This window comes from Oncorhynchus masou, chromosome 31, assembly GCF_036934945.1.
Source record: "Oncorhynchus masou masou isolate Uvic2021 chromosome 31, UVic_Omas_1.1, whole genome shotgun sequence".
Classification (NCBI taxonomy): domain Eukaryota; kingdom Metazoa; phylum Chordata; class Actinopteri; order Salmoniformes; family Salmonidae; genus Oncorhynchus; species Oncorhynchus masou.
This window is the reverse complement of record NC_088242.1, coordinates 41,975,022-42,087,987: the sequence shown is the minus strand read 5'-3', so window position 1 is coordinate 42,087,987 and position 112,966 is coordinate 41,975,022. Positions and strand designations below refer to the sequence as shown.

The following is a 112,966-nucleotide window of genomic DNA, read 5'->3' as shown; positions in this document are numbered from 1 at the left end:
GATCTATGTATTTCAGAATTACACTGTACGTTCCATGTGTGGAACCTAACTTCTTGGTTTAAACTGAGCTTTTTTGTTTAATTTCTGTTTGTAAATTTGTTTAAAATGCATGTATTGAGAGACACAATGATGGGGAGAGAGAAGTGCCGAGCGGGAAGAGGGAAATGGTGTGTGTGTGTGTGTGTGTGCGTATGTACAGTACATGCATGCAGCCCCAACTCAAAAAACTTCCTAGATACATCATGCTGAACTGAGTTTGCCAAGCATTACGGTATTGATGTTAAAACAGAAGAGATGTTGGTGGCTAGAAACTTTCTTGCCCGGAAAAGTGGCTGTATGTCCTCCCAAAGATATGCTTGCTGTGCATAACCTCCTGGATGATATGTTTCCTTCTCTGAAGGAAATCATTCGGGTTGCCCTCACAGTTCCAGTGAGCAGCTGCTCCTGTGAAAGGTCCTTTAGTGCACTGCGCCGGCTGCACTCCTGGTTGCGTAAGACAATGGGTCAGAAAAGGCTTGCAAGTCTTGCAGTCATGTCCATTGCGGGTGAAGTGCTTGGGGCCACTAAGCCACAGTAGTGTTATTGACCACTTTGCCACCTTTAAAAATAGGAGATACACTTTGATGCATCCAACCACAAAATAACCATCAAAAGAGAGAAGCAGGAGGAGAAGTTCTGTAATATAGGTTGTAATATTTGTTTGGGATCTTACTTTTTTATAAGATTTATAATTTTTTTCTGTTTATTTTAATTTTATTTAGCTCATTAGTTGAATTTAGTTTTACGTGGATGATACTGTTTAAATATTAGATCGGTGTCTACCTCAAACTATGAGACATGTATACGTTTAGACAACCTTGACCAAAAATAACTAACCTTATTTTGATGCATTTTTAGAGTAACAACAGGTGTAAAATCTATGATGAAAAGATATATATATATATATATATTATTTTTTTTAATCCTGGGGGAGTATGCCCAGACCCCCTAAAAGAGGCTTAGCCCCCCTATCCATGAATCTCTAGTGACGTCCCTGGCTCATGGTCATTGGCCACAGATAAAATTAGGTCAAATCACGTTATGTCTACAGTCACTTTAATTGGACTGATCATGTCAACATCATACTTTCTCAATCTTAGCTAGCAAACTAACGAGCAGTTATCATCATGAATCACATCTACAATCTACTGGCAAATCCCTTTCAATCCTAGTCATATGAAGATAAAGTATAGATAAAACATATTGGTGCTCATCGGCCATAAACATTACACAACTAGTCGGAAATTGCAAATTCAACAATGAGTGGTTTGGAACGATTCAGTGGCTAACTGCAAGCATCTCAAAGCAATCACTATTGTGCTTCCCCTGCCTGCTATTCAGTGGAGGGGGTGTGTTGTCCAAGTCTGGGTTTAAACATTTTAAACATCTGTCTGAAATGGTCTCTTTTCCATGTTTAAAAGGACAAACATTCACATGAAACATCATGGGCCAGAAAATAATGAATAGATTGGCCATGCTGTCAATCCAAACCAGCATGACTTCTGCCGCCTTCAAATAACTGGAAACGCGGAACTCAGAAATCTCAGACTTAAGTGAGTTCAAGACACCTGGGAACTCATAAAAACAAGCTCGGACTGGGAAAATACGTTTTGAATGGTCATTCAACTCGGAGTTCCAAGTCAGGAACTCGGGCCTCTTTCCAGAGCTCCGACCTGAAGATCACTAACGTCATGATTCAACCTTGTCGTCATGATTCAGTTGTTTTAAAAGCACCATTAATCCAGAGAATGACAGACTTAGATGACAAAGTTTGCCCACAAGGACGTTTGAGTGAGCACAGCACAGTCCAAGAATATGTCTTGTATACTGCTACATAAATTATGTAATAAGCAAGGGAGAAATACATACAGTAGCTAATAAAGTAATACTAAGTGTATGTTGTGTAGCAGTAAGCTGTTAGTAGCCCATGTGTCTCCCCCAAAGAATTTGGTACCTCCCTATCAGAACTTAGCCTACCTTTCTAACTTGGTGGTGCACATGTAGCCGATAGCCTGTTTTGGAGAAACATCATTATCGAATATTGTAACAGCTTTCATTATCTGCATCTACTGTATGTCCCCGTTATTTTTCCTACGGTTCTGACTTGGTGTACTGGGGGAATACTGTAAGAACAGCCCATGTTCTGAATTATGTTGCTGTACACTTCAATGTGCTGAAAAATACTTCAATTGACTACTCACTCATTAATGTCTTAATCGAAATTACGGCTTGCCTCTTATCAGCTCATTGTTCCCCCTTAGTTTGTACATCTCAATTGTTAAATACAGTGCATTCGAAAAGTATTCAGACCCCTTCACTTTTTCCACATTTTGTTTTACATTACAGATTTCTTGTTAAGTTGATTAAATAAGACATAATACCCCATAATGACAATGTGAAAACAGAAATGCCTTATTTACATAAGTATTCAGACCCTTTGCTATGAGACTTGAAATTGAGCTCAGGTGCATCCTGTTTCCACTGATCATCTTTGAGATGTTTCTACAACTTAATTGGAGTCCACCTGTGGTAAATTCAATTGATTGGACATGATTTGGAAAGGCACACACTTGTCTATTTAAGGTCCCATAGTTGACAGTGCATGTCAGAGCAAAAACCAAGCCATGAGGTTGAAGGAAATTCTGTCAAGGCACAGATCTGGGAATGGTAGAAAAACATCCCTACAGCATTGAAGGCCCCTAAGAACACAGTGGCCTCCATCCTTCTTAAATGTAGGAAGTTTGGAACCACCAAGACTCTTCCTAGAGCTGGCCACCCAGCCAAACTAAGCAATCGGGGGAGAAGGGCCTTGGTCAGGGGGTGAGATGCTCACTCTGACAGAGCTCCAGAGTTCCTCTGTGGAGATGGGAGAAAATCAAATCAAATCAACCAAATCAAATTTTATTTGTCACATACACATGGTTAGCAGATGTTAATGCGAGTGTAGCGAAATGCTTGTGCTTCTAGTTCCGACAATGCAGTAATAACCAACAAGTAATCTAACTAACAATTCCTAAACTACTGTCTAATACACAGTGTAAGGGGATAAAGAATATGTACATAAGGATATATGAATGAGTGATGGTACAGAGCAGCATAGGCAAGATACAGTAGATGGTATCGAGTACAGTATATACATATGAGATGAGTATGTAAACAAAGTGGCATAGTTAAAGTGGCTAGTGATACATGTATTACATAAGGATGCAGTCGATGATAGAGTACAGTATATACGTATGCATATGAGATGAATAATGTAGAGTAAGTAACATTATATAAGGTAGCATTGTTTAAAGTGGCTAGTGATATATTTACATCATTTCTCATCAATTCCCATCATTAAAGTGGCTGGAGTTGAGTCAGTGTCAGTGTGTTGGCAGCAGCCACTCAATGTTAGTGGTGGCTGTTTAACAGAAGGACAACCATCTCTGCAGCACTCCACCAATCAGTTATATGAGAAACAAGGTTCTCTGGTCTGATGAAACTAAGTTTGAACTCTTTGGCCTGAATGCCAAGCGTCGGGTCTTGAGGAAACCAGGCTCCAATCATCACCTGATCAACACCATCCCCACGGTGAAGCATAGTGGTGGCAGCATCATGCTGTGGGGATGTTTTTCAGCAGCAGGGACTGGAAGACTAGTCAGGATTGAGGGAAAGATGAACGGAGCAAAGTACAGAGATATCCTTGATGAAAACCTGGTCCAGTGCGCTCAGGACCTCAGACTGGTGTGAAGGTTCACCTTCCAATAGGACAACGACCCTAAACACACAGCCAAGACAATGCAGGAGTGGCCTCGGGACATGTCTCTGAATGTCCTTAAGTGGCCCAGCCAGAGCCCAGACTTGAATCCTGATCTAACATATCTGGAGAGATCTGAAAATAGCTGTGCAGCGGTGCTCCCCATCCAACCTTACAGAGCTTGAGAGGATCTGCAGAGAATGGGAGACATTCCCCAAATACAAATGTGCTAAGCTTGTGGCGTCATACCCAAGAAGACTCGAGGCTGTAATCGCTGCCAAAGGTGCTTCAACAAAGAATTAAGTACATTTTATATTTCCGTTTTTATGCTTTATACATATGCTAAAAATTCAACCCCAATTTTTTTTTTGCTTCGTCATTATGGGGTATTGTGCGTAGATTGATGAGGGGGAAAAAACTAGAATAAGGCTGAAACGTAACAAAATTTGAGAAAAGTGAAGGAGTCTGAATACTTTCCAAGTGTACTGTAGGTCTATCTCATTAGTGTCTAATTCTTCATTATGTATTATGTTATCTCATGTGCTTTTCTTCACGAGGAGGGGATAGTACATCTTTTTGGGTCTATAACCATGTTATCCAATGACAATCTCTTCACATTCAAATATGATTTTTCAACAAAAAGTTCAGTAATATTGATAGACCCATATAATTCCAGTTGATATTGCAAGGGTTGTTTTGTTTGTGCAACGCGCTGTGAGTGCGTCTTGTATTTTGTCTATAAAAGTGGATCCTCGTAATTGTATTGTCCTTCCTTTGTAGACCACATAGACCTAATAAAATACTAACATGCTGTGTAGTGGCAATGCTGTCATGCATCTAAAAAAAATTGGTTGCGTTTGCCTCACCAAGATTGACATGCTAAAATCGCCATAGCACATCACTATGGGTTTCTTTATGGTACCCAAACCAAAAACATATTTAATGCATTGCCCAGTTATGTATAGAGCCATGTCATTGTGGAATGCTCTGCCACCAGAGTTTACTCAGATAAAAAGCAAGTTTACCTTTAAAATACAGATACAATAAATATTTTTTTATCACAGCGCCTCTCCTCTTTCTAGAGATTGAATTTAGCTGTACTGTACATATGAATATGTATATATTACATATGAATAGCGTGTAAAAAGTATTTTTGTTGTCTCTTGGTGTCTTTCCTGTCACTTTTATTTTATAAAAAATATATATTTGGAATTTAATGTAATATCTCATGTTGTTCTCGTCTATTACTGTTCTGTACTTTGTCATATATTTGCAAATTGTATGTTGGACCCCAGGAATAGTAACTGCTGCATGTGCAGTAGCTAATGGGGATCCTAATAAACAAAATAAACTGAATCAGATGTAGAATGTTATAACCTATAGATCTTTATGCTATCATTGCATTTGAACAAACCTCTTTGTCCAGATAATGTCATGTAGGAAAATGAAAATTCCACATCTTACTGGTCCTCCACTTCCTCCTGAAAAACAGAATAGGGTTTAGATGGAAATTACAAGCTTCACCGGAAAGTGTAGGCTACTGGCATAGCCGTGGGAAGTAGGGGTGCAGAGGGTGCTGCAACACCCCCTGAAAAATCACATTTCTTCAATCATTTTTTCAATTAATAATAATAATAATAATAATGCCAACATTTTGAATTTTTGTGTACTGGGCCTTTACTAGTCCTGTATTAGCAGACCGATATAGCTGCCTGTAGCGCAGGTCCCCAAAGATTCGGCACCCCCACCAACAAACATCTTCCCGCGGCTAAGGCTATAGATTTGTAAATTACTAAACCTGTTTATACCTGTATTCCTCAGTCATTCACTCTACACTTGATTATGATGTCTCTCATCTTATGCATGATATTGTAGTTGTACAGTGTAAATGTGTCTCCGTGGTGTGTTCAAGTGCCCCCCGTGACATCTCCGCTCCCTCCTCAGATTGCGTCACATCGGGTTTGACGTCATCATTCTCTGAGGCTATGACTTCTTGTGTGGATCAATAGTGTCACTTGTGATACCGACACGGCCTCCTATGTTGAGTTTGTCAGAGGGAAACTGGTTGAGTGAGAAACCATGTTTTAAGCCCGCCTCTCTCATTTTGTGGGTAACCTTTCTCTGACATCACATGCCCAATCTCCTTCTCTGAGATTATGATCCCTGTCTGTTATCTCTTGGCTGGCTGAACAACTCACAACACATTCCTCCTTCAGACTTGATTCCTCACTGTATTTTCTAGACATCTTCTTCTTCGGCACCCATTTCTCCATGATCTTTCCTATTTCTTTTCCTGGTTTGTCATCCAATTATTTAGTATTTTCTTCTTTTCTTGTCAATTGCTAAGTCTTTGGGTAAAAACAGAAGATGGAAATACTCAGCATATCTCTAAAAATACATTCTAAATCATAATCGATGATTGAAATCTGTCTTGGGTATGTGTCACATGAAGCCTTCTCTTGGTCCTGATGGTCAGATGGAGGTTTGTCTCTTGTGGGTCCTCAGTCTGAGTGATTCTCGTCTGGTTTGACATCATCATTCTCTGGTCCTGAGGTTGGATCTACTTGTGTAGAATCAGCAGGTTCACTAGTTTCAGGTGTATCAGGTTCATCAATCACCTGCTGAAAATGTTTGTTGGAAAGAAATGTCTTGGTTCAGTTCACTGAATGCCCTTATCCTCCTCCATTTGCTGGTGTTTCTCTTCTGACAGCAGTCCTCTAAATGTTTGAGACGTGTTTTCTGACTGGCCACAAATCTAAAAAGACGATATGTTTTTCTGATTGATTACTCTTCTCTTTCCTGCTTCTTGTATTCTTGCTTCTACTCTCTTTTCTATCATTCAGTCCTGAAAACAACATAGCCCGCTGGCTATCATTTTTTCAGTCATCTGTTAACTTTCTTTGTCTGTCCAATGTGTCCCTTCTGTCTCGTCTAGATATCCTTCCCTCTCTCGTCTGGCACACATTCCTATATGTTATTTCTAATTTCCCTCATTTTAATCTGTGTTGGGTATAAAGCCATCACCTTTTCTTGGCCCTGATGTTCAGGAGAAAGAGGTTTGTGTTTATCTTGTGGATCCTCAGTTTGTCCCCTCTCAGAGTGAGTCTCGTCTGGTTTGACATCATCATTCTCTGGTACTGAGATTGACTCGGCTTCTAATTGGGTAGAATCAGCAGGTTCAGGTGTATAAATTAAATTCAAAACAACATTACAATCATTGCAGAAATTCGTCCATATCTATAGATTTCTCCGCTCTCAGCTCTAGCCTGCACATCTAGGCTTTCCGAACCTTATTTCTTAACCTCAGGGAGAGGGCAAGCCTTTAAAAGAATGTGCAGAAGCAGTCACCATCAACACAGGTTAGAACCAGAAAAGCCCTTAAATGATGCAGAGAGGTGCGAAAGATAGGATAATATAGAAACCACCAAAGGCACCCAGGTATTTGCAGAGTATTCTTGTGATCAGTTAAGATGTCACCTCCTGTTCTGTGTTATCTTTGTCTAGAATTTCTTCACAGTGACCTGCTCATTTTCATAGGTGGAGTTGCTGGGTACCTCTGATTTCTCCATGACACCTGGTGATATGACCCAAGTGGTCTGTCCAGACCCTTTAGGTTCCTCTTGAAATATCTGCTGATATGTTGACGGGATTATTAACCCCCTTGAGTCAATTGACGCACCGGTGCTTCAATCTAAGTAACGTAACAAAAAAAAACATCAAAAATCTGTCAGTTGAAGCAAGAGATATCCTTCGTTTTGCATTGGAATCATCTCAATCCACCAGATCCGCCAGTGTCGCACTTCCACATCTGCAGTGGAAGGTGGCAGAGCTACAGCGGTGTTTGCCAGACCATGAGACATCCCGAAAATCTGTCTTCTCAGAAAACATTGGTAGTGTTCCGAATGGTTTGGCATACAAAACTATTATGACCCCTCTATGGAAAAGGAAGACTCTCACGATGGTGTTCTCCATTTTGCTCTACAACCACAAGTGTCACAGGACTAGTCTAAAGGTAACCGGTACCTTGAAGGTGGTTTTGTGCCGACTCAAAAAAGGGGTTAAATATGTGTTAAAAAAAGTATAATTGAAGTGTATGTATATATATATATATATATATATATATACAGTACCAGTCAAAAGTCATCAAAACTATGAAATAAGACATATGGAATCATGTAGTTACCAAAAAAGTGTTAAACAACTCAAAATGTATTTTATATTTTATATTATTCAAATAGCCACCCTTTCTTTGCCTTGATGACAGCTTTGCACATTTCACATTCTTAAAATAGTGGTGATCCTAACTGACCTAAGACAGATACTTTTTACTAGGATTAAATGTCAGGAATTGTGAAAAACTGAGTTTAAATGTATTTGGCTAAGGTGTATGTAAACTTCTGACTTCAACCGTATTATATTATATATAATTTCCGAGCTTTCTTAGATCTACTAGATATAGGACAAACACTTCAAACCCTTAAAATTCTAAAATTAATAGCTAAATAATCCATAGTATGAGCATCTTAAAACAATTACATATGTCAGCAATTCCATATGTCAAATGTGTTTTTAACCCAAACATTAAAATGTTATATCTGGGGAACTGAGGAAGTCTTAAAATTCTACAAAAACCATAGCCCATCATTGCCCTCATCCACTGCAGCAGGCTTTGGAAAGTTGAATTTGTTGGGTTTTTCTGAGACAACTGGAGCTGGTGGAGGGGTTGCAGGTGGTTCTTGAACTTTCCGTAAAGATACAAAAATAAGTTTAACCCTCAAGGGCTTTAAATCGTATGCACACACACACACACACACACACACACACACACACACACACACACACACACACACACACACACACACACACACACACACACACACACACACACACACACACACACACACACACACACACACACACACACACACACATTTGGTACACTGGGTTCTTCTGGGACATCCCTTGTGATCACATATTTGTCCTCCATCTGCCTCTGGTGCACAGCCTCATCCATGGCTTTCTGATGCTCCTGCTACCATTTGCCTTTTTTGTGTTGTACATTTTGTGGTTTTGACTAGCAATAACTTCACTTCATTTTTCACAGGTCTAATTCTCTGAATTCTCATGCATGGCATGGCAGGCAGCACACTGAAAACGAACTGCTCAGCAAAGCAAAATATCCCGTATTTGGCCTGTGTTGCTTTTGGGAGAGCAAAAAAACCCAAAACAATAGTAGTTATTGAACCCCAGCCAAATCTTCTGAGATTTAATTAGTGGTTTTATGCTTGAATGAGTAGGATATATATATCTTTAAATTAATGAGTAACCATTTTAGAAAATCATGGGACATGTAGTCTTTGGTTGTTTGTTATTTTGTCAATCATATTGCCGCTATAGCCTATAACTGATGCTTCGTTGTCTTTAACTGCAATCTATTGGAAATATTTAGCAATTAAAAGTTATTAATTCACATAAAGACATTAGTAAGGCAGCTGTGAAATGAAGTGTTTTTTTCTTATGAATTCCTGTGATCATTCTCAAACCCACCTATCCCAGCCAATTGCGGGACTTTCACAGAGGTTACTAGGTCACCCAATTCAAACCACATTTAAAAATAAAACATTCTGCCTTGCAGTAATAAATATAATAAAATAACTAACAACAGCAAAATACTTACATAGGTATTGATTTAAAAAATGACTATCACAATGCTATTTATTACTATAATGGTATTTACTAACATAATTTTATTACTAAAATAGTTTCTAAACGTGTTCTAGGTTACCCTACCCAAGAATTAGGGTTAAGGCTAAAATAGGTTATACCTATTGTTAGTGGTTAGGGCTAAATAGGTTTAGGGTTTAAGGCACAAAAAAAACAGTATGGGTTTATTGCTCTCTTGCTCCTTCCTGTGGCCTGCTGTGGGTACTACATGACTCAATCGCGACACTTGTCGGCTCATAATCTAAGGTAGCAACTGCGTCAGATCTACAAATCAATGAGCTAAACATATTTAGTTTGCAACTCAGTGAACCTGCGCAGCAATCGCTCAATTCGATGCCTACGAACGAACAGATTTCGACGCATACCAATTTAATCAGCAGCCAATTAGAGACAACAAAATACAAAGGTAATTTCTTTAGTGAATCGGCAATTTATTGTAAAAGAGAACAGGGACATGCTTTTCGTTTAGGTTTACACCATTTTCTGAAAACAAATATGGCCAGAAAATGTTTACGGTTGATTCCTATAAGTAATCGCTACCGCTGCGGTTCATCACACCGTGTACAATGTGCATGCTCACCAAATAATCGACCTTGTTAATAATGATTTACCTGGCAGCATTGGCTGTTCTTGGTGACCCAGAACTTGGGCTGTGAGTAGAACGGTCTGCAAGCGAAATGATGCCACAGTGCTCAAGTCAGAACAAATTCTTATTTTCAATGACAGCCTAGGAAGTGGGTTAACTGCTTGCTCAGGGGCAGAATGACAGATTTGTACTCTACTCTACTGGGATGTACGTTGCTCTACTGTACTGAATTATACTATACTCTATTTTTCTTGTGAAACATAAACATAGTCCGGACCAAGCAAATTTGGTCATGTTTGGGGGCGCTCAGTAGAATAATAGCCCGTGTGTAGAATAATACCCAAACATGATTACATTTTCTATCTATTCAGGATACATCACCATGAAGAGAATAGCATTCATAATTATGCATTTCTATATATGCTGAACAAAAATATAAAAACAACATGCAACAATTTCAAAGATTTTACTGAGTTACAGTTCATATAAGGAAATCAGTTCATTGAAATAAATAAATTAGGCCTTAATCTATGGGTTTCTCATGACTGGGCAGGGGTGCAGCCATGGGGTGGGCCTTGGAGGGCATATAAGCCACTGGGGAGACAGGCCCTGCCAATCAGAATTTAGTTGGATGGAGGAGCGGCTTATGGTAGAGAAATTAACATTTGATTGTCTGGCAAAAGCTCTGGTGGACATTCCTGCAGTCAGCATGCCAATTGCACGCTCCCTCAAAAATGTTGACCTCTGTGGCATTGTGTAGTGTGACAAAACTGCACATTTTAAAGTGGCCTTTTATTGTCTGCAGCACCTGTGTAAGGATCATGCTGTTTAATCAGCTTGATATGCCACACCTGGATTCTCTTGGCAAAGGAGAAATGCTCACTAACAGGGATGGAATCAACTTTGTGAACACAATTTAGGAGAAATAAGCTTTTTGTGTGTATGGAACATTTTCTTAGATTTTTTATTTCAGCTCATAAAACATGGGACCAACACTTTACATGTTGCGTTTATATTTTTGTTCAGTGTAGTACAGATCAAGGACTCATGTCAATCTGTTCCCGGGTTTTGATCCACTTCACTAACTGTAGGTCAATAACCAAAATATATTTTTTCAAACTCAAGGGGTCATATCATAGCTGACATCCCATTATTTGAATCCTAATTCAGAGTAAATATTTAACAGTTTTTGGAAAACGTGGTCACATAAAAACCTGATGATTTTACCGTCAATCTGTTAACAAACTACCAATCTGCACTGTTCCTCTAGTAAATGTGTTTTAGTGAAATTGTCAATCAGTTGAACCTGTCTCAACCTTCACCTCTCCCGAGTCCGTAGGGGAATTGCAGCAGTGGAAGCCTGGAACGGACCGAGTGGGGCAGCGGTCTAAAGCACTGCATCTCAGTGCTAGAGGCGTCACTACAGATCCTCGTTCAATTCCAGGCTGTATCACACCCGGCCGTGATTGGAAGTCCCATAGGGCGGTGCACAATTGGCCCAGTATCATTAGGGTTGACCCGGGGTAGGCAGTCATTGTAAATAAGAATTTGTTATTAACTGACTTGCCTAGTTAAATAAAAGTCTGTAAACTACCAATTGGATACCACAAAAAAGTGGTAAAAACATACAGTACCAGTCAAAAGTTTGGACACACCTACTCACTCAAGGGTTTCTTTATTATTACTATTTTCTACATTGTAGAATAATATTGAAGACAACAACACTATGAAATAACACACATGGAATCATGTAGTAACCAAAAAAAGTGTTAAACAAAAGAAAATATATTTTATATTTGAGATCCTTCAAAATTAGCCACCCTTTGCCTTGACATTCTCTCAACCAGCTTCATGATGTAGTCACCTGGAATGAAATTCAATTAACCTCTCTGGGATATGTGGGAGCGTCCCACCTGGCCAAAAGCCAGTGAAAACGCAGAGAGCCACCAAATTAAAGCTACACGTGTTGTGAATCCAGCCAACATGTCAGATTTCAAAAAGGCTTTTCGGCGAAAGCATAAGATGCTATTAGCTGAGGGTAGCACCTCCGTAAACAAAAGAGAGAAAACATATTTCAACCCTGCAGGCGCGACACAAAACGCAGAGATAAGTATATAAACAATGCCTTACCTTTGACGAGCTTCTTTTTTTGGCACTCCAATATGTCCCATAAACATCACAAATGGTCCTTTGATTCTATTAATTCCGTCGATATATATCCAAAATGTCAATTTATTTGGCGCGCTTGACCAGAAAAACACTGGTTCCAACTTGCGCAACGTGACTACAAAATATCTCAAGTTACCTGTAAACTTTGCCAAAACATTTCAAACTACTTTTGTAAAAGAACTTTAGGTATTTTTGAAAGTAAATAATCAATAAAATTGAAGACGGGATAATCTGTGGTCAATACAGGAAGAAAACAATCTGAAGCTACCTTTCTGGTCACGCACACCTCTATCTAACAGTACACTTGAAGTGACCCTCGATTTGAACAGGGCTACTTCTTCATTCCACAAAGGAAAAACGTCAACCAGTTTCTAAAGACTGGTGACATCCAGTGGAAGCGGTAGGAACTGCAAGAAGGTCCCTGAGAAATCTGGATTCAATGAAAACCCATTGAAAAGAGTGACATAAAAAAATATATATCTGAATGGTTTTTCCTCAGGGTTTCACCTCCTACATAAGTTCTGTAATACTCACAGACATAATTCAAACAGCTTTAGAAACGTCAGAGTGTTTTCTATCCAAAACTACTAATACTATGCATATCTTATCTTCTGGGGATGAGTAGCAGGCAGTTGAATTTGGGCATGCATTTCATCCGGATGTGAAAATACTGCCCCGTCACCAAGAAGTTACACCAGGTCACCAAGAAGTTACACCAGGTCAGTTCTCCACATGTGTGGTGGGTGGGACAAAGGATCTAAGGCTTGTTGAGCGGAACTGGGGGCCCTACGGTGAAGTAAAACAATAACTAACCGAAACAGCAGTAGACAAGGCATATTGACATTAGAGAGAGGCATAAAGCAATCACGGGTGTTGATCAGGAGAGCTAAGACAACAATGGGTAAATGGCGATGAATGGGCAGAGAGGGTCAGTTAGGTACACACAGGACCTGAGTTCGAGGCTGTGGCCAACCGATAAACACAATGAGGTACTGTGTTATGAACAATCCAGCAGGCATCAGCTGTGTAGCCGAGTGATCATAGGGTCCAATGAGCAGCAATAGGTGAGTTAGGGAGCCGCTTGGTAGTCGCTACTACGCTAGGCGAGCGGGAGACACGGCGTTCGAAAGCTAGCGAGCCGATGCAAGCAGATGGGTCTTCGGCGACATCGCAACGGAAAAGCCTATTGAAACCACATTGGACGATTACGTCGGCAGACCAGTCATGATGGATTGGCGGGGGTCTGTGTTGACAATAAAAGGTCCAGGCCAATTGGTAAAAGAGGTGTTGTAGCCCAGGAATTAGCTGGGAGATGGGCCTAGCTCGAGGCTAGCTCAAGGCTAACTGGTGCTTGCTTTGGGACAGAGGCATTAGCCAACAATAGCCACTCGGTTGCAGCTAGCTAGCTGCAATGATCCAGTGTAATGGTCCAGAGCATGCGGCAGGAATCCGGTGAGGTGGTAGAGAAAAGCAGTCCGATATGCTTTATAGCGCGCTGTGCAGACTGGCAGGTATTGACCGAGCTAAAGCTAGATGGTGTCTGAGCTAAAAGGTGAAGACAGCTAGCAGTGACTAGTAGCTAGTTAACTGGAACCTCCAACAGGAGCTAGCCAGCTATAACGTATAAAAATAGCAGATCCGTACCACATTGGGTGAGGCGGGTTGCAGGAAAGTATATTTAGTTCGTAGATGGAAAGTGACATTAAAATATATACAAAAAACAAACAAATTAACAGACGATATTTACACGGGACAAGACAAACACACGTCCAACTGCTACGCCGTCTTGGTTCCAAATACAGAAATAGCAACAAAAAAAATAGTACACTTCCTATGCATCATGTAAATACTCTAAAACCGGTTCATCGCAATATCTAATGCCCTTCATCTGCATTGATCTGATAAACACATGATAGGTGTAGTATTTCATCAAATGAGAGACAATTTCAACCAGTAGAGAATGTCAAACACTTTATTGAAAGAAGATCATTATCCAAGTGTTATAAATAGATGCATTGATATTATAATTGTAATATTATGAATAGAAGTTCAATCTGTACTTCAATGCACATCTGTTGTGCATTATAAAAACAGAGGAAGAAAGAGGTGGCGAGAGAGGTGTAAAAGACAGAGGTAAGAACATAGGAGCAGGGATATGTTTAATGAATCAGTACGACAAATATTATCTCAGTTCATCACAAATACATAACCTTAAGGCCGACTAGAGACACTTATCTTAAAAGCGGGTGATGTGGCAATAATGGGACTGGCATCCTCTCTCACATCAAAACATGTCTGCAGACGAGAGACAGATGGAGAGAGAGATTGCATGTTTAAGCCTTGTGGTTTTATTTTTTATTGTAACATTGCTACTCATCATAATAATCATTTAACGGTTTTCTATAGATGAAGGAGAGTCGGACCAAAATGCGGCGTGGCTATTGCGATTCATGTTTAATGAAATAAAGTAAACACGAATCAAAAACAATAAACGTAACGTGAAAACCAAAACAGCCTATACTGGTGCAAAGTATCACAGAGACAGGAAAAAGGACAATCACCCATGAAACACTCAAAGAATATGGCTGCCTAAATATGGTTCCCAATCAGAGACAACGATAAACACCTGCCTCTGATTGAGAACCACTTCAGACAGCCATAGACTAACCTAGAAAACCCCACTAAGCTACAATCCCAATACCTGTGACAAAACCCCAAGACAAAACACACCACATACAAAAACCCATGTCACACCCTGGCCTGACCAAATAGATAAAGAAAACACAAAATACTAAGACCAGGGCATGACAAATCAGGATGTGAAATGCAAAACTGACCTTGGATCATTAACTCTGGGACTACTGCATCTCTATTTCAATGCAAATCATCTCTTTCATAATACTTCCTGTTGACCTGACCAAGTGACCTCTCACCTCTGATCATACTATGTAGCCAGTTCAGATGCGGGAGGGGTCCACCGACACAGCTGATATAACCTAGAGGATTAAGGGAGAGAGGGATGAAGTGAAGGAGAGACTGTTATTGAGAAAATAAGGTAGTTATAGGGACAGTGTTCAACAGGAATCTGTGTGTGGTCTCACCTGGTGTCCACACCACACTAAGTGGCTGCAGAGTACTTTATGCTGAAAAACATGAACAGACACAAGGAAAAACAATAGCATAGTTATAGAAATAATGAAGTGTCTACTATTCTCAATGGTTGGCCCTCTTGCCTATTCTTTGAAGGTGGAAGGAGCCACAGTTATACACCTGAGCCTGCTTACTGCACAACACAATCTATCAGATTGATACATGAGTGTGTAGGTGTGGGTTATAGGGTGTCTAATTGTTCTACATTTTTTCAATATGGGTGATTTAAAATAGCCTGTTTTGATTTTGTACAGACATCACACCCTTACATAAACAGCACCCTCACATGAGAAGTTTGAAATCAAAAGGAAAGAAACTGTGAATTGAATAACTGCAGTTGACATAGCTAAGTAAATGGAAGAATACTCTTATTGCAATGTGAATGGCTCTTAAATGAGCCTTTGATTGTGCATAGTGTAGTCTATGGTGTTGCCAGGGAACAGCACCAGAAGGTGAAGATCTCCCACACACAGATTTCCTCTCTTGCTGTATTGTTGGACCCCATCATTTAAACATCCTGCAGAGCATCAGACTCCTCCTCTGGCACACGGCGGCGAGCTGCAGATCCCCTCCTGGTCCTCGTGTCCATCCTCATGAAGTTATGCAGGGCACAGGTAGGGTTCACACACCTGAAGTCCTCCAGGAGGCAGTCCAAGATGGCCCTGGTCACCCAACCTTGCAGTGCCCTACATGACAACTGTAGGCAATCATTTTGAGGAATCTGTAGGAATATGGAAGATAATGTCATTATTAGACTTTTACATCACCAGGTCATTGTGGATTACTAAAGTATAACATCCCACAAATCAAGATAACGTTGGATTGATAGATGCATGGGCACACACGTGCATATGCAGCATGTGGCAATAACAGAATCATAACAAGGATAGCATCACAAATGAATACATAAATACCACTTGAAGCTTGATGATGACTTGATCGTTTGAATCACCTGTGCAGTTCTAAGGCAAAAACAAAAATGTGAACCTCTAAGTCCCCAGGACCAGGACTGAGAACCACTGCTCTTCATTTGGACCTCTTCATCTGTAGACAGGCTTTCATAGCTCTCTTTATCTGAGGGCAGGAAACCTCAAAAGAAACAGACTTCATTATGATCAAATTATACCGCACTGAATATTATGTTACTATTATCTCCATCCTCACTTCTAGGGACAGGAACTACACACAAGTACCTGCCCTATCCAGAATAGCCTACTCTCTCACTTAGAAAGTTGGGGCTGCTAACATTATCCTTTCACCCTCCTCCATGGCTGTGAGCGAGTTTGTTTTTTACAGTGATAAATACATCAAGATAGCTAGCTAATATGAAGTTAGGCAGCTGGTGATATTTCATTCACTTAGCTACAGTATGTCAAGTTGGTTAGATAGCAAGCTAGCCAACTAAAGGTAGCTAAATTAGAAAATTTTGCAGCTCATTTTAGTTTAACCTGCACTGTAGCTAGTTAGCTAATAATACATTATTTAAAAAAAAAATCTAAGTGTATTGACTTACTTGAATAGGTTCTCCCAGCCACGTGGACAATTGGAAACAGGGCAGCAAAGTTTGTTTGTCAACAGATAATTTAAAAAAAATATTACTATTAAACTATTTACCCATTTAATAACCAGACCTTCATACAAACTTGCTATGCTGAATTCTTGATGCAATTTCGAACATGCTGCCTTAATATGCTGCCTTAATATGCTGCCAGCACGCCCACAAGCGAGTCACAATGGGGGGCCTATGCGGAACACGGCAATTTACTGCTTTAAAGAGGACCATCCTCATCTGTATGCTGTCTGTAAACTTCTGTATCATATATAGCTTCTATGTTATTAGGATCGTTCTTCTTCCTACAAAATCTAAAGTTAAGCTTTTCCTGAAAACCAGGCTTGAGAAACAGCGATCTTCTTTGAGCATCAATTTGAACCTCCATGAAGGATGATTCTGATCATGCTTCTGAGATGCTGGTCCCGCAGGTCAGACATTGCAATTGTTCACTCTCTACTGACGCAAAACATTTGCTGCAATGCTTATTCAAAACAATAGGGGAAGATGCAGAGTAGGGATAAAAGTCTCTGAACTTCTGTACACTGCTCAAGCAGTCTGTGTCGAGACTATCTGCACAAAGCAATGTTGTTCATTTAAGCAAATCACTAAGGGCCTTAACAGTTACTTTATGACCGTTTGCGTAAGCCATGATTACCAAAAGGCACTCCCCAACGGTTATGGATGCATTGTCATATACTGGTTTGCCTGTTTTTGTTGTGTCATTAGATTTTGTCTGTGTACCCTCCTCACTAGACACCTTTTCAAATCCCTCACTAAAGATAAAGTTATGATCATAGGGCCAATCCATGAAATTAGGCAACACTTCCTCAAAAGATTCAGATGGATCATACTGATCAGTATTGTCACATACAGTTGTTGGGACATCAGGAGTATCTCTGCTGGCTGATCTGAAGTTGGCTCTTTGTTTTCAATGCTAAAATCAATGATTGAAACATTCTCTTGTGCTGGTAACAGAAGATAATAAAACAACAGTTTAATAGTAGGTTTAGACAACATTTTTAATGTAAAACATCGTGTTGCACCATCACTGCGAGTGTACACATGGGTCTCAAAAAAACTTGAACATTGGATTAAGACTATACGACTCATCATGACACCTCCAACCTGTAGTGTGCTTTGTTTTTGCTTCCTTTTTTGATGTTTCAACCTCTCGTCTTCAGACCTTATTGAATGAATAATATACATTCAATATGAAAATATATTCAGGTCAGTCTGGCTACAGTGAAACAAATGATTTTAAGGATGCGAATGAAAAGTTTTTATGATGTTCAAGACTTACTGCATGGGAAAGTTCTGCAGGAGAACAAGGTACCACCATCACCTAATTTGCTGCATGATTTCCTTTGAAAAAGAAAATCAAACAATTGGATGGGTATCCAAAAGTGTGATGAGAATGATGAGAATTTCATAATTTATGCATACCACTGTACTTCCATTGCAATGTACAGAGCGTACTGTAAGTTAATAAATAGTAGGTTGTTAAGTTTGATAGTTATGACGACAACAATAATGATAATAGTAAATCATAATAATAATACCCTGCCAGGAATATATTTCAGGATGTAGAAGACATCCCCTCCCCCAAGAAGTCACAGCATGTCACATCAGCATCCAGCTCTGCAGGAGTTGGATGTATGAATTGTGTATGTAGCGTAAAAACTGGAAGAAAAATGTCCCCAAAAGTGTCAAGAATAATAAACAATAAAAAGTATGAACAATAACGGTAGTGTGCTCTGCATGCTGCAAGCACAGAAATAATAATAATAACTTTTATCAATAACGATAGTGTGCTCTGCATGCTGCAAGCACAGAAATAATAATAATAACTTTTATCAATAACGATAGTGTGCTCTGCCTGCTGCAAGCACAGAAATAATAATAACTTTTATCAATAATGATAGTGTGCTCTGCCTGCTGCGGGTTGTGGGTGACTGTTGTTGATGTGTGCAGGGGGTCCCTGGTTCGAGCCCAGGTTGGGGCGAGGAGAGGGAAGGAAGCAAAACTGTTACATTGGGACCAGGTGATTTCATTATTGTATATACTTTGTGTAGGCTGTGTAGACTCGCTATGTGTAACTAAGGGAATGGCATCAGCAATACACATTTAGAGCCAAACACAACAAGGCATACATTGAAGAAACACAGAAAATCAACGATCAAATTGATTACATAACTGTACATGTAAACCTAGGCTTACTGCTCAAGTATACAAATTTGTCCAAATAAGATTCCCTCATTGTGAGCAATTAGATAACTCACGTGCAAATGGGTGCTAATTAACGCTATGCTAACATTGGTGCGGTAGTTGGTCATATAAAAATATACCACTGCACTGGTACAACATGAATATTACAAAGTACATTATGAATAATGACAGTCTCACCTACTTCCATGGTTTATATTTTTACCCATTTAGATTAGGTTTGATTAAGATTCGCTTTCATTGATACCTTGAAGTAGTGATGGGACGTTTGCGAACGAGTCGGCTCTAAGAGCTGGCTCTTGTAAGTGAACGTTGGGAGCCGGCTTGCATATCAGAAGAGCTGAATCTATTTATTTAAAAAAATAAAGATATAAATAATCAAAAGATTTAAATGAAAAGAATGAATAAATTCAAAGAACGAAAAGATAAATAAAATGATTTAGACCTAACTGCTCAAGCGCACACATTCGTTCTGACTGTCTGCTCAGACTAACAGCCTCACCTGTTGCTCCTGTCAATCAGACACACAGTGTCAACCAATGAACCAAAGATGCGTGAGGGAGGGATGAGCCAACTCACTCACAGTCACACACTTAGCAGCCGAGGAGAGAGGAAGGACAGCTGTGAAAACAACAGGTGGAAAATGAGTCAGAAGCACAGGAGCATTTGGATGAATTTTAATAATTTAGACAATGTTAGAGCACAGTGTAGAATTTGCCAAAACAAAATCCATATAAAGCTAGTTCTATGCACAACCTTAATCTGGCATATGCGAACTGTGCACCCACTGTAAGCTGGCTTCAAGAAACTAGCGGGCCTGTTAATAATAGTGGTGGAGCCAGCACCTCCACACGTGGAGATGTATCCACTCAGTTAAGTAGGTCTGCTAGTGATAGTGGTGAAGCAAGCACCTCCATTCGTGGAGATGTATCCACTCAGTTAAGTAGGCCTGCTCGTGATAGTGGTGAAGCCAGCACCTCCACATGTAGAGATGTATCCACTCAGTGAAGTAGGCCTGCTAGTGATAGTGGTGGAGCCAGCACCTCCACATGTAGAGATGTATCCACTCAGTCAAGTAGGTCTGCTAGTGATAGTGGTGGAGCCAGCACCTCCACACGTAGAGATGTATCCATTCAGTTAAGTAGGTCTGCCAGTGATAGTGGTGGAGCCAGCACCTCCATACGTGGAGATGTATCCACTCAGTCAAGTAGGCCTACGAGTGATAGTGGTGGAGCCAGCACCTCCACATGTGGAGATGTATCCACTCAGTCAAGTAGGCCTGCTAGTGATAGTGGTGGAACCAGCACCTCCATACGTGGAGATGTATCCACTCAGTCAAGTAGACCTGCTAGTGATAGTGGTGGAGCCAGCACCTCCATACGTGGAGATGTATCCACTCAGTTAAGTAGGCCTGTTAGTGATATAGTGGTGAAGCCAGCACCTCCACATGTGGAGATATATCCACTCAGTCAAGTAGGCCTGCTAGTGATGGTGGTGGAGCCAGCACCTCCACACGTGGAGATATATCCACTCAGTCAAGTAGGCCTGCTAGTGATAGTGGTGGAGCCAGCACCTGCACACATAGAGATTTATCCACTCAGCCAGATGGGGATGCCTGAGCTGAGGCGCAAACAAGACTGCACTACAAGGTGGAATTCAACATTTTATATGTTGAAACGGTTTCTTGAGTCAAATGATGCAATCATCTCTACCCTGGCCATTGTCAATGCACTTGTTGATGCTCTGACCCAAGAGGAATGGGAGGTGGTGGAGGAGATGTGCAGAGTCCTGGAACCCTTTGAGTAGGTCACTGTGGAGATCAGTGGAGAGGTACAGTAAGCAGTTATTACTACATCATTATTTAATCCAGTATTATATATGTATATGAGCAGTAGATGAGAATGTAGTATCAGTAGACAAAGCATGAACCTGAACTATGTGACATCCTCAACAATGATAGTCCCGTGTAAGAGTCTGCAGCGAATCACAACTAGCCACCAGAGAGAAGCAAATGTGACAGGACATGTGACAGAGTTGATGGACACCCTATGTTCATCAATGAAGAGAAAGTTCCACAGAATGGAATATAATCAGGTGCTATCAGAAACCGCGGCACTTGCCCCCAGGTTTAAAAAGTATGGAGCAATATTCTATTATTATGTTGTTCAGATTATATTCATTTTGAAATGTTATAGTTATATGCACTTTGTTTATCTACATTAAAAAGTTATACTTTAAATGCACATGTGTAATAGCATCCTTCTTTCTTACATTTATTTCAATTTGTGGGATGCTGCAGATTTGCAAATTGTTATTTATTTTTCTTTGATATGGTGCAATATTCTATTTTGCTGTTCAGATTGTAATCCCTTTTGAATGGTTAGATTTATATGCACTTTTTTTATTTATTTAACCAGGCAAGTCAGTTAAGAACAAATTCTTATTTTCAATGACGGCCTAGGAACAATGGGTTAACTGCCTGTTCAGGGGCAGAACGACTGATTTGTACCTTGTCAGCTCGGGGGTTTGCAACCTTCTGGTTACTAGTCCAACGCTCTAACCCCTAGGCTACCCTGCCGCCCCTTTGCCTATACACATTAAAAAGTTATACTTTAAATTCAAATGTTTAATAGTATTATTTTTCATAACAAACCAATGCATTTTTAAATACATTGTGGTTAAGCTAGAGTATGATTTCACTTAATAATTTAATTAGAATAGTTTTAACACCAATCATAGTCAAACTATCGAAAACTGTTTGACTTGAAAAAATAGAAAACATGTATTTTTCAAAAGAGCCGTTTGTGAGCCATAAGAGCCGGCTCTTTTTGGTGAGCTGAGCCGAACAAACCGGTTCAATGAAAAAGCCGGAATACCCATCACTACTTGGGATCCAAATTGAGGGTAAATCATCCAGACAATCTGGAAACGACACCACCTCGAACAAATATAACGTCATTAGTTTGTTTTTCACAATGAAAGGAAGCCCCGCCGTAAAACAGGGCATCAAAAAATTAGTTAATACTCATATTGTTCCTCTCCACGGAAATCTTTAGTAAAAGGCGAAAGATTTATGCGATATGAAGAGAAACCAGAGTGTACTACGTTTCGAAAAAGTCAATCTGGACAGGGATTCACGGACATGACATTCCCTATAGCGATAATATTAATATCGGCACCCCGAACCAAATCTCGTGCCCTGTTCAACGTGTCCAGTCATAACCATGTATTGCAGAGTATTAGGATGGTATAAATATATTCCTGTTTTAAAATATGATAGTAAAGAAATAACATTATTTCTCGTCAGGTGCATGATGGGTAACGTCGTACGCATGCGCAGTTGAATTTGCACTAGTGAATCTTGTCAGTAGGTGACACTCTTGTGCTGATTTTGCCTTGGATTACATTAGAGCGTGAAAAAAGTCCCTGTTTTAAGTCAGTTAGGATCACCACTATTTTAAGAATGTGAAATGTCAGAATAATAGAAGATAATTATTTCTTTCAGCTTTTATTTCTTTCATCACTTTCCCAGTGGGTCAGAAGTTTACAAACACTCAATTTGTATTTGGTAGCATTGCCTTTAAATTGTTTAAATTGGGTCAAACGTTTCAGGTAGCCTTCCACAAGCTTCCCACAATAAATTGGGTGAAATTTGGCGCATTCCTCCTTACAGAGCTGGTCAAGTTTGTAGGCCTCCTTGCTTGCACATGCTTTTTCAGTTCTGCACACACCTTTTCTATAGGATTGTGGTCAGGGCTTTGTGATGGCCACTCCAATACCTTGACTATGTTGTCCTTAAGCCATTTTGCCACAACTTTGGAAGTATGCTTGGGGTCATTGTCCATTTGGAAGACCCATTTGCGACCAAGCTTTCACTTCCTGACTGATGTCTGGCTTTTTTTATGGCTGGCTTTTTTGTGAAGGGTACCAGTCCCTCCTGCAGCAAAGCACCCCCACAACACGATGCTGCCACCCCCGTGCTTCACGTGCTTCACAGTTGGGTGTTCTTCGGCTTGCAAGCCTCCCCCTTTTTCCTCCAAAAATAACAATGGTCATTATGGCCAAACAGTTCTATTTTTGTTTCATCAGAACAGAGGACATTTCTCCAAAAAGTGCGATCTTAGTTCCCATGTGCAGTTGCAAACCGTAGTCTGGCTTTTTTTATGGCAGTTTTGGAGCAGTGGCTTCTTCCTTGCCGAGCGGCCTTTCAGGTTATGTTGATATACGACTCGTTTTACTGTGGATATAAATACTTTCGTACCTGTTTCCTCCAGCATCTTCACAAGGTCCTTTGCTGATGTTCTGGGATTGATTTGCACTTTTCGCACCAAAGTACATTCATCTCTAGGAGACAGAACGCGTCTCCTTCCTGAGCGTTATGATGGCTGCGTGGTCCCAACGTGTTTATACTTGTGTACAGATGAATGTGGTACCTTCAGGTGTTTGCTCCCAAGGATGAACCAGACTTGTGGAGGTCTACAATTTTTTGATTTCTTTTCGATTTCCCCATAATGTCAAGCAAAGAGCCACTGAGTTTTAAGGTAGGCCTTAAAATACATCCACAGGTACACCAATTGACTGAAATGATGTCAATTAGCCTTTCAGAACCTTCTAAAGCCATGACATCCTTTTCTGGAATTTCCCAAGCTGTTTACAGGCACAGTCAACTTAGTGTATGTAAACTTCTGACCCACTGGAATTGTGATACAGTGAAATATAAGTGAAATAATCTGTCTGTAAACAATTGTTGGAAAAATTACTTGTGTCTGCTGTGGTGAAACCCCTTCTGAAGAAAAGTAATCTAGATTCTTAAACTCTAAGCAATTTACGGCCAATCTCAAACCTTCCATTCCTAAGCAAAATTCCTGAGAAATTGTTTTCAAATAGCTGCATTTTTGTACTGTATTTAAAAAAAAAACAATACCAATCTGGTTTTGGTGCCCACCCAAGCACAGAGACAGCCTTGGTTAAAGTGGAACATTGTCTTAGAGCCAACACAGATGCCAAACAGCTTTCTGTCCTACTATTGGATTTAGGTGCTGCATTCTGGACAGACTGGAGAGGTGGGTTGGCCTCTCCGGTCCAGTTCTAAATTGGTTTAGGACCTTTTTAACCGGTCCAGAGATTTTGTCGCCCTTGGTGAACATAACTCAGAAAAACCAGATATCACATGTGTCGTTCCACAAGGTTAGATTTGGGGTGCGGCAATGTTCAGATTATATATGGTACCCCTTGGCAGCGTTCTTATAAAGCTGTATTCTGATGAGGCTGTATTAGTTATTTAAATACTTGGATGGCTGCTTCCTCCAGCTACATCAAGATAAGACAAAAGGCACTTATTATTGGAGCCAAAGCACAGAGAGAGAATCTGTCCTCACATTTTAAATCATGGGCAATAAAGATAAAATACCAGTTAAAAAGTCTAGTTGTCATTTTAGACTCCAAACTCAATTTCGAATCACACATTAGGATTGTGACCAAAATACATTTTTACCACCTGAGGAACATTGTCAAGATGCCACCATTTCTGATACAGAGAGACTCATCCATGCTTTTATTACAAGCAGGCTTGACTACTGTAATGCTCTCCTATCTGGTCTAGAAAGCTGTTGGTCAACTGCAAAACATACAGCATGCTGCAGCACAGTTACTGACCAAGACCAGACGGAGAGCACACATTACACCGGTGTGAAAGTCTCTGCACTGGCTGTCTGTGAGTTGTAGATCCTTTTAAGATTCTTCTATTGGGTTTTGTGTCACCAGACATGCTTTTGAGTTATGCACCCAATAGGTCCCTCAGGTGCTCTGGCACTGACCTTTAAAACTATCCCAAAGCCTAGGACCAAGAGACATGGAGAGGTAGTCTTTAGTTACTATGCCCCCAGTCTCTGGAATAGCCTGCCAGAGAACCTGAGGAGGGTGGAAACTCTGGACATCTTAAAAGACACCTTTTTAGCTTTGCTTTTCCTTAGGATTGTTTTTTACTCTTTCAGTTCGTTGTAGTAAATATTTTTTTATTTTCACTGTTTTTCATTTGCTTATGTCTGTGAAGAGCATTGAATTGCATTCATGTCTCAAATGTGCTATATGAATAAAGCTTGATTTGATCATTTGCAGGGATTTGGTGAGGGGGATCCCTCAATTAAGAAGGCAGAAGGAGACTCCGAGCCCTCACGCTCCAGGGTTAAGCCATGGGAGAGACCAATAAAAGATTGGACAACATCATGCTAATTGTTTTAAAAATTGTATGACCTTTCTCAAATGCAATGATCAAGAATAAGGAGTTGGCTTACGTTGTAAAGAGTCATCCTTGCCATCATTACTTGGTGGCTTGTGCTGCGTTTTAGTATTTTGCTTCTTGATTGCAGTGGCACAGGTTTTTCTGGTGTGTTGGGGAATATTTTGGTGGGGACTTGGGTAGACCTTTGCCTGAAAATTGTAAAATAAAATCCAGACTTTTTCTACACACATCATGTGTTAAAGTTTTATTGAAGTGGAAGAAGACTTAAAACGTCAACCTAAACACATAACCAAACTTTAAACCAAAATTGTACAACGTGCCAAAGTTAACCCAGCAAACAGGACGTCCTGAGGACATTCAGCGAGGTTCCCATTAGGTCCCTTAAGGGTTTTGGCGTGACGTTATCCCACTGACATTCTGAGAAATACCATATGGAACATAACATTTACTATACTATAATATACTGACAACAATATAAACACATCATGCAACAATTTCAAAGATTTGACTGAGTTACAGTTCACAAAAGGAAATCAGTCAATTGAAATAAATTCTATCTATGGATTCTATGGACTGGGAAGGGGTGCAGCTGGGAGGGCGTAGGCCCACCCGCTTGGGAGCCAGAATTAGTTTTCCCCAACAAAAGGGTTTTATTCTCAGACAATCCCACAGGTGAAGAAGGTTGAGGTCCTGGGCTGGCGTGGTTACACATGGTCTGCGAAGGCCGGTTGAATGTACTGACAAATTCTCTAAAATGACTTTGGAGGTGGCTTATGGTCGAGAAATGAACATTCAATTCTCTGACAACAGCTCTGTTTGACATTCCTGCAGTCAGGATGCCAATTGCACACTCTCTCAAAACTTGAGAAATCTGTGTCATTGTATTGTGTGACAAAACTGCACATGTCAAGTAGGTCTGCTAGTGATAGTGGTGGAGCCAGCACCTCCACATGTGGAGATGTATCCACTCAGTCAAGTAGGCCTGCTAGTGATAGTGGTGGAGCCAGCACCTCCACACATGGAGATATATCCACTCAGTTAAGTAGGCCTGCTAGTGATAGTGGTGGAGCCAGCACCTGCACACATAGAGATTTATCCACTCAGCTAGATGGGGATGCATGAGCTGAGGTGCAAACAAGACTGCACTACAAGGTGGAATTCAACATTTTATATGTTGAAACGGTTTCTTGAGTCAAATGATGCCATCATCTCTACCCTGGCCATTGTCAATGCACTTGTTGATGCTCTGACCCAAGAGGAATGGGAGGTGGTGGAGGAGATGTGCAGAGTCCTGGAACCCTTTGAGTAGGTCACTGTGGAGATCAGTGGAGAGGTACAGTAAGCAGTTATTACTACATCATTATTTAATCCAGTATTATATATGTATATGAGCAGTAGATGAGAATGTAGTATCAGTAGACAAAGCATGAACCTGAACTATGTGACATCCTCAACAATGATAGTCCCGTGTAAGAGTCTGCAGCGAATCACAACTAGCCGCCAGAGAGAAGCAAATGTGACAGGACATGTGACAGAGTTGATGGACACCCTATGTCCATCAATGAAGAGAAAGTTCCACAGAATGGAATATAATCAGTTGCTATCAGAAACCGCGGCACTTGACCCCAGGTTTAAAAAGTATGGAGCAATATTCTATTATTATGTTGTTCAGATTATATTCATTTTGAAATGTTATAGTTATATGCACTTTGTTTATATACATTAAAAAGTTGTACTTTAAATGCACATGTGTAATAGCATCCTTCTTTCTTACATTTATTTCAATTTGTGGGATGCTGCAGATTTGCAAATTGTTATTTATTTTTCTTTGATATGGTGCAATATTCTATTTTGCTGTTCAGATTGTAATCCCTTTTGAATGGTTAGATTTATATGCACTTTTGTATTTATTTAACCAGGCAAGTCAGTTAAGAACAAATTCTTATTTTCAATGACGGCCTAGGAACAATGGGTTAACTGCCTGTTCAGGGGCAGAACGACTGATTTGCACCTTGTCAGCTTGGGGGTTTGCTACCTTCTGGTTATTAGTCCAACGCTCGAACCACTAGGCTACCCTGCCGCCCCTTTGCCTATACACATTAAAAAGTTATACTTTAAATTCAAATGTTTAATAGTATTATTTTTCATAACAAACCAATGCATTTTTAAATACATTGTGGTTAAGCTAGAGTATGATTTCACTTAATAATTTAATTAGAATAGTTTTAACACCAATCATAGTCAAACTATCGAAAACTGTTTGACTTGAAAAAATAGAAAACATGTATTTTTCAAAAGAGCCGTTTGTGAGCCATAAGAGCCGGCTCTTTTTGGTGAGCTGAGCCGAACAAACCGGTTCAATGAAAAAAGCCGGAATACCCATCACTACTTGGGATCCAAATTGAGGGTAAATCATCCAGACAATCTGGAAACGACACCACCTCGAACAAATATAACGTCATTAGTTTGTTTTTCACAATGAAAGGAAGCCCCGCCGTAAAACAGGGCATCAAAAAATTAGTTAATACTCATATTGTTCCTCTCCACGGAAATCTTTAGTAAAAGGCGAAAGATTTATGCGATATGAAGAGAAACCAGAGTGTACTACGTTTCGAAAAAGTCAATCTGGACAGGGATTCACGGACATGACATTCCCTATAGCGATAATATTAATATCGGCACCCCGAACCAAATCTCGTGCCCTGTTCAACGTGTCCAGTCATAACCATGTATTGCAGAGTATTAGGATGGTATAAATATATTCCTGTTTTAAAATATGATAGTAAAGAAATAACATTATTTCTCGTCAGGTGCATGATGGGTAACGTCGTACGCATGCGCAGTTGAATTTGCACTAGTGAATCTTGTCAGTAGGTGACACTCTTGTGCTGATTTTGCCTTGGATTACATTAGAGCGTGAAAAAAGTCCCTGTTTTAAGTCAGTTAGGATCACCACTATTTTAAGAATGTGAAATGTCAGCATAATAGAAGATAATTATTTCTTTCAGCTTTTATTTCTTTCATCACTTTCCCAGTGGGTCAGAAGTTTACAAACACTCAATTTGTATTTGGTAGCATTGCCTTTAAATTGTTTAAATTGGGTCAAACGTTTCAGGTAGCCTTCCACAAGCTTCCCACAATAAATTGGGTGAAATTTGGCGCATTCCTCCTTACAGAGCTGGTCAAGTTTGTAGGCCTCCTTGCTTGCACATGCTTTTTCAGTTCTGCACACACCTTTTCTATAGGATTGTGGTCAGGGCTTTGTGATGGCCACTCCAATACCTTGACTTTGTTGTCGTTAAGCCATTTTGCCACAACTTTGGAAGTATGCTTGGGGTCATTGTCCATTTGGAAGACCCATTTGCGACCAAGCTTTCACTTCCTGACTGATGTCTGGCTTTTTTTATGGCTGGCTTTTTTGTGAAGTGTACCAGTCCCTCCTGCAGCAAAGCACCCCCACAACACGATGCTGCCACCCCGTGCTTCACGTGCTTCACAGTTGGGTGTTCTTTGGCTTGCAAGCCTCCCCCTTTTTCCTCCAAAAATAACAATGGTCATTATGGCCAAACAGTTCTATTTTTGTTTCATCAGACCAGAGGACATTTCTCCAAAAAGTACGATCTTAGTTCCCATGTGCAGTTGCAAACCGTAGTCTGGCTTTTTTTATGGCAGTTTTTGGAGCAGTGGCTTCTTCCTTGCCGAGCGGCCTTTCAGGTTATGTTGATATACGACTCGTTTTACTGTGGATATAAATACTTTCGTACCTGTTTCCTCCAGCATCTTCACAAGGTCCTTTGCTGATGTTCTGGGATTGATTTGCACTTTTCGCACCAAAGTACATTCATCTCTAGGAGACAGAACGCGTCTCCTTCCTGAGCGTTATGATGGCTGCGTGGTCCCAAGGTGTTTATACTTGTGTACAGATGAATGTGGTACCTTCAGGTGTTTGCTCCCAAGGATGAACCAGACTTGTGGAGGTCTACAATTTTTTGATTTCTTTTGATTTCCCCATAATGTCAAGCAAAGAGCCACTGAGTTTTAAGGTAGGCCTTAAAATACATCCACAGGTACACCAATTGACTGAAATGATGTCAATTAGCCTTTCAGAACCTTCTAAAGCCATGACATCCTTTTCTGGAATTTCCCAAGCTGTTTACAGGCACAGTCAACTTAGTGTATGTAAACTTCTGACCCACTGGAATTGTGATACAGTGAATTATAAGTGAAATAATCTGTCTGTAAACAATTGTTGGAAAAATTACTTGTGTCTGCTGTGGTGAAACCCCTTCTGAAGAAAAGTAATCTAGATTCTTAAACTCTAAGCAATTTACGGCCAATCTCAAACCTTCCATTCCTAAGCAAAATTCCTGAGAAATTGTTTTCAAATAGCTGCATTCTTGTACTGTATTTTAAAAAAAACAATACCAATCTGGTTTTCGTGCCCACCCAAGCACAGAGACAGCCTTGGTTAAAGTGGAACATTGTCTTAGAGCCAACACAGATGCCAAACAGCTTTCTGTCCTACTATTGGATTTAGGTGCTGCATTCTGGACAGACTGGAGAGGTGGGTTGGCCTCTCCGGTCCAGTTCTAAATTGGTTTAGGACCTTTTTAACCGGTCCAGAGATTTTGTCACCCTTGGTGAACATAACTCAGAGAAACTAGATATCACATGTGGCGTTCCACAAGGTTAGATTTGGGGTGCGGCAGTGTTCAGATTATATATGGTACCCCTTGGCAGCGTTCTTATAAAGCTGTATTCTGATGAGGCTGTATTAGTTATTTAAATACTTGGATGGCTGCTTCCTCCAGCTACATCAAGATAAGACAAAAGGCACTTATTATTGGAGCCAAAGCACAGAGAGAGAATCTGTCCACACATTTTAAATCATGGGCAATAAAGATAAAATACCAGTTAAAAAGTCTAGTTGTCATTTTAGACTCCAAACTCAATTTCGAATCACACATTAGGATTGTGACCAAAATACATTTTTACCACCTGAAGAACATTGTCAAGATGCCACCATTTCTGATACAGAGAGACTCATCCATGCTTTTATTACAAGCAGGCTTGACTACTGTAATGCTCTCCTATCTGGTCTAGAAAGCTGTTGGTCAACTGCAAAACATACAGCATGCTGCAGCACAGTTACTGACCAAGACCAGACGGAGAGCACACATTACACCGGTGTGAAAGTCTCTGCACTGGCTGTCTGTGAGTTGTAGATCCTTTTAAGATTCTTCTATTGGGTTTTGTGTCACCAGACTTGCTTTTGAGTTATGCACCCAATAGGTCCCTCAGGTGCTCTGGCACTGACCTTTAAAACTATCCCAAAGCCTAGGACCAAGAGACATGGAGAGGTAGTCTTTAGTTACTATGCCCCCAGTCTCTGGAATAGCCTGCCAGAGAACCTGAGGAGGGTGGAAACTGTGGACATCTTAAAAGACACCTTTTTAGCTTTGCTTTTCATTCGGATTGTTTTTTAGTCTTTAGTCATTGTAGTAAATATATTTTTATTTTTACTGTTTTTCATTTGCTTTTTTCTGTGAATAGCATTGAATTGCATTCATGTCTCAAATGTGCTCTATTAATAAAGCTTGATTTGATAATTTGCAGGGATTTGGTGAGGGGGATCCCTCAATTAAGAAGGCAGAAGGAGACTCCGAGCCCTCACGCTCCAGGGTTAAGCCATGGGAGAGACCAATAAAAGATTGGACAACATCATGCTAATTGTTTTAAAAATTGTATGACCTTTCTCAAATGCAATGATCAAGAATAAGGAGTTGGCTTACGTTGTAAAGAGTCATCCTTGCCATCATTACTTGGTGGCTTGTGCTGCGTTTTAGTATTTTGCTTCTTGATTGCAGTGGCACAGGTTTTTCTGGTGTGTTGGGGAATATTTTGGTGGGGACTTGGGTAGACCTTTGCCTGAAAATTGTAAAATAAAATCCAGACTTTTTCTACACACATCATGTGTTAAAGTTTTATTGAAGTGGAAGAAGACTTAAAACGTCAACCTAAACACATAACCAAACTTTAAACCAAAATTGTACAACGTGCCAAAGTTAACCCAGCAAACAGGACGTCCTGAGGACATTCAGCGAGGTTCCCATTAGGTCCCTTAAGGGTTTTGGCGTGACGTTATCCCACTGACATTCTGAGAAATACCATATGGAACATAACATTTACTATACTATAATATACTGACAACAATATAAACACATCATGCAACAATTTCAAAGATTTGACTGAGTTACAGTTCACAAAAGGAAATCAGTCAATTGAAATAAATTCTATCTATGGATTCTATGGACTGGGAAGGGGTGCAGCTGGGAGGGCGTAGGCCCACCCGCTTGGGAGCCAGAATTAGTTTTCCCCAACAAAAGGGTTTTATTCTCAGACAATCCCACAGGTGAAGAAGGTTGAGGTCCTGGGCTGGCGTGGTTACACATGGTCTGCGAAGGCCGGTTGAATGTACTGACAAATTCTCTAAAATGACTTTGGAGGTGGCTTATGGTCGAGAAATGAACATTCAATTCTCTGACAACAGCTCTGTTTGACATTCCTGCAGTCAGGATGCCAATTGCACACTCTCTCAAAACTTGAGAAATCTGTGTCATTGTATTGTGTGACAAAACTGCACATGTCAAGTAGGTCTGCTAGTGATAGTGGTGGAGCCAGCACCTCCACATGTGGAGATGTATCCACTCAGTCAAGTAGGCCTGCTAGTGATAGTGGTGGAGCCAGCACCTCCACACATGGAGATATATCCACTCAGTTAAGTAGGCCTGCTAGTGATAGTGGTGGAGCCAGCACCTGCACACATAGAGATTTATCCACTCAGCCAGATGGGGATGCCTGAGCTGAGGTGCAAACAAGACTGCACTACAAGGTGGAATTCAACATTTTATATGTTGAAACGGTTTCTTGAGTCAAATGATGCCATCATCTCTACCCTGGCCATTGTCAATGCACTTGTTGATGCTCTGACCCAAGAGGAATGGGAGGTGGTGGAGGAGATGTGCAGAGTCCTGGAACCCTTTGAGTAGGTCACTGTGGAGATCAGTGGAGAGGTACAGTAAGCAGTTATTACTACATCATTATTTAATCCAGTATTATATATGTATATGAGCAGTAGATGAGAATGTAGTATCAGTAGACAAAGCATGAACCTGAACTATGTGACATCCTCAACAATGATAGTCCCGTGTAAGAGTCTGCAGCGAATCACAACTAGCCGCCAGAGAGAAGCAAATGTGACAGGACATGTGACAGAGTTGATGGACACCCTATGTCCATCAATGAAGAGAAAGTTCCACAGAATGGAATATAATCAGTTGCTATCAGAAACCGCGGCACTTGACCCCAGGTTTAAAAAGTATGGAGCAATATTCTATTATTATGTTGTTCAGATTATATTCATTTTGAAATGTTATAGTTATATGCACTTTGTTTATATACATTAAAAAGTTATACTTTAAATGCACATGTGTAATAGCATCCTTCTTTCTTACATTTATTTCAATTTGTGGGATGCTGCAGATTTGCAAATTGTTATTTATTTTTCTTTGATATGGTGCAATATTCTATTTTGCTGTTCAGATTGTAATCCCTTTTGAATGGTTAGATTTATATGCACTTTTGTATTTATTTAACCAGGCAAGTCAGTTAAGAACAAATTCTTATTTTCAATGACGGCCTAGGAACAATGGGTTAACTGCCTGTTCAGGGGCAGAACGACTGATTTGCACCTTGTCAGCTTGGGGGTTTGCTACCTTCTGGTTACTAGTCCAACGCTCGAACCACTAGGCTACCCTGCCGCCCCTTTGCCTATACACATTAAAAAGTTATACTTTAAATTCAAATGTTTAATAGTATTATTTTTCATAACAAACCAATGCATTTTTAAATACATTGTGGTTAAGCTAGAGTATGATTTCACTTAATAATTTAATTAGAATAGTTTTAACACCAATCATAGTCAAACTATCGAAAACTGTTTGACTTGAAAAAATAGAAAACATGTATTTTTCAAAAGAGCCGTTTGTGAGCCATAAGAGCCGGCTCTTTTGGTGAGCTGAGCCGAACAAACCGGTTCAATGAAAAAGCCGGAATACCCATCACTACTTGGGATCCAAATTGAGGGTAAATCATCCAGACAATCTGGAAACGACACCACCTCGAACAAATATAACGTCATTAGTTTGTTTTTCACAATGAAAGGAAGCCCCGCCGTAAAACAGGGCATCAAAAAATTAGTTAATACTCATATTGTTCCTCTCCACGGAAATCTTTAGTAAAAGGCGAAAGATTTATGCGATATGAAGAGAAACCAGAGTGTACTACGTTTCGAAAAAGTCAATCTGGACAGGGATTCACGGACATGACATTCCCTATAGCGATAATATTAATATCGGCACCCCGAACCAAATCTCGTGCCCTGTTCAACGTGTCCAGTCATAACCATGTATTGCAGAGTATTAGGATGGTATAAATATATTCCTGTTTTAAAATATGATAGTAAAGAAATAACATTATTTCTCGTCAGGTGCACGATGGGTAACGTCGTACGCATGCGCAGTTGAATTTGCACTAGTGAATCTTGTCAGTAGGTGACACTCTTGTGCTGATTTTGCCTTGGATTACATTAGAGCGTGAAAAAAGTCCCTGTTTTAAGTCAGTTAGGATCACCACTATTTTAAGAATGTGAAATGTCAGAATAATAGAAGATAATTATTTCTTTCAGCTTTTATTTCTTTCATCACTTTCCCAGTGGGTCAGAAGTTTACAAACACTCAATTTGTATTTGGTAGCATTGCCTTTAAATTGTTTAAATTGGGTCAAACGTTTCAGGTAGCCTTCCACAAGCTTCCCACAATAAATTGGGTGAAATTTGGCGCATTCCTCCTTACAGAGCTGGTCAAGTTTGTAGGCCTCCTTGCTTGCACATGCTTTTTCAGTTCTGCACACACCTTTTCTATTGGATTGTGGTCAGGGCTTTGCGATGGCCACTCCAATACCTTGACTTTGTTGTCCTTAAGCCATTTTGCCACAACTTTGGAAGTATGCTTGGGGTCATTGTCCATTTGGAAGACCCATTTACGACCAAGCTTTCACTTCCTGACTGATGTCTGGCTTTTTTTATGGCTGGCTTTTTTGTGAAGTGTACCAGTCCCTCCTGCAGCAAAGCACCCCCACAACACGATGCTGCCACCCCCGTGCTTCACGTGCTTCACAGTTGGGTGTTCTTCTGCTTGCAAGCCTTCCCCTTTTTCCTCCAAAAATAACAATGGTAATTATGGCCAAACAGTTCTATTTTTGTTTCATCAGACCAGAGGACATTTCTCCAAAAAGTACGATCTTAGTTCCCATGTGCAGTTGCAAACCGTAGTCTGGCTTTTTTTATGGCAGTTTTGGAGCAGTGGCTTCTTCCTTGCCGAGCGGCCTTTCAGGTTATGTTGATATACGACTCGTTTTACTGTGGATATAAATACTTTCGTACATGTTTCCTCCAGCATCTTCACAAGGTCCTTTGCTGATGTTCTGGGATTGATTTGCACTTTTCGCATCAAAGTACATTCATCTCTAGGAGACAGAACGCGTCTCCTTCCTGAGCGTTATGATGGCTGCGTGGTCCCAAGGTGTTTATACTTGTGTACAGATGAATGTGGTACCTTCAGGTGTTTGCTCCCAAGGATGAACCAGACTTGTGGAGGTCTACAATTTTTTGATTTCTTTTGATTTCCCCATAAAGTCAAGCAAAGAGCCACTGAGTTTTAAGGTAGGCCTTAAAATACATCCACAGGTACACCAATTGACTGAAATTATGTCAATTAGCCTTTCAGGACCTTCTAAAGCCATGACATCCTTTTCTGGAATTTCCCAAGCTGTTTACAGGCACAGTCAACTTAGTGTATGTAAACTTCTGACCCACTGGAATTGTGATACAGTGAATTATAAGTGAAATAATCTGTCTGTAAACAATTGTTGGAAAAATTACTTGTGTCTGCTGTGGTGAAACCCCTTCTGAAGAAAAGTAATCTAGATTCTTAAACTCTAAGCAATTTACGGCCAATCTCAAACCTTCCATTCCTAAGCAAAATTCCTGAGAAATTGTTTTCAAATAGCTGCATTTTTGTACTGTATTTTAAAAAAACAATACCAATCTGGTTTTCGTGCCCACCCAAGCACAGAGACAGCCTTGGTTAAAGTGGAACATTGTCTTAGAGCCAACACAGATGCCAAACAGCTTTCTGTCCTACTATTGGATTTAGGTGCTGCATTCTGGACAGACTGGAGAGGTGGGTTAGCCTCTCCGGTCCAGTTCTAAATTGGTTTAGGACCTTTTTAACCGGTCCAGAGATTTTGTCGCCCTTGGTGAACATAACTCAGAAAAAATAGATATCACATGTGGCGTTCCACAAGGTTAGATTTGGGGTGCGGCAGTGTTCAGATTATATATGGTACCCCTTGGCAGCGTTCTTATAAAGCTGTATTCTGATGAGGCTGTATTAGTTATTTAAATACTTGGATGGCTGCTTCCTCCAGCTACATCAAGATAAGACAAAAGGCACTTATTATTGGAGCCAAAGCACAGAGAGAGAATCTGTCCACACATTTTAAATCACGGGCAATAAAGATAAAATACCAGTTAAAAAGTCTAGTTGTCATTTTAGACTCCAAACTCAATTTCGAATCACACATTAGGATTGTGACCAAAATACATTTTTACCACCTGAGGAACATTGTCAAGATGCCACCATTTCTGATACAGAGAGACTCATCCAAGCTTTTATTACAAGCAGGCTTGACTACTGTAATGCTCTCCTATCTGGTCTAGAAAGCTGTTGGTCAACTGCAAAACATACAGCATGCTGCAGCACAGTTACTGACCAAGACCAGACGGAGAGCACACATTACACCGGTGTGAAAGTCTCTGTACTGGCTGTCTGTGAGTTGTAGATCCTTTTAAGATTCTTCTATTGGGTTTTGTGTCACCAGACTTGCTTTTGAGTTATGCACCCAATAGGTCCCTCAGGTGCTCTGGCACTGACCTTTTAAACTATCCCAAAGCCTAGGACCAAGAGACATGGAGAGGTAGTCTTTAGTTACTATGCCCCCAGTCTCTGGAATAGCCTGCCAGAGAACCTGAGGAGGGTGGAAACTGTGGACATCTTAAAAGACACCTTTTTAGCTTTGCTTTTCCTTAGGATTGTTTTTTACTCTTTCAGTTCGTTGTAGTAAATATTTTTTTATTTTCACTGTTTTTCATTTGCTTATGTCTGTGAAGAGCATTGAATTGCATTCATGTCTCAAATGTGCTATATGAATAAAGCTTGATTTGATCATTTGCAGGGATTTGGTGAGGGGGATCCCTCAATTAAGAAGGCAGAAGGAGACTCCGAGCCCTCACGCTCCAGGGTTAAGCCATGGGAGAGACCAATAAAAGATTGGACAACATCATGCTAATTGTTTTAAAAATTGTATGACCTTTCTCAAATGCAATGATCAAGAATAAGGAGTTGGCTTACGTTGTAAAGAGTCATCCTTGCCATCATTACTTGGTGGCTTGTGCTGCGTTTTAGTATTTTGCTTCTTGATTGCAGTGGCACAGGTTTTTCTGGTGTGTTGGGGAATATTTTGGTGGGGACTTGGGTAGACCTTTGCCTGAAAATTGTAAAATAAAATCCAGACTTTTTCTACACACATCATGTGTTAAAGTTTTATTGAAGTGGAAGAAGACTTAAAACGTCAACCTAAACACATAACCAAACTTTAAACCAAAATTGTACAACGTGCCAAAGTTAACCCAGCAAACAGGACGTCCTGAGGACATTCAGCGAGGTTCCCATTAGGTCCCTTAAGGGTTTTGGCGTGACGTTATCCCACTGACATTCTGAGAAATACCATATGGAACATAACATTTACTATACTATAATATACTGACAACAATATAAACACATCATGCAACAATTTCAAAGATTTGACTGAGTTACAGTTCACAAAAGGAAATCAGTCAATTGAAATAAATTCTATCTATGGATTCTATGGACTGGGAAGGGGTGCAGCTGGGAGGGCGTAGGCCCACCCGCTTGGGAGCCAGAATTAGTTTTCCCCAACAAAAGGGTTTTATTCTCAGACAATCCCACAGGTGAAGAAGGTTGAGGTCCTGGGCTGGCGTGGTTACACATGGTCTGCGAAGGCCGGTTGAATGTACTGACAAATTCTCTAAAATGACTTTGGAGGTGGCTTATGGTCAAGAAATGAACATTCAATTCTCTGACAACAGCTCTGTTTGACATTCCTGCAGTCAGGATGCCAATTGCACACTCTCTCAAAACTTGAGAAATCTGTGTCATTGTATTGTGTGACAAAACTGCACATGTCAAGTAGGTCTGCTAGTGATAGTGGTGGAGCCAGCACCTCCACATGTGGAGATGTATCCACTCAGTCAAGTAGGCCTGCTAGTGATAGTGGTGGAGCCAGCACCTCCACACATGGAGATATATCCACTCAGTTAAGTAGGCCTGCTAGTGATAGTGGTGGAGCCAGCACCTGCACACATAGAGATTTATCCACTCAGCCAGATGGGGATGCCTGAGCTGAGGTGCAAACAAGACTGCACTACAAGGTGGAATTCAACATTTTATATGTTGAAACGGTTTCTTGAGTCAAATGATGCCATCATCTCTACCCTGGCCATTGTCAATGCACTTGTTGATGTTCTGACCCAAGAGGAATGGGAGGTGGTGGAGGAGATGTGCAGAGTCCTGGAACCCTTTGAGTAGGTCACTGTGGAGATCAGTGGAGAGGTACAGTAAGCAGTTATTACTACATCATTATTTAATCCAGTATTATATATGTATATGAGCAGTAGATGAGAATGTAGTATCAGTAGACAAAGCATGAACCTGAACTATGTGACATCCTCAACAATGATAGTCCCGTGTAAGAGTCTGCAGCGAATCACAACTAGCCGCCAGAGAGAAGCAAATGTGACAGGACATGTGACAGAGTTGATGGACACCCTATGTCCATCAATGAAGAGAAAGTTCCACAGAATGGAATATAATCAGTTGCTATCAGAAACCGCGGCACTTGACCCCAGGTTTAAAAAGTATGGAGCAATATTCTATTATTATGTTGTTCAGATTATATTCATTTTGAAATGTTATAGTTATATGCACTTTGTTTATATACATTAAAAAGTTATACTTTAAATGCACATGTGTAATAGCATCCTTCTTTCTTACATTTATTTCAATTTGTGGGATGCTGCAGATTTGCAAATTGTTATTTATTTTTCTTTGATATGGTGCAATATTCTATTTTGCTGTTCAGATTGTAATCCCTTTTGAATGGTTAGATTTATATGCACTTTTGTATTTATTTAACCAGGCAAGTCAGTTAAGAACAAATTCTTATTTTCAATGACGGCCTAGGAACAATGGGTTAACTGCCTGTTCAGGGGCAGAACGACTGATTTGCACCTTGTCAGCTTGGGGGTTTGCTACCTTCTGGTTATTAGTCCAACGCTCGAACCACTAGGCTACCCTGCCGCCCCTTTGCCTATACACATTAAAAAGTTATACTTTAAATTCAAATGTTTAATAGTATTATTTTTCATAACAAACCAATGCATTTTTAAATACATTGTGGTTAAGCTAGAGTATGATTTCACTTAATAATTTAATTAGAATAGTTTTAACACCAATCATAGTCAAACTATCGAAAACTGTTTGACTTGAAAAAATAGAAAACATGTATTTTTCAAAAGAGCCGTTTGTGAGCCATAAGAGCCGGCTCTTTTTGGTGAGCTGAGCCGAACAAACCGGTTCAATGAAAAAAGCCGGAATACCCATCACTACTTGGGATCCAAATTGAGGGTAAATCATCCAGACAATCTGGAAACGACACCACCTCGAACAAATATAACGTCATTAGTTTGTTTTTCACAATGAAAGGAAGCCCCGCCGTAAAACAGGGCATCAAAAAATTAGTTAATACTCATATTGTTCCTCTCCACGGAAATCTTTAGTAAAAGGCGAAAGATTTATGCGATATGAAGAGAAACCAGAGTGTACTACGTTTCGAAAAAGTCAATCTGGACAGGGATTCACGGACATGACATTCCCTATAGCGATAATATTAATATCGGCACCCCGAACCAAATCTCGTGCCCTGTTCAACGTGTCCAGTCATAACCATGTATTGCAGAGTATTAGGATGGTATAAATATATTCCTGTTTTAAAATATGATAGTAAAGAAATAACATTATTTCTCGTCAGGTGCATGATGGGTAACGTCGTACGCATGCGCAGTTGAATTTGCACTAGTGAATCTTGTCAGTAGGTGACACTCTTGTGCTGATTTTGCCTTGGATTACATTAGAGCGTGAAAAAAGTCCCTGTTTTAAGTCAGTTAGGATCACCACTATTTTAAGAATGTGAAATGTCAGCATAATAGAAGATAATTATTTCTTTCAGCTTTTATTTCTTTCATCACTTTCCCAGTGGGTCAGAAGTTTACAAACACTCAATTTGTATTTGGTAGCATTGCCTTTAAATTGTTTAAATTGGGTCAAACGTTTCAGGTAGCCTTCCACAAGCTTCCCACAATAAATTGGGTGAAATTTGGCGCATTCCTCCTTACAGAGCTGGTCAAGTTTGTAGGCCTCCTTGCTTGCACATGCTTTTTCAGTTCTACACACACCTTTTCTATAGGATTGTGGTCAGGGCTTTGTGATGGCCACTCCAATACCTTGACTTTGTTGTCGTTAAGCCATTTTGCCACAACTTTGGAAGTATGCTTGGGGTCATTGTCCATTTGGAAGACCCATTTGCGACCAAGCTTTCACTTCCTGACTGATGTCTGGCTTTTTTTATGGCTGGCTTTTTTGTGAAGTGTACCAGTCCCTCCTGCAGCAAAGCACCCCCACAACACGATGCTGCCACCCCCGTGCTTCACGTGCTTCACAGTTGGGTGTTCTTTGGCTTGCAAGCCTCCCCCTTTTTCCTCCAAAAATAACAATGGTCATTATGGCCAAACAGTTCTATTTTTGTTTCATCAGACCAGAGGACATTTCTCCAAAAAGTACGATCTTAGTTCCCATGTGCAGTTGCAAACCGTAGTCTGGCTTTTTTTATGGCAGTTTTGGAGAAGTGGCTTCTTCCTTGCCGAGCGGCCTTTCAGGTTATGTTGATATACGACTCGTTTTACTGTGGATATAAATACTTTCGTACCTGTTTCCTCCAGCATCTTCACAAGGTCCTTTGCTGATGTTCTGGGATTGATTTGCACTTTTCGCACCAAAGTACATTCATCTCTAGGAGACAGAACGCGTCTCCTTCCTGAGCGTTATGATGGCTGCGTGGTCCCAACGTGTTTATACTTGTGTACAGATGAATGTGGTACCTTCAGGTGTTTGCTCCCAAGGATGAACCAGACTTGTGGAGGTCTACAATTTTTTGATTTCTTTTGATTTCCCCATAATGTCAAGCAAAGAGCCACTGAGTTTTAAGGTAGGCCTTAAAATACATCCACAGGTACACCAATTGACTGAAATGATGTCAATTAGCCTTTCAGAACCTTCTAAAGCCATGACATCCTTTTCTGGAATTTCCCAAGCTGTTTACAGGCACAGTCAACTTAGTGTATGTAAACTTCTGACCCACTGGAATTGTGATACAGTGAATTATAAGTGAAATAATCTGTCTGTAAACAATTGTTGGAAAAATTACTTGTGTCTGCTGTGGTGAAACCCCTTCTGAAGAAAAGTAATCTAGATTCTTAAACTCTGAGCAATTTACGGCCAATCTCAAACCTTCCATTCCTAAGCAAAATTCCTGAGAAATTGTTTTCAAATAGCTGCATTCTTGTACTGTATTTTAAAAAAAAACAATACCAATCTGGTTTTCGTGCCCACCCAAGCACAGAGACAGCCTTGGTTAAAGTGGAACATTGTCTTAGAGCCAACACAGATGCCAAACAGCTTTCTGTCCTACTATTGGATTTAGGTGCTGCATTCTGGACAGACTGGAGAGGTGGGTTGGCCTCTCCGGTCCAGTTCTAAATTGGTTTAGGACCTTTTTAACCGGTCCAGAGATTTTGTCACCCTTGGTGAACATAACTCAGAAAAACTAGATATCACATGTGGCGTTCCACAAGGTTAGATTTGGGGTGCGGCAGTGTTCAGATTATATATGGTACCCCTTGGCAGCGTTCTTATAAAGCTGTATTCTGATGAGGCTGTATTAGTTATTTAAATACTTGGATGGCTGCTTCCTCCAGCTACATCAAGATAAGACAAAAGGCACTTATTATTGGAGCCAAAGCACAGAGAGAGAATCTGTCCACACATTTTAAATCATGGGCAATAAAGATAAAATACCAGTTAAAAAGTCTAGTTGTCATTTTAGACTCCAAACTCAATTTCGAATCACACATTAGGATTGTGACCAAAATACATTTTTACCACCTGAAGAACATTGTCAAGATGCCACCATTTCTGATACAGAGAGACTCATCCATGCTTTTATTACAAGCAGGCTTGACTACTGTAATGCTCTCCTATCTGGTCTAGAAAGCTGTTGGTCAACTGCAAAACATACAGCATGCTGCAGCACAGTTACTGACCAAGACCAGACGGAGAGCACACATTACACCGGTGTGAAAGTCTCTGCACTGGCTGTCTGTGAGTTGTAGATCCTTTTAAGATTCTTCTATTGGGTTTTGTGTCACCAGACTTGCTTTTGAGTTATGCACCCAATAGGTCCCTCAGGTGCTCTGGCACTGACCTTTAAAACTATCCCAAAGCCTAGGACCAAGAGACATGGAGAGGTAGTCTTTAGTTACTATGCCCCCAGTCTCTGGAATAGCCTGCCAGAGAACCTGAGGAGGGTGGAAACTGTGGACATCTTAAAAGACACCTTTTTAGCTTTGCTTTTCATTCGGATTGTTTTTTAGTCTTTAGTCATTGTAGTAAATATATTTTTATTTTTACTGTTTTTCATTTGCTTTTTTCTGTGAATAGCATTGAATTGCATTCATGTCTCAAATGTGCTCTATTAATAAAGCTTGATTTGATAATTTGCAGGGATTTGGTGAGGGGGATCCCTCAATTAAGAAGGCAGAAGGAGACTCCGAGCCCTCACGCTCCAGGGTTAAGCCATGGGAGAGACCAATAAAAGATTGGACAACATCATGCTAATTGTTTTAAAAATTGTATGACCTTTCTCAAATGCAATGATCAAGAATAAGGAGTTGGCTTACGTTGTAAAGAGTCATCCTTGCCATCATTACTTGGTGGCTTGTGCTGCGTTTTAGTATTTTGCTTCTTGATTGCAGTGGCACAGGTTTTTCTGGTGTGTTGGGGAATATTTTGGTGGGGACTTGGGTAGACCTTTGCCTGAAAATTGTAAAATAAAATCCAGACTTTTTCTACACACATCGTGTGTTAAAGTTTTATTGAAGTGGAAGAAGACTTAAAACGTCAACCTAAACACATAACCAAACTTTAAACCAAAATTGTACAACGTGCCAAAGTTAACCCAGCAAACAGGACGTCCTGAGGACATTCAGCGAGGTTCCCATTAGGTCCCTTAAGGGTTTTGGCGTGACGTTATCCCACTGACATTCTGAGAAATACCATATGGAACATAACATTTACTATACTATAATATACTGACAACAATATAAACACATCATGCAACAATTTCAAAGATTTGACTGAGTTACAGTTCACAAAAGGAAATCAGTCAATTGAAATAAATTCTATCTATGGATTCTATGGACTGGGAAGGGGTGCAGCTGGGAGGGCGTAGGCCCACCCGCTTGGGAGCCAGAATTAGTTTTCCCCAACAAAAGGGTTTTATTCTCAGACAATCCCACAGGTGAAGAAGGTTGAGGTCCTGGGCTGGCGTGGTTACACATGGTCTGCGAAGGCCGGTTGAATGTACTGACAAATTCTCTAAAATGACTTTGGAGGTGGCTTATGGTCGAGAAATGAACATTAAATTCTCTGACAACAGCTCTGTTTGACATTCCTGCAGTCAGGATGCCAATTGCACACTCTCTCAAAACTTGAGAAATCTGTGTCATTGTATTGTGTGACAAAACTGCACATGTCAAGTAGGTCTGCTAGTGATAGTGGTGGAGCCAGCACCTCCACATGTGGAGATGTATCCACTCAGTCAAGTAGGCCTGCTAGTGATAGTGGTGGAGCCAGCACCTCCACACATGGAGATATATCCACTCAGTTAAGTAGGCCTGCTAGTGATAGTGGTGGAGCCAGCACCTGCACACATAGAGATTTATCCACTCAGCCAGATGGGGATGCCTGAGCTGAGGTGCAAACAAGACTGCACTACAAGGTGGAATTCAACATTTTATATGTTGAAACGGTTTCTTGAGTCAAATGATGCCATCATCTCTACCCTGGCCATTGTCAATGCACTTGTTGATGCTCTGACCCAAGAGGAATGGGAGGTGGTGGAGGAGATGTGCAGAGTCCTGGAACCCTTTGAGTAGGTCACTGTGGAGATCAGTGGAGAGGTACAGTAAGCAGTTATTACTACATCATTATTTAATCCAGTATTATATATGTATATGAGCAGTAGATGAGAATGTAGTATCAGTAGACAAAGCATGAACCTGAACTATGTGACATCCTCAACAATGATAGTCCCGTGTAAGAGTCTGCAGCGAATCACAACTAGCCGCCAGAGAGAAGCAAATGTGACAGGACATGTGACAGAGTTGATGGACACCCTATGTCCATCAATGAAGAGAAAGTTCCACAGAATGGAATATAATCAGTTGCTATCAGAAACCGCGGCACTTGACCCCAGGTTTAAAAAGTATGGAGCAATATTCTATTATTATGTTGTTCAGATTATATTCATTTTGAAATGTTATAGTTATATGCACTTTGTTTATCTACATTAAAAAGTTATACTTTAAATGCACATGTGTAATAGCATCCTTCTTTCTTACATTTATTTCAATTTGTGGGATGCTGCAGATTTGCAAATTGTTATTTATTTTTCTTTGATATGGTGCAATATTCTATTTTGCTGTTCAGATTGTAATCCCTTTTGAATGGTTAGATTTATATGCACTTTTGTATTTATTTAACCAGGCAAGTCAGTTAAGAACAAATTCTTATTTTCAATGACGGCCTAGGAACAATGGGTTAACTGCCTGTTCAGGGGCAGAACGACTGATTTGCACCTTGTCAGCTTGGGGGTTTGCTACCTTCTGGTTACTAGTCCAACGCTCGAACCACTAGGCTACCCTGCCGCCCCTTTGCCTATACACATTAAAAAGTTATACTTTAAATTCAAATGTTTAATAGTATTATTTTTCATAACAAACCAATGCATTTTTAAATACATTGTGGTTAAGCTAGAGTATGATTTCACTTAATAATTTAATTAGAATAGTTTTAACACCAATCATAGTCAAACTATCGAAAACTGTTTGACTTGAAAAAATAGAAAACATGTATTTTTCAAAAGAGCCGTTTGTGAGCCATAAGAGCCGGCTCTTTTTGGTGAGCTGAGCCGAACAAACCGGTTCAATGAAAAAAGCCGGAATACCCATCACTACTTGGGATCCAAATTGAGGGTAAATCATCCAGACAATCTGGAAACGACACCACCTCGAACAAATATAACGTCATTAGTTTGTTTTTCACAATGAAAGGAAGCCCCGCCGTAAAACAGGGCATCAAAAAATTAGTTAATACTCATATTGTTCCTCTCCACGGAAATCTTTAGTAAAAGGCGAAAGATTTATGCGATATGAAGAGAAACCAGAGTGTACTACGTTTCGAAAAGTCAATCTGGACAGGGATTCACGGACATGACATTCCCTATAGCGATAATATTAATATCGGCACCCCGAACCAAATCTCGTGCCCTGTTCAACGTGTCCAGTCATAACCATGTATTGCAGAGTATTAGGATGGTATAAATATATTCCTGTTTTAAAATATGATAGTAAAGAAATAACATTATTTCACGTCAGGTGCATGATGGGTAACGTCGTACGCATGCGCAGTTGAATTTGCACTAGTGAATCTTGTCAGTAGGTGACACTCTTGTGCTGATTTTGCCTTGGATTACATTAGAGCGTGAAAAAAGTCCCTGTTTTAAGTCAGTTAGGATCACCACTATTTTAAGAAAGTGAAATGTCAGAATAATAGAAGATAATTATTTCTTTCAGCTTTTATTTCTTTCATCACTTTCCCAGTGGGTCAGAAGTTTACAAACACTCAATTTGTATTTGGTAGCATTGCCTTTAAATTGTTTAAATTGGGTCAAACGTTTCAGGTAGCCTTCCACAAGCTTCCCACAATAAATTGGGTGAAATTTGGCGCATTCCTCCTTACAGAGCTGGTCAAGTTTGTAGGCCTCCTTGCTTGCACATGCTTTTTCAGTTCTGCACACACCTTTTCTATAGGATTGTGGTCAGGGCTTTGTGATGGCCACTCCAATACCTTGACTTTGTTGTCGTTAAGCCATTTTGCCACAACTTTGGAAGTATGCTTGGGGTCATTGTCCATTTGGAAGACCCATTTGCGACCAAGCTTTCACTTCCTGACTGATGTCTGGCTTTTTTTATGGCTGGCTTTTTTGTGAAGTGTACCAGTTCCTCCTGCAGCAAAGCACCCCCACAACACGATGCTGCCACCCCCGTGCTTCACGTGCTTCACAGTTGGGTGTTCTTTGGCTTGCAAGCCTCCCCCTTTTTCCTCCAAAAATAACAATGGTCATTATGGCCAAACAGTTCTATTTTTGTTTCATCAGACCAGAGGACATTTCTCCAAAAAGTACGATCTTAGTTCCCATGTGCAGTTGCAAACCGTAGTCTGGCTTTTTTTATGGCAGTTTTTGGAGCAGTGGCTTCTTCCTTGCCGAGCGGCCTTTCAGGTTATGTTGATATACGACTCGTTTTACTGTGGATATAAATACTTTCGTACCTGTTTCCTCCAGCATCTTCACAAGGTCCTTTGCTGATGTTCTGGGATTGATTTGCACTTTTCGCACCAAAGTACATTCATCTCTAGGAGACAGAACGCGTCTCCTTCCTGAGCGTTATGATGGCTGCGTGGTCCCAAGGTGTTTATACTTGTGTACAGATGAATGTGGTACCTTCAGGTGTTTGCTCCCAAGGATGAACCAGACTTGTGGAGGTCTACAATTTTTTGATTTCTTTTGATTTCCCCATAATGTCAAGCAAAGAGCCACTGAGTTTTAAGGTAGGCCTTAAAATACATCCACAGGTACACCAATTGACTGAAATGATGTCAATTAGCCTTTCAGAACCTTCTAAAGCCATGACATCCTTTTCTGGAATTTCCCAAGCTGTTTACAGGCACAGTCAACTTAGTGTATGTAAACTTCTGACCCACTGGAATTGTGATACAGTGAATTATAAGTGAAATAATCTGTCTGTAAACAATTGTTGGAAAAATTACTTGTGTCTGCTGTGGTGAAACCCCTTCTGAAGAAAAGTAATCTAGATTCTTAAACTCTAAGCAATTTACGGCCAATCTCAAACCTTCCATTCCTAAGCAAAATTCCTGAGAAATTGTTTTCAAATAGCTGCATTCTTGTACTGTATTTTTAAAAAAACAATACCAATCTGGTTTTCGTGCCCACCCAAGCACAGAGACAGCCTTGGTTAAAGTGGAACATTGTCTTAGAGCCAACACAGATGCCAAACAGCTTTCTGTCCTACTATTGGATTTAGGTGCTGCATTCTGGACAGACTGGAGAGGTGGGTTGGCCTCTCCGGTCCAGTTCTAAATTGGTTTAGGACCTTTTTAACCGGTCCAGAGATTTTGTCACCCTTGGTGAACATAACTCAGAAAAACTAGATATCACATGTGGCGTTCCACAAGGTTAGATTTGGGGTGCGGCAGTGTTCAGATTATATATGGTACCCCTTGGCAGCGTTCTTATAAAGCTGTATTCTGATGAGGCTGTATTAGTTATTTAAATACTTGGATGGCTGCTTCCTCCAGCTACATCAAGATAAGACAAAAGGCACTTATTATTGGAGCCAAAGCACAGAGAGAGAATCTGTCCACACATTTTAAATCATGGGCAATAAAGATAAAATACCAGTTAAAAAGTCTAGTTGTCATTTTAGACTCCAAACTCAATTTCGAATCACACATTAGGATTGTGACCAAAATACATTTTTACCACCTGAAGAACATTGTCAAGATGCCACCATTTCTGATACAGAGAGACTCATCCATGCTTTTATTACAAGCAGGCTTGACTACTGTAATGCTCTCCTATCTGGTCTAGAAAGCTGTTGGTCAACTGCAAAACATACAGCGTGCTGCAGCACAGTTACTGACCAAGACCAGACGGAGAGCACACATTACACTGGTGTGAAAGTCTCTGCACTGGCTGTCTGTGAGTTGTAGATCCTTTTAAGATTCTTCTATTGGGTTTTGTGTCACCAGACTTGCTTTTGAGTTATGCACCCAATAGGTCCCTCAGGTGCTCTGGCACTGACCTTTAAAACTATCCCAAAGCCTAGGACCAAGAGACATGGAGAGGTAGTCTTTAGTTACTATGCCCCCAGTCTCTGGAATAGCCTGCCAGAGAACCTGAGGAGGGTGGAAACTGTGGACATCTTAAAAGACACCTTTTTAGCTTTGCTCTTCCTTAGGATTGTTTTTTACTCTTTCAGTTCGTTGTAGTAAATATTTTTTTATTTTCACTGTTTTTCATTTGCTTATGTCTGTGAAGAGCATTGAATTGCATTCATGTCTCAAATGTGCTATATGAATAAAGCTTGATTTGATCATTTGCAGGGATTTGGTGAGGGGGATCCCTCAATTAAGAAGGCAGAAGGAGACTCCGAGCCCTCACGCTCCAGGGTTAAGCCATGGGAGAGACCAATAAAAGATTGGACAACATCATGCTAATTGTTTTAAAAATTGTATGACCTTTCTCAAATGCAATGATCAAGAATAAGGAGTTGGCTTACGTTGTAAAGAGTCATCCTTGCCATCATTACTTGGTGGCTTGTGCTGCGTTTTAGTATTTTGCTTCTTGATTGCAGTGGCACAGGTTTTTCTGGTGTGTTGGGGAATATTTTGGTGGGGACTTGGGAAGACCTTTGCCTGAAAATTGTAAAATAAAATCCAGACTTTTTCTACACACATCATGTGTTAAAGTTTTATTGAAGTGGAAGAAGACTTAAAACGTCAACCTAAACACATAACCAAACTTTAAACCAAAATTGTACAACGTGCCAAAGTTAACCCAGCAAACAGGACGTCCTGAGGACATTCAGCGAGGTTCCCATTAGGTCCCTTAAGGGTTTTGGCGTGACGTTATCCCACTGACATTCTGAGAAATACCATATGGAACATAACATTTACTATACTATAATATACTGACAACAATATAAACACATCATGCAACAATTTCAAAGATTTGACTGAGTTACAGTTCACAAAAGGAAATCAGTCAATTGAAATAAATTCTATCTATGGATTCTATGGACTGGGAAGGGGTGCAGCTGGGAGGGCGTAGGCCCACCCGCTTGGGAGCCAGAATTAGTTTTCCCCAACAAAAGGGTTTTATTCTCAGACAATCCCACAGGTGAAGAAGGTTGAGGTCCTGGGCTGGCGTGGTTACACATGGTCTGCGAAGGCCGGTTGAATGTACTGACAAATTCTCTAAAATGACTTTGGAGGTGGCTTATGGTCGAGAAATGAACATTCAATTCTCTGACAACAGCTCTGTTTGACATTCCTGCAGTCAGGATGCCAATTGCACACTCTCTCAAAACTTGAGAAATCTGTGTCATTGTATTGTGTGACAAAACTGCACATGTCAAGTAGGTCTGCTAGTGATAGTGGTGGAGCCAGCACCTCCACATGTGGAGATGTATCCACTCAGTCAAGTAGGCCTGCTAGTGATAGTGGTGGAGCCAGCACCTCCACACATGGAGATATATCCACTCAGTTAAGTAGGCCTGCTAGTGATAGTGGTGGAGCCAGCACCTGCACACATAGAGATTTATCCACTCAGCCAGATGGGGATGCCTGAGCTGAGGCGCAAACAAGACTGCACTACAAGGTGGAATTCAACATTTTATATGTTGAAACGGTTTCTTGAGTCAAATGATGCCATCATCTCTACCCTGGCCATTGTCAATGCACTTGTTGATGCTCTGACCCAAGAGGAATGGGAGGTGGTGGAGGAGATGTGCAGAGTCCTGGAACCCTTTGAGTAGGTCACTGTGGAGATCAGTGGAGAGGTACAGTAAGCAGTTATTACTACATCATTATTTAATCCAGTATTATATATGTATATGAGCAGTAGATGAGAATGTAGTATCAGTAGACAAAGCATGAACCTGAACTATGTGACATCCTCAACAATGATAGTCCCGTGTAAGAGTCTGCAGCGAATCACAACTAGCCGCCAGAGAGAAGCAAATGTGACAGGACATGTGACAGAGTTGATGGACACCCTATGTCCATCAATGAAGAGAAAGTTCCACAGAATGGAATATAATCAGTTGCTATCAGAAACCGCGGCACTTGACCCCAGGTTTAAAAAGTATGGAGCAATATTCTATTATTATGTTGTTCAGATTATATTCATTTATAAATGTTATAGTTATATGCACTTTGTTTATATACATTAAAAAGTTATACTTTAAATGCACATGTGTAATAGCATCCTTCTTTCTTACATTTATTTCAATTTGTGGGATGCTGCAGATTTGCAAATTGTTATTTATTTTTCTTTGATATGGTGCAATATTCTATTTTGCTGTTCAGATTGTAATCCCTTTTGAATGGTTAGATTTATATGCACTTTTGTATTTATTTAACCAGGCAAGTCAGTTAAGAACAAATTCTTATTTTCAATGACGGCCTAGGAACAATGGGTTAACTGCCTGTTCAGGGGCAGAACGACTGATTTGCACCTTGGGGGTTAGCTACCTTCTGGTTACTAGTCCAACGCTCTAACCACTAGGCTACCCTGCCGCCCCTTTGCCTATACACATTAAAAAGTTATACTTTAAATTCAAATGTTTAATAGTATTATTTTTCATAACAAACCAATGCATTTTTAAATACATTGTGGTTAAACTAGAGTATGATTTCACTTAATAATTTAATTAGAATAGTTTTAACACCAATCATAGTCAAACTATCGAAAACTGTTTGACTTGAAAAAATAGAAAACATATATTTTTCAAAAGAGCCGTTTGTGAGCCATAAGAGCCGGCTCTTTTTGGTGAGCTGAGCCGAACAAACCGGTTCAATGAAAAAAGCCGGAATACCCATCACTACTTGGGATCCAAATTGAGGGTAAATCATCCAGACAATCTGGAAACGACACCACCTCGAACAAATATAACGTCATTAGTTTGTTTTTCACAATGAAAGGAAGCCCCGCCGTAAAACAGGGCATCAAAAAATTAGTTAATACTCATATTGTTCCTCTCCACGGAAATCTTTAGTAAAAGGCGAAAGATTTATGCGATATGAAGAGAAACCAGAGTGTACTACGTTTCGAAAAAGTCAATCTGGACAGGGATTCACGGACATGACATTCCCTATAGCGATAATATTAATATCGGCACCCTGAACCAAATCTCGTGCCCTGTTCAACGTGTCCAGTCATAACCATGTATTGCAGAGTATTAGGATGGTATAAATATATTCCTGTTTTAAAATATGACTGTAAAGAAATAACATTATTTCACGTCAGGTGCATGATGGGTAACGTCGTACGCATGCGCAGTTGAATTTGCACGAGTGAATCTTGTCAGTAGGTGACACGCTTGTGCTGATTTCGCCTTGGATTACATTAGAGCGTGAAAAAATTCCCTGTTTTAAATCAGTTAGGATCACCACTTTATTTTAAGAATGTGAAATGTCAGAATAATAGAAGATAATTATTTATTTCAGATTTATTTCTTTCATCACTTTCCCAGTGGGTCAGAAGTTTACAAACACTCAATTTGTATTTGGTAGCATTGCCTTTAAATTGTTTAAATTGGGTCAAACGTTTCAGGTAGCCTTCCGCAAGCTTCCCACAATAAATTGGGTGAAATTTGGCGCATTCCTCCTTACAGAGCTGGTGTAACTAAGTCAAGTTTGTAGGCCTCCTTGCTTGCACATGCTTTTTCAGTTCTGCACACACCTTTTCTATAGCATTGTGGTCAGGGCTTTGTGATGGCCACTCCAATACCTTGACTTTGTTGTCCTTAAGCCATTTTGCCACAACTTTGGAAGTATGCTTGGGGTCATTGTCCATTTGGAAGACCCATTTGCGACCAAGCTTTCACTTCCTGACTGATTTTTTCTTTCTTTTGGAAAAGTTTTATTGGCACAATTCCTTTAAAAACAGCTCATACATTTTTTACATCATTTATACACGTAAAAACAGCAACAAAGCATAAAACACAGCATTTGAAAGTTACATTTAAATTTGTTAAAAAGTACATGTTGTTAAAACCAATGAAAACAACTATGAATAAAAGTACTTTCCTTGTAAAAAAATCAAATCTGTAAAAGCCATTTAAAATGTGTACTAATGATCTAACAAAGGTAAAACATTTTTAAGACATGAAAAACATTAAAAAGCCACTTTGTTAAAAGGCTGTCTTCAGTCCCTTGTACAGGAGCGGGGTGAGTCTTTATCAAGCTCACCTCATCCTGCTCTTCTGAATGGATCATCATCCCGTCCTTCGGGGCCCAGAGGGGATCCCTCCCCTAGGCGCATCGCCCTAGGCGCCGCAGCGCTGTCAGGCCGTGGCCGCCGGGACCTAGGGTGTTGTGGGGGACCCTTCGCTTGGGGTTGAGGCCCCCTTTCTTCCGTACCACCCCAGGGCTTCCGTGGCTACCATGGCCACTGCCTGGGGGTTGGCTCTACGTTTTTCGCTACCAGCAGGTTACGGGAGGACCACAGTGCTTCCTTCAGGCACGTGAGGGTGGACCAGAGCTTGGTGAAGGTCTTTGATGGAATGGGCCTTCGGCCCACCCCATACAGCACGAGCTGAGATGTTAGGTCCTCCCCTGCTGGCAGACACGAGGTGATCAGGGGGCCTGCTTCCTTCCACAGGTCCCTGGCGGCTCTGCACTCCCAGAGCATGTGCCACACCGACTCTTCTTGGCCGCAGCCTGGTCGGGGGCACGCGGATATCCTCGCCATGCCCCGTGAGTGCATAACGGCCCTGACCGGGAGGATCTCGTGGGCGACCATCCAGGACAGGTCCCGATGCCGATTCAGGAGAGCAGGATGGGCCACGTTGCGCCAAACCGTTGTGGGCTCACCTATAGCGAGCCCGCGCACTGGACATACTGGTTCCCGATCCTGCGCAAGAGAGAGAAGAGAGCGGTGTTTTGTTACAACCGTGACTGTTTCTTTTTCCAGTTTAAGATGTCTTAAAAACTTCTGGAGCTGGACGTAGGGCGGGGGTAGCAGGAAAGAGACTGGGATCAGCCTCAGAGTCCTGAGGTAAGATCCCAGCCAGAACCGTGCGAGGGCCTGAGTCTTGTTGTTGACCGGGGAGGTGGCAAGAGTCAGGTGTAACGCTGTGTAGCGGCTGCCCAGGAACAAGTAGAGGTCAGGCAAGCCTTTCCCCCCCTTGGACCTGGGCCTCTTGACCACCTCCCTCCTCAGCCTCTCCCACTTGCCTCCCCACAGGAAGTAGAAAAGCATCCGCTCCAGGTCTAAAATGCTCCTTCGAGGGGGGATAAAAACAGAACTGATTAGTAAAAGCACAGGTAAAATCACAGCTTTAATGATTAAAACCTTGCCCTCAAGAGTCAGCTGTCGTAGTCCCCAAAAACCCAGTCTCTGTCTTACTGTCCCCAGGATTCCACTCCAGTTGCCGCTCCCTCCTCCCCCCCGGTCAAACTTTACCCCCAGTACCCTTATGTCCGTCCGTTTGACTGTCAGAGGTAGTCTGGTCAAGTCTGGGTCTGCCCATGGTCCGAAGAACTGGGCCTCTGTCTTGTCTCTGTTCAGTCTCGTCCCAGAGGCTCGTCCGTACCAGTCAGTCCTGTCCAGAGTCCTGTCGATGGATAAAAGGTCGGTACATAAAATGTTAACGTCGTCCATGTAAAAGATGCACTTGGCGGTCATCCCCCCTCTCCCCGGGATACCCACCCCACTGATCCCTTGGTCCCTTCTCAAGACCTGTGCCAGTGGTTCAATACAGGCCACGAACAGAAGAGGAGATAAAGGACAGCCCTGACGGACGCCGCAGTGTACTCCCACTGCTTTTGACAGATGCCCATTTACAAGGATTTTGCTGGTGATGTCCCCGTACAGCAGTCCCACCCAAGCTAAAAACCTGTCAGGGAAACCCATTTTTTGCAGTACCTTAAAGAGGTACTGGTGCGAGACCCGATCAAAGGCTTTCTCAAAATCTAAATTTAGGACTACAAGCCGCATGTTTCTGTCTTTCGCATAACAGATGGCATCTCGGATCAGTATCAGGCTGTCCGTGATCTTCCTTCCGGGCACGGCACAGGTTTGGTTCGGGTGGATCACCTCCCCTAAAACAGAAGACATTCTGAGTGTTAAAACCTTGGTAAAAAGTTTACAGTCAAAGTTTAAAAGGTTAATCGGTCTCCAGTTCTTCAGGTCCGTCCTGTCGTTTTTCTTGTGTAAAAGTGTCACGATCCCCACTCTAAAACTGTCGGGTGATTTACCCCTCTTAAAATGCTTCAGTCCTTGGTCGATTTCTGTCCTCGTCAGGTCTTTTTCCAGGTCGTCCGTGTTGGGTAGGGTCTTGTCGATGTTAGTTAAAAGGTCCCCCATTGTTTCCTCGCACACATCTTTTACCCCAAACAGTTCCCCATAAAAGTCCTCGACCACTTCCTTTATTCCCTCTGTCTGTTTTTAAAACCCCGTCCTTGTTTCTCAATCCTGTCATAATCCTACCCTTACTAACTATTTTCTTAAAAAAGTACCTAGTGCACTTCTCCCCCTCTTCTAATTCCCTTTTCTTGCTTCTTAAAATAACCCCTTGCTTCTCTGTTCTGCTAAAAGTGCCATTTCCTTTTTTACTTCTTTGATTTCTTGGTTAAAATCAAAGCCCTGTTGGCATAGGTTAAAATACCTTTCCAGTCGCTTTTGCAGTCCCACCATGCGTCTATCTTTTTCTCTGCTTTTTTCCTTTCCTATCTCTCTAAAGAAAGTCCTCGTCCTTCCCTTCACCATTTCCCACCACTGTGCTCGTGTGTCAAAAAAGTCCTGTAGCGTCTGCCACTGGCTGAACTGCTCTCTGTACTGATTAACTACTCTATCATCTTCTAGAAGGGAGCAGTTCAGTTTCCAGGGCCCTCTTCCCACAGTCACACCCGAAGATAGTGAAAGGGTGCACGTCAGCATTACATGATCTGAGAAGAAAGCAGGGGTTATTCTAGCATCAGTTGGGGGACAGTCCCGGGTAAACAGATAATCAATGCGAGAGGCTCTGGTGCCATCACCACTGGTCCAGGTGAAGCCCTCCTCTCTTGGATGCAGGGTTTTAAAGCAGTCACTCAGTTTAAAATCCCTGCACAGCCCTTGCAATAAAATGCTTGACCTGTCTACCTTAAAATCCCCTCCTGCCCCTCTCCTGTCTGCTCTACTTAAAACACAATTAAAATCCCCACCCACCACTAGAGGATCCCTCCCCAGCATGTGGGACTGCAGGTCCTCTAAAAGTGTGCACCGGTCATGTTTATCGTTAAAACCATACACATTTACCACGTTAAAATCCCTCCCCATAAAAGTACAATTGGCTAAAAGAGCACGCCCACCTACCACCACCGTGCTCCCCTTCACCACCACCTGTGGGGTCTTGATTAAAATAGCAACACCGTCGTTCTTGTTAAAATTGGAACCACTCCAAATGGAGGGCCCATGCTGCCACTTATCCCCCATTTCCTGTAAGAGGATAAAAAGGGTAGACCACACTCCTGTAATAAAAACACATCTGAGTTAAACCTTTCTAAAAAGGATAAAACCGACTGTGCTCTTGTTGCTGTCTTTATGCTCCTCACATTTATGGTGGTGATTTTAAAAGCCATAAAAGGGGTGAGTAAAAACAGTGCTAAAAGAAAAGGCATTGAACAGTTAAAGGGGGTTAAATGTCAGGGGCTTTCTCTCTCCCCTCCGGGGTAAAGGGGTTTGGAAGGGAGAGGAGGTTAAAACCGGACTTAAAAAGGAGACTTGGTTGGGGGAGTTGGAGGGGAAGGTTCTGGGTTCTTCCTCCCCCTGAGAGCTCTCCCACTCCACCTTTCCCTTTTTCTCCTCACCCTGTTCGGGGTCAGAGAGCTCCTCAGCATTTCTTTTACGTGGGGGGAGGTGTTCCTCCAAAATCTCCCCCTCCTCCCCCGTACCTTCTGACACAGTCTCCATGGTGCTTTCCGACACCGACCCTATAATGTCTGACCCGCTTGGGGAGCTTTCACTGAAAATCTCTCCGGAGCCGTCTTTCTCGGCACTTTCTCCTTCAGGGGTCACATTAGTCTGGGGCGGGGGGGTTGGGGTGGGGAGGGTTTTGTCCTCTCCTCCCACTTCTTCCACCACTGCACCTTCCGCGCCCTCCACAACAGCCACCACCACCGGCTCCACAACTGTCTCCTCCACCACCACTACCGACTCCACTACTGCCTCCTCCTCCACCACCACCGCTACCGACTCCCCTACTGCCTCCTCCTCCACTACCACCGGCTCCTCCACTACCACCTCGGCAACTGCCGTTCCCGCCCTTTGGCGCTCGTACGCCGTGGTCCGCGGCCGCCCACTCCCTCCTTCCAGCCTTGGCCCTGTTGGCCCAGGAGGAGGGGCAGTCGCGGATGAGGTGGGACCGCTCGCCACAGAGGTTGCACGACCTTCCGTTCGTGCACTCCTCGTAGCGGTGGCCCACCTCCCGGCACTTCATGCAGACGACCTTCTGACAGGCGTCTGCAAGGTGGCCATGTTCACCACACTTACGGCACAGCTTGGGCTGGTCCTGGTAGTGAACATGGCCCCTGTTCTCTCCGAGGACTATGGTGGATAGGATGGCTTTCAACCCACCATAGCCCCCAGGGTCCTCCCTTTGCTGGACAGTGACCCTCCAGGCCCCTGTCCAGATCCCATCGAGGTCTTTCACCTGGATCAGGGGACCCTTCACGTTGCAGTACCTGTCCAGCCATACTGCAACGTCCTCCGGCTGTACGGTTTCATTGTACATACGGATAATAACGGTTTTAATGCTATCATCCGTCAGCTTGGTCACCTCAAACATCGCTGTGAGGGACCCCTGGGTGTTCAGGGCGTTCTGGAGTTTCCCCCAGAACTCCCTCAGGAAGCTGGCGTTGGCAAAACTGACATCGAAGCCCTTCCTATAGGGGAGGGCTAAGATGCACTTTACCTGCGCTGGATGAAAGCCGAGCTCTTTCTGGAGGAATTTTCTGGAGAAATCCAATCGGGATAACTCCATTATTTTTCCTCCCTTCTCCTTTAAAAGGAGGCGCACTGCATGGTGCCTCCTCATGCCAGCCTGTGCTGCTGACATGATGGAGGCCCACTCCCTTTACAGCCCAACACCAGTGAGAGGGGAGGGAGCGGGGAAGGGGAAAGGGAGAGGGGAAGGGAGAGGGGGTGTAAAACAGCCGAGGAACTGGCAGGCTCAGCTAGGCTGTGCTAAACAGGGCCTACCAGTACCACGGAACACACAACAAACTATCTAGCACAGCACCAAACTAATCTTATCAACAAAGGGAAGAGACACAAGGTTTTTTTTTTTTTTGTTAATTTTCCTCGAAGGGGAAGGTAACACGAACCAAACAAAAACGGGGGGGGGGGACTAGCAAACAAATTAACTTAGGTAAAGGGAAATAAGGGGATAACAAAAAGGGGTAGACGACAGACGACTGATGTCTGGCTTTTTTGTGAAGTGTACCAGTCCCTCCTGCAGCAAAGCACCCCCACAACATGATGCTGCCACCCCCGTGCTTGACGTGCTTCACGGTTGGGTGTTCTTCGGCTTGCAAGCCTCCCCCTTTTTCCTCCAAAAATAACAATTTAAACTGTTCTGCCTTATTATTATTCGACCATGCTGGTCATTTATGAACATTTGAACATCTTGGCCATGTTCTGTTATAATCTCCACCCGGCACAGCCGGAACAGGACTGGCCACAACACATAGCCTGGTTCCTCTCTAGGTTTCTTCCTAGGTTTAGGCCTTTCTAGGGAGTTTTTCCTAGCCACCGTGCTTCTACACCTGCATTGCTTCCTGTTTGGAGTTTTAGGCTGGGTTTCTGTACAGCACTTTGAGATATCAGCTGATGTACGAAGGGCTATATAAATAAATTTGATTTGATTTGATTTGATTTGATACTGTTTACATACATCTTGTCAGTTCTCTGTTCTGCCCTGCGTGGTATTACAGTGAGCCCATATATACGAAAGTTGCATTTGCCATTTAATACTTAGCTAATAAAAAATACATAGTATAAAATCGGTGACTCGTTGTTATATTTATCCTGATACTGGATTCGAATTTACGCAACTCTAACATAACCAAATTTGTGCACAAAATGTGAGAGGAATAAGCTTTTTGTGCGCGTGGAACATCTCTGGGATCTTTTATTTCAGCTCATGAAAAATGGGACCAACACTTTACATGTTGCGTTTATATTTATGTTCAGTTTAAGTGGAGTGTCTCCGATTTAGGTATAGAATAATATGAAATGCTCTGAGACCAGGTTGTGTGAATGGATCAGTGGTTCACCAATCAGGGCCTTGATGCGCTGGTCAACAGTAACAAGGGTAGACGTGTAATAAACTAGGGTGCACATGACCTGGGTACAACAAACGTTCATTTGCGCGCATCAGGTGATGTCCCCGGGACAAACCGGGAATTAGACAGAACATCCCAAGAACGTTCAGGGGAACATGACACAATGTCCCAAGAAAGTCTTAAAAACATACTTGGGTATATCCACGGGAACTAGACAAAACCTTCAGGGGAACATGACACAACGTCCTGACGACTTTAGGCGACCATTTCGTGATGTCCTAACTACTCATTATTGTTTGCAGGAAACATGGGGTGATTCTGTCTGGGTTGAGGCTACCTTCCCACTAGGCACACACTTGTAGATTTAAACAGATCAGTTAACAGTAATATTGTTAAAGGTTCTCCCAGTTCAGTGGCTAGGGTTTAGGGCATGGTTTTCCCAAACTCATCAAGCTTCCATAATTTCAATCAGCTGTGCAGTGCTAGGGGGAAAAAACATGCACCGTGTCCCTGGTCTGTCATTGAAAGAGGTGTTCCTAATATTTTATACACACACAGTATATCTCTTATTTAGTCATACAGAACGTGTGTTACATTGCGGGAAGCATGTGTGTTACATCGCGGGAAGTTTAAAATGCATTCTGTCATTACGAAATGTGTATTGTGATATTTTTAACAAAGAAAACAAAGAAAACATTTGATTAATAAATTATTTAATCAGTCGTCTTCCTCAAATGAAGGGGATGATGGGAATCTGATTTAATTGGTCCTCAACTCACAGCTCAGTCACTTCATTCAGGGTAAGTGAAGTTAACCGTGACTTAGCCTGTCCCGGAGCAGGTTAGTTCTGTAGGATTCATTGCCGTAGAAATATACCTGGCTAAAAGGTAAGCCACTTTCGTATGACCGATTATCCCTAGTTGAACTCAAAGTTGACCAAAGTTACCGCGCTTACTCCTCAAACCTGCTTTTTAGGGTCAGTAGCGGTGCGTGGGTAAAATCACTGAGGAAGCTAAGCCGGGAAAAATAGTCATATTACAATCTATGTGCTTTGATAAATATGTTGTTTGCTTTATAACCTGTTATATCCCTTGCCACGTGATATATAGGCCTAAGGCCGAGACAATAAGAAGACACAGTAGCAGAATAAATTTGACTACACCTTTGTTTCATCACAAAGCCGGGAAGCAACATCTGTCAGCTGAAGTCCACAGTTACTGACCTACTACAGCATGGTCAAGCAAGTTAATGTTTCTGACATTTTAAATAAATGTAAACAACTACTGATTTAGAACTACAGAGAGTTACCGCAAGTCACGAAGAAAACCGGAGTTGCCTCCACTATTCCATTACCATTTCAACTTCAATATTTCAACATCAATTTCACCTATGCTTAGTCTAATACAGCGACAACGAAAATACCCCAAACAATTTCCAATCAACATAAGCTAAATATCATATGCATGTCCATGGTACTTCATTCTCTGTGTGTGTGTGTGTGTGTGTGTGTGTGTGTGTGCAAGTAGAAAGAACATGTTGACTCACCCAGAAATGCAAATGCCCTCCTCCTCTCTTTCATGACTCTGTCATACTGTACATGCTTTTAGTTTGTATTGTCTACCTGGCTAAATTTCTTGCTCGCAAGTCTAATTTCCTTTCATGGACAACGATATGCCAGGCCAGCTAGATCTAGCTGCATATTGAACTTAGGCCATGGGCACAATGTATGAATTCATGGTTAGATCAGAATCGCGATTTTAAGCATTGGCCAGTATGGAGAATTAAGTAAAACCAAGCCCAAATCCTTATCTCCATTCATGGCTAACTTAGGAAATGGACAATTTTAGCTAGCTAGCTAGCCACCAGAGTACAACGACACAACGAGATAAAACAATTCAGTTTTTTTCTGTAAATGACATTTGGCTTGTGATTGGTGTGAAGCCAAATCCAAACTGGCTTCCCTTGACACATTGTTTTTGGTGCGTTAGCACAAGTCACAGTTGGCTATATATACAGTACCAGTCAAAAGTTTGGATACATCTATTCATTCCAGGGCATTCTCTAACCAGCTTCATGAGGTAGTCACCTGGAAAGCATTTCAATTAACAGGTGTGCCTTCTTAAAAGTTAATCTATGGATTTTATTTCCTCCTTATTGCATTTTAGCTAATCAGTTGTGTTGTGACAAGGTAGAGGTGGTATACAGAAGATAGCCCTATTTTGGAAATATCAAGTCCATATTATGGAAAGAACAGCTCAAATAAGCAAAGGGAAATGACAGTCCATCACTACTTTAAGATTTGAAGGTCAGTCAATGCGGAAAATTTCAATAACTTTAAATGTTTCTTCAAGTGCAGTCGCAAAAACCATCAAGCACTATGATGTTACTGGCTCTCATGAGGACTGCCACAGGAAAGGAAGGCCCAGAGTTACCTCTGCTGCAGAGGATAAGTTCATTAGAGTTACCAGCATCTAAAATTGCAGCACAAACAAATGCTTCACAGATTTGAAGTAACAGACACATCTCAACATCAACTGTTCAGAAGAGATTGTGTGAATCAGGCCTTCATGGTCGAATTGCTGCAAAGAAACCACTACTAAAGGACACCAATAAAAATAAGACAATTGCTTGGGCCAAGAAATACCAAGTCCTTTGGTCTGATGAGTCCAAATGGGAGATTTTTGGTTCCAACCATTGTGTCTTTGTGAGAAGCAGAGTAGGTGAACGGATGATCTCTGCATGTGTGGTTCCCACTATGAAGCATGGAGGAGGAGGTGTGATGGTGTTGTGCTGCTTTGCTGGTGACACTGTCTGTGATTTACTTAGAATTCAAGGTACACTTAAACAGCATGGCTACCACAGCATTCTGCAGTGACACGCCATCCCATCTGGTTTGCGCTTAGTGTGATTATCATTTGTTATTCAACAGGTCAATGACCCAACACACCTCAAGACTGTGTAAGGGCTAGTTTACCAAGAAGGACAGTGATGGAGTGCTGCATCAGATAACCTGGCCTCCACAATCACCCGACCTCAACCCAAAGGAAAAGCAGCCAACAAGTGCTCAGCATATGTGGGAACTCCTTCAAGACTGTTGGAAAAGAACTCCAGGTGAAGCTGGTTGACAGAATGCCAAGAGTGTGCAAAGCTTTCACCAAGGCAAAGGTTGCTACTTTGAAGAATCTAAACTATTTTTTATTTGTTTAACACTTTTTTTCGTTACCACATGATTCCATATGTGTTATTTCATAGTTTTGATATATACAGTGGGGCAAAAAAGTATTTAGTCAGCCACCAATTGTGCAAGTTATCCCACTTAAAAAGATGAGAGAGGCCTGTAATTTTCATCATAGGTACACTTCAACTATGACAGACAAAATTAGAAAAAAAATCCAGAAAATCACGTTGTAGGATTTTCAATGATTTTATTTGCAAATTATGGTGGAAAATAAGTATTTGGTCACCTCCAAACAAGCAAGATTTCTGGCTCTCACAGACCTGTAACTTATTTAAGTGGCTCCTCTGTCCTCCACTCGTTACCTGTATTAATGGCACCTGTTTGAACTTGTTATCAGTATAAAAGACACCTGTCCACAACCTCAAACAGTCACACTCCAAACTCCACTATGGCCAAGACCAAAGAGTTGTCAAAGGACACCAGAAACAAAATTGTAAACCTGCACCAGGCTGGGAAGACTGAATCTGCAATCGGTAAGCAGCTTGGTTTGAAGAAATCAACTGTGGGAGCAATTATTAGGAAATGAAAGACATACAAGACCACTGATAATCTCCCTTGATCTGGTGCTCCACGCAAGATCTCACCCCGTGGGATCAAAATTATCACAAGAACGGTGAGAAAAAAATCCCAGAACCACACGGGGGGACCTAGTGAATGACCTGCAGAGATCTGGGACCAAAGTAACAAAGCCTACCATCAGTAACACACTACGCCGCCAGGGACTCAAATCCTGCAGTGCCAGACGTGTCCCCCTGCTTAAGCCAGTACATGTCCAGGCCCATCTGAAGTTTGCTAGAGAGCATTTGGATGATCCAGAAGAAGATTGGGAGAATGTCATATGGTCAGATGAAACCAAAATAGAACTTTTTGGTAAAAACTCAACTCGTCGTGTTTGGAGGTCAAAGAATGCTGAGTTGCATCCAAAGAACACCATACCTACTGTGAAGCATGGGGGTGGAAACATCATGCTTTGGGGCTGTTTTTCTGCAAAGGGACCAGGACTACTGATCCGTGTAAAGGAAAGAATGAATGGGGCCATGTATCGTGAGATTTTGAGTGAAAACCTCCTTCCATCAGCAAGTGCATTGAAGATGAAACGTTGCTGGGTCTTTCAGCATGACAATGATCCCAAACACACCGCCCGGGCAACGAAGGAGTGGCTTCGTAAGAAGCATTTCAAGGTCCTGGAGTGGCCTAGCCAGTCTCCAGATCTCAACCGCATAGAAAATCTTTGGAAGGAGTTGAAAGTCCGTGTTGCCCAGCAACAGCCCCAAAACATCACTGCTCTAGAGACGATCTGCATGGAGGACTGAGCCAAAATACCAGTAACAGTGTGTGAAAACCTTGTGACGATTTACAGAAACGTTTGACCTCTGTCATTGCCAACAAAGTTTATATAACAAAGTATTGAGAAACTTTTGTTATTGATCAAATACTTATTTTCCACCATAATTTGCAAATAAATTCTTTAAAAATCCAGAATGTGATTTTCTGCATTTTTTTTCTTTCTCATTTTGTCTGTCATAGTTGATGTGTACCTATGATGAAAATTACAGGCCTCTCTGATCTTTTTAAGTGGGAGAACTTGCACAATTGATGGCTGACTAAATACTTTTTTGCCCCACTGTATATATATATATATATATATATATATATATATATATATATATATATATATATATATATATATAAAAATATATATATATATATATATATATATTTTTTTTTTTTTTTAAATTCAATGGAAGCCATATGCTCTCTGTCTTTCCTTGCATTCAATGCTATGGGTGGCAACAATGTTACTCTTTTTGACCTGACAGCATCAGATAGCGCCCCTCAGTATGTGTAGGCCATCTGTTTCGCTCACTAGGATTCCTCCTCCGGTAATATAGTCAGCCTCTTGCGATTTGAAAGACAATTATGAAACACAGAGAGACGAAAGATGAATTATTGTATTTTTTTTGTAAAAAAAATTGGGGACAGCCTGGTTTCCCTTGGCATCCATGAATACACGGCAGTGCGTAGGATACACCTCATCAATTCTCTGAAAGTAGCAAAAATCAATCAAAAATCAGAAAACAAAAATTCTGCAAATATTCAGTTGTTGATACACTTTAGATAGAACATGTGTACTTCAGTAAAGTTAAAGGGGCAATCTGTGTAACCGATGTGAATTGGCTAGCTAGTTCGTGGCTTTTGTGGCGCGATGGGGTGTTCGTTGTCTATGTGTGCAAGGGTCCCTGGTTCGAGCCGGGGTAGGGAACGGACTAAAGTTAGACTGTTACACCTGCAAACAATAACAAAGCCACCGACATGCAATAAAACAGTGTAATTGTCCAATACAATAGGTATGTTGTTCATTAGGTCAGTAAGGAGAAATATGGTGCAAATAAATATTATCTTTATAATCCTGGTAAGAATTTATTCCATAATTCGAGGACGCGTATTTGACGAAGATGAGAGAGAAGGGCGGAGGGAGTGGGACCCGGATGCTGATGCAAATTAGGCAAAGGAAGAGGAGAGAGAATATATCGATTTACGGCAAGAAAAGCAAAAGGACTATAAACGGGGAGGCCCTCTCACGCAACGTGTGCAGTTATATAAAAATGAGTATATATAGTAAAATGTCAATACATATATAGTTATTTTTCACTAGCAAATCGTTGATTGATTGAAATTGGAACCGGCAAGGGAGACACGCCAAAGGAGAGAGAGAAGATGCTGTGATACGCCTACTGGCAGTGATAGAGCGAGAGGGAGAGGGAGGGAGGGAGGGGGTGATACGGTAAACATGGTTGTTTTGCTAGGGGTGCATCTTTCTTCAAAACAAATCGCTACAATGTAGCTGTTGGACGTAACATATATTTTCACTTTACAAAGAAACTTCAAAATGATCCGATTTTGACAGACGTGGATAGATACACGCTAACCACAGTGTATGACAGCACTTGTGCGGCTAACTCGAAGAAAACATGCTGCTCCACTTGTGATAACCGGCCTGACAGTGAATACCATTTACATCAGTCTGCATTGAACTATAAGGACGTTTTATGTTGCAATACATCGTTTGATTGAATGGATGTAGCAGGTTGAATATAGACAAGAAATGGTGCAGTCAACACGAACGTTGATAAATATCTATAAATGATTGTTGCTGTCAAACTGAAATAGCTATTCGTACTTGTTATGCTATGTGGATTGACCAATGTTTCATAAACGAAGCTAGTTAAAACCTGAAAACTGACATATAGGCCAACCATGTTATCAATCTTGTCATACTTGTTATCATGATAGCTGTCTCTATTTTGAGTTTAGGCTAGTGCATAACATGATATTTGTGTCGGCAATCCATTTACTCAGCTGTAGATTGTTCAGTTTCAATATAAGACGTCTATATTCATTAAGAAGTAAAACCTCACAAATCAGTGGAGGTAGTAGGTTTTGTCTGGGAAGGTGAAATATATCCCACAATTCTTAATTCAGGATTTATCCTGCCTTTAACTCAGACTGGAGTTATAGGTCTACATCTCAAAGTAGCATAGCAATCTTTTCCTAACCATTACTTGCCATTGTTATACAGACTTCCTTTTTTATTTGGGGACAATAATTCGTGAAATTCACCAAGATATAGAGCTAGTTATCAACATTGGTCACTATAAGTTGTAGTCAATAGTTAGAGCAGTATGAGTAAGGAAGTGTCACTAAGTCAGACAGCTCAATATGTTGGGCCATATCGAATGGAAAAAACTCTGGGAAAGGGCCAGACAGGTGAGTTCTGAATTGTTTGGCTCAAAGTGGCTCACTTGTAAATAATAATGTGTTTGTGTGTGTTTATCATGGGATGGAGGGCTGGATGACAGGTGGGTGGGTGAATAGATAGATGGATGTAATATACACTCACCGGCCCGTTTATTAGATACACCCATCTAGTACAGAGTTGGACCCCCTTTGCCTCCAGAACAGCCTGAATTCTTCTGGGAATGGATTATACAAGTCGGAAATGTTCCACAGGGAAGTTGGTCCATTCTGACCCGATGGCATCACACAGTTGCTGCAGATTGGACGGCGGTACACCACCGCCACCAGCCTGTACCGTTGACACCAGGCAAGATTGGTCCATGGACTCATGCTGCTTACATCAAAATCCTGACTCTTCCCTCAGCATGATGCAACATAAACTGGGATTCCTCCTCCATTGTTCAGTGTTGGTGATGGGGTGCCCACTGGAGCTGTTGCTTCTTGTTTTTAGCTGATAGGAGTGGAACCCGGGGTGGTCGTCTGCTGCAATAGCCCTTCCGGATTGACGAGTTGTGCATTCAGAGATGCTGTTCTGCACACCACTGTTGTTCTGAGACATTATTTGTCTGTTTGTGGCAAGCCTGTTAACTTGCACGATTCTTGTAATTCTCCTTTGACACCTCTCATCAACAAGTTGTTTTCACCCACAGGACTGCCGCTGACTGGATGTCTTTTTTTCTTCTTCGACATTCTCCGTAAACCCTAGACACTGTCATGCGTGAAAAGCCCAGGAGGGCGGCCGTTTCTGAGATACTGGACCCGGCAAGCCTAGCAACAACGATCATACCGCACTCAGTCACTTAGGTCACTCGTTTTTCTCATTCTAACTCATTCTAGTCGAACAGTAACTGAATGCCTCGATTCCTGTCTGCCTGCTTTATATAGCAAGCCACTGCCACGTAACTTACTGTCTGTAGGTACGATCCATTTTTGTGAATGGGGTGGTGTATCTAATAATCTGGCCGGTGACTGTATATATTTTGTGACTGTGTTATGAATGCATAATACTTAAATTAAAAGGGTGAACATGTGACTCTCTCAGGCTTGGTGAAGCTTGGAGTTCACTGCATTACAGGACAGAAGGTGGCCATCAAAATAGTCAACAGGGAGAAGCTGTCAGAGTCAGTTCTGATGAAGGTAAGACGTTGATGATGATGATGATGATGATGATAATAATAATGATGAAAATAAGGATATCCCAGTATGATGCCTACTTTTCTAGACTGACAATTTCATGATTAACTGTCTGTTTGCAATAGTTACAATAGGCGATGTACATAGTAAAGACAATTTCCAATAGTAATGAAATGATATGCATACATTGGCTTTCTCACTCTGTAACAAGACACGTTTCATGAAGTATGCCCTAAGAGTGAACACTGGAATGTAAATTCCTCTCAAATTACAATTTGTATATCTTTCTCTTCCCCCTCTCTATTTATATTCTCCTCTCTTTCTATCCCCATCTCTTCTCTCTCTCCCTCTACCCCTCTCTTTCGATCCCCATCTCTTCTCTCTCTCCCTCTACCCCTCTCTTTCTATCCCCATCTCTTCTCTCTCTCCCTCTACCCCTCTCTTTCTCCCGCTCTGTCTAGGTGGAGAGGGAGATTGCCATCCTGAAGCTGATTGAGCATCCGCATGTGTTGAAGCTGCATGACGTTTACGAGAATAACAAATATCTGTGAGTTCATTCATTGTACGTTCAGGAGCGACCCTCTGTTCTGCCTGTACCCTATAGCTATAGACCCATGGGTGTGATGTGTAAATATTACTCAAAGGACTGTATTAATCCGCTATGTCTGTCTCTTGAAGTCTGTGTAGATTTCTGTTATCAAATCTCCTATTGACTTCAATGTATGTTCTATGCATAAATCCTGATTACACAGGCCTATCCTCAGGTTAGGATTCAACCCACTTGAAATGCTTGCTCAATTCCTCTCTCTCTCCCCAACCTTCACCCCTTTCATTGTATTTCTTCCGCTCACCCCTCTCTCTCCCCATTTATACCACCCATCACTATCTCTCTCTTTCTGTCTGTCCCTCTCTCTCTCTGTCTCTCTCTGTCTCTCTCTCTCTCTCTCTCTCTCTCTATCACCCATCTGTCCCTCTTTCTCTCTCTCTCTCTCTCTCTCTCTGTCTCTCTGTCTCTCTCTCTCTTCTCTCTCTCTCTTTTCTGTCTGTCCCTCCTCTCTCTCTCTGTCTCTCTCTCTCTCTCTCTCTCTCTCTCTCTCTCTCTCTCTCTCTCTCTCTCTCTCTCTCTCTCTCTCTCTCTCTCTCTCTCTCTCTCTCTCTCTCTCTCTCTCTCTCTCTCTCTCTCTCTCTCTCTCTCTCTCTCTCTCTCTCTCTCTCTCTGTAGGTACCTGGTGTTAGAGCATGTGTCAGGTGGGGAGTTATTTGACTATCTGGTGAAGAAAGGTAGGCTGACACCTAAAGAGGCCAGGAAGTTCTTCCGACAAATCATATCGGCCCTGGACTTCTGTCACAGTCATTCTATCTGGTAAACGACTATATTCATGTACAAAATTATTGTGAGTCTCTGAGGGGCCTGCGTGGTTGAGCAGTTAGAGCTGCTGACCCTGCCACACATTATGCCAGAGTTGGCGTGGTTTCGAATCTGGCCAACTGCTCTTTGACTCATCCACCCCCTACCTTCTTTCCTGTCTTTCCTCTACGATCCTATCTTTTCAATAAATGCACAACAAACCTTAAACAGTTGGGACTGCCCACTTTAACAATTTGTATCAGTTTTTTCTTCTTTCAAGTAAATTAGCGGCACCTGATTGAGCTTGCCTGGTGCAATGGGACCACTGGAAATGCAATCTCCGGCCATATAACACGACAGGCAGGCTCAATCAAATGGTCTGGTGGGGTCTAAATGTCTTTATGCTTCCTTAATTATTAAGTAATTATATTCTATACATACAGTGCTTACATCAGTTGATCATTCAATATCTCACGAATAAAGTCATTATATTCTAATGTATTCTATCCTGCTCTTCTCTAATCTACTTTATTCACTCCATCCTACAGTCATAGAGACCTGAAGCCGGAGAACCTGCTCCTGGATGAGAAGAACAACATCCGCATCGCAGACTTCGGCATGGCCTCCCTACAGGTGGGGGACAGCCTGCTGGAGACCAGCTGTGGGTGAGTATGCTGTGTGTGCATGCGTGTGTGGGTCTTATGTGCTGGTAAATGCTTACATCTTCTCAATGCCTCATTTCTAACCATTTCAGATCCCCACACTATGCCTGTCCAGAAGTGATCCGGGTAAGTTCCTGATCATCTTCCCTTTTCATAATTCTAAGTGGCTAAGATCATTTAACCAAGTGAGATAGAAATGTAATGATTGGCAAGACATAAGAAATGTAAGTATTTGAGTTTGCTATTACCAACAATGTGTAAGTTGGGAAAGATGCATGTTGGATAGTTAACCGTTGTTGCATAGTTGACATTTTGATCTCACATTTTGATTTCTCTTTCTCTCTCTCTCTGATCTCTCCATCTGTCTCTCTTAGGGAGAAAAGTATGATGGTCGCAGGGCAGATGTGTGGAGCTGTGGAGTCATCCTTTTTGCTCTGCTGGTGGTGAGAAAGTATCTTCTGATATTTTTTGCCTTAACACCTACCCTAACATCTACCCAATTCTTTCAGATCTACAGGAGGGCCTTGGGTGGAGGTGCTAGGGGTCAATTTGGAATTTAGTATTCATGGAGTTGGGTTATAACCTTGTGACCCAACATTACTGCTTGCTTTCCTTGACACAGATTAAGCCTAGTCCTAGACATGTTCAATGGAGATTTGCCATTGAAGCTGCTTCTTAGTCCAGGACTAGGCTTAATCTGTACGGAAAACCATCCCTACGTGTTCGTAAGTGTAGTCCTGCCTAATATTCTTTGTAACAGGGCTTTTTTAACAGTAACATTCTCTTCTCTGTAGGGCGCCCTACCATTTGACCATGACAACCTGCGTCAGCTCCTTGAGAAGGTGAAGAGCGGGGTGTTTCACATGCCTCACTTCATCCCACCAGACTGCCAGGCACTGCTCAAAGGCATGATCGAGGTTGACCCCGACAAGAGACTTAAGGTACAAGAGAGGGGGATAGGGAGGCAGAGGGGAGGGAGCAGTCAACCCTGACAATTGTTTTATTTATTTTACCTTTATTTAACTAGGCAAGTCAGTTAAGAACAAATTCTTATTTACAATGACAGTCTAGGAACAGTGGGTTAACTATCTTGTTCAGGGGCAGAAAGACAGATTTTCACCTTGTCAGCTCAGGGATTCAATCTTGCAACTTTTAGTTACTGGCCCAACGCTCTAACCACTTGACTACCTGCCATCCCAAGATAAGAGACAGGGCGGGTCGGGGTAGGGCAGGGGGAGCCATTTGGGGGTGAATAGGGTGCCATTTGGGGCACACTAAATAAGATTTAGATGCCCAAAATGTATGCAAAACTGATGAGGATGTATTTTCCAATTGCAAAAGTCAGGCCTAGCAGGAATTGTTTACACCTTGTGCTAGCGGCCATCTGTGTGTGAACAGACTGGCCTAATTTCTCCATCTTCCCTCTCGCCCTTCCAGCTAGAGGCCGTCCAGAAGCACTCCTGGTATCAGTAAGCATAGATCAGTTCTGTCTGCCTTTGAATTATATTGAGAATTTGAAGTAGATGTCAAACATTGTGTATTGTGCCCAGTTTTGGGTCACTAACATGGGGGTATTGTGTGTGTGCGCATGTATCTGTTTGTTTGTTTGTTTGTCTGTCTGCGTGTTTGTTTGTCTCAGGTCGGGTCGTAACGAGCCATGTCCCGAGCAGCCCCCTCCCAGACATGTGTGTATGGGGCGCATCCTGTGTTTGACCGAGCTGGACCCGGACGTGCTGGACAGCATGCACTCTCTGGGCTGCTTTAGAGACAGCGGGAAACTCACGTGCAACCTGCAGTGTGAAGAGTAAGTGTGTGTCTGTTCATCTGTGTGCCCAGGTTCTTCTCTCTAATTTCTAGTTTTCCCGTTGTTTTGTCTTGCTCAGAGGTCTGCAACCGCGGCTCCCTGGCTATTTATAGATTCCCCCCAAAAAACAAATACAAATGTAACATTTTTCACTCAGAAATGGATGGGTTTGGAAAGATTGGGACTATCTGAAATAGGCTACATTAAAATCTACAGGACAATACATGTTAAAACCCGATCTTTAAAAAAAACACAAAAAAACGCCTGTTCCATGTTAAGTTTCTGTTGCTGAAAGTTTGCAGACTAGGCCTGTCTGAATGGGCAGCAGCAGTGTGTGTCTGAATGGGCAGCAGCAGTGTGTGTCTGAATGGGCAGCAGCAGTGTGTGTCTGAATGGGCAGCAGCAGTGTGTGTCTGAATGGGAATCAGCAGTGTGTGTCTGAATGGGCAGCAGCAGTGTGTGTCTGAATGGGCAGCAGCAGTGTGTGTCTGAATGGGCAGCAGCAGTGTGTGTCTGAATGGGCAGCAGTAGTGTGTGTCTGAATGGGCAGCAGTAGTGTGTGTCTGAATGGGCAGCAGCAGTGTGTGTCTGAATGGGCAGCAGTAGTGTGTGTCTGAATGGGCAGCAGCAGTGTGTGTCTGAATGGGCAGCAGCAGTGTGTGTCTGAATGGGCAGCAGCAGTGTGTGTCTGAATGGGCAGCAGCAGTGTGTGTCTGAATGGGCAGCAGCAGTGTGTGTCTGAGTGGGCAGCAGCAGTGTGTGTCTGAATGGGAATCAGCAGTGTGTGTCTGAATGGGCAGCAGCAGTGTGTGTCTCATTTATAAAAGTAAAGTAAAGAAACAAACAACACTTAAAGCAGTAAAATAAATATTGATTAAAATCAAACCTTCTGTTTCATTATAACACTTGTGTATCTGTGTGTGTATTTCAATTATTCACTGGAGGTTTTTAAATCAAAACTAGTATCACCAGGAGTATCACACCTGAGGCATATTTACTGTACTGATGCGATGCTCACTGCAACTACACCAGACAGCTGCTGTGGCCGCTGCTCTGGGACACTGAATGTCAGATTTGAGCCGACTTCTATCCGTGGTGCTGAATATCAGATATATTGTGCTTGAAAGGGGCACTAGTTTCTTGTGCAACTCCCTTTTTTTGTCTTCTTTCTCCTTGTTTGTAACCAGTCTCGCGTCTTGCTGCCTTACTCCACTTTATATTTATTTAAATTTTACCCCCTTTTCTCCCCAATTTTGTGGTATCCAATTGTTAGTAGCTACTATCTTGTCTCATTGCTACAACTCCCGTACGGGCTCGGGAGAGACGAAGGTCGAAAGCCATGTGTCCTCCGAAACACAACCCAACTAAGCCGCACTGCTTCTTAACACAGCGCGCATCCAACCCGGAAGCCAGCCGCACCAATGTGTCGGAGGAAACACTGTGCACCTGGTGACCTGGTTAGTGTGCACTGCAGCCGGCCCGCCACAGGAGTCACTAAAGCGATGGGACAAGGATATCCCTACCGGCCAAACCCTCCCTAACCCGGACGACGCTATGCCAATTGTGTGTCGCCCCACGGACCTCCCGGTCGCGGCCGGCTGGGACAAAGCTTGGGCGTGAACCGCGATGCAGTGCCCTAGACCACTGCGCCACCCGGGAGGCCTTACTCCACATTTTAATCCTGAATTGAAATCTGTGCAAATTTCTACACACATTCTTCCTTTGACTCAGTATTAAAATCAATTAATTTCTGGGTAACAATTAAGTACCTTACTGTAAATGGTTAAAAAAAAGAAACAAAAATAGCTTATGCGAAGCGCAATATCTCAAGCAAGAATTTTGCTATGACTTTCTGGGAGTGGTCTGAGTGGGGAGGGAAAACTAGCTGTTATTGGCAGAGCGGTTTGGAACTCTTTCTTATTGGTCTATTAACTCATTTAACAAATTCCATCCCACCAAAACAGGCAGAAATTTCAGGTGCTCTTTTCAAACAGCACTTACACTAAAAGGGCATTATCATTTTCACAAATTCACAGTATTATTCCAACTTCGTAGTGTGGAAATGTATATAAAAAATAGGAAAATCACTTTGTTGACTGCAATGGGCCTTTAATGTATGATTTTTGAGAACATTCCACTGCATATCTCAAGATAGGACTTCATTTTCTTTGAGCACTTCCCAAATCCCCTCCCCCTCTCCCTCCCTCCCCCAGAGACAACCAGGAGAAGATGATCTACTATCTCCTGTTGGACAGGAAAGAGCGTTACCCCAGTTACGAGGATGAAGATCTGCCGCCCCGAAATGACGTAGGTGAGTCCCTAGGTGGCAGGAGCGAGCCACTGACCACACTGACACTCTCCACCCCTGTCTGGTCTACTGTCTTCCTCCTGCCCCGTCTCTGTGTCTGGGCATGTACCGCTCTCCTGCTTCTCCACTGACATGTGTGCCATGCACACTACCCGGACCCACTTTTTAAACTGCTCAATTTGGTGTCTGACAGTGTGGGGGGGTGCATGTATGGGCTGTCTGTGTGTGTATAGGGATATTTTTTGTATTTATGAGAGGGTTACTATTAGAGGTCGACCGATTGTGAGTTTTCAACGCCGATACCGATTTAATCGGACAATTTGTATTTATTAATTTGTAATAATGACAATGACAACAATACTGAATGGACACTTATTTTAACTTAATATAATACATCAATAAAATCTATTTAGTCTCAAATAAATAATGAAACATGTTCAATTTGGTTTAAATAATGCAAAAACACAGTGTTGGAGAAGAAAGTAAAAGTGCAATATGTGCCATGTAAAAAGCTAACATTTAAGTTCCTTGCTCAGAACATGAGAACATATGAAAGCTGGTGGTTCCTTTTAACACGAGTCTTCAATATTCCCAGGTAAGAAGTTTTAGGTTGTAGTTATTATAAGACAATTTCTCTCTTATACCATTTGTATTTCATATACCTTTGACTACGGATGTTCTAATAGGTACTTTAGTATTGCCAGCCTAATCTCGGGAGTCGATAGGCTTGAAGTCATAAACAGTGCAATGCTTGAAGCACAGCGAAGAGCTGCTGGCAAACGCAGAAAAGTGCTGTTTGAATGAATGCTTACGAGCTTGTAGCTGCCTACCACCGCTCAGTCAGACTGCTCTATCAAATCATAGACTTAATTATAATATAATAACGTACAGAAATACGAGCCTTAGGTCATTAATATGGTCAAATCTGGAAACTATCATTTTGAAAACAAAACGTTTATTATTTCAGTGAAATACAGAACCGTTTCCATATTTTATCTAACGGGTGCATCCATAAGTCTAAATATTGCTGTTACATAGCACAACCTTCAATGTTATGTCATAATTATGTCAAATTCTGGCAAATTAATTACGGTCTTTGTTAGGGAAGAAATGGTCTTCACACAGTTCGCAACGAGCAAGGCGGCCCAAACTGCTGCATATACCCTGACTCTGCTTGCACAGAACGCAAGAGAAGTGACACAATTTCCCTAGTTAAAAGAAATTCATGTTAGCAGGCAATATTAACTAAATATGCTGGTTTGAAAATATATACTTGTGTATTGATTTTAAGAAAGGCATTGATGTTTATGGTTAGGTACACATTGGTGCTCCAAAAGTGCTTTTTTTCCCACGAATGAGCTTATTAAATCACCCGTTTGGAGAAGTAGGCTGTGATTCAATGATAAATTAACCGCATCGATTATGTGCAACGCAGGACAAGCTAGATAAACTAGTAATATCATCAACCATGTGTAGTTAACTAGTGATTATGTTAAGATTGATTGTTTTTATAAGATAAGTTTAATGCTAGCTAGCACCTTACCTTGGCTCCTTGCTGCACTCGCATAACAGTCAGTCTGCCACGCAGTCTGCCACGCAGTCTCCTCGTGGAGTGCAGTGTAATTGACCATAATTGGTGTCCAAACATGCCGATTACCGATTGTTATGAAAACTTGATGTCAGCCCTAATTAATCGGCCATTCTGATTAATCTGTCAACCTCTAGTTACAATGTACAGCCAGATAAAAAATGTTTGCCACTGTTGATAAAGATGAGCAAAAATACTGTATAAAACAGAGCTGCTGGAAAATGTGTGGCAACACAGCATTTGCCCCAGTACTTTTCAATCTGCCACACCACTTTCAAAGCAGCAGCACCGAACGTGTTTACCAGACATATTAATTAGTTCACGTCATAGAAAAATGTAGAAAAAACGTTTTACAACATGATAGAAAGCAGCCGTTTCTTGTTGGACAAGTTGACCTGGTGCCCCCAATTTCATCCCGTTTGCCTCTGTTTTATCTAGTGAGTACAAACCTGTTCCTGAGATTTCATGCAACCTCCAAACTCACAGCTACAAGTGGATTAGCTTGTCAGTCACAGTGGTCTACTAGCTGCAGCCTACAGAGCTTCATCAACCGCGCCTCTCAACAACTAGGTTTGGTTGCACCAGCACCTTGTTGTTTGACTCTGCACTCTACACTTGGTTTCTTTCTTCGCTCACGCTCACGCTCCTCACCTGCCTGCTTGGTTGCCTGCCTCGTGAGAGAGCGAACACACATTTCCATGGGAAACAAGGTATGTGTTAATAAAATCAGTTTAGTCATTCTCTAAAACTAGCTAGAATGACCCAATATATAGCTAGCTAACAAAACTACTAATGTTAGCTTTAGTAGCCTAGCTAGATAGCTAACAGTATTTAGCTAGGTTAATGCTATAATGTAGCCAGCAGCTAACGTTCACATTTTAGACTCACTGAATAAATGTGTTTGGCGCAGGATAAAGAAGAATAAATGACTTATTGCTGCTATCCAAGGCCATACTGAAGTGTCTGAAAGGTTAGTCAGCGAGATGTCAGTCCAGTAATGTTGGAATTTTTTATTTTATTTCCACCTCTGGTGTTTGTGGCGCAAATTTCAGTCTTAAACGTAAAAAACCTACACATTCTGCCAAAAAGCAGTCTACACAAGACAATATGCACACATGTTTCCAACCATAACAGAATTGCAGAAAGAGAGAATTTATTGATGGTTACTACCATAACGTTCACAAATACAGACAGGCAGCCATCATGGTGTCAGTCTTTTTTGACTAGCTAGTGCATTAGTTACACTTACTGATATGAACTGGTAATGCAGGTTTGGTTAGAATAGATTGCAATAGAATGAATGACGTTCAATAAAATCTACTTAATGAAAAGGGGGTTATTATTTAATGAATATGTTGAAAGTAGTTGATTTAAGATTGACTATATGGATTTGACAGGAAATCATTTCCTGCAGTGCGCGCCAGGGAACCAACCTCTGGTGGGCCAGATGGAGACCAGGACAACAACACAAGTTTAGTGGTTTTATGACTTAGGCTACTCATGAAACATGTTTTGTTACAAACTCTACTGTGTGTATGTAAACCTGCCTTCTTACATAAAGCGTACATAATTAATAATTGCAGAAGAGTGCTGTAGTCAGACAAACAAATAATAGGTTTTATGACATACAATTAAAATACTTTTCAACATTGAAACCTGTCTATCTTTTACATTTTTCAAAATCCACTGCTTAATGTTGTGTGTATATAGAGTGAAATTTATATTTAAAGACATTGTAACCATTCTTTGCATAATGCTCAGCCCTGCTATAGTAGTTCACCAAACTATGTTGTTTGTTGAAGTTGTTGTCTCTAGCTCTTTTGATGTCAGATTCAGAATGAATAATAACAAAGTTTGTGGTAGTTTGAAAGGGTTTGACCCGCCGTAGCGTAGGAATTAAAATTAACTAACACGAAAACCACAAGCCCTATAGTCATAGCACAGATGAAAAGGAAAGCTGTCTATAATAATACTATTTTGTCATAGTCTATGAGTAGGACCCAGAGTTTTACCTGACCAGGTCATGAGATCAGTAAAAACTCCAGGCCCCAGAAAAGACACGTACGAATTTTACCACACCACATTTGAACCTGTGGTGCCACCTCTGGTATAAAATATATAATACAAATACTGAGCTATATTGTATGTTCAAAAAAATGGGAAAGTATTATTTTATGGGGTTACCTGGTGTGCGTGGCCGAAGAGCTTTATTTTCCTGTCATTTGACCATAGCACCGGTTCCAATCCAAATGCCAATGCTGTTTACATTTGTTGAAATGACATGAAAATAGAGCTGTTTGGCCATTCACACCCGTGGTTCATTTTGTATCGATAGAAAGATGCAGAAAAAGGGGCCTCCCGAGTGGTGTAGCGGTCTAAGGGCTTTAGGTGTCACTACAGACCCGGGTTCAATCCCAGGCTGTGTCACAACCGTCTGTTACCAGTAGTTCCATAGGGCGGCGCACAATTGGCATAGCGTTGTTAGTGGAGGGTTTGGCCGGGCCGGGGGTGAGGCCCCTCGAGCAACCCCCTGTGTCAGGCCGGGCTCCCCTTTAAGCTGTCGTCAGTTGAACAGTGTTTCCTCCAACACATTGATGCAGCTGGCTTCCATGTTAAGTGGGCGGGTGTTAAGGAGCGTGGTTTGGCTGGTCCTGTTTCAGAGGACGCATGACTCGACCTTTGCCTCTTCTGAGAACGTTGGTGAGTTGCAGCAATGAGACAAGAATGTAATTGAAAAATGGGGTGAAAAAAAATAGTAACCCCATACATTCCATTTGAGTAATATAGCATACACCCTTATCCAGAGCATCTTACAGTACTGAGTGGTTACATTTTCATACTGGTCTCCCGTGGGAATCAAACCCACAATCCTGGCGTGGCAAGCCCCATGCACTACCAACTGAGCCACACATGCCTACTGTTAAATATGGTGGTGGATCTTTGGGGCCCTTGTCAACGACGTCATTAACTTTACCCAGTACCAGGTCATTTTAGCCAAAAACCTGGTTGCCTCTGCCAGGAGGCTGAAACTTGGCCGCAAGTGGATCTTCCTGCAAGACAATAACCCCAAGCACACATCAAAGTCCACACTTCTTACATTTTTTTAATGAACCACAAAATCAACATATTGCAATGGCTATCTCTCCGGACTTGAATGCCATTGAAAACCTGTGGTTTGAATTGAAGAGGGCAATGCATAAGCAAAGATGAAGAATATCAAGGATCTGGAAGGATTCTGTATGGAGGAAAGGTCAAGGTTCCCTCACAATGTGTTCTCCAATCTCATAAAACATTTTAGAAAAGGCTCAGTGCCATTATCCTGTCAAGGTGTGCTATTGAAAACAATAATTTTGACCCCTATCTTTTTGGAGAAAAAAACATTTTTTTAACAGGTAATCTTTCTTTGAGCAATTATATTAGTATAAGTAATATACTTTTCCATTTTTTGGGGAGCATACAATATAGCACAGTATTGGTGTTATTTATTTTATACAGTCTTTTGCTCATCTTTATCAAGGGTGTCAAATTTGGACCTGACTGCACGTGGTATGATCCGATTTAAGGGGAAGTTGGGTTTGGTGTTACTGCATGCTGTGCTAACTCCACCCCGGTGTCCCTCAGCGGACCCCCCTCGTAAGCGTGTGGACTCTCCCATGCTGACACGTCACAGCCGCTGCCACCCGGAGAGGAAGAGCCTGGAGGTGTTGAGTGTGACCGAGCAGGGGTCTCCCACCCCACCACACAGGGCCCTGGACACGGCCGCAAACAGCCAGAGGTACTGGGGTCTCACACACACAGTCCAGAAACACACACAAAGACTGAACATGCTTACTCTACAAACAAACATTTTTCTAGCCACATAGAATACACAGAGTATAGATTATAATACATATACTAGTAAATAAGCCAACAGTGGACCTACTTAATGGTGTAATAATTACCTCTTCTTTACCTCTATGATGATGACATTTAACCTTATGACCACGTGACCCCTCTACAGGTCTCTCTCAGTCAGTGGGGCGTCCACCGGCCTTTCCTCCAGCCCTCTCAGCAGTCCCAGGGTAAGAGGCCTGTTGGCCAACACTTTTAACATCAACTCTGAAGTGATAAAGTATACAACGTTGACTCTGAACTGTCTTTTCATATGTATGTCAGTGTATTGTTTTGCAATGCTCAAAGATTCGGTTTTTATGGCTGATTGAAAATGCATTAACATTGCTTTAGCGTTCCTTCCCAAGATTGTCCATCTCACTCAAGCTTCTTGATCATTCAGAGCCATTTTACATGTAATAACACCACTCTTATTGGAATAATTCTAACTCATTGGGATTTTCTTTGTCATTTTTTCTTTTTCTGCTTCTCTACACCATACCTTCTACCATTTCCACCAACTTGATAGATGCACATTTTGTAGCGCATCAAGTAAGGTTAAACATGTTTGGTTTGCAGAATTAAAAAATATATATTTAGGCCTTCCTCTAGTTGGTCATCATTGGAAGTCGTTGTTGGTTTAAGCTTTTTGTTCAATTTGAGAAGTTGTGTTCCACTAACTGTGAAAATGTCAACATACTGGTTCAATTGTTTCTGTTCTGGATCAGCAAAAGCAGAAACACTGTTTTACCACAGTCATAGCATCACTACTGAAAGAGGAAGTTCACAGAACAGAGTCATAATGTATTGCTTATGCCATTTTGTAGTGTTTGTATTCCATACTGTTTCTGACATGGAGGGATTTTTGTGTACTGGGTTATCTAATATGATAGATTAAAATGATAAAAAAGTGAGGTTGGAATATAAATGGTTGAATTCGCAGTCTGAACTACTGATTTTTCAATTAGTTATACAAATAGCTCACACTGTCAGTGCAGTTTCTTCACCATCATACAAGAAGCACTCTTTTGTCATAACCCATAACACTCATTTCCATCCTTTTTCAATTTTTCCATTCCTCTCTCTTCTTTTCCAATCCTCCACCCCTCCCCTAGTCCTATCAGAGCCCCGTCTTCACGTTTAGCCAATCAGACGTCACCTCTGCCACCCCTCACACTAAGGACCCATCCAAACCAGGAAGGGCTACCACTGCTCGGCCGGCCCGAGCTCTCGACAAACCCAAAGCGTCGCAGAACCCTAAAACTCAGACCCTGCCCACCCCCACCAAGGGCGGCCGGCCCCACCTCCAACCCATCATGTCCGTCCCCATCCACAACTCACCTTCCTGCTCGCCCTCGCCCCTCCTCTCGTCCATCCCCTGCTTCTTCTTCCCCTCGCCCTCCATGCTCAAGTCGGTCACTAAGAGTTTTTACCCCAACTCTGCCCACTCTGTGTCGCAGGTTACTCCCCAGGGCTCTCCGCTGCCAACCCCCATGGGCACCCCCGTCCACCACCCCTCCTCCAACCCTCCCTCAAACTCCTCCTCCTCGTCCTCCTCCTTGCGGGTAGAGGGAGGTGGAGGGGTGGGCTCCCTGTCCCTGACTCCTCCCTCCAGCCCTGGAGGGGGCGGCATGGCAGCTAGCAGCTCCGCCCACTGGAGGACACGCCTCAACTCGTTCAAGAACAACCTGCTGGGCTCGCCCCGCTTCCACCGCCGCAAGATGCAGGGTGAGAGGTCACAAGGTTTCTTTAGGTGTTTCCCCTAAAGGAAGTTGCAGTTAGGGCTGTTGCGGTGACAGCATTACCGGCACACCGGCAGTCATGAGTCATGGCCGCAGTAAAATTCTACGTCACGGTAAATCTCCTCTTATGCACTCTGGACATGCATTAGTAATACCCTACTCGCTAATAATCATCAGGTCGCTAATGGACTGGTACTCAGGGCTCTAACCAATCTGACATCAATGCAAAAGCAATCGAAAATAACAAACACTTACCATAAAACAGCATGTGCTTTTAAAACTCACTTACCTCACTGTTTTTGATCAATTTGTAGATAGAAGTTCAAGAAATTGAAATGGTCGCTGTGGATGTTGTTTCAAAGCCTAACACAACAAAATGGACAGCGCTTTGTAAGGTTATGATGAATTCAAAACACCCTAATGCATATTACAACTTATGCATAAGCATAGGCCTATATAAGAGCCCAAGCCTGAAAAAAACACCCCTAAACTAAAATAATGATTGTGCAGTTATACAATACATAGCCTACCGCATATTACACATGTCAGAAAAAGATAGTGTCTTTGGTACATCATTGGTACAGTGCCTTGCAAAAGTATTCATCCCCTTTGGTTTTTATTTTATTTTGTTGCATTACAACCTGTAATTTAAATGGATTTTTATTTGGATTTCATGTAATGGACATACTTACAATAGTCCAAATTGTTGAAGGGAAATTTTAAAAATAACTTGTTTAAAAAAATAAAAAAATAAACGGAACAGGGGTGCGTGCATGCTGTTGAAGTTGGAAGTTTACATACACATAGGTTGGTGTCATTAAAACTCGTTTTTCAACCACTCCACCAATTTCTTGTTAACAAACTATACTTTGGCAAGTCGGTTAGGACATCTACTTTGTGCATGACACAAGTCATTTTTCCAACAGTTGTTTACAGACAGATTATTTCACTTATAATTCACGGTATCACAATTCCAGTGGGTCAGAAGTTTACATACACTAAATTGACTGTGCCTTTAAACAGCTTGGAAAATGGGAAATTCCAGAAAATTATATCATGGCTTCAGACGCTTCTGATAGGCTAATCATTTGAGTCAATTGGTGTACCTGTGGATGTATTTCAAGGCCTACCTTCAAACTCAGTGGCTCTTTGCTTGAGATAATGGGAAATTCAAAAGAAATCAGCCAAGACGGTAGACCTCCACAAGTCTGGTCCATCCTTGGGAGCAATTTCCAAACGCCTGCTACCACGTTCATCTGTACAAACAATGTCATACCGCTCAGGAAGGAGAAGTGTTCTGTCTCCTAGAGATGAATGTACTTTGGTGCGAAAAGTGCAAATCAATCCCAGAACATCATCAAAGGATCTTGTGAAGATGCTGGAGGAAACAGGTACAAAAGTATCTATATCCACAGTAAAACGAGTCCTATATTGACATAGCCTGAAAGGCCGCTCAGCAAGGAGGAAGACACTGCTCCAAAACTGCCATAAAAAAACAGAATGAGGTTTGCAACTGCACATGGGGACAAAGATCGTACTTTTTGGAGAAATGTCCTCTGGTCTGATGAAACAAAAATAGAACTGTTTGGCTATAATGACCATTGTTATGTTTGGAGGAAAAAAGGGGGAGGCTTGCAAGCCAAAGAACACCATCCCAACCGTGAAGGACGGGGGTGGAAGCATCATGTTGTGGGGGTGCTTTGCTGTAGGAGGGACTGGTGCACTTCACAAAATAGGATGAAAATTAGGTGGATATATTGAAGCAATATCTCAAGACATCAGTCAGGAAGTTAAAGCTTGGTTGCAGATGGGTCTTCCAAATGGACAATGACCCCAAGCATACTTCCAAAGTTGTGGCAAAATGGCTTAAGGACAACAAAGTCAAGTTATTGGAGTGGCCAACACAAAGCCCTGACCTCAATCCTATAGAAAATTTGTAGGCAGACCTGAAAAAGCATGTGCGAGCAAGGAAGCCTACAAATCTGACTCAGTTACACCAGCTCTGTCAGGAGGAATGGGCCAAAATTCACCCAACTTTATTGAGGGAAGGTTGTGGAAGGCTACCCAAAACGTTTGACCCAAGTTAAACAATTTAAAGGCAACTCTACCAAATATTAATTGAGTGTTTGTAGACTTCTCACTCACTGGGAATGTGATGAAAGAAATAAAAGCTGAAATAAATCTGACTTCGTTTTTTGTGAGCTCAACACGCCAATCATTCACGAGAGAAATTGGGCACGTTCCACAGCTAAGGCAAAGCAACGCAAAAACGAATGGTTGTGTGCAACGTTATCGACTGTGTCATCGACAGACAAATTGTTATAACATATGATGTGATTAGCTAATACGTAAAATACCTATCCAGGCTTTGTAAGATCTGTCAGGCATCAGCAACATATCATCATGGAAATGCCCCAATTAAGTCAAGAACGATGTGGGACACTGGGCTGAAGGCAGTTGTACTTTTCATTATTCAACCTAGTTCAGCGCAGAAAAATGGTAATTAACTACAGTGACCCTAGTCCGCTGCGCCTGTTCTTCCCTGCTTGGACAGAGACAGATAGCCTACACAGAACACATGAGAGCGGTGTGTACACAATACAACAACAAAGAGGGATAGAGACCACTACCCCATTGATAGTTGTAGTAGTTGGTAATTAGTAGTCTTGAATGTATATGCCTATGTACTTTGAAGACCAAGTACAATGATTCTGCAGACATCTCTGCAGAATACATAGGCTTCTAGCCAGCTAGCCAGCTAGCTACTAGCCTAGCAAAATAGGATGACAAAGACACTACAGTATGGGGAGCACAGAGATAAAGTTAGATGGTTGTCTGGCTGGCTGCTATTGTCTACCCATTGTGGACCTGATAATTAATGTTGTCATTGTTTTGGCAATTGAAGGTTCACTATTTGGAGCTTTGGAATTTCCATTAAAAAGCTCTAAAATCATTTCATAATGTATTTCATGTTTTTTTTAATTATTGAATGTGATGTTTTTTAATAGCCGAACAGAAACCTAACCGACCGCAAAAAGCACTAATCGCTCAGCACTAATAGCAATAGTTAACATTTAATACAATTGAAATTGAGCAAATTAGCATACATTACTAAATGCACGTCCTGTCAACCCCATAAATCAAATCAACTATTGACCTGTTTTTTTCAGTGCCCACATCAGAGGATATGTCAAGGCTGACCCCTGAGTCCAGCCCTGAGTAAGTCACAGACACACACTTATGAACATGCCTCTTAGATGCCCTAGGCCGAGGACTGACTAATTTTACCTCGCTATAACTATGAGTTTGTGTGTCCATTTCTAACCCTGTGTGAGTGTGTGTGTGTGTCTCTCTCTCTCTCTGTCTCTCTCTGTCTCTGTCTCTCTGTCTCTGTGTGTGTCAGGCTGGCTAAGAAGTCATGGTTTGGGAACTTCGTCAGCCTGGAGAAGGAGGAGCAGATCTTTGTGGTGATCAGAGACAAGCCGCTGAGCTCTGTGAAAGCAGACATCGTCCATGCCTTCCTCTCTGTAAGTATCTGGTTCCACTTTGAACATCTTCAATTAGTCATGTTTTTTATTGAATTTTTATTGAACCTTTATTTAACTATGCAAGTCAGTTAACCTCTCTTGGGTAGCGGGCAGTATTTTCACATCCGGATGAGAAGCATTCCCAAAGTAAACTGCCTGTTACTCAGGCCCAGAAGCTAGGATATGCATATAATTGGTAGATTTGGATAGAGAACGCTCTAAGAACACTGGTTTCCTAAACTGCTAAAATAATGTCTGTGAGTATAACAGAACTGATATGGCAGGCGAAACCCCGAGGACAAACCATCCCAAAAAAAGACAAATTCAGCCTTCCACTATTTTCAATGGCTGTCACAGCAAACTGAACTTCTGCAACGCTTACCACTATCTGGTGAGAATCGGGGAGGGAGATGAATGGTGGTCACTATGACTATTTAGTCATGCCCTTATTATCGAACTCACCTGCCGTCTTTCAACAATTGGTCAATGACACTCTTAGCGATATGTTGAATCGGTTAATATTTGTTTACCTCGACGACATCCTGATCTTCTCCAAAACTCTTCTGGAACACATACTGCATGTCCGCTAAGCCCTGAGACACCTCCTGCAGAGCCAACTATTTGGTCCAACCTGTCAGTATACTTTATCACAGGGTTACCTCCATCCCAAGGGCATACCACTATCCTGGTGGTCATTGATTGGTTCTCCAAAGCAGCCCATTTCATTGCCTTTACTCAAGTTGCCCTCGTTGAAGGAGACGCTGATCTCATGATTACATCTCATGATGTCTTTCGACTACAAGGACTTCCACAGGACATGTCTTGGATCGTGGGCCCCAGTTCATCGCACGGAATTGGAAAGCCTTCTGCTCCCTGTTGGGTGTGTCTGTGAGTCTCTCCTTGGGAATCCACCCACAGTCGAATGGGAAAACAGATCGGGCCAACTAGGAGCTGGAGAAGTTCCTCTGCTGTTTCTTCTCCACCCAGGTCAGCAACCGGAGCAAGTTCCTTGTCCTGGGCAGGGTGTGCTCATAACACACTGCCGAAATCGTCCACTGGAATGTCGTCATTCGAGGTCCCCCTCCCGTTTCCTGAACAACTGGCCGAAGTGGGGGTGCCATCAGCCGAGGCGTTCATTCGATGATGTTGTCGCACCTGGATCAGAGCACGATCCTCCTTGATCCGCTCCTCTGCCTGACACCAACACCAGGCAAACCGGCACTGAAGGCCTCTTCGGGCTCCTCTGACGGATCAACGGGTGTGGCTGTCCACCTGTGATCTTCCCTTAAAGGTGGACTGGCAGAAGCTTGCTCCACACTGCATAGAACCATTCAAGATCCCGAGTCGCATCAACCTATTGTCTCCAGCTTCCCAGGTCTATGAAGGTCTGTCCATCCTTCCATGTCTCCCGTCTCAAGTTGTTAAGGACCAGTCCCTTCACTCCCCCCACCCCTGCCCCTTCAGCCCTTCGACTTGTTGATGGTTGCCCAGCCTAAACTGTCTGGAGTCTGTTGGAGGCTCGTCGGGTCCAAGTCATCCTGCACTACCTGGTGGACTGCGAGGGCTATGGCCCTGAGGAGCGGGCATGGTTGCCTGCCCGTGACATCCTGGATCCGGGACTTGTTCGGGACTTCAACCAACTATGTGGGAGCCGTCATGGCTCTGCGGCTGGAGACGCTCCTAGAAGGGGGTGTACGGCAGAGACCGTCCTAGAGACATTAACGACACTCAGGTGTGTCCAATTTACTCATTATGATTTCCCTGTTAGAGGTTTGTTTTCTGTTGTCCTTTGCAGAAGCTTGAATTGTTTACCGTGTGTGTAAGTTTGTTTCCTGAGTGAGTTTGAGGCTTAGTGTTTGTTGCTTTTTCCAGTGTACTGTGATCCTGCGGCTACTGTTTATCAGTAAAGTATTTATGTTTATCCTTAACCACTGATTCCTCGTCTGGTCTCTTCTCTGCAGCTGGGTCCAATCTCACCACGTCACACCGTCACACTGTCATTAATCTTCAGTCCGAGTAATATGTTTTTAAAGTGCTAGTAATTTTTCTTGTGAACCTTTATATTTTCATTGCAATCTGTTTTAATGACAAACATTTCTTGCTCTCTACTACCCCATCTCACACGGACTCTGTTTCTGTCTCTCCCCCTAACACAATCTTCCCCTTGGTCTCTTACTTTCTCTACCCGTCTCTCCTTTTCTTTCTTTCCATTACCCTACGCATCCTCTCTCTCCCCCTACCCCCCCTCGTCAGATCCCCTCCCTCAGCCACAGCGTCATCTGCCAGACCAGCTTCAGGGCGGAGTACAAGACTTCCTGCGGCCCCTCTGTCTTCCAGAAGCCTGTTAAGTTCCAGGTTGACATTGCCTTCTCCGAGGGAGAGAGAGAGCGGGATAGGGAGAAAACCGAGAGGGAAGGCAAGAGAGAGACAGGCATCTACAGTGTGACATTCACCCTCATATCAGGCAAGTGGAACTTGGAATAGAAAGTATAAGTGTTCATTCTAGTGCTGTTCGTTGGTGATATGGTGGCTTGAATTGGTACAGTTCCAATATTAATGAAAAAGTAGGGCAGGTTTGTTCTGGTGGAAGGGTGTGTGTGTGTGTGTGTTTGTGCACACACGCGGTGCAGGTGTGTGTCTCATGTGCTGGTAAAAGCTTGCATCTTCTCAATGTCTTTGTGTGTGTGTGTGTTTTCGCAGGTCCTAGTCGCAGGTTCAAACGAGTGGTGGAGACCATTCAGGCCCAGCTTCACAGCTCCCATGATCAGCCCGTGGGGGTCTCTGGTGAGTCATACACATTCTCTTCTACTCACACACACCAACCTCCTCACATTCGGTTAGACTTTCTCATAACTGAAATTAATAATCTATCATTTGCTTTATAAATTATTGTAATTGTTATAAATGTTTGTATATGTTTACAAATAATGAAATGCTAATTTATTAATAGTATGCACACTATGTATTGATAACGTATTCATTATTCATGAAAATGATTTATTATTATTTCCCCACATTCTTACACCACACTGGTTTCACCTACATGAATGGAGTCACTTTCCTCCAAGGTTCCCCAACTGGGGGCCTGTGGACTGAATTTGGTCCACGGGGGGTTTATTTGACACCTCAAGTTTTTGGGTTTTATTACAGGTACTATTTAATGAAACTGCCAGTTGAGGACTCGTGAGGCGTCTGTTTCTCAAACTAGACACTAATGTACTTGTCCTCTTGCTCAGATGTGCACCAGGGTCTTCCACTCCTCTATCTATTCTGGTTAGAGACAGTTTGCGCTGTTCTGTGAAGGGAGTAGTACACAGTGATGTACGAGATCTTCAGTTTCTTGGCAATTTCTCGCATGGAATAGCCTTCATTTCTCAGAACAAGAATAGATTGACACGTTTCAGAAGAAGTGCTTTGTTTCTGGCCATTTTGAGCCTGTAATCAAACCCACAAATGCTGATGCTCCAGATACTCAACTAGTCTAAAGAAGGCCCGTTTTATTGCTCCTTTAATCAGGACAACTATTTTCAAATGTGCTAACATAATTGCAAAAGGGTTTTTCTAATGATCAATTAGCCTTTTAAAATTATAAACTTGGATTAGCTAACACACCATGCCATTGGAACACAGGTGTGATTGTTGCTGATAATGGGCCTCTGTATGCCTATGTAGATATTTCATGAACAATATGCCATTTCCAGCTACAAAAGTCATTTACAACATTAGCAATGTCTACACTGTATTTCTGATCAATTTCATGTTATTTGAATGGACAAAAAAATGTTTTTCTTTCAAAAACAAGGACAATTGTAAGTGACCCCAAACTTTTGAATGGTAGTGTGTGATACGTATATATCAGCAAAAAAAGAAACGTCTTTTTCAGGACCCTGTCTTTCAAAGATAATTCGTGAAAATCCAAATAACTTCACAGATCTTCATTGTGAAGGGTTTAAACGCTGTTTCCCATGCTTGTTCAATGAACCATAAACATTTAATGAACATGCACCTGTGGAACGGTCGTTAAGACACTAACAGCTTACAGACGGTATGGCAATTAAGGTCACAGTTATGAAATCTTAGGACACTTAAGAGGCCTTCCTACTGACTCTGAAAAACACCAAAAGAAAGATGCCCAGTGTCCCTCTAATTATATATATTTTTTTAATAATTTGTAAAATACTGTAAAAACACCAGGAAATCAGCGCCAAATTATTTTAATTATAGAAATTTGTTCCCAAGTATTCTGACGCATAGAGAGAAACGTGATCGTATACTAATTTAAGCAAGGTTTGAAATTATTATGTTTTAGTCATATTGGGCTTCTTGCGGTCAATTTGCAGTCTACAAATTATTTGTAATTATATTCCGGCATACCGACCATCCTCTCAATATTTTTTTTTGTCATGTGGCTGAATCTATTTGACCCCCTACTCTCTCTTTCTCTCTCTCTCTACAGACCCCTTCCCAGACGAGAAGAACAATCGGCCCCACGGGACCCCCACTCGCCAGAACTCCCGACGCTCCGAGGGCGGAGGTGATCGGTGTGAGTGGGGCGAGAGAGGCGACGGAGGAGGCATCGGAGGCAGTGGAGGGGTCCTACAACGCAGAGGCTCTGGGAAGGAGAGGACCCAGCTACTGTCCTCCAATGGAACACAGTCCCAACCCTGAGAGAGAATGAGACCAGTTGGGTAGCAGGTGTCCAAACGCCATTGGGGGAAAAAAGAAGACAAATTGTCAAACAAAACCTCACACCCTCACAAACCATGATATATCTCCCATTCTGCCCCGAGAACATGTCTCAACAAGTTTTTTTAAGCCTGAACACATGCTGTCGTTTTTTCTGTGTTGAAATGTACATTCATTCACTGAATCAAGCAGGGATCCAATCCAGACCAGTAATACAACTTTTTTTTAAATGTCAAAAGGGATTCATGGATGAGCTAGACACATCAAAGGTCAAACTAGGAACTTTGCAGAAGCTCTAGTTTGCATGGCAGTTAGCAAGTCGTTGTGCAAAAATATGTTTAAAAGTGGCAATATGTAATTTTTAGCACGACCTGACCAAATTCACATAGAAATGTGAGTTATACTGTAGATCTATCATTCTTCTTGGAAGCAAGTCTAAGAAGCAGTAGATCTGTTCTGTGTGCAATTTCTATTCTTCCTGTTCTTAAGTTTTGATTTTTTGTTGTTGTGTCTTTTACTTTAGTTTTCTTTACTGTACACCAGCTTCAAGCAGCTGTTTAGATGGTAACATTATTCTCTACACGATACTAACTTATTTTGTCACAAACTGAAATTTGGCAAACTGTTAAGTGTTTTAGCAACCAGGAAATGGCAGAGTGATATCTGCATAGTGCAACTTCAATATAGATGATAAGATCTGCTAGCGTACCATGGATGGTCCCAGAAATCGAACCCACTATCCTGGCGTTACAAACGCCATACTATACCAACTGAGCTACAGAGGACCAAACCAATAACTCAAGCCAAAAGATAAGAACGCCTTGAATAATCTTGTGATGGTTCTCAAAAATAAAGAACTCCCCCCTCCCCTGTACCTTTACCGCTCAGCAGCAAAGGAAACCTGATGAATACCTTGATGTGCCCAACATTGAACATACATTTACTCAAAAGACAATGAAAGACGATGGAGACATGTAGAACCCTCTTGCTTATTATCACAGACCACCCATTCCAGAAGATAGAACCTGCTGCCAATTCAGTGAATGAGTTTGACAACACCTAAAGATCCTGCTTTAAAATTGAGAAATTATGTCCTTGAAAAAAAACTTTATCTTCTGTTGTCAAGAAATACAAATTAAGCTAAGTTGAATGTGAAGATATTTTTTTATTTAGGTTTAGTTAAGATGATTTATATATTGATTTCAGGGAAGTCGACACTCAGTGAAGATATAGGAGAGAAGAATGACATCGGGAAGAATTGACATCTTGGACATACAGTATCTGCTCCAGCATCTGAATGTGGAACCCAAGCCGATGGGAATTTAAAAGGTCAGAACGAAGTTGCCATTGATGTGTTTTGGAATTATTTTTGTATTTTCTTTTTTTCTCAGAGTCAAATACAATGTAACCAAGATTAATTCGTTGGAAACCTTTTGCTCTGAAGAAAAGTATTTTTGATTTGATGAGAAATATGAAAATATATTTTAAAAGACATGGGCAAACAGTTACATGGATTGGACCACGGTTTGTCCGTGACTCAATAAAAAGTGCATTCCTGACCTATGGATCGGACAGACTCCATTTGCTCTCTGAGCTCGTCTCATATTACCACAGTTCACATATTGAATCCAAATATAGATTTGAACATTTATTCATCGATGGACATTCTCAAAATGCTGACATATTACTCCTTGCTATCCAAGACTTAAAAAAGGCAAACAAGTGAGTCCCGTCATCACCAATGAACCAAGTGATATATCCTCTGCACCCAAGTCCACCTTACTATCTCCACTCAACAAGCATGATGATCATGTATCACAACAGTATTATGTGATAGAGACTAGACACATTACCAGTCTTTCTTACTGCACAATATGCAACATGCAGAATGTTTCCTTGTAATGTATTTATGTATTTATTTACTTGTTTTATTTACTGTATGTATTTATTAATATATTATTTATTTAGGAAATTCATATTGCACCAACAAATACTGTACCAGTAAAAGTTTGGACACACCTACTTATTCCAGGGAATAATCGTGAAGACTATAAAATAACACATATGGAATCATGTAGTAAACAAAAAAGTGTTAAACAAATCAAAATAGATTTTAGACTGAAGAATATATATTTTGATTTGTTTAACACTTTTTTGCTTACTACATGATTCCATATGTGTTATTTCATAGTTTTGATGTCTTCACTATTCTACAACGTAGTAAATATAAAGAGAAACCCTTGATGAGTCGGCGTTTCCAAACTTTTGACTGGTACTGTACATCAGGATCTAATGCACTTTATATCTTTGATTTCTTTCTCTTTCCCATGATTCCAATATTGTTTTAAGATCATGAACTTTGAACTATTACACTCCTTCCCACCTTTCTGTCTAAATGTTAGATTCTATTGTATGAGTTAGTTATACACTGAGTATACCAAACATTAGGAACACCTTCCTAATATTGAGTTGCACCCCCCCCCTTTTCCCATGATAACAGCCTCAATTCGTTGGGGCATGGACTCTACAAGGTGTCGCAAGCATTCCACAGGGATGCTGGCCCATGTTGACTCCAATGCTTCCCACAGTTGAGTCAAGTTGGCTGGATGTCCTTTGGGTGGTGGACCATTCTTGATACACAGAGGAAACTGTTGACCGTGAAGAACCCAGCAGTGTTTCAGTTTTTGACACATACTGGTGTGCCTGGCACCTACTACCATACCCCGTTCAAAGGCCCTTAAATCTTTTGTATTGAATATTCACCCTCATTGTGCAGATTACTTGATACCACTGTACAAGTCGGTGTCACTGTCGGTATTTACCCTATGATTGTTCACTGTCATCTTCATCACCACGATCATCATATTCATCATCCTTAATCTAGCTAAAATTGTAAACTATTCTCCATTCCTAAGGGTCAGTAGAATAAGGTGTTTTAAAAATGAAATGTCTATCATAATTTCATTATCAAAGTGCACTATAATAACTATTGCCTGTGATAAAAAAACCAATTATGGTTGAAATGATGGTCAAAATAGAGACATCCACCTTATTGTTATGATTATAATAATAAACCCTCAAACGGTGTGTCTGTCCTTTGAGTTTCTTGTAGTCCCAAATTGAAAACCATAAATCATTTACAAAATCCACATCATTGAACCATTGGGAAATGGGGCATTTTCCCTATTGAAGCCTGTCCTGAGGCTACAGTACAGTTGACAGCGAACCAATTGCATTTTAACGCACTGCATATATATCATCGCAGTCTACACAGCAGCCCAGAAGAAAAGGTACTTGGATGCGAGCAGAGAGGAGGGCATGATTGGAGAGGGTCTCAACATCAGTAGAGTTGCCTGCTCGAATTTTCAGCTTCCTCATGGATTCCAGGTCGGCTAACGTCTTTAACGTTACATATTTACTGTACATGATATGTCATACATTACATATGTACATGTTACACCTTTCACCTAAGCTGTGAAATTGTTAGAAAAGCCACTTGTATTATGTTGTTTGTAAAATGGGCAGGGCGATGTCTTCTCTTGGCGCTGTAAGGCAAAGCTCACAACTGCTAACGTTAGCCAACTAAACTGCGATTATTTTGGAGTCTATAAAAGGTTCAATGCAGCGTCTCTCGACACAACGGCATTTTCCAGAACTAGCTAAACTGTCCACAGACGTGAGCTTACAACTCGCTAACCGGGCACTATTCTCGGGATTGTGCGGTGGTGTCAATTTTCCTTTTCCTTCACCATAGTTAGATGAAAAATATTTAAGGGAGGAACTGGTACAGCTGTGACACAGCTAACTAGTTCACAACCAAGTTAGCTGTATCCAAAAAGTAACTATTTGTTGGCAAGCTAGCCACCATGCGAGCTAGCTTTTGTGGTTTTAAGTCAGCAAGAAACGTTTTTTACTAGCTACACCAAGCTATCTATCGGAAACGGTATCCGGCCATCACACCGAGTAGCTACAAAACCATCTCCCACCCCAAACGAAGAGCCAGTCCCGGGAAATATCTGCTCCTGTGGAAACAAGGTATCGGCCAAAGACACCCACTCAGTGTGCTCCACTTGCCTTGGGCTGCAACATGCCCAGGAAGCCTTAGCCTCCCCTGGCTCCTGTCAACACTGTGCCCTCTTCACTGTGAAGAGTCGCAGGCTGGCACGTGAACATGGTGGCCGATATCACAGATGGCTCACCAGAGGCGATGGATATCCCCACAGGGAATCGTGGAGTGATGGCACTAGCTGGGGCAACCTGCCATTGGAGGACTCCAGCAACGACCTCGTAGCCTCCCTGCCGGGTATCCTGATTGGAGACGATAACGACTCCACAGGGTTTTCCGACAGCCTCCTTTCGGAATCATCGGATAGAAACAAAGACTCGTTTATCCCCTCAGGCCATCCCACCAAGCCTCCCACCGGAGGAATCCGACACCAGACACGAAGGCGGGGCGGCCATCCCCACCAGTTCTCTTGTGGACCTGCAGAACGTGTGCAAACGCGCTGCGAATAAACTGGTGATTCCCGAGCCCAATGCAGTAGCAGAGAACACCACGTCCTGCTACAAGGGTAAGAGGTTACCCAAAACCAAATGGGCAGCCAGGCAATTACTAACAGTCTACCCAGAATGCATAGAGGATGTTACCCGTACCTGGAGTACACCTTTCTCCTTTCTCTTTCTACACCCCAGCCCGAAGTCCTCCATGACATTGACTGGCCCCACCTTACCAACCAAGTATGAGCGCTTCCAGTCCTCTGTGACAGAGAAGGTCTAAAATTTCGTTGCCACAGCAGTGAGGGCTCTCATCTCCACCTCCATGCTCTTGGCATACCAAGCTGAGCTACAGGAGGAGCTATTGGTCACACCGAAGCCAGGTCTGTGGGATGAGATCTGTATTGCCACAGACCTCAACCTACATCTGCTTAAAGCTGCTGTCCACGCCTCAGGAAGAGCGATGGGACTCATGATATCTCAGGAGAGGGATCGATGGCTCAACTTATCCACAGTGTCTGATAGTGAGAAGCTGAAGATCCTGGATGCTCCAGTAGACCCTAAAAGCCTTTTCGGTCCCACCGTCGAGATGATGCAGAAACGGTGCGAGGAGAAAAATGGTCTGACCAAGAAGACACAGCCAGTGCCTCGCCGCACCTTCGTCCAGGCTGCAGCAGGTTGAAGCTCCTCGACCTTTAACTTCTTGGTGACTGGGGGGAAGTATTGAGTAGCTTGGATGAATAAGGTACCCAGAGTAAACTGCCTGCTACTCGGTCCCAGTTGCTAATATATGCATATTATTAGTCGATTTGGATAGAAAACACTCTGAAATTTCTGTGACTATAACAGAACTCATATGGCATGTCGAAAACCCGAGAAAACATCCAACCAGGAAGTGGGAAATCTGAGGTTGGTCATTTTTCAATTCATTCCCTATTGAAGATACAGTGGGATATTGGTTATGTTGCACTTCCTAAGGCTTAGGCCACTAGATGTCAACAGTCGTTGGAACCTAGTTTGATGCTTCTACTGTGAAGTGGGGCCGAATGAGAGGGGAATGAGTCAGAGGTCTGGCAGAATGCTTTGAGCTTGTAGCTCACGTTCCATTGCTTTTCTACAGACAGGAACATTATTGAAGATTTATGTTAAAAACATCCTAAAGATTAATTCTATACTTAGTTTGACATGCTTCTACCGACTGTAATGGAACTTTTTGGACTTTTCGTCCGACCTTTCGGCTGGACTTGCATGCGCGTTTTGGATTTGTTTACCAAACGCCCTAACAAAGGAAGGTATTTGGACATAAATTATGAACTTTATCGAACAAATCAAACATTTGTGGAACTGGGATTCCTGGGAGTGCATTCTGATGAAGATCATCAAAGGTAAGTGAATATTTATAATGCTAGTTCTGACTAATGTTGACGGCACAACACGGTGGACATCTCTTTGGCTGTTTTGGTCTCTGAGCGCTGTACACAGATTATTGCATTGTGTGATTTTTCCATAATGTTTTTTTAAAATCTGACACAGCACTTGCATTAAGGAGAAGTTCCATGTATAATAGTTGTATCTTTTATCAATGTTTAATACGAGTATTTCTGTGAATTGATGTGGCTCTCTGCAAAATCACCCCATGTTTTGGAACTACTGAACATAACACGCCAATGTAAAATGAGATTTTTGGATATAAATATGCACTTTATCGAACAACACATACATGTATTGTGTAACATGAAGTCCTATGAGTGTCATCTGATGAAGATCATCAAAGGTTAGTGATTAATTTTATCTATATTTCTGCTTTTTGTGACTCCTCTCTTTGGCTGGAAAAATGGCTGTTTTTTTGTGACTTGGTGGTGACCTAACATATTTATTTGTGGTGCTTTCGCTGTAAAGCCTTTTTGAAATCAGACACTGTGGCTGGATTAACGAGAATTGTATCTCTAAATGGTGTAAAATACTTGCATGCTTGAGGAATTTTAATTATGAGTTTTTTGTTGTTTTGAATTTGGCGCCCTGCACTTTCACTGGCTATTGGCGGGGTGGGACGCTACCGTCCCGAATATCCCAGAGAGGTTAAGATCCCCAGAAGCCCAGCCCCCCAGGCTGCAAGCCCAGGGCAGCAGAGAACCTTGGACCCTAAATGCCTCTGGTCTAAGAAGCCATTCCCACCCATGGCATCAAGGAGCCAGCCTGCCCTTAACCCCATCCAGGGGATAAGGAGGAAGAAGCGGATGGCCTAGCGATGTCCCCATTGCCAGACAGGCGAGAATGGCCTTCCCCAAGTCCAGTTATATCTCCTCCGCCAATCCTGAGCCTGTTCCAGGGTGCAAGTTCCCAGACACCTCAGTGTTCTTTCCGGCATACCGGGCCCAAGTCAGTGGTCATGGAGTACAGCCTAAAGAGGAGACGAGATAATGTTGAGGTGGATGCTCCTACAAGGACCCCCTTGTCTTACAAACACTCACCATTGTCAGTTCACATAAACAAAAATTGGACACTAGCGTAACCAGGCTACAGGCCAAGGGCGCAGTCAGACATGTTGTTTCTCACAAAATCAAAACAAGCAGGTTGCCTCCTATAACGTCACCAAAGGGACCTTACCGCTCCTTCTGTGGTGATAGGCCACATAAGCACTCTCCCGCTACGAGCCAGCCGGAAATGCGCAGTGCGTCGCGGCCTGTTGTACACCCTCCCACCAACAGAGGGTGCTGCAGCACCATCTATGGGGGGAAGACCGGTCAGCCCTCTCTCAGAGTTGGAGAGAGAACTGGCGAGTATGCGCAGTATCAAACTGGGTACAGGGCACAATAAACAGGGGACTACAATTCGCTGTCATCCCACAGCAATTCAAATCATACACACTCAGGCTCAGGAGGAATCAGCGCGTGTCACATCACTAATAGGGAAAAGGGCAATAAGAATTGTTCCTCCCGAGCAAAGCCACTGTAGTTTTTACTCAAGATATTTCCTGGTTCTAGGCATATGCACCAGGGCGATTGGTTCGTATCTGCCGACCTGAAGGATGCTTACTTTCACATCTCAATATACCCCCTTCACAGGAAATTTCTCAGATTCGCTTTTCAAGGAGTAATCTACAAATGTCTGGTACTCCCTTTCGGCCTCTCACTGTCACCTTGTGTTTTTATGAAATGTACAGAGGCAGCCATAGCCCCACGCAGAGAGAAGGGCATTCGGCTGATGATGTACATAGACGATTGGCTGCTGTGCACGCAATCAAGACAAGAGGTCTTAGAACACAGTCAGCTACTATTGGAAAACCAGACATTTCTAGGTTTCAGAATAAACACAGTAAAGAGCGTTCTGATTCCCACACAGACAGGGAATCAGATCTCTTTCCTAGGTTTAATCCTAGATTCAGTTTCATTCAAAGCTCACCTTTCAGTGGAGCGTATAAGAACATTCCAAGATGGCCTAGCATTGGTTCGCAAATGGAACCTGGTCTCTTTCAAAACATGCCTGAGGCTGCTACGTTTGATGGCATCGGCTTTAGTTGTCTTCCCATTAGGACGTTTGAATATGAGAGGGTTTCAACGCTGGGTCTCTTCCCTAGGTCTGAGCCAAATACGTCACAAAAATCACTGTGCTCAGATCTCCATAGACTGCATGGTAGCACTGCACTCCTGGAGACACCGGAAATTTCTGTCACAGGGTGCCCAGATGTTTTATCCAGAAATGTAGTCACGACGGACGCATTCTCTCTCAGGTTGGGGTGCGACCTATGAAGGCAGAACAGTCAATGGGGTGTGGGGATCCCATCTCCATTCTACTCACATTAAATGCCTGCAACTCCTTGCAGTGTCCCTAGAACTAAAGTCGTTCCTTCCATTTCTGGAGGGTCATCAGGCAATACCACTGGTGTGCCTTACAAACAGACAAGGTGGACTGCGATACCCTCACTGACACACACTGGCACACAGACTGATTATGTGGAGCAGTGTGCATCTCCTGACACTGAGATCTTCTCATGTACCGGGAGTACTGATTCTGGGGGAAGATTTACTTTCCAGAGGGAACCCTCTGTACTGAGAGTGGAAGCTCCACCCAGCGGTAGCCAATTATGTTTGGCTGTACTTTGGCATGCCTGCAGTGGGTCTTCATGCATCAATGGAAAATACTCGGTGTCCACTGTTCTTTTCCCTGAGGGATCGGGATGCACCAATGGGAGTTGATGCGTTGGTGCACGAGTGGCCACCCGTCTTCCTGCATGTATTCCCCCCACTGGCCCTGATTTCCCCCACCCTAGCTAGGGTATATTTCTCATACTAATAGCACCACATTGGCCAGAGACACACTGGATCACTTCACTACTATGCGGTCATCCGTGACCCCTCCCCCTGCGTCAAGGCCTACTGTGCCAGGCGCGAGGGGAGATTTTCCATCCTCACCCGGAACAGTTGTCACTCTGGGCCTGGCCCATGAATGGTTCAACTTGAACACTGCCGGGTTTACCCAAAATGTAATTTAGACTATTCAGAGTGATAGAGCCTTATCCACCAGGTCCCTTTATAATTTGTAAATGATTGAGGAATGGAGCTCTAAATCAAATCAAATTTATTTATATAGCCCTTCGTACATCAGCTGATACCTCAAAGTGCTGTACAGAAACCCAGCCTAAAACCCCAAACAGCAAGCAATTCAGGTGTAGAAGCACGGTGGCTAGGAAAAACTCCCTAGAAAGCCGAAAACCTAGGAAGAAACCTAGAGAGGAACCAGGCTATGAGGGGTGGCCAGTCCTCTTCTGGCTGTGCCAGGTCGAGATTATAACAGAACATGGCCAAGATATTCAAATGTTCATAAATGACCAGCATGGTCAAATAATAATAATCACAGTAGTTGTCGAGGGTGCAGCAAGTCAGCACCTCAGGAGTAAATGTCAGTTGGCTTTTCATAGCCAATCATTAGGAGTATCTCTACCGCTCCTGCTGTCTCTAGAGAATTGAAAACAGCAGGTCTGGGACAGGTTCCATATCCGCAGGCAGAACAGTTGAAACTGGAGCAGCAGCACGGCCAGGTGGACTGGGGACAGCAAGGAGTCATCATGCCAGGTAGTCCTGAGGCATGGTCCTAGGGCTCAGGTCCTCCTCCGCGAGAAAGAGAGAAGTAGAGAGAGCATACCTTAAATTCACACAGGACACCGGATAAGACAGGAGAAGTACTCCAGATACAGCAGACTGACCCTAGGCCCCCCGACACAAACTACTGCAGCATAAATACTGGAGGCTGAGACAGGAGGGGTCAGGAGACACTGTGGCCCCATCCAATGATACCCCTGGACAGGGACAAACAGGAAGGATATAACCCTACCCACTTTGCCAAAGCACAGCCCCCACACCACCAGAGGGATATCTTCAACCACTAACTTACCATCCTGAGACAAGGCTGAGTATAGCCCACAAAGATCTCCGACACGGCACAACCCAAGGGGGGGCACATGAAAGAGGTATCAGGTTCCAGAGTAACGCCGAGGTCCTTCACAGTTTTATTTGAGATGGCTGTACAACCATCAAGATGAATTTTCAGATTCAACAGAAGATCTCTTTGTTTCTTGGGACCTAGAACAAGCATCTCTGTTTTGTCCGAGTAGAAAGTTTGCAGCCCTCCACTTCCTTATGTCTGAAACACAGGGAAATTTTGGGGATTCACCATGTTTCATTGAAATGTACAACTGTGTATCATCCAAATAGCAGTGAAAGTTAACATTATGTTTCCGAATGACGTCCCCAAGAGGTAAAAGTTATAGTGAAAACAATAGTGGTCCTAAAACGGAACCTTGAGGAACACCAACATTTACAGTCGATTTGTCAGAGGACAAACCATTCACAGAGACAAACTGATATCTTTCTGACAGGTAAGATCTAAACCAGGCCAGAACTTGTCCGTGTAGACCAATTTGGGTTTCCAATCTCTCCAAAAGAATGTGGTGATCGATGGTATTAAAAGCTGCACTAAGGTCTAGGAGCACGAGGACAGATGCCATTAAAAGGTAATTTACCACTTTCACAAGTGCAGTCTCAGTGCTATGATGGGGTCTAAAACCAGACTGAAGCATTTCGTATACATTTTTTGTCTTCAGGGAGGCAGTGAGTTGCTGCGCAAAAGCTTTTTCTAAAATGTTTGAGAGGAATGGAAGATTCTATATAGTCCGATAGTTTTTTATATTTTCTGGGTAAAGGTTTGGCCTTTTCAAGAGAGGCTTTTTTACTGCCACTTTTAGTGAGTTTGGTACACATCCGGTGGATAGAGAGCCGTTTATTATGTTCAACATAGGAGGGCCAAGCACAGGAAGCAGCTCTTTCAGTATTTCAGTTGGAATAGGGTCCAGTATGCCGCTTAAAGTTTTAGAGGCCATGATTATTTTTATCATTGTGTCAAGAGATATAGTACTAAAACACTTGAGTATCTCTCTTGATCCTAGGTCCTGGCAGAGTTTTGCAGACACAGGACAACTGAGTAACTGAGCTAAATCACATACAGTGCCTTTCCAGTAGTCTGTCCTGGTAATCCTGTCATTTCTACAGAAATTATAAGAAGAAGGAAAGGCTTTTTCTACTATTAAGGTATATCTAGCAGCTATTTCAGCTTGTCAGGTGGGTTTTGGGAGCACGACAGTTGGGCAACACCCCCTTGTCACCTCTTTTATGAAGGGTGCATGTCGTTTGCGTCCGGCGTCTAAACAGCTTGCCCCTTCATGGGATTTATCAATTGTTTTGGATGCTCTATGCCAGGTATTCCCCAAACTGGGGTACACCAAATAAAAATGTGATTCACATTTTTTTTTTATATATATATATATTTTTTTTCCCCATTCCTCCTTGCAAAACAGCTCGAGCTCAGTGAGGTTGGATGGAGAGCATTTGTGAACAGCAGTTTTCAGTTCTTTCCACAGATTCTCGATTGGATTCAGGTCTGGACTTTGACTTGGCCATTCTAACACCTGGATATGTTTATTTTTTAACCATTCCATTGTAGATTTTTCTTTATATTTTGGATCATTGTCTTGTTGGAAGACAAATCTCCGTCCCAGTCTCAGGTCTTTTGCAGACTCCATCAGGTTTTCTTCCAGAATGGTCCTGTATTTGGCTCCATCCATCTTCCCATCAATTTTAACTATGTTCCCTGTCCCTGCTGAAGAAAAGCAGGCCCAAACCATGATGCTGCCACCACCATGTTTGACAGTGGGGATGGTGTGTGTTCAGGGTGATGAGCTGTGTTGCTTTTACGCCAAACATAACGTTTTGCATTGTTGCCAAAAAGTTCAATTTTGGTTTCATCTGACCAGAGCACCTTCTTCCACATGTTTGGTGTGTCTCCCAGGTGGCTTGTGGCAAACTTTAAACGACACTTTTTATGGATATCTTTAAGACATGGCTTTCTTCTTGCCACTCTTCCATAAAGGCCAGATTTGTGCAATATACGACTGATTGTTGTCCTATGGACAGAGTCTCCCAACTCAGCTGTAGATCTCTGCAGTTCATCCAGAGTGATCATGGGCCTCTTGGCTGTATCTCTGATCAGTCTTCTCCTTGTATGAGCTGAAAGTTTAGAGGGACGGCCAGGTCTTGGTAGATTTGCAGTGGTCTGATACTCCTTCCATTTCAATATTACCGCTTGCACAGTGCTCCTTGGGATGTTTAAAGCTTGGGAAAACTTTTTGTATCCAAATCCGGCTTTAAACGTCTTCACAACAGTATCTCGGACCTGCCTGGTGTGTTTCTTGTTCTTCATGATGCTCTCTGCGCTTTTAACGGACCTCTGAGACTATCACAGTGCAGGTGCATTTATACGGAGACTTGATTACACACAGGTGGATTGTATTTATCATCATTAGTCATTTAGGTCAACATTGGATCATTCGGAGATCCTCACTGAACTTCTGGAGAGAGTTTGCTGCACTGAAGGTAAAGGGGCTGAATAATTTTACACGCCCAATTTTTCAGTTTTTGATTTGTTAAAAAAGTTTGAAATATCCAATAAATGTCGTTCCACTTCATGATTGTGTCCCACTTGTTGTTGATTCTTCACAAAAAATACAGTTTTTTATCTTTATGTTTGAAGCCTGAAATGTGGCAAAAGGTCGCAAAGTTCAAGGGGGCCGAATACTTTCGCAAGGCACTGTATATATATTTCTTCACATTTTCAAACAATCCATTTAGTAAGGCCCACGTCCATAGAGACACATACTGCTCTAGTGGTAGTACTGCTATTACCAGCAGTAGTTCACCTGCCCCTGTCGACGGCACAAGTTGTTCTGCTTCCACGAGCACGTCCAATGCTAGCATCAGTATTTCTACATTTGTTGTTAGCCCAGCTAGCATGGACACTAACAGTTGTGAATCTGATGCAGCCGAAGAGCTACTGCCCCCTTTCCCGGGAAATCTCTGAATGACACGTCCTGACCTTAGTTCCTTTTGTATGTCTCTATTTTAGTTTGGTCAGGGCTTGAGTTGGGGTGGGCATTCTATGTTTTTGTTCTAGGTTTTGTATTTCTGGTTTTGGCCTGGTATGGTTCCCAATCAGAAGCAGCTCTTAATCGTGGTCTCTGATTGAGAAACATACTTAGGCAGCCTGTTTTCCCACTATGATTTTGGGGTAGTTGTTTTCTGTCTCTGTGTCTGCACCAGACAGAACTGTTTCGTTTTCGTTCATTCTCTTGTTATTTTGTTTTGTGTTCAGTTTAAATGAATATTAACATGGACACGTACCACGCTGCATATTGGTCCGATCCATCTTATTCCCCATCAGAAGAGGAAGAAAACCGTTACACTGAACAGGCATGGACGTTGGACCATTGAAAATGGTGAGAACTACATTGATTTGGGGTTCACTTAAATTGGGAGTAGTGCCTTTTATCAGCCACAGTGTGTTATATGTGCAAAAGTACTATCTCACAACTCGATGTAACCTTCACTCCAGTGGAGACATTTAGAAACAAAACATGCCAATTTGAAAAATAAGCCACAGGAGTTTTTTGAACGAGAATTAAGATAACTTTCAAGTAGTAAGACATGTATAAAAGCAACAGATAACCATTAATAAGAAAGTGTCTAATATGGTGAATGTCCGAGTGGCTAGGACAGGCAAGCCTCATACTATTGTGGAGAACATAATTATTCCTGCTGCTCTGGATATTGCTGGGACAATGCTGGGGGAAAAGGCCAATAAAACTATAGAGGACAACGCCTTCATCAAACAACATTGTTTCACGATGCATTAGTGACATGGCAGGAAATGTTTTGAAACAATTTCTGCTTCGAATTCTATGCATTACAGCTGGAGGAGTCAACAGACATAGCGGGCCTGACACAGCTTCTGTTATATGTCCGTTATGTTTATGGGGGGTCAATTCAGGAAGACATCCTCTTCTGCAAACCACTGGAAACCAGGACAAAATGAGAGGATATTTTTTAAGTACTAGACAGATTTGTGACGTAAAATTGACTTTGGTGGTCAAGATGTGTTGGTATCTGTACTGATGGATCAAAAGCCATGACAGGGAGACATAGTGGAGTGGTAACGCAAGCAGTTGCTCCCGACGCCACTTGGGTACACTGCAGCATCCACAGAGAGGCTCTTGCTGCCAAGGGAATGCCTGACAGCTTGAAAGACGTTTTGGACACCACAGTGAAAATGCTTCACTTTGTTAAAGCAAGGACCCTGAACTATCGTCTATTTTCTGCACTATACAATGATATGGGCAGTGACCATGTAATGCTTTTAAAACATACAGAAGTGTGCTGGTTATCAAGGGGCAAAGTATTGACACATTTTTTTGAATTGAGAGATGAGCGTAAAGTTTTCTGTACTGACTATCATTTTCACTTGTCTGACCGCTTGCATGATGACGAGTTTCTCACAAGACTGACCTATCTGGGTGATGGTTTTTCTCGCCTGAATGATCTGAATCTAGAATTACAGAAACTCTCCGCAACTTATTCGATGTGCGGGACAAAATTGAGGCTATGTATAAGAAGTTGGAGCTCTTCTCTGTCTGCATTAAAAAGGAAAACACACATTGTATGATTTTTGTGTGTGCAAATGAACTCAAGTTACGGACAATGTCAAATGTGATATAGCGAACCACCAAATACTTATTTGCAAATAAAGTCATTAAAAATCCTACAATGTGATTTTCTGGATTTTTTTTCTAATTTTGTCTGTCATAGTTGAAGTGTACCTATGATGAAAATTACAGGCCTCTCATCTTTTTAAGTTGAAGAACTTGCACAATTGGTGGTTGACTAAATACTCCCCCCCCCTGTATATAGCCTAAGAAACAAGGTCCACAAAGTCAACAACCTGCTAGTAACAGATGATATTCACATTCTGACCATCTCTGAAACTCACTTAGATAAATCCTTTGATGATACAGTGGTAGCAATACATGGTTATAACATCTACAGAAAAGACATAAATGCCAACGGAGGTGGTGTTGCGGTCTATATTCAGAACCACATTCTTGTAAAGCTTAGAGACGATCTAATGTTAAATACTGTAGAAGTATAATGGCTACAGGTTCATCTGCCTCACCTAAAGCCCATTCGGGTGGGAAGCTGCTACCAAGTGCTAACAGTCAGTATGTGGATAAGATGTGTGAAATGCTTGATAATGTATGTGATATCAACAGAGAAGTATATTTTCTGGGTGATTTAAATATTGACTGGCTATCATCAAGCTGCGCACTCAGGAAAAAACTTCAAACTGTAACCAGTGCCTGCAACCTGGATCAGATTGTCAGTCAACCTACCAGGGTAGTTACAAACAGCGCAGGAATTAAATATTCAACATGTATTGATCACATTTTTACTAACGCTGCAGATATTTGCTTTAAAGCAGTATCCAAATCCATAGGATGTAGTGATCACAATATAATAGCCATATCTGGGAAAACCACAGTCCAACGGCTGGGCCTAATATAGTGTATAAGAGGTCATACAATAAGTTTTGTAGTGATTCATATGTGGATGATGGTAAGAATATTTGCTGGTCTGTGGTGTGTAATGAAGAGCAAACAGACGCTGTACTTGACACATTTATGAAACTACTTATTACAGTTACTAATAAATACGCACCTATTAATAAAATGACTGTAAAAACGGTTAAATCCCTGTGGATTGATGAGGAATTGAAAAATTGTACGGTTGAGAGGGATGAGGAAAAAGGTATTGCAAATCCGTCTGGCAGCCCAACTGATTTGCAAACGTACTGCAAATTAAGAAATCATGTGACTAAACTAAATAAAAATAAACTACACTATGAAACAAAGATCAAAATTGCAATTGGCTCAGAACAGGGCAGCACGGCTTGCCCTTGGATGTACACAGAGAGCTAATATTAATAATAAGCATGTCAATTTCTCCTGGCAGAAAGTGGAGGAGAGATTGACTTCTAAACTACTTTTATTTATGAGAGGTATTGACATGTTGAATCCCCCGAGCCGTCTCTCTAAACTACTGGCACACAGATCGGACACCCATGCATACCCCACAAGACATGCCACATGAGGTCTCTTCACAGTCCCCAAATCCAGAACAGACTATTGGAGGCACACAGTACTACATAGAGCCATGACTACGTGGAACTCTATTCCACATTAAGTAACTGACGAAATCAGTAAAATTACATTTAATAAACAGAGGGGACTGTGAAGCAACACACACACACACACACACACACACACACACACACACACACACACACACACACACACACACACACACACACACACACTATACATAAACATGGAATTAGTACTGTAGATATGTGATAGTGGTGGAGTAGGTGCCTGAGTGCACATAGTGTGTTGTCAACCCTTGACAGCATTGCACACTCTTGGCATTCTCTCAACCAGCTTCACCTGGAATGCTTTTGCAACAGTCTTGAAGGAGTCCCACGTAGGGTGAGCAATTGTTGGCTGCTTTTCCTTCACTCTGTGGTCCAACTCATCCCAAACCATCTCAATTGGGTTGAGGTCGGGTGATTGTGGAGGCCAGGTCATCTGATGCAACACTCCATCCCTCTCCATATTGGTTGAATAGCCCTTACACTGCCTGGAGGTGGGTTGGGTCATTGTCCTGTTGAAAAACAAATGATAGTCCCACTAAGCGCAAACCAGATGGGATGGCATATCACTCTTAATTCTGCGGTAGCCATGCTGGTTAAGTGTGCCTTGAATTCTAAATAAATCACTGACAGTGTCACCAGCAAAGCATCCCTACACGTCCTCCTCCCTGCTTCATGGTGAGAACCACACATGCAGAGATCATCCATTCAGCTACTCTGCGTCTCATCAAGACATGGCGGTTGGAGCAAAATAATTGGACTCATCAGTCCAAAGCACTGATTTCCACCGGTCTAATGTCCATTGCTTGTGTTTCCTGGCCCAAGCAAGTCTCTTCTTATTATTGGTGTCCTTTAGTAGTGGTTTCTATGCAGCAATTAGACCATGGAGGCCTGATTCACTCAGTCTCCTCTGAACAGTTGATGTTGAGATGTGTCTGTTACTTAACTTTTTCATATGTGAGTTACAAATGTCTATAACAGTCGCATGCGATGTCAGAATATGCTCCCTGTTCCAAAATGTGTTTGTTACACAACAGGACAGTTAATCTGCGCCTTCTTCATACCAAGGTACGCTGCCTGTTTTTATTTATAGGCTGTTTCAATTTGTCAATTTCAAATAATTTTCTGACAAGTTTTTATTTTCTAACAATAGTTTGAATTGAGATGTGTTCCGCCTCCTCATTAATTCACACAAAAACAAGCTAAGCGTCAGTATAGAGACAAAGTAGAATCGCAATTCAACGGCTCAGACACAAGAGGTATGTGGCAGGGTCTACAGTCAATCACGAATTACAAAAAGAAAACCAGCCCAGTCACGGACCAGGATGCCCAGGCAGACTAAATAAGTTTTTTTTGCCCGCTTTGAGGACAATACAGTGCCACTGACACGGCTCGCAACCAAAACATGTGGACTCTCCTTCACTGCAGCCGAGGTGAGAAAAACATTTAAACCAGACCAGCTGGTGTGTTTACGGACATATTCAATCAATCCTTATCCCAGTCTGCTGTTCCCACATGCATCAAGAGGGCCACCATTGTTCCTGTTCCCAAGAAAGCTAAGGTAACTGAGCTAAACGACTACCGCCCCGTAGCACTCACTTCTGTCATCATGAAGTGCTTTGAGAGACTAGTCAAGGACCATATCAACTCCACCCTACCTGACACCCTAGACCCACTCCAATTTGCTTACCGCCCAAATAGGTCCACAGACGACGCAATCGCAACCACACTGCACACTGCCCTAACCCATCTGGACAAGAGGAATACCTATGTGAGAATGCTGTTCATCGACTACAGCTCAGCATTTAACACCATAGTACCCTCCAAATTCATCATCAAGCTCGAGACCCTGGGTCTCGACCCTGCCCTGTGCAACTGGGTACTGGACTTCCTGACGGGCCGCCCCCCCCAGGTGGTGAGGGTAGGTAACAACATCACCCCGCTGATCCTCAAAACCGGGGCCCCACAAGGGTGCGTTCTCAGCCCTCTCCTGTACTCCCTGTTCACCCACGACTGTGTGGCCATGCACGCCTCCAACTCAATCATCAAGTTTGCAGACGACACTTCAGTGGTAGGCTTGAATACCAACAACGATGAGACGGCCTACATTGAGGAGGTGAGGGCCCTCGGAGTGTGGTGTCAGGAAAGTAACCTCACACTCAACGTCAACAAAACAAAGGAGATGATCGTGGACTTCAGGAAACAGCAGAGGGAGCACCCCCCTATCCACATCGCCGGGACAATAGTGGAGAGGGTAGTAAGTTTTATGTTCCTCGGCGTACACATCACGGACAAACTGAATTGGTTCACCCACACAGACAGCATCGTGAAGAAGGCGCAGCAGCGCCTCTTCAACCTCAGGAGGCTGAAGAAATTTGGCTTGTCACCAGAAGCACTCACAAACTTTTACAGATGCACAATCAAGAGCATCCTGCCGAGCTGTATCACCGCCTGGTACGGCAATTGCTCCGCCCACAACTGTAAGGCTCTCCAGAGGGTAGTGAGGTCTGCACAACGCATCTCGGGGGCAAACTACCTGCCCTCCAGGACACCTACACCACCCGATGTCACAAAAAGGCCATAAAGATCATCAAGGACAACAACCACCCGAGCCACTGTCTATTCACCCCGCTATCATCCAGAAGGCGAGGTCAGTCCAGGTGCATCAAAGCAGGGACCGAGAGACTGAAAAACAGTTTCTATCTCAAGGCCAACAGACTACTAAACAGCCACCACTAACATTGAGTGGCTGCTGCCAACATACTGACTCAACTCCAGCCACTTTAATATTGGAAAAATTGATGTAAAAAATGTATCACTAGCCACTTTAAACAATGCCACTTACTATAATGGCTACATATCTTACATTACTCATCTTGTATGTATACGTATATACTGTACTCGATACCATCTACTGCATCTTGCCATCTTTATGTAATACATGTATCACTAGCCACTTTAAACAATGCCACTTTTATATGTTTACATACCCTACATTACTCATCTCATATGTATATACTGTACTCGATACCATCTACTGCATCTTGCCTATGTCGTTCTGTACCATCACTCGTTCATATATCTTTATGTACATATTCTTCACCCTTTACACTTGTGTGTATTCGGTAGTTGTTGTGAAATTGTTAGGTTAGATTACTTGTTGGTTATTACTGCATTGTCGGAACTAGAAGCACAAGCATTTCACTACACTCGCATTAACATCTGCTAACCATGTGTATGTGACATATAAGATTTGATGTGATTTGAGCTGAACAACACTTTTCAAAGACAATGCCACCCTCAATGCCACCCACAAGGCTTTGCCATTATTTATTTGCTTAAACCTTTGTTTATGCATTGAGACCAATGTCCCTTTTGAAAGTAAGCTCTGCTTCACAAAGAGCAGTCAACAACACAAACTATACAATGAAGAACTAGTGAACATTTTGGTTTTGATTATATTTCTATGGGCTAGACATAGTAGACTTAACCTAGCTTTGGGCAGCACTATATCTGAAGGGTTTTTGCTAAGCACCATGTAGATGCAGACTTCTGAATTTGGATTCCGTCGCTGTCTGTTTGATTAGTGCTGAACACACACGTGACTAAGTCACCACACCCTTTCTGAATGACATTTGGCTCAGCACCCAAAGGGCTTTGCTCAGCTCCCTATCTAAAAGACCAACCCTCTACTTCAGCTTCTCAGTCCTTCATCCCTGTGTCTGTTCCTGAATATATTAATCATTATTATTATTATTAATCATTCATTTCCAGCCTGCTAAAAAGGAGAGAACCCGAAACCACCACTGTTCAGGGTGTCTTTCATACTAAAACAAACCTGAAGGGTTATAGAGCAGTTATCGTTTGGAGGGGGTTTTAGTTTACCAATATAAACTAGAACCACTGCCCCTGGTGCTCGGGGTCCTCTGCTGCTGTGGTTCTCCATGGGGATTGGTCATTAGAGGCACACCCCTGAGGTGGATGCACTGGTGTCACGTTATAGATAAGCTGGGGCCTCTGGGAGATTTCCCAAAATTAATTTCCCTCATGCACCATTACTTGTATATTTTTATTTTACGCACGGTATTATTCCTTACAACACCTCTTGTCTTTGTGTGGCTTGACTTTGTGTTTCTATGCTGACCCAGTGGCCCATTGTATACTCTTTCAAAAAGGTTCTACGTGAAACAACAAAGGGTTCTTCGGCTTATCTTTTTACCCAACTAATAATATATTTCTAACACTTTCTTTCACCCATAGCCATTGTCCCTGTCGAACACTTCTTTTACATGTTTTTTTTCTGACAGTGTATATTATTCTCTCCTCTCTCTATCTTTCTACCCACCTCCCTCTTTGCTTTTTTGCTTTTTTGTCCGTCCTCATCCATTCATACTATCTCCCGCTCTCTTGTTTCCCCCAAACACTACCCACACACCTCTCTCTTGCTTCTCTGATAGGGAAATACAGAGTGCAGACCATTAAACACAATGACAGTTGGAGGCAGAGTGGACACTGTACTGTGACACTACACTAAAAGGGGAGGTGACTGCAGCACTTTCCTCTTTCTGCAGTGCCTCCATTTCTCCTGATGGTGTCTCACCAGTACTGGGGATTGTGAGGGAGAGAGTGAGAGGAAGAGAGAGAGAGGTTGGAGAGAGGCAGATAAATAATGAGGGAGGGTAAAAATGTAGAGAGAACAGCGAGAAACCTTGTGATGAGGTGGCGGAAAAAAATGTCTGAACACACTCAGATACACACAATGTTTTGAAAATGTATTGAACATGAAATACAGAAATATCTCATTCACATAAATATTCACACCCCTGAGTCAATACTTGTAGGAGCACCTTTGGAAGCGATTACAGCTGTGAGTATTTCCGGGTAACCCTCTAATAGCTTTCCACACCTGGATTGTGCAACATTTGCCTGTTATTCTTCTCAAAATTCTACAAGGTCTGTCAGATTGGTTGTTGATCATTGTTACACAACCATTTTCAAGACTCAGAAGTATTCAATCCCTTTGACTTTTTACACATTTTGTTGTGTTCCAGCCTGAATGTAAAATGGATTTAATTGAGATGTATTGTCACTGGCCTACACACAATACCCCATCATGTCCAAGTGGAATAATGTTTCTAGAATTGTTTACAAATTCATAAAAATTATTATCTGAAATGTCGTGAGTCAATAAGTATTCAACCCCTTTGTTAAGGCAATGCGAAATAAGTTCAGGTGTAACAACTTGCTTAACAAGTCACATAAAAAGATGCATGGACTCATTCTGTGTGCAATAATAGTGTTTCACATGATTTTTGAATGACTACCTCATCTCTGTATCACACACATACAATTAACTGCAAGGTCGGAGGATGGAGGCGATGGAAATCCCTCAACATGGATGGATCCAAGATGTCCCCCACCGGTACCCAGGACCTCTCCTCCGGACCGTACCCCTCCCAGTCCACGAGGTACTGCAGGCCCCTCACCCGGCGTCTTGAGTCCAGAATGGCCCGGATCGTATACGCCGGGGACCCCTCGATGTCCAGAGGGGGGGGGGAGGGACCTCCGGCACCTCACTGTCCTGCAGGGGACCAGCTACCACCGGCCTGAGGAGAGACACAAGAAACGAGGGGTTAATGCGATAATAGGAAGGGAGTTGTAATCGATAACACACCTAGTTTATTCTCCTCGGGACTTTAAAGGGCCCTACACACTGCGGACCCAGCTTTCGGCAGGGCAAGCGGAGAGGTAGGTTTCGGGTCGAGAGCCAGACCCTGTCCCCCAGTACAAACACGGGGACCTCACTGTGGTGGTGGTCAGCACTCCTCTTCTGCCGCCCACTCGCTTGTGGTAGAGATTCCTGGACGGCCCTCCAGGTCTCCTTGGAGCGCTGTACCCATTCCTCCACCGCAGGAGCCTCGGTCTGGCTCGGATGCCATGGTGCCAGGACCGGCTGGTACCCCAACACACACTGAAAAGGGGACACGTTAGTAGAGGAGTGGCGTAGTGAGTTCTGGGTCATTTCAGCCCAGGGAATGTATCGTGCCCACTCCCCTGGCCGATCCTGGCAATACGACCACAGAAACCTACCCACCTCCTGGTTCAGTCTCTCCACCTGCCCATTACTCTCGGGGTGATAACCGGAGGTCAGGCTGACAGAGACCCCCAAACGCTCCATGAAAGCCCTCCATACTCGAGACGTGAATTGGGGGCCCCGATCAGAAACGATGTCCTCCGGCACCCCGTTGTGCCTAAAGACATGGGTTAATAATGCCTCCGCAGTCTGTAGGGATACCGGGCAACGGGAGGAGACGGCAGGACTTAGAGAACCGATCCACAATCACTAGAACCGTGGTGTTCCCCTGTGACGGCGGAAGATCGGTCAGGAAATCTACTGATAGATGTGACCATGGCCGCTGTGGAACGGTGAGGGGTTGTAATTTCCCTCTAGGAAGGTGCCTAGGAGCCTTACTCTGGGCGCACACCGAACAGGAGGAGACATAACCCTTAACGTCCTTAGCCAAAGTAGGCCACCAATACCTCCCTTGAAGGCTCCCCACTGTCCTCGTCACCCCAGGGTGACCCGAGGAGGGTAGGACGTGAGCCCACCGAATCAGCTTGTCCCGAACACCAAGCGGCACGTACCTTCGACCTGCCGGACACTGAGGCGGCGCAGGTTCCGCCCGTAACGCCCGCTCGATGTCCGAGTCCACCTCCCATACCACTGGTGCTACCAGCTTTGAGGCGGGAAGGATGGGAGTAGGTTTGGTGGACCCATCCTCTGTGTAGTAAAGGAGGGACAGTGCGTCAGCCTTCACGTTCTGGGAGCGTGGTCTATAAGACAAAGTAAACCGGAACCGGGTGAAGAACATGGCCCACCTTGCCTGACGTGGGTTAAGTCTCCTAGCTGCCCGAATATACTCCAGATTCTGGTGGTCAGTCCAGATGAGAAAGGGGTGCTTAGCCGCCTCAAGCCAGTGTCTCCACACCTTCAGAGCTCTAACCACCGCTAGCAACTCCCGGTCCCCCACATCATAGTTACGCTCCGCTGGGCTGAGCTTCGCTGAGAAGAAAGCGCAGGGGCGGAGTTTTGGTGGCGTACCCGAGCGCTGTGCGCCTCCTCTCCTGCCTGAGATGGAAAAGTCGTTCTCCCACCGCTCGGCCATCTGGAGGGTGATCAAACACGGCACGGAAGCGGCGGGAAAACTCTGGGTAGTGCTCCCGTGCTGAGTCTGGGCCATTCCAGACTGCATTCGCCCACTCCAGAGCACGACTGGTGAGGCAGGAGATGAGGACACTCACCCTCTCCGCTCCCGAGGGAGTAGGTCTGACGGTGGTCAGGTATAGCTCCAGCTGAAGCAGAAACCCCTGGCAACCCGCCGCCGCTCCATCATAAGCACTTGGAAGCGTCAGACGGAGGGTGCTGGAGTCGGGAGATGGGGAGTCCGGAGCCGGGGGTGCCGAAGGTGGAGAGAGGAGACCACTCCTCTCCCATCGGTCCATTCTCTCCATTACTTGATCCATCGCAGATCCGATCCGATGGAGGACGGGGGTGTGGTGAAGAACCCGTTCCTCCATCGATGGGAGAGGGTTGGCTGCTGCTCCTGCTGACTCCATTCAATTTAGGTGCGGGATTCTGTAACAATCCGGGTGTCGTGGGTGTGGAGTCAAAGGCAGGAAACAGAGAGTACAATGCTGTGCTCTTTAATGCACTAAACGCACCTCAGGGTGCTAACAATGATCACGGCCCCAAAACACAGGGAATGTCAAAATGACGATTCAAAAAAGGCACGACTAGGAACTAACATGTTCCTCTGATACAGTGCAGAAGGTTACAAAGAATAATCCCGCACAACAACCAGGCTGGCCGGCTGTCTAATAAAGACAAACTAATCATACACACAGGTGCTACCAATAAACATACAAGGAGGGGGAGAAAAGACAATCAGTGGCAGCTAATAGGCCGGTGACGACGACCGCCGAGCGCCACCCGACCGGGAAGGGAAACCACCCTCAGTCGGACTCGTGACAAATTCACCTTTCAGCAGGACAATGACCTAAAACACCAAGCCAAATCTATACTGGAGTTGCTTACCAAGAAGACAGTGAATGTTCCTGAGTGGCCGAGTAACAGTTTTGACTTAAATCTGCTTGAAAATATATGGCAAGACTTGAAAATGTCTGTCGAGCATCGATCAATAACCATTGAATATTTTTTTAAATAATAATGTGCAATTATTGTACAATCCCAGTGTGCAAAACTCTCAGAGATCTAGAAAGACTCACACCTGTAATCACTGCCAAAGGGATTCTAACATGACTCATGGGTGTGAATACTTATGGAAACAAGCTATTTCTGTATTTCATTTTCAAAACATTTGCTTAAAACGTTTTCACTTTGTCATTATGGGGTACTGTGGGTAGATATGGGTATTGTGTGTAGACGGGTAATCAATTGAATCAGTGTTAAGTTCATGCTGTAACACAACAAAATGTGGAGCAAGTCAATACTAAGTGAATACTTTCTGAAGGCACTGTACATTTCCCTTTGAAAATGAGCTAAGCTATATCAAGTAGCAATTAACTTATAATGTTAGAAATAGTTAATCACTTCCATAGGAAAGGTATATGGATTTGATAGTAAAAGTCTATAGGTCTTCTCTGCTTTCTATTCTGTCATTAAGTATCTATAATGGTTAGATGTCTTTAATTACAATGATAAAATCAAAATGTTCTCACCATGTGGTTGTATTGCAGAGAACCATCTTGGCTAGGCAGTGTTTAGGATTTATCTGCAGTCTTAATGTTGAAGATTTGTTACTGTTCATGTAGGCTATTAATTATTACCAAATAGTGACCCGATAAACCAAAACTCTACATAACGTAGTCGGGTACTGGGACGTTAAAATAACAAAGTGGGCCCAATGAAGTAAGCTAACTAAAAGTTCCTCATTTTGAGAAATAGGGTTTGA

The 112,966-nt window shown here is 42.3% G+C and overlaps 1 protein-coding gene, 1 long non-coding RNA gene and 6 other non-coding genes across 8 annotated transcripts; 1 reads left to right on the top strand and 7 right to left on the bottom strand.

Annotated features, from left to right (window-relative positions):
• Positions 1-22,166: 22,166 nt before the first annotated feature.
• Positions 22,167-22,282, bottom strand: LOC135525359 (U5 spliceosomal RNA). Its single transcript, XR_010453131.1, has one exon. It is a non-coding gene; the product is annotated as a U5 spliceosomal RNA (small nuclear RNA).
• A 5,628-nt stretch (positions 22,283-27,910) lies between these two features.
• Positions 27,911-28,026, bottom strand: LOC135525358 (U5 spliceosomal RNA). The gene has a single exon (XR_010453130.1). It is a non-coding gene; the product is annotated as a U5 spliceosomal RNA (small nuclear RNA).
• Positions 28,027-33,648: 5,622 nt separating this feature from the next.
• LOC135525357 (U5 spliceosomal RNA) lies at positions 33,649-33,764 on the bottom strand. The gene has a single exon (XR_010453129.1). It is a non-coding gene; the product is annotated as a U5 spliceosomal RNA (small nuclear RNA).
• Positions 33,765-39,389: 5,625 nt separating this feature from the next.
• LOC135525400 (U5 spliceosomal RNA) lies at positions 39,390-39,505 on the bottom strand. Its single transcript, XR_010453167.1, has one exon. It is a non-coding gene; the product is annotated as a U5 spliceosomal RNA (small nuclear RNA).
• Positions 39,506-45,130: 5,625 nt separating this feature from the next.
• LOC135525390 (U5 spliceosomal RNA) lies at positions 45,131-45,246 on the bottom strand. The gene has a single exon (XR_010453158.1). It is a non-coding gene; the product is annotated as a U5 spliceosomal RNA (small nuclear RNA).
• Positions 45,247-50,864: 5,618 nt separating this feature from the next.
• LOC135525379 (U5 spliceosomal RNA) lies at positions 50,865-50,980 on the bottom strand. The gene has a single exon (XR_010453148.1). It is a non-coding gene; the product is annotated as a U5 spliceosomal RNA (small nuclear RNA).
• A 1,080-nt stretch (positions 50,981-52,060) lies between these two features.
• Positions 52,061-55,349, bottom strand: LOC135525192 (uncharacterized). The gene is made up of 3 exons (XR_010453087.1): positions 55,237-55,349; positions 52,603-52,795; positions 52,061-52,554 (listed from the first exon to the last, which is right to left on the bottom strand). It is a non-coding gene; the product is annotated as an uncharacterized LOC135525192 (long non-coding RNA).
• Positions 55,350-64,237: 8,888 nt separating this feature from the next.
• LOC135523953 (serine/threonine-protein kinase BRSK2-like) lies at positions 64,238-89,473 on the top strand. The gene is made up of 19 exons (XM_064950990.1): positions 64,238-65,215; positions 66,288-66,382; positions 66,841-66,926; positions 67,602-67,742; positions 68,276-68,392; positions 68,482-68,515; positions 68,764-68,832; positions 69,184-69,330; positions 69,827-69,858; positions 70,029-70,193; positions 72,407-72,504; positions 77,711-77,864; positions 78,090-78,150; positions 79,420-79,687; positions 82,872-82,920; positions 83,105-83,228; positions 85,482-85,692; positions 85,929-86,012; positions 87,685-89,473. The coding sequence occupies exons 1-19, from the start codon at positions 65,131-65,133 to the stop codon at positions 87,894-87,896; spliced, it is 2,232 nt and encodes a 743-aa protein (XP_064807062.1). The 5' UTR covers positions 64,238-65,130; the 3' UTR covers positions 87,897-89,473.
• Positions 89,474-112,966: the final 23,493 nt, after the last annotated feature.

What these genes read in the sequence shown, in the direction of transcription:
- LOC135523953 (XM_064950990.1), top strand. Translation starts at nt 65,131, where the DNA reads ATGAGTAAGGAAGTGTCACTAAGTCAGACAGCTCAATATGTTGGGCCA. An exon ending in CCTGTCCAGAAGTGATCCGG is followed by an intron (nt 68,516 to 68,763) that starts GTAAGTTCCTGA and finishes TGTCTCTCTTAG; the next exon opens with GGAGAAAAGTATGATGGTCG. An exon ending in GACATTCACCCTCATATCAG is followed by an intron (nt 85,693 to 85,928) that starts GCAAGTGGAACT and finishes GTGTTTTCGCAG; the next exon opens with GTCCTAGTCGCAGGTTCAAA.